Here is a 144,179-nt window from a genome sequence, read left to right as displayed (position 1 = left end):
GATCCTCTGCTCAGTGAGCCTGGAACCTTCTCATGGGCATCTGCAGGGGTCCCGGGCACTGGGGAAATAGGCAAACCAACTGCGTAGGCCCTTCCCAAGTCTCCTGTTGAGTCCTGTTGCTTTGGTTCTGTTTGACAAAGCAAGACACGCACCCAGGGCCAGAGTCATTGTGGGGAGCACTACCCATGTGCTAGGTACAGGAAGAAAGGACAGGTGTTCCACCCATGATGAAGATAACTATGCGCAGCGTGTGAGCCTGTGTTTGCAAGAGTGCATGTGGGCTGGATGTTGGGCCTCATGTTTCTATACTTACAGCTGTTCTATGATGTGAACTTTTATGAGAAGAGCTTGAAGGAGGTAAAAGACCCTCCCAAGGACCACCAGTTTCTGGAATCACTGTGTGTATCTTCTGTGTCCACTTCAGTGAAGGGGCTGCCTGGTGTTTTAATAAAATCTTGTCTAAGGTCTTCTTTCAGAGTTGACTGGGTTTAGAAAGTCAAATTCACTATCAAGAGATTATGTCAAAATCATATGGTGTTATTGAAGGAGCTTCTTGAATCCCAGGTACAGCCATTTAATACTGAGCTAGAGACGCTGGGAGAACACACCTTGAGCCCAGACATAAAACTCCCCTGCAGGGCGAGAGATGGGCTGCAGGAGGCACTCAGGACCCGCCCAGCACAGACTCCAGACCCAGGAGCAGGTGCAGAGGTGGTTGTGGAGGGGTTTCTTTGCAAAACTTGACTTTTTCTTTTGACGATATATAGAAATACAAACATGATACACACACACACACACACACACACACACACACACACACACACACACACGTGCATTTTTAAAAGACTCCTGATGTTTGTAAGATTATCCCGTTTTAATGGGAGCTATTGTGTAACTCAAAAGGCCATGAGAAATACACTCAAAGAGAGGATGTCTGAAGCTTTAGCAAGCTTAATTGTAAGAATGTGGAGGAATGAGATGGCTTTGTTAACTCAAATGTTGCAGAATTTTCAGTTTCACACTAATCTTAGCATTAAGACATTGAGGTTTCAGGAATAGCTTATGCTGGCTGAGCTAGGTGTGTGAAGGGGCAACTACGGATCTGAGTTTGTAGCAGGCGCATGGATCCAAGTTGGTAAAAAATAAAGAAGTAACATGTGAATCAATCAATATTCATTGAAAGTCTGTAAATACTGTCCAAAATTCGATTCCGTAGAGTCGGGAAAAAGACACAAACCTGTTCAAAGCTCATATTCCTGGACAAGGTTTGGAAACCCATGTGTTTGTCAAGAGCCCCATATGATTCCTATTGTCAGTGTAACCAGACGCACGTCCCTGCACCTCTGATCACAGGGCTAGTCTGAGAACTGGGCATCTCTGTATTGAACACTTGTGGAGCTCAGGACCCTCAGGCAGGTGCTAGAGAAATAAACTCAGGGTGCCCAGGAGATGCCACGTCTCTCTGTGGGTCCTGCCGGCCACTCATGTAGAGCAGCCTGCAGTCACTCTCTGAGATGTCACAGGGCTCTTCTGTCCTGATGAAACCAGAAGGAGTCAAAGTACCTGCTCGGCATCGTGAATACTGACAGAGCCATAAAGAAATCAGGTGATCTCTGTACTATTCACCAAGGTAGGTTCCGAGTGAGAAAGTGTTTTGTGGGCTTTGTCCTCACAGGGAGAAGCTCTGTCTGCACAGCGTTCAGGGCATTGTAGGGGATGCACGTGCTCAATCACAATCTACTGGGACCCTCAGCATTGCCCTGCAGGTATATGGTGACAAGGTGAAGAAGGGGGCTAGAGATGGGTTTTCAAATGAGTCTATTATTTTCTATGCATGCATAAAATAATAAAAATGACTTTTCTAACAGGCATGTGATTCTTGTATTTGTATGGGCATGTTTTACTCTAGGTTTGTGTGTTATATGTGTTAGGATGTTAGTATGTAGGTTGATGTGTGCATTAGTGTGTGTGTCCATGTGTGCATTGTACTGAGCGTGCAAGTTTTGAGTTTTAATGTGCAGTTGTTAATGTGTGAGTGCATGTTTATGTTTCACTTAGTGGATGTTATTTTACGCATGTCAATATGTGTTATTTTGTGTGTGTCTACATTCTGTACTTCAGTGTATTTGTTAGTACGACTGTTTCTTGGTGGGTTTATTTTATAGCTTTTACATTGGCATGAAAACAATAAAAAAAACTGGGCTTTTCTGTTTCTTCATAGTCGTTCTTGATTTTTCTACAAAAGGTTCAAGTGCTGCAAAAATCTTCCTAATCACAACAAATTATGTTTATGTCATTCATATCTAGTCTGTCAAACTTTTCACTAATAAATAACTCATCTGAATGGCATGAGTTTATTACAGATTGATTTTAGCAACATTTACACCTTTGTTTGCCTCTCAGAGATGTATCCAGATCTTCTCATCAGTGTTTGATTGTTCCATGTGTCCTATCTTTCTATAAATTCTGGAAGATCAGCTGGGTCCTTCATCGGCTGAATGTATTGGTTACCTTCAGGACCAATGGACCTCTATCCACCATCTCCAAAGTTCACTTTGATTCCAAGAAAAACTGACATCACAGTCCACCAAATAGAGTGAACCCCACAACCCCCTTCAGGAAGAACCCAGCTGCCCTGCAGGAAGTGGTTTTTGCAACACCATGGGACATGTGACATTGAGTGCTGGGGTGTGCATTACTGAAAGCTCCCGAATTAGTGGTTCTGTATATTCTCGGTGGGTCAGATTATATAAAATAAGTGCTAGGATGTGAGGAGCTGTCTGTTTAAACCATCAGAATTTCTATTACCTGATGCTCTGGAGCACTGCAAGTGACCATGATGGTCAGAGAGGATGCATGTATTTACAAAACACTTCTAGGAGAAATGCGTGCCTACTTTAAAAACTTTAAATAGAATACCATATTGAATATTTCAATAAGCATAAAAAAAATATGCCACAGAGTGAAGAAACCTGTCATAAAACATGAGAAACTCTAAATGTTGTTCTCATAGCACACACGCAGCACACACACACAACACACACATGAACCTCAGGTTTTATTTTCACTCTGTTAATTGTTCCCTTCAATGCACAGTTTTTGTCTGAAATTGCTTTGTCTATATTTGCTTTTAGTCTATTATTTAAGAAATTATTGCCAAATCTAATGTCATGATGATTTCCTCCTAAGTTTTCTTCTAGAAGTTTTACAGTTTTAGTTCTTACATTTAGGTATTTAAATGATTTGTGTTGATTTTTAAATATTGTGTAAAGTAATGGTTCACATTTATTCTTTCACATCTGAACATTCAGTTTTCCCAATGACATTTCCTGAAAACAACATTTTCCCTCTGCATTGTAGTCAATAGATTCAGAATATATGATAAGCCCACAGCTATTATAATGCCCAATGTTGAAAGAATGAACTTTTATTCCTAGATCTGAAACAAGTAGGATGTCCACTCTCAGCACTTTTGTTCAACATATAAATTGTGACCAGAGCAATTCAACAAGAAAAATTAATACAAGCTGTCCACGTTGAAATAGAAGTACTAGTGAAATTAATTATATCCACAGATCAGAGAATAAGTTCATGAGCTTGTCTGTGGATTTCCATTTATTCTCAATCACTAAATATGTTTTTTGACTTATGGAAGAGTCTGAAGTACGTAGACTGTCATGTTTGTGTTGCTGAGGTATAAGTTTGCAACATTTCCTTGGAGGAAGTGTTATTTAAAATGCTGACCTGGAAAAGCATTCACGTGTGAGTCTTCACATGAAATTTGTAAAAATATGAGATTTTTGTGCATGCAAACGTCCTGTGATGTTCAGCTTACATGCACGATATCAACAGTACTTGACATTCACCAGCCGCTTAACTGTGGGTAACAGCAAATTGGTTTACTTTTGAAACTCAACTAGTTACACATAAATTATATTAAGAGAAATACGTGAGGTACAGAAAGAGAAACACCACGTGTTCCCACTTATTTGAGGGAGGTAATAAAAATGATTTATTAAATATACAAACAAATGTGGGGTAAGAAGACACAATAATCACAATTGCTCAAATGTGTTAAGACAAGTGGACAGACACGATGTCAATTGTGGGAGTGGTAGGGGGAGGGGTGAAAGGAGGAACTGGCAAAGGGACATGAAAATCAACTACATTGTATGTTGTTCAATTAAAATAATAAATAAATAAATATAAAAAAATCTCATTGATACATATTTCCCGATGAGAGGCAAGTAAAAGGAAAAACTCACAACACACACACATACACACACACACACACACACACACAGCACACACACACACACGCAGAAGATCTGAAATTGTTTAGAGTCTTCCCATTAGCATCATAACATGATCTGGTATCTGCTACATCTGTCATTAGTAATACCTCTAAATGTCAGGAGCTCTTTTTCCAAGGTGTCCTATTATCTTCTGGGATCTGAGGACACAGTAGCAACCGATCCACACCCACCTACGTACATGCACAACTATTCTATTTTCTTATTTGTGAATAAGAATTTGAATCCTTGTGAGCCCAGACACAGACCTCCCTGCAGGGAGACAAAAGGAAGCTGTGCTGAGGGGGCCCTCAGGGTCCACTCTAATCGTAACCACGCCAGGAGCAGGTGCAGAGAGGAGCTGAGAAGAGACGTTCTGCCGGGATCAGGGACTTTGTCTCTTCTTCTAGCTCTCAGTGACCCCAGGGACACTTTCTGATTTTTGTTTGTTTATTTCTATAATTACTCGCATTTCCACTGGAGGTGAGGCAGGAGAAAATAACATTCTTTCCAGATGTGATATTTGGACTCACAAACATCATTTTACCATTTTCTCATATGACATTTATTTTCTTTATTATAAATAAATAAATAAACCAGATCATCCAGAAGATTTTCATCCTACACGTGACTGTGAATTATTTCCCACAAAGAGAAACGCAATGGAGCCCATGTTCCCTCGGTCTGGGGTTCCAGCGTCTGTCTCAGGCAGTTGCAGGTCTGCCCCGTGTGTCATCCACCGGGACCTCTGCCCCATGGGCATCCTGTTTTACTGTGGAAGTTCCACCTCTTGCTCCTCATCCACGCAGGTGGACACGGATGTTCAGGGTGTGCCTCGCTGCCTGTCGATCCCTTGGACCTCTGGATGGAGGAGCAGCCAAACCCAAGGTGCGGCCGTCAGGTTTCCCTGTGAAGCATGAGGACGGGTGCAGAGAAGAAAACTCATCACAGCCCTGCTGGACTGTGTTCTGGGCAGGGGCTCTAAAATCAGCCCTGGGTCAGTGTCCTAAGATGTGTCTCTCAGTTTCCACACAGGAATTTCATGTAGATAAAGAGAACCATCTGGATGGAGATAGTTCTGGTCCCTGCCTGCCCTCTGCTGTCCCTTAAATATCACACAGCAACCCCAGCCCCCCCAAATCACCCTCTGTCTTCCACTGTCTAAATTCTAAATAATCTGTCCTAGTCACTGGGGTCCATGGAGTCTAAGCCAAGGTCACTCTTCCCAGCTCTGAGGCAGGAGCCGGGTGGAGTCTCAGCAAAGCCTGACCATCAGAGCACAGACCCCACCTCACCTCCTAACATCTGTCACCTGTGTCCATCTGTCTGTGGACACCCCATGGCAAGTTACACTCAGGGGACCTGAGCTGCCTCAGATGCCCTGATGAGCCCCTGGGTCACACACACACATGATTCCAGGCCACACAGGCACCACTGCAGGGCAGGCTGTGTCATGTGGGAACACAGCCATCTGCTGACCCCTGGGCTCCTCTCACAACCCACATGCCTGATGGTAGACAACCCACATGCCTGATGGTAGAGAATGTCTAGATGGTCCTGTCAGGGGTCGAGCTGTGTCATAGACACACTCCTGTGTGGCTGAGGTCACAGAGTGACCAGCAAGTGGGCTGGGTGGCCTGGGCACCAACAAGACTCCAATGACCCCAGGGAACAGAGCCCAAATATTCAGGTAAAATAAGAGTTATTAATGGAAATTCCTATATTAGGAAAAAGGGAGCAATCACAGCTGAAATCATATATGGGGAAATAACAAGTAACAATTAGCAGAAATGATGCAAGTGTTCTTATTTTAAATTTGAATACAGATAGAGAAATAATTGAAGAGTATTGAGTGCAGCACACACGTCTAGAAACAATGATTTCTGCCATCTCTTTATACTTTTGTCCTCTGAAGTTATCATTTAACTTGGCTGTCCTCTTACAGGTCTAACCACAAAAATTGCAATCATCAAATTGACAAGAGACACTCCTGTCTGTGTAACTAATAAGAACCTTGCAATGGTTCAGTGTGTTCTCAGCGCATGTCTTCCTGTTCGTCTCCTCCTCACAGAGTAAAACCCTGACCTGTGTGTGAGCTCCTCACAGCACAAAGTCTTTGGAGGATAAAAAGGATGTTGGGTGAGACACCAGGATCACACAGCCTGTGTGGCTCAGAGCGACCAAAAGGGTTTCTACCACCTTAACTGCCTCAAATCTGGACCCCTCCCGACTAGTTTTCTTAGCAGCTGGCACAGGAGACACTTCTTGAGAAATCCCACCACCACCCACGTGTCTCACGTTATGCATCACAAACTGAACATGTGGAATGTCCTGGAGGCCTCCAGGTCTTTGCAAGTTGCATCCTCCTGTTAGCTTGTTACAACCCACGGTCTACACACACAACTCTACGCACTGCTCCTAGTGTAACAATTAGCATCCAGAGATGTCAAATGCAATCGGACCTGTCCTCATGCCTCGGGCTCCACAAACTCTGAAACGTTAGTCCTCGCTGGGATCTCTGTATTTCCCAAAATAATCTCTCAGTAATTAGTGTAATTACTTGTGCTAGAATTTCCTCCATTAGTTAACAGTTTGAATTCTAAATGAAAGCCATTCCTCTGCCGGGTCAGAAGGTCAAGGAATAAGAGTTTTATTATAAATAACTTAACCGATTCTTCTCCACTATTTCTAGAACCCTGTGTGCATCTCAGGGCTTCCCTCAGCTCAGACAATGCAAGTGACCAGAGCTCCTCCCAGCAAGGCTGTCCCAGCCCCTCCCCTGAGTGCCTGTGGTCATGGTGATTGACATCCCACCCACCTGACACCTGGCCCTCTTCCTGTGAGGACACCCACCATCCAGCCACAGGGGGGTGAGCTGATCACTGCTGCCAAAATCCACTCTTGACAAGCAGCAATTTGTCCTAAGCATACCTTTTTCATCTCCTAATGTGGGTTTGCTCTGTTTCCACAGTGCTTCTGCCTAAACCTTGGGGAAATGGAGTTTTTTTGTGGCTGCCCCCACCTTAGATGAAAGGGATTCAGGACAAGTTTCCTGTCGGGACTGTGGCTCCTGAGCATTTCACACTGTAAGTCGCTCACCACACTCAGCTGCAACAGACCCCGCGCATGTTTCTAGCTTGATCTGGTGCTAGTTGATGTGTCGTCCAGCAGCCTCTGCCCCAGATCAGCTGATGTCCCGACCTTGTTCTCCCTGAAAGTTCTTGTCTCTCTCCAGATTTCAGGGGCCTTGCTTGTATTATAAACTCAGTTATTGGAAAAACTGAATAAGGTTTCCTAAATCTCACCTTCTCCAGATTGTGTTTGAAGTTGTTGTTATTATAAGAAACACACACAGGTACTCGGCTGCCCACCTCTCCATGCGGAGCAGCAGCTGTATTTGTAGGACCAAGAAACCAGAAAATATCCAAATATTAATCTGCAGCTTAATAGACAAACTGTTTTAAATTCATTAATTTGAACACTGCCCATCATTACAACCAATAAATAGTTGAGACACACAAGATGGTTAAATTCACAGGTATGTACCTCAAGTAGAAAAAGCCAAGAAGATAAAGTACATAGTATGTCATTCAATTTTTATGATTTCAAGAAAATTAAAACTAATATAAAGTACAAAAAGAAATTTCAGTAGTTGCCTGGTGGTAAAGTAGAGTAAGGGAAGAATAAAAAAGACAAATTACAGAAGAACAAATATTGAGAGTAATTGATTTGTTCACTGTATTGATAACATGCTGGCTAAGTCAACACTTATTAATTGCACACTTTTTGTGAAGTTTGATAAATGTCAATTATTCTTCGATAAAGTTATTGCAATTAAACAGATACTTGGGTAGGGAAGGACTGATAGAAAGAGAGATGAAAATGTGTGAAGTGACAGAGACTCTTAAAACTCATCTGAATGATTCTAGCTCTGTCCATGTTTTTAGGTAAATTATAGATTGCAGCAAATCACACATGCTCATGTTAGAGAAAAAGGGTCCTGCAAACCTCTCTAGGAAGGTCCAGGGATGTTGTTCAGGGAGCAGTATGGTCCAGTGTGAGGAGCACAGCCTGACACTGTGGATGGCACTGATAAGACACGTGGACACTGTACATGTCCCCTACACTTCTTGGTTTGTTCTTAATCTGTAAAATGGAAGGAACATTGATACACACACATGATTACTGTGCTTGTGTAAACATAAATCAGGGTGTTGAGTGTTAAGAGTATATCACAGCACAATCACACCATTAAAAAAACACACTTTCTCAATCACCACAAAACTATTTGTGGACACTGTCCCCTGCTCTGGGAAGTGTCCCCTCCACGATTGTCCCACCCCAGGTCTAGCTATATAGCAGGAGAACGTGCAAATAGGGCCTCCCTCTGCTGATGAAAACCAGCCCAGCCCTGACCCTGCAGCTCTGGGAGACGATCCCCAGCCTCAGATTCCCAGGTGCTCCAACTAGGTGATCGGGACTGAACACAGACAACCCACCATGGACATTGGGATGAGATGGGTTTTCCTTATTGCACTTGTAAAAGGTGATTTATGGAGAGCAAGAAACATTGAAAATGTGAGTGGATGTGTGTGAGAAAACCAGTGGATTTGAGTGTCAGTTTTCTGACCAGGATGTCTCTGTGTTTTCAGGTGTCCAGTGTGAGGTGCAGCTGACGGAGTCTGGAGGAGGCTTGGTCCAGCCTGGAGGGTCTCTGAGACTCTCCTGTGTGGGAACTGGATTCACCTTCACTGGCTACTACATGCACTGGATCCGCCAGGCTCCAGGGAATGGGGCTGGAGTGGGTCAGTCTCATTAGAAACAAAGCTAATAGTTATAGCACAGCATATGCTGCATCGGTGACAGGCAGATTCACCATCTCAAGAGAAGATTCCAAAAGCACTGTTTATCTGCAAATGGACAGCCTGAAGTCCGAGGACACAGCCGTGTATTACTGTGCAAGAGACACAGTGAGGGCAAGTCAGTCTGTGCCCAGACACAAACCTCCATGCCCAGGTGTGCAGGACCACCAGGGGGCGCGCAGGACACACTGAGCAAGCACCAGCCCTGGAGCAGGTGCAGGTGGAGGTTAAGTGCTGGTTTATGTTTGTGCTCTTGGGCTTCTTCTTCATCAAAGAGTTTCCCAGAAATCCCCTCTAGATTCATGCCTCTGGGTTTACCACTGACATCTCTGAATTAGAGCTCTCATTGTAGCAGGAGGACATATTCTCACATGCACACTAGTCAGAGTGTCACTTATGAAATCAGAGTGACTCTGGTGTGGTCACCAAAATTAGAGTCCTGCAGAACCTCAGAGGACCTTGTGAGTATTTACCAGACAGACTCAGGGCAGAGCCCTCAGTGGGGTATTCCTTTAAAGATGCTCTTTGAAACTCAGATTAGAAGCAAGAAAAGGCTGAACCAGGTTCAGAGACCAGTTTAATCCAGTGGATTTTACATCTGACCACCCTCCCTTGCAGGTGCACATCAGATTCTGCACTGATCAGGATTTCTTGTGATTTTAGTTCCTCTCCATTTATAAGACACAGGATTCTTCACTTAAAAATCTCTTCTCAGTCTCTATGGTAAAATCCACTGTTGGTCTGTGGAAGCTAACAGCGTTCTCCTCAGACAGAACTGAAGTCTCTGTTGAAAAAAAAGATTGAGGTCTAAAAGAAGATGACAAAGGGTACAAAAGCAATTTCTGGTAATGAGTATGTACCTAATATTAATCTAGCACCTACATCATGGGCAGGAGGGGGGCAATCAGCTTTCTATCTCATGAATATTCAAAATAAGTAAATAAAGTAGATGAGATTATTGGGTCTTCTTCATTGCCTGGTGACAGCTCCCCAAAGAATGTCTCAGTTGTCAGACATGGGTCCCTTGGGATGGCTGTGAGTGTACATGACTGAAAGAGACTGATTCTCTCTATTCCCAAGTGTCTTCCTTCAGGTGCAGGTTCAGGAGTTGGGCTCAACAGTGGTGAAGCACTTGGAGAAACTCTCCCTTACCTGTGCTATCTCCAGATTCTTTATCACAACCAGTGGTTTCTGCTTTGAACTGATCCTATCAGCCCTTGGGTAGGAGCTGTAGTGGATGTGGTACATTTGTCCTTATGAGCAATGACACTGCAGCCTGTCCATCAAGAATTGAGTCTTCAACTCCAGAGATGTGTCTAAAAACCAGTTTTTCCTGCAGTCAGCTCCATGACTGCCGAGGACATGGCTGTGTGGTACTGTGCAAGAGAAGCAGAGGCAGTGTGCGTCCACACACAAATCCCCCTGCAGGAGTGCAGGGGACCTCCACGGAGCACTGTGGACTCACCCAGCAGGTGGACCGCAGGGCAGCTGCAGTGGAAGGCATGGCGGGGTTTCCCTCAGAAGCTGTGGTTTCCCACCAGGACCTGCCCCCCAAAAGCCTCCCAACAGAGTAAACCCAGGTCAATTTCATCACTTTCCACATCACTTTTTTTTTCCCCTTTGGGATCCAGGACTTCCTGACTTTACCTGTCTCTCTCAGGACAGGATGTAGAATGATATTTCTTAGTAAGGTCTTTGATTGTAATACAGGTGACCACATAGTGTAAGTTGTCAAGTTTATAGACATTTAGTGCATTGATCATTCTCCTGTTGACTCTCAAATCTTCCCTCCGTCCTCAGATGGATCTCCTCCAACTCTCATTCTAATGAATCCTCCCCTATCTTGGTTCATCAATGCCTTTCCTTTTGATTGATCTGACTAATATGCTGACATTGGGTGGGGTCAAGTATTTACACAGCTATATTTTCACAAGGCATTTGGTGATGCCTGAAGACAACTCACTGTCACAATTGGGGGGGTGGGTGTCCCAGTGATATCTATGGTAAAAAGACCATTGAAGATGCCAATCATCCTGCAATGCTCAGGACAGCACCCACTGCAGGAATTTACTTAGTCCCAAACATCAACAGGGCTGATGTTGAAGAACACTGATACAATGTCCTAAAAGTGCTAAGTTGTTAGGATGTGAGGTTGCTGTGTCATGATTCCTAAGAAATCACAGACATGGAAACATGTCATCTGTGTATTTATAATTGATCCAGTGAAATAACTCTTTTATATATATATATATAATTACGATGCTAATTGTCATCCCATGTGCCCACAATGTGAGGGCCAGATTCATGCTGGGGACATAACCATTGCCAGAAATTAATTTTGAACCCCTTGTCCTCCACACACTTGTACCCAACCACACTCCCCGTCCACCTTTCCCAGCCTCTCTTCTTTGTAACCCTAGGAATGTTCTCTCCATTTGTAAGACCGAGGCACTACCATGGTCTGTCTTTCCTTCCTTCCTTTCTCTCTCAGCTCACACATATGAGTGAGCACATGAGGCATTTATCCCTCTGTGCTTTGCTTATTTCACTCAACATAAGTTTCACCAGGCTCATTAATTTTCTTGCAAATGGGAGTATTTCATTCTTTTTATGGTAGTGTAATATATCATGGCATATATATATATATAACTGTTTCTTATCCAATCGTCCATCGATAGACATGTAGGTGGGTTCCATGTCTTGGCTATTGTAAACAGAGCTGCAGTGACCATGGGAGTGCAGGTAACCCCTCGACATGATGATTTCCATTACTCTGGGTATATACCGAGATGGGGGATTGCTGGATCATATGGTAGTTCTATGTGTGGTTGTTTAAGAAACCTCTATACTACTTTCCATAGTATTTGTATTAATTTACAGTCCAACCAAAAGTTAAGTAGTGTTCCCTTCTGATCCCATCTTTGCCAGCATTTGTTATTCACCATCTTTTTGATTACAGCCAGTCTAACTGGGGTAAGGTGGTATCTCAATGTAGTTTTAATTTGCATTTCCCAGATGACTAGAGATGTTGGGCATTTTTTTCATATATCTGCTGGCCATGTGTATGTCTTCCTTTGCAAACCCTCTGTTCACTTCCTTTGCCCATTTTTTTACATGGATTATTTGCTTTTTTCTGTATAATTGCTTGAGTTCTATGTATATTCTGGATATTAACCCCTTATTGGAGGCATATTTAGCAAAAATTTTCTCCCAATCTGTAGGTAGCCTTTTCATGCTGTTGATTGTTTCCTTTGCTGTTCAGAAACTTTTTAGTTTCATATTGTCCCATTTGTTTATTTTTTTTTCTTCTGCTGCTTGTGCTTACAGGCTCACGTTCATAAAGCCTGTGCCCTGACCTAACAGCTGAAGTTTGTCACTTATATTTACCCTTAGTAATTTTACAGTTTCAGGTCTTATACTTTAGTCTTTAATCCATTTTGAGTTGGTGTTAGTGTATGGTGAGAGACGCATATCTAGTTTCATTCTTCCGCACATGGATATCCAGTTTCCACAGCAATACTTGTCGAAGAGGCAGTCCTTTCCCAAATGTAGTTCTTTGTTGCCTTTGTCTAATATCAGATGGCTATAAGCCTGAGGGGTGATTTCTGGTTCTCAATTCTAACACACTGGTCTGAATGTCTATTTTTATACCAGTACCATGCTGTTTTCATTATAATAGCTTTGAAGTATAATTTGAAGTCAGGTAGTGTTATGCCTCTGCCTTTATATTTTGCTCAGAGTGACTTTGGTTTTTTGGGGTCTTTTGTTTTTCCATATGAAAAGTAAGATCGTTTTTTCCCATTTCTGTGAAGAATATCATTTGTATTTTGATGGGGATTGCATTGAATCTGTAGAACACTTTGGTTAGTATAAACACTTTCACAATGTTAATTCTTTCAATCCAAGAGCATGGAATATCTCTCGATCTTTTTGTGCCTTCTCAAATTTCTTTCTGAAGTGTTTGGTAGTTCTCATTGGAGTAGTCTTTCACTTCCTTGGTTAAATTGTTCCCTAGGTATCTTATTTTTTTGTGAAAATTGTAAATGGGCTTACTTTATTTCTCTTTCTGTTAATTCATTATTTAATATGTGAATGCTACTGATTTGGGGCATTTATTTTGTATCCTGCCTCTATACAACACACTTTCTTCTCACCAGCTCATGGTACATTCTCCAGGAGAGACCACATATTAGGTCACAGAACTAGTCTCAGCAAATTTTAAAAAGTTGAAATCATTCCAACTATCTTTTCAGTCCATAATGGACTAAAACTGGAAATAAAGAACAAGCAAAACTCTGGAAGCTATACAAATACATGGAAAGTAAATATAGGCTCCTGAATGACCTCTGGGTCCAAGAAGAAAATGAACAGGGAGTCAAAAAATTTCCAGAGGCTAAAGAAAATAAAGGTACATCATAGCCAAACCTGTAGGATACTGCAAGAGCAGTACTAAGAGGCAAATATCTTGCAATTAATGCTTATATAAAAAGAATGTAAGGACTTCAAATAAATGACCTTACACTATGAATCAAAGAACTTGAATCACAACAACAATCTAAGCCTAAAGGAAGAAGATGGAAAGAAAAAATTAAGATCAGAGCAGAACTAAATGAATCAGAGACCCAATAAACAATAGAAAAGATCAACAAAAGAAAAAGTTGGTTTTTTGAGAAGATAAATAAAATAGACAAATCATTACCTAGTTTAACAAACACAGGAGGAGAGAAGACCCATATAACAGAAACCAGAAATGAAAAGGGAGACATTACAACCGATACCACAGAAATGCAAAGAATCATTAGAGGCTGTTATAAACAGTGCCCACTTTTCTATGTGTTGTCACTGCAGATGGGCCTGCGATGTGCACCAGGTATATTTATTTATTTATTGTCACAATTGTCCTAAGATGCTTTTGACTCTTTGCAATGCAAAATAAATTTAAATCAGTTTGAACATTTTAAAAGATAGATGTTGAAAAACTGGTTGCTAATATATTGATCTTCTAGACCAAATGTGGAAGACGTGAAACTCTGAAATATTGAGCTCTGAAATAATGTTTGCCTTATTTTGTTTTCTCTTTTAAAAACAATCATTTTCCAACAGTACATAATTAAAAATTGCTGTTTACACTTCTTCCTATGTAATTGAAAAATGTCAATCTTATCCAAGTAGTATTATTGCCTTTGAGTTTATAGCCTTACTAGAGGCACGATTATTTTAGTGAATACCTGTAATTTATCTATTGAGATCTTTGTAAATGTATGTTGAAAATTTAAGTCTGTATAATGTTAAGTTAAAGATATGTTAACTCTCTTATATCAGAAACTATGTGTGTACCAAAGTGCAAATCATGTAATTTAATGTTTAAACACAGTTTTATAATTTTTTATCAGTGGTTTTATCTTGACTGTGATTGGATTTATTCTCATGAGTTTGTGTAACATATCTGAGAGATCTTTGCATATATATATTAAAAATTTGAATCTTCGAATGTTGCTTAAAAGAAGCAAATTTTTTTAGGGTGACCTGTTTGCTCAGTTGGTTAGAGCACAACCTTAAAACAGCAAAGTCACGTGATCAGATCTCCATATAGGCCAGTCACAAAAATAAAAATAAATAAATCAAAGCTGAAAGTAAAAATATGATATTACCTGTGCTAACTCTGTGACATCAGGTTTTGTTAAATTTATTTTAATTTTACTTTTTTATTGTAATAGAGTCTATAGTATGTATCTGTGGGTACAGAGTTGAATATCAACACCTTCGGATAATATGTGATGCTCAATTCAGGATAATTAGTATATTCAGCCCTATGCAATGTTATCATTTTCTGTGGTCTTTTACTAATTCTTCCCTTACTTCTCTCCCACTTCCCCTTTCTCACCTCTGGTACCTCAGCTCTGTTCTCTCCTTCTGAGCATCCAGTGTATGATTGTGATTGTTTTATCTTCTTTCTTTTTATTTGTTTATTTTTTAGCCCACACTTATGAGTGAGGACATCTGGGGTTTCTCTCTGTGCCTGCTGTAGGTCACTTAATGTAATATTCTCCAGTCTCATCCATGTTGCTGTGAACAGCAATATTTCATTCTTCTTTACGGCAGAAAATTTTTCCATTGTGTATATATAAACATTTTTCTTATCCAGTCATCTGTCAATGAACAATTAGGTTGGACACAGCTCTAAACTGATGTGAGTACAAATGTGATAAACATGGGAGTGCAAGTGTCCCTTCAACATGATAATTTCCATTCCTTTCATCATATGCCCTACAGTGAAGTTGCTGGATTTCATGGTACATCTGTCTGTAGTTGCTTGAGGAATCTCCATAACATGTTCCATAGTGCTTGCATGTGGTATCAGTCTTCACCAAACTGTAATGATGTAATATTATGCTTAAATACACTTCTTTAAAGAAGGTTGTACCATTTGTTTTATCACTTTCAGTGATCCACGTTTTTAATGCTTCAGGTATGCAGGATGAATATTTCTAGAGATCTGCTGCACAACAAAGCACCTGTAGTTCACAATACTGTGCTATAGTATCCCACAGAGTATTTACTGCTCTGAAAACCTCTGTCAACCACAGACCCTTCCACTTTCTCCACAGTTTTGGAATTTTTAGATTATCATATAGTTGGAATCATGCAGTTTATAATCTTTCATGCAGGCTTTTTTCACTTAGTAAAATGCATCTATGTTTCCCAATGTATTTTCATGGCTTAATAACTTAGTGCTTTTTAGTGCTGAATTATAGTACATTGTCTGAATGGACAACATTATATTTAATCATCCACCTACTGAAGGGTGTCTTGGTTGCTTCCAAGTTTTAGCAACTTGGTAGCTTTATAAATAAAATTGCTATGAACATGCAAGTGCAGGGTTTTGTGTGGAAATGTTTTTAGGTTCTTTGGGAATGCAACAAGTTGTGTGATAACTGGATTATTCCTAGTGTACCTTTAGTTTTGTAGGAAACTGCCAAAGTAGCTGTAACATTTTTTACTCCCACCAACAATGAACAAGAGTTTCTGTTTGTCCTCATCCTCCCCCGAATTTGGCAATTTTAAGTGTTTTGACTTCTGGCCGTTCTAGTTGGTGCAAAATGGTATCAAATTATTGCTTTAATTTCCATTTTTCCAACTACATGTGGTGCGAAGCATTTTTAAAATCCCTATTTACCATCTGTTTATATTTATTGGTCAGGTACCTAGAAAGGTTTATGACCCAGTTTTCAATCAGATACATTGGAATTTTTTAAAAAATACATTTTGAGTTTCTAAGTATTATTTTTATATTTTGGATAACAGCAAATCATCAGTTATATCTTTTTCAATATTTTCTACCATTATAATATTGTTAAAAATTGTTTTGACATTATCTATTTAAAAATAGTTTTGACAGTAACTTTTGTGACAGGACATTTTAAATTTAAATGAAAAATATTTTATTAATTATATCTCGTTGATGAACTGTGCCTTTAGTGTTATATCTAAAAAGTCATTCAACATAAGGTCATCTAGATTTTCTTCTGTGCTTCCTTTATATAGTTTCATGGTTTTGAATTTTACATTTAGGGCTGAGAACCACTATAATTTTATTTTATGAAGTATGTAATCTCTGTGTCTACATGCCTTATTATTATATTTTGCAAATGGATGCCACCGTGTTTCAGTACCAGTTGTTTAAAAAACAATATTTTCTCTATCGTATTTTTTTCTCATCTTTTATCGAAGATCTATTGTTTATTTTTATGTGGGTCTGTTTCTTGCTCCATGTCCTCTTTAATTGATCTATTTGTCTGTTCCGTCACTGATACCACACTGTCTTGATAACTGTTACTTCACAGAAGGTCTTAAAGTCAGACGACGTTGTCCTCCAACAATGTTCTTCTTCGATGTTGTCCTGGCACGGGCAGGCTGTCAGCAAGAATCTGGCCTAAACATATTGGGCACGAGGGGTGACAATCAGCTCTGTGTCTCATGAACATTCATAATCAATAAACAAATTGTCTTGGCTACTCTGGGTCTTTCATCTCTCCATAAAGACTTTAGAATCCATTGGTCGAAATCCGTGAAGTTAGTTTCTGGGATTTTGATTGTGTCTGGTTTCAACCTATAGATCAGGTTGACAAGAACTGACGTTTGCGCAACATCAAGCCTCTCATTCATGTCATGAAGTATCTCCCCATTTAGTTTATTCATTCATCAGACATTCTTTTTTTTTCTTTTTCGATAGATTTTTTCTGTATTTACTTAGATTTATAACTAAATATTTTATTTTTGTGGTTGCTAATGTGAATAATATTATGTTTTTAATTTTAAATTTTGCTTATTTGTTTCAGGCATATAGAAAAATGATTACTCTTGCTAAGGATTTAATTTGTTCCTTAAAAGCTCATATTGAACTCATAAAAGTCACTAATGTGATGTTATTTGAAAATGGGGATTGGGAAGTTAATACATTATTTTATTAAATAAAAATTATTTTTTTTTAAATTTACCTTTCAAAAATTAATTGAAAGCTTGAGAATGTAAAATTGCAATTATATAATATAAATATAATTGTATTGTAATTTCGTGTGTGTGTGTGTAGTACCGTCTTTAATACAACTAAAAAGACACGAGTAAATCTAAAACAAAAACAAAGAAAACAAAGAAACAAAAATTACAGGTTACATATGTGTGAAAACCAGAAAAGTATTTCATAAAGTTAACCAAAACAAACCTAAATCAAAGAAAATGGGAGCCACGTTCATGAGTTGGGACACTCAGTATTATAAGATGACTCATCCCAAGTTTGGTCTGTAGATTTATGGAAGGATCTGCGGTAAAATACTCAGTAAGCATTTTGTAGACATCAGCAAGCTCATTATAAAATTGTTAGAGATGTGTAAAAAATGTAGAAATAACAAAATATATTTCAAAGAAGATTAAAAGTAGAGAACATATATAATCTCATTTCGGGAATGATGGTAAAGCTACAGGAATCAAGATTTATGGAACAGGTGAAAGGAAGACTTGTGTAATAAATAAAGAAAATTGAGATCACAGCAATAGATTAAAACAAAGAAAATCAATTTATTTTGGACAACTTCTTTGGAAAAGAAAATTACATGAAAGTGGTATGATCTTTAATACAAGTGGCATCCTAACAACTGGTCATTCATATGCAAATCTACAATTTACCTTAGAACATCAGACTCTGCAAAAAAGGGTCGTTTTCTCGCATCTGTCATCTCTTTAATATTTGGAAAATGCTGGATTATTCAGCAGTATAGCTGCTGTATTCATTTTCGATATTCTCGCCATATGAATGGATTTTTATTTCTCTTGTAATTAGTTAGAGCTCCTTGTAACATGCCTCGGGCTTCCAAAAGGAAAATATTTTCACAGAACCTTAGACACCCACATAAAACATTCAACCTACTTAGTCTGAGATTGCCCAGCTGGCCTTAGCAGATACTCAGATCAAAGTGACATCATCAGTGCTCAAAGTTAAAACAATCAAACAAACAAAGAAATAAATAAAAACTTTGGAAATAATGTTCTTAATTTTGTTGGTATTTTTACACCAAGAATAAAATCAAAACAGTATATATATAAAATTGTTATTATACTATCTGTAATTTGCCACTGTACAGTTTTTTTAATTTGAAAAAGAGTTTAGACACAATGTTAATGCATTTTGATATTTATTTGAAACATACATGAGAAACAAAACAAAACACCGTGATCTACTCCCCTAGTCAAGAATTTAGTCTTATGCTCAGAAAGGTGTGGCAGCTTTTTGACCTGTTTCTAATGTGCCTCATGAATCAAATATGTACAATCCGAGAGAGTTCAAGAGAAGAAATATTTTGAGAAGCCCCAAATATTAGGGATATCCTGAACTTAGTCCCTTTCACCTCATAAAAAAAGGGCCCTTCAACATGCAAATTTTCTTCCAAACTCTAGGGTAAAATAAACTCTTGGGCTGTGGAAGCTCAAACTCTGTCTTCAGAGAGAGCTGAGGTCTCTTCAGAAGGCAAAGTGATGGATTAGGGAAAGATAAGTTTGCTTAGTCTTCTCCTTTGTCAAGTGACAGCTCCCCAAGGTGATTGACTCAGATGACAGGCAAAAGTCTGTAGGATGGTTGTGACTGCACAAGAACTGAGAAAATTGATGTCCTTGTCTCCAGGTGTCCTGTCCCAGATGCAGCTGCAAAAGTCAAGCCTAGGACTGGTGAAGCCCTCGCAGACCCTCTCCCTCACCAGCACTGTCTCTGGATTCTCCATCACAACCAGTGGTTGTTACTGAAGCAGGATCTTCCGGACCCCTGGAAGGGGCTTGAGTGGATGGAACAAATGAGTTATGGTGGCAGCACAACGTATAACACATTCCTCAAGAGCTGTATCTCCATCACATGAGACACATCCATGAAACAGTTCTCCAAGCATCTGGGTTCCATGGCCACAGAGGACAGGAGAGAGTGGGTCTGCAGGGGGTGCTCAGGGCTCACGCAGCACCTTGGCTCAGGGCAGCAGCAGGTGCAGAGAGAGAATGTGGAGGGGTTACCTGGTGAGATGAGGGATTTCCTCTTTTGTCCTAATGTTTACATACCTCACAGGGACACAGCTGGCTTTGTTCCATGTGACTCTAATTTCTCGCATTTCACTGGAAACAAAGAAAAAGGAAGTAACTCTCTGTAGGTGAGATGTGACTAATCTCCAGGTTCCTTTTCCTTGACAGGTTCCTTCATGGCTGCTCTTTCTTGGCAAAAATAACTTCCTGAGGATTCCTGTCATCCTGGACTGGGAGTTATTTCTCTTAAGCTTTTCTTCCCTTGTGGCACTCTGTCCACATCTCAAGCTCATGACCTCAGACCTCTGACAGGCACACACGTCTCCATTTGAGTGTGACCAGGCCCTGGGATTTTTGCCCCTTAGGAGTCCGCAAGGACTTCCTCCTTAACCAACCTCTAGTTAGTCTCCATGGAGGCCTCTTCATGACTAGTCCTCACCCGTGTTCTACTAAGTCAACTTTTAGAAGAGAATCCTGCTACGCCCGTGTTCCAATTACCTCCTTCTCCTCAACACATGATTCCTAGTCACTCTTAGCAATTTTCCATTCACTCCTTCAGTCTTTCCATTGAATACAAATATCCATTTGTTTCTGCAGCGTTCAGAGTTGAGTTCAATCTCTCTCTTGTATTGCAATATTATTGAATAAAGTCTTTCCTGCCATTTTCAGCAAGTGTCATAACAGTTCATTTAACAGTTCTGTTGCCATAAATTGGATTGGGCTCATACCAGGGATTCCGACAGCTTCACTCACGCAGGCTGAGCAGGGAATCCTCCCAACAAGGGTGACGTAGCTCCTGGCAAAAGGCTCCTTTTGGCTAAACATTATCCAGTCTCTCATGATTCCTTTTCTCAAATAGTTCTCAAACGTTGGACTTCCCTGTCAGTCTCGGCATTGCCCAATTTTTGTAAGTATCCTGAAGAGTCAGTTTAGCCAGAATTTCCCACCTCTGATATTAGATCACTCCTGATATCCATGCAGGATCCGCCAGCCCCAGCATCCCCAGGGGGTGTCTGACCACTTTTGCCTGCCTCCAACAAAAACCCTGACACACCTTTATACACAGAATTCCACTTACCTCGATGCTTCCTCTTAGTAATTTTCTACCATCGATCCCCACAGTGCTTTTTGTCTATAAATACCCACTTGTTCATGTTATGTTTTAAGTTGAGCTCAATCTCTCTCCTCTACTGCAAAACCATTGTAGTCACCCTGCATAACGTCTGCCTTGCTGTTACGGAACATGTGTTAGAATAAATGGGTTTTTGTCTTCAGTTCTACTCCCACTGAGTTTCTGAGGCCATAATGATAAATATCACCATTATTTGTGCATCTGACATCATCCCATGAAAATGCTCATTGTAATTATCTGAATGAGTGTCTTTTCCCCTAAATATCCATATGTTGAAACCTAACCCTCAATGAGATGCTATTAGGAGTTGGATGCATTTGGAGGTGGTTTGCTCATTAGGGTGAGCTCTCATGAAAGGAATTGGTGTCCTTGCAAATGATGTTGAAGGGACATACCTTGGATCTTTGCCATGTGAGACACATTGTGGATGCACCATTTGTAAAGCAGTGTAAGCCCTCAGCAAACACTGAATCTTCCAGCAGCTTGATCTTGGACTTCTCAGCCACCAAAACTCTGAGAAATAAATTTCTGTTGACTACAAGTTACCAGTTTCTGGTATTTTGTTATAGCAGGCAGAATGGAACAAGACACCCTTTATTAACATGGTGGCCAGTTGTTTACTTCAGACCATAAGCACAGTTGAGAGGCAGCAATGCATCCAATCCACAGTTTACCCACGTCCTAATGTCTGTTCCCTTTACTACAGCAGGCAACCTTTCAAAACTACTGTCTAAGGTCCTGAACACATGGGTCCCTGAAATGAGAACCTTCCTGATGTTGTCGGTGACTTAGAAATCAGGCTGTTGTTGAGGGAAGGAAGGTGTGACCAGGAGGACAGGAGCACAGGGTCCAGTGATCCTGCATCCTTCAGATTTTCCCAGAAGCCAAAACCCTGATAGAATAGATGGGATGATTTAAATGTTTAAAGACGGATGTCTGTGGGTTTTACACCAAATGTTTTATTACTACATATTTAACAGAAGGCAATCTAAGTCCTAAACAAAATTCCACTTTAGGAGGACTGTAACTTTGAGATTTCTGCATGTGACTGACTCAAAGTGATGGACTTTATAGGTCTCTGCATCCCAGGATTTAGGACTCACTTATCTAGAAATAAGTGCTGAGAGGTACAATTACTTTATCTCATCACATCTTTGGTGATGATGCACATTTATTTTTCATAATTTTATTCCTATCTCCACAACCTTCGGCTGTGATCAGTTAGGAGAACTGGCCCTCAGGAAGCAACGTTCAAATAAGTTGGGGACAAAAAGGATTTCAGTGAGTCTGAGGACATGATGACAGCCTAAGTCATAAAAATTCCTATAAATGTGCAGCAGCAACAAAAAAAGAAAGCTTTAATATATAGATGAAAGTATTTGACTTGTCTCCTTTGGGGAAAAGTTGCTGCTACCAGCAGAGACAGAGAGGAGTCACCTTGACCTATGCAGAGTGTGGGAATTTCTTCTATTACATTCAACATGGTCTAGGGCAACTGCATCAAATATCTGACAGTGCCCAAGTCTTCAAGGACAACGGACACTTAGCGATCAAGGCCTAGATCATCCCACCAGCCAAGCAACACGTAGTCATCCCCAACACCAAAGTGCTGGCCATGACTTAGAAGAATCTAGACTGGACATGAGAGGGGATAGTGACAAGTGTCAAGTGGTGACCATGGGTCCAGCTACAGAGTGGACAGTGAAGCCTGATTCACAAACTCTCACACCGTGACTTCCATGCACATTGGGGCTGGCTGCTGTTTCAAAGCCTTCATTGAAAGTGGACTGAACATTGCACTGTGGGCATCAAATCATCCAAAGTGGATGTCGAGGGCTCACTCTAGAGGGTTCCTGTTGATCCCATTCATGTCCACTGAGCCAACACAGCTTACAGCAGCCACTGCATTAGATAGTTCTGTGCATACGTGATTCACCTGCAGCTGGGACAGAGCTCAGGTGACATGCGACTTTCTCCACTGCAGTGGGGATTCTGAGGACGAACGTCTGATGAATCACTGAAGTGTAGAGACTTAGTCCTCCCAGGGATGACCATCAACATCAGAGGGAGAAGCAGGGAGGCAAATGCTCCACTCCTAGGGCCCGAGGACGTTATGTGGGGTCTCCAGAGACCTTGAAGGGTGGGGCTCTACCTCCTACTGGCAGTGACCTTCGTAAAATGAAGCTCCTTCATACACTATTGACATGATGTTGAAAAAGATAAAAAATTCTTTCCGTACATTTTCACACTTAATTTCTCTGGAGTAGCCTTCTTATAGGATCTAAGCACAAACACCAATTCATTAAAATAAATATATACAATAAATAAAATAAATAAATTTAGAGCCCAGATCACCACTTATGAAAATAAACATTTTTCTGTCCTGCATGCATTTTTTTTATATTTATGTTTGGTCTATCTTAGGCTGTTTAAATTTCTTCTTACAAAAGTTTGAAAAAGTGAAACCTGGTAAACTCTGAGACGTGCATCACCCCAGGCACATTATGGTCCCACCGTGCTTGCTTTCAATTTTGAACATTGTCTCCTTCCCAGAATTCATGCACCCAACACATCCCACGATGTATCATCCTTCGTAAGGGGTGAAGGATTCAACTCCGCATGAGCTACAAGTTGACACATGGAGACTGTATTAGCTGTCAAGGGCTGCCATAACGAAGTACCATAGACTTGGGGAATTAAACTAAACATACATAGATATAGTAATTTCACAATTCTGGAGAAAAGAATTTGAGATCTAGATGTCAGAAATTTTGATTTCTTCTGAGGTCTCTCTCTTTGCATTGGGAATTGTATTTTTCCTGTCTTCACATGGTCTTTTATCTCTACATGTCTCTGTATTTATCTCCCTTTCTTATAAGCACATCAGTCATTTTAGATTAGAGGCTGCCTTAATTATGGTATTTTATGTTAATTAATTTTTGAGAACCTATCTCTAAATACAGCCACATTCTGAGATGACGGTTTTAGGAATTTAACATATAAGTATAAGAGAAACATTTTCCATTCGGTAATATAAACATAATACTGTTGTATTTATGCAGACCTTTAATGGGCTGGGGATGTTGAGAGACAATCTGTTTCTAAGCGTAGGGTACTTTACAACCTTTGGTGCAACAAGACTCTCCTTCAGGACACATAACATTGCAGGTGCCTGGTCCTACCTGAGAGGCTCTGATTCAGGGCTCCTGGGAATGGTAACCTGAATAACAGACAGAGGCTCTCCAATGAATCATAACTTAAGTGGCAACAGAACATTACGAAAGGCATATATGAGTCATAGGAGCTATGTGCATGTTCAGGGATGGAAATAAAGGCAAAGTGTTCAAAGGAAAAAAAATGGAGAGTTCGGCAATTGTTTTGTATAATTATGCTTGTCTACATGATCAATGACAAGAGTGTCACTAGTCTGAGGTTGGACAGCCAGTTGCTGGGCAGATGTCCTTGCAGTTGTGTCTGTAAGGCTGTGATGGCCTCTGTACAGGCTGCGGTTGTGCAGTTCTTTGTGGTAATTCGTGTTACCAGGTGTGTGTGCATGAACACCCTCCCTTCACAGCCTTCCCAGCTCTGTCAGTTTTGTTTGTTTAACACAAGTGACTCCATTATGATTCGGACACTCTCACAGGTAGAACTGATACTCTGCATCTCAAATACACTCACAGGTGATGCTGGTGCGAGGACCACCTGGTGAGAGTCCCCCATGGTGAGATCATCGTGGACACCAGCAATTGCATTTCTCAGTCCAGCGCTTCTGTGCATTCCAGGGCCCAGGAGTGAGGTACAAACTTTTGTGTTTTACTGTGACATCATCCTCTCTGTCACATGAGGCTCAGATGAGACTCCTTCCAGGTTCCCGGGGGTTCTGGGTAATAAACCCTTGGGCTGATCCCCTGGAGAGCAGAGCGGTAAATATGCGAACTCAAGAGGGGGGACTTTCCATTTAATCCCAGGGCTCCCCTCCACAGTGGAGTCCCCCTCACCGCCCAGCTGGGTCCTCAGTGTGTCCTCTTCTGTCCTCCTCCAGGAAGGGGTCTGCCACCGTCCTTGCCCTCCTCCTGGCTGTTCTCCCAGGTCTGTCCAGGCACAGAGTTTGGGTCACAGAGGGGACTGGGCAGGAGGGGACCCCTGATAGGAGTCCTGCATCTCCCACACAGGTGTGTGTGCCCAGGTGCAGCTGGTGCAGTCTGGGGCACAGGTGAAAAGGCCCAGGGAGTCTCTGCGGATCTCCTGTGAGACGTCTGGTTACAGATTTACCAGTGGCTGCTGGATCAGCTGGGAGCGCCAGGCTCCAGGGCAAGGTCTCGACTGGGTGGGGAGGATTGATCCTGGTGATTCAGATTCACGGTATGGCCCGTCCTTCCAAGGCCATGTCACCCTCTCTGCTGACAACTCTGCCAGCACTGCCCACCTGCAGTGGAGCAGCCCGCAGGCCTCAGACACAGCCGTGTATTACTGTGCCAGAGACACAGTGAGAGGACGTCGGTGGGAGCCCAGACACGAACCTCCCTACTGCGAAACACGGGGTCACAATGGGGCGCGCAGGACCCATGAAGTTCAGGGCTGATTCCATGAGCAGGTGCAGAGGGGCCTGTGCTTCCTGTTGGGTTTAACGGAATCATCCACTCTCCACGTTCTCAGCTGTCCCTTGAGACGTTTTATGGCTCGTTATTTGTGTCTTTAATTCCTCACGCCCTCAGGGGTAATGAAGGTGCATCTGATGTGGTCATTTTGCAGATGAGATGTGGCAATGCACATACTGCCAGCACGAATCTGCACTTCACGTCTTGGGCACTAGGGGTGAAAATCAGCTCTGTATCTCATGAATATTCATAAACAATTATATATATATATATATCTCCATTAACTATGAAAAAAAGATTCACTAGGGTCATTTCCTTCCTGAGTTCCTGTAACTCATGTTTCATTCTCTAGAAACAGACCATCCTGAAGATTCTCCTCATTTCTTTTGTGGAGCTAATTTCACTCATAGAAAAACAGCTGCATAGTCCAGTCGCTCTGTGTCCCAAGCTCACACTCTTTGACCTCAGAGAAGAAGCTTTTGTGCCTTCATGGACACCTTCACTCACACAGACTACCTCTTCCCCTCAGGGTCTCGAATAGATTTGATCTTCAAACATCCAACCCCACATTGTCTCCTAATGTGCATCGTTTGTGTCATTCCATTCATGGACACCCTGGATAGGTCACCTGAAGTGGGTCACCTGCAGCTTCCTCACTGTGCTGCTGAGCCCATGTGTCTTTCACATGCAGAACCATGTAATTCAGGCACTACTGCAGGTCAATCCTGCAGCAAGTTGGAGGCACAGGTGGCTAATGACCCCACAACACCTGGAACAACTCACGTACCTTATGCCATATAATGTACAGATGGCTCCACCACCTGCAGGACACACTGGTAGGCAAATCTATGAGACGCTGTGGTTGCACAGTGATGCTTTGGGTGTCCAGGTCACCCTCAATATAACTGTTGTCTCCAGTGACCAGAGCCCATGTATGAAATCAAATATCTGTGAGTTCCGATGTTATGGAATAGAGCTGAAGAAGGGCTGAAAGAATTATCTAAAAGTGGAAAAGCTTTTAGAAAGGCAAATAAAATATAGTAGATGCAAAGGATCTAAGTATTCTATTTGAGAAGTTGGACAAAGGACAGAGAATGTGTATTTAAACCAAGCACACAATTTTTCTTTTTGCTTTTATTTACTTTTCTTCACCCCTGGCAGGACAAGTAGAACACAAAGAAGCAGTGACTCCAAGACTTTTTTGAATAGATTCCTTTCATGGAACACAAGTTGTTGGGCCCATTTTTAGGAGCAAACATGATCTGTGAGCCACATGGTGCCTACGGGTGGAGGATGAAGTTGGCACCCATGGGAAGTAGGGGAGGCGTAACCCAAGATAGCTCCAAAAGGCTTTTATTGGTCCTCCATTATTTCCGCATTCGTGAACCCTGCGTGATCGCTGTGCTCAACATGTTAGTACAAAATGCATGCCCACGTGATCCTTTAATTGATTGGTTAGTTCATGGAAAGCCCCTACTTACTCGCTTATATAAATTGCAGCATAATGGCAATAAAGTGGAACTGCCCTGCCAGAACCCCTGCCGCGTCTGAGTGTCTCTTTCACGGGGCTGGGTGGGTGGGCAGCAGGCTCACTTTTCCCCAAGATCCCTCAGTCCCAACACCCCAGGGGTAATCCTGTCAGCTCCTTCTCCTTCTGGGTCTGCCAAAGGACCCCAGGTGCGCCCCCGCAACAAGTTGTGATAATTTTATGTAAAGTGTAACAACATAAATAAAGACCATCAGACATGAAGCAATAAATCATTATTACATCTGTACCGCAGTGTGTTCCTCCATAATAATAATAATATGAGTTTGAGAGTCTGCTATATGCCAGGCATGCCACACCCAACCATTATGTAGAATAGCCAAGATTCCCACTTTCTACATGAGCCAGTTCAAGTTTTATATTCATTTAATGCAAACAAACCCATCTGGAAAATGTCAGATATTCATTGAATCAAAAACTGTTTTTGCAGAAAAGTACATACATTATTGTCTTGTTTTATAGAATAGATGGTATTGTAGCACATATATTAAAAATGTGAATTTTTAAGGTGAGTATAATTTTTAATATATATGTTTTAAAATAATGCCATCTGACACCCACACACACAGACACACACACATATTCACTGACACTTTCTAAAAGTACCAATTAACTTTATTGCACAGGCAAATTGCTAAAGGCAAAAAAGTGCAAATATTAAATCTAGACTGTATACTGAAAAATTTGTGATGAACAAGGACATTGTGAATTTTGGAAGGTTTTTTCAATGTATGTGTCCTCTTGTTCCTCTTTTCTTCATAGAGTAAGACAGTGACCTTAAACTTGAGCTTCCCTATCCCAATCTATGGTTGACGGAAAGGATTCTGAGTAACGCAGCATGATCACATGGCCTGAGTGGTCCAGAGTGACACCCGGGTGCCACTGTCACTTATGCAGTCCTATATGTGGGCATATCCTGAGTGATTTTATTAACAATACGTGCTTGGAATTATTCTTACGAAATAAAAACCCTCCATTTAGGAGAACTGTACCTCTGGGTCCTCATACAGAAATTGAAAGTGTGAGTTTCCTGCATGTCTTCAGGTATAACATGTTTCACTCTCTCTTGGGCTTGTTCTAATTTTTGTCCACACCAGCAATTCCACTCTGTACTTTCACTGGTATAATTAACATTCTGAGATGACAAATCTGATGGTTCTTCTTTGGTCTCAGTATTCACCACCCTTTGGAAGCCTTTGTAGCTTTGGTCCTCCCTGGACACTCATCTTCTTGAAATAACCTCTTTGGTTAGTTATTTTCTGGCATTTATACTTGTCCAGATATTTTTCCATCACATCTAGATATTTTTCCACAACTTCCTGAAAATTAATGTTGTAACTTCTCAGGGAATTTTCTAATAATCTATGACACAACTTTTCAGGGCTATTTTTATTTTAAAGTCCAAGAGAATGCATTGACATGTGAGAGTATCAGCACATTCGTGATAGGAAAACATGTTCTGCTAAGTCAGTGGGTCCAGGAAATGAGATCATTGATTTTATATGACTATCAATATTTCTGTACCAACCTTTGTGCCTTCTCTGTCCTTGATGCTGAATGTCTGTTTCTGATATGAGACCCTGCAGGATGTTGCCTAAGTCCAAGGACACTAGTTGTCATTGAGGAATAGGACGTGAGGCCATGGGAACACATGCATGGGCTAAAGTTGTCATCCATCATTGAGATTTTTCCAGAAGCAGAAAGACTAATAGAACACTGGAAGGGCCAATTCAAGTCTCTGAAAATAGAACCAAATTGATGTGTCTGAGGATGTTTTATGACATCGTCTTCCAGAAGAAACTCTGAGCTCTAAATTAATTCCATCACAGGCATTTCACTGTAATCTAGTGTCCAGCATATGGTCCAAATCAGTGGGTAGTCCAGGAGGCTTGGGCCCAATAGTTACAACACAGGGGTCAGGGAATAAGGGTGTAGAAGTAGGATTAATTGTTTTTGCTACATTTGTGGTGACTGAATGCAAACTTTCATTTCTGCCTTCACAATCCTTCTACAGAAGTGGTTCCACTTAATCCAAGTCTATGTTTGTTGTCTTCTTAATGTGGATACTTATGACTGTGGAGCAGCTGATAAAGAGAGTCTCTCTACCAGTGACTGTAACTGACTCATGTCTTTTCAGGCTAAGATGGCACCTATGCGCTGAGACAAAGAGGAGTCAGTCTGGCATTTGTGGCAGAGTGGACTGAGTGGACGTGTGTGGAACCAACTAAGAAAAGAGAAATATAAGGACACACTGGACTGGATTTTTGTTGTTCCCTTTCATGTCCCCCAGGCCAAAACAATTGCATTGGATATTTCTGTACGGACAAGATCCACCTTTACCTGAAACAGCTCTCAGGTGATGAGTAACTTTCTTCACTATAGTGGGATCTTTGAGTCCCACAGGTCGATACCGCCCTGATGTGTAGATAAGTCAAACCTCTCAGGGGTATCCACGAGCAGTGGAGGTTGAAACAGGAAGATAATGCCCCACTCTTAGTGCCCAGGTCCACATGTGGCTTCTCAAGAAGTTCCAAGGGAAGGATCTCTATTTCCTACTGGTGGTGACCTGCATAACATCAAGCCCATCCGTACAACTTGAGTTGCTATTTTAAAGCATAGAAATTTGTTTTAGTGCATTTTAAACTTTAGTTCCCAGACTATCTTTGTTCAGTGATCTAAGGATCTAATGCTGAACATGATTTTATTGAGAGCTTTTGAGCACTGATCAGCATAAGTGGAAAATAATATTTTCTCCCCTGTTTTTCTAGTTTAATATTTATAATTTTATTATACTAGGCCTTAAATTTTTTTCTTTGACATTTTTTCTTAAAAATAAATGTATTATATTATTTTTTATTATTTGTATAGAAACTTTAAAAATATATATCTAAGGGTTATGGCACTGAATATCCATATCTGTGTATAATAAATGATGCTCAGATCAGAATAAATAATGTATTCAACATTACGCAGTGCAATATATTTTGGGGCCCTTTACCACTTCTTTGTTAACCCCTCCCCCTCCCCATTTCACACTTTGGTGGCCTAAGTATGACGTCTCCTTTTGAAAGTTCAACAAATTATTGTGATCATTGTGTCTTTCTTTCTTTTTCTACTTTTTTTTAGCTCCCACTTATGAGTCAAGACATGTGGCATTTTACTTTCTGTGCTCAGCTTATCTCACTTAACATAATTTTCCCCAAGTTCATCCATGTTGCTGCAAATGGCAGAGGTTTGTTCTTTATTTATTGGGAAAGTAGTACTATGTTGTGTACAGATACCAAATTTTTCTTATCCAGACACCCACCTATGGGAAGGTAAGCTGGATCCTAATCTTGCCTAGTGTCAATAGAGCTGCGTTAAACATGGGAGTGCAAGTTTCCCTTCAACATGACGATTTCCATTCCTGTAGGTGTGTACCCAGCAGTGGGATTCCTGGGTCATATGGTAGATCCATCTGTAGCTGTTTGAGGAACTTCCATACTGTTTTCCATAACAGCTGCACTGGTTGACGGTCCCACCGATAGTGTAGGAGGGTTTCACTTTCTCAGAATCCTGCGCAACTTCTCTTACTCTGTCTTCTGGATAATGGCCAGCCTATCTGAATCAGATGATATATAAATGTGGTTGGATTTGTATTTCCATAATGTTTAGAGATGTTGAGAATTATACAATGTGTCTGTTGGCCAGTTGTGTATCTTCTTTTGAGAAAGGTCTATTAGACTCCTTTGCCGATTTTTAAAACTGATTCATTTTATTTTTTCCTATGGTGATGTTTTCTGAGTTCCTTGTATATTTGGGATAATAATCCCATACTGGATGCACAGTTTACCAATATTTACTCCCACTCCGTAGGTTGTATTTTTGTTTGGTTAATTTTATCATTGGCTGCGTAAAAGGTGTTCAGTTGGATATAATCTCATTGGTTTATTTTTTTTCTTTTGTTGCCTGTGCTTTTGGGTTCATTTTCATGAAGTTTTTCATCAGTCCTACTTACTGAAGTGTTTCGCCTGTGTTTTATTTTAGGAGTTGTAAGGTATCAAGATTTACATTTAAGTCTTTAATCCATTCTGAGTTGATTTTCAAATATGGTGGAAGATACAGGTCTAGTTTTATTTTTTTATAGATAATTTTCCAGGTTCTTCAGCACCATACATGGAAGAGGCAGTCTTTTCATCGATGTGTGCTCTTGGTGCCTTTGTCAAAGACCAGCTGGCTGTAAGTATGTGGTTTGTTTTCTGGGTTCTCTGTTCTGTTCCATTGGTTTTAGTGTCTGTTTTTATGCCAATTCCATGCTGTTTCTCTTACTATAGATTTGCAGTGGAATTTAAAGTCAGGTAGTGTATCGCCTCCAGTTTGAGTATTATTTTTTTCTTTGTCTGCATTGCTTTGGCTGTGTGGTGTCTGTTGTTACCTGATGTGACTGTTAGGATAGATTTTACTATTTCTGTGAAGAATGCATCAACCCTTTGTTTGCAAAGTATCTATTTGTCATGTTCTATTCCAAAAGCATATTTACTGTGTGTATCTATGTGTTTTCTTGTGTTTAGAATTTTGACAAGCTCACTTGATGTAAATGCTCTCATTGTCCAGGTTGGAAACACGAAATAAAGCATCATTTTATCAATGGAAACAGCTGTGACATTTTTGCAATGCATTATTCAAGACATTGAAAAAACAGGAAGACAAAAAATAAAACATATTAAAATCCTCTGATGAATGGAAGCTGAGTAAAATCCACCAGGAAATGTCCAAAGTGTCTTTGAGGCTTGTTTCATGACCACGTTCCACCTTTAGAGAATCCCCAGGATTGTCTTGTTGACTGGTTACACGTGGTGAAAAAGAACCTAGCGGTGTTTGTAAAGTGTCAAGGCAAGCGCTGATTTAAGTTAGGAACCAATTCATCTATATCATGTAGAGCTGATTAATATAAATATCTAATTAATATTAATTTGAAATCATCTGTAGCCATCTAGCAGTTATATTTATTTATTTTTAGTTTTTATTATTAGCAGAAACATTATTGAAAATCTCAATTTTTCTGTATCCCCTTTACCTACCTTTTCGTTCCCATCCACCCTCCCTCCCTTCTCCCATCTCTAGAGTCCTTAGGTTTGTTCGTCCTTCTGAACGTTCAACATACTATTGTGGTCTTTCTGTCTTTTCTTTTTTCTCTTTTCTTTCTCTTTCTTTTTTCTTTCTTTCTTTCTTTCTTTCTTTCTTTCTTTCTTTCTTTCCTTCTTTCTTTCCTTCTTCCTTCTTTCCTTCTTTCTTTCCTTCTTTCTTTCCTTCCTTCTTTCTTTCTTTCTTTCTTTCTTTCTTTCTTTCTTTCTTTCTTTCTTTCTTTCTTTCTTTCTTTCTTTCTTTCTTTCTTTCCTTCCTTCCTTCCTTCCTTCCTTCCTTCCTTCCTTCCTTCCTTCCTTCCTTCCTTCCTTCCTTCCTTCCTTCCTTCCTTCCTTCCTTCCTTCCTTCCTTCCTTCCTTCCTTCCTTCCTTGCTTCCTTCCTTCCTTCTGTCTGAGCATGCAGTTATGAGTGAGAATATGCAGCATTTCTCTTTCCTTTTCTGCCTTTTTTCAGTTTATGTAATTTTCTCCAGACTTATCCATGGTGTACAAATGGGAGAATTTCATTCTTTTTTATGGCTGAGTTTTGTTCCATTGTGTATATAAACCACATTTTCCTTATCCAGTATTGTGTTGATGGACATTTAGTTTGGCTCCATATTTTGACTATTGTAAATAGAGTTGTGATTAACATGGGAGTGCAGGTGTCCCTTTGACATGAAGATTTCCATCCCTTTGGGTATAAATCCAGTGGTAGCATTGCTGGATCATATGACACTTCTGTCTGTAGTTGGTTGAGAAACCTCCATACTGGCTTTACTAATTTAGAGTCCAACCAACATAGTAGAAGTTTTCTGATTTCTCCACATCCTCACCAGCATTTGTTATTCATGGTCCTTTTGATAATGGCTAGTTTATCTGGGTTGAGATGATATGTCAAGGTGGTTTTGATTTGCATTTTCCTGATGATTACTGATGCTTCACTTTTTTTCATTTATCTGTTAGCCATTTGCATATCTTCCTTTGAAAAATGTCTACTCATCTCCATTGCACATATTTTAATTGGATTATTTGGGTTCTTTTACTGTATAGGTGTTTGAGAAACTTATATATTCTGTATATTAATGCATTTTCAGCTGTCTAGTAAAAGACTTTGTGAATAAGACCCAAAACGCACAAGCAAAAAAAAGAAAAAATATACAAAGGGGATTATATCAAAATAAAAATTTTCTGCAAATCAAAGGAGACAATCAACACAGCAGAAATACAAACTACAGAATGCAAGCAGTTTTCTTGAAAGCAGAGATTATCTGTGAGGACAGAGAAGCGGCTGACCCCAGGACACCTGTCACAACTCGCCTTATGTCAGAGGACATGCAAACAGCGCCACCAGCTGCAGAGCACCGAGGTGAACAAGCCCAAGGGAGGCTGATGTCAGACAACAGTCAGGGAACGGGCTGAGATCTGTGGTCCAAACCATCAATCCTGATGACTGCAATAACCAGAGGACACAAATACAGCCAAACATCAGAGGCCCAAATTTTGGGAACAGACCTGATGCAGGATGGAGATAGACATGTCCATCTGAAAACACTTTTAGGGGGAAATTACTAAATCCTATTAGCAAATGCGCTGAGTTTTCTAATTTGGAACCTGGACAGAGAACAGCAGAGTGTGTTTCTATCTTTCCACTAAGTGTTATTATTAGTGGAAACATTTTAAAACAATTACTTGTGGCTTTCCTTTACATACAGTCACAGTCTCAAAAATTATCATGCAGATCAGATGTGAACTTCAAAGGGCTGGCAACATAACATGTAAATAACAAGTCAACCAGTGTCACACTCACTTTTCTATTTAAAGGGGAAATTTAAAGTGTAGCAGAGCATTTTAGTTAACATTTAATGATTTCCTCAAGACCCTGTTACATATGAAGTTGAACTGCATTATCCTGTGTTAGAAAGTCTGATAGGAAGACCTTGACCAAAGTATGACATGGTGACTGGTTTGTTACCACGTATCAAGAATGTGCAGTTTGTAGTGTTATCTTCACGCAGAATTGAACTTCAATGAAGCCTTTGTCTAACATCCAATTTTTAAAATCAGCATTGCTCTGGCAGGTATTTTTACTATTGATTTCTGGTCCTGACCTCCCAACCATCTTGTATTCATGTACTTACACCTAAGCACAGCAAATATTCGCAAGGCATGCATTTTTTTGTAATGAAAGCTCCCATTGTGCCTTTTCTTTCACTTTTCAGTCTATTGAAACTTCATCCAATTACAGGCACATTTTGAGGTGCTGTGGTGTTTCACGGTTTGACCTCTAAGGTTATTCTGGATTCATACTCCCCCTTTCTTCTCTGCCTGATAGGTCTGTTCTTAAATCTCTCCTCTTTATTCATCCTGATAGTTTTCTTTATCTCTCTATTTCTTCTGTGTTGATGATTCCACATATATATGCATTATCTCCTAAGTTCATCTCTCTGCTGCTTTCTAATGACAGAAGTGTTTGGTGAATTATTATTATTATTATTATTTTTAATTTTTTTGCTTATGGATTCACTAAACACACCAATAATATTAATTAGTATTAATGACATAATAATTGTTTTTTTTATATTTTTAAATTTATTTAAAGGACATTTAAAATTTTCTCAGCTAGTACTTTTCCCACTTTTCTAACATTCCATTTAAGACCATTATTTTCATGAATATATTTTCTCTTTTCACTTGTGTGTGGCTCTTACTAAATGAATTTTCAATACTGTAATTATCTTAAAATATTTCTTTACATCATGCCTTATCCATAAAACACGACACTCATTCCAAGTTAGAAACCAGCATGTGTACGAGGCTCTCAGGACAATTATGATACAAAGAAACAGGGTGTGATGTACTAACTCTACAAACACCCAGAGCCATCCATCCTTTCACTTTGTATCATGGGAGATTCTTCCTACACACTGTGACTTATTACAGAACAGGACTGTGAAGCTTCACATTTTTTTCTACTACAAGGTGTTGTTCACCATCAATCAAATGGAGAGCATAAGGTAGATTTTCAAAAAAGACCAATGCTGTGTGTGTGTGTGTGTGTGTGTGTGTGTGTGTGTGTGTGTGTGTGTGTAGAGCGAGACAGAGACAGAGACAGAGACAGAGACAGAGGTGACACAGGCTCACTGGGTCAGACTCCAGTCCACACACACCTGTTCTTTATCCTGAAATAGCAGATAACACACACTTTTAATCTTTTGCTCTAAGTCAGGGCCATATGTCTAATTGTGACAAAAGAAATGTACACAGTGATAACATACAGCCTCACAGCCTGGCTAATTAACGTAACGTTCTACAGGAGGAAAGTTGCAGTTATGCAGGATGAACAAGGTCCAGAGATCTGCTCTACAACACTGCATTCGCGGTTAACATCCTGTGTCAAGCACTTGAATTGTGTTACTAGGGAGACCTCATGTTTAGTGTCTTTCAAACAGTTAAAAAACTTTCCACCTGAAATTCACCATTCCCTCACCTTCTGTTTTCTGTTAAATGTCTGTCCACAAGTTGTAGATTCTGGTTCTGAAAACAGTGGGAGTCTGGGTTCCTGAGTGACTTTATGAATCGGGCACCATTTCTCACCACAACTTCCCTCCTGAGCACGTTAGAACAGAAACGAGCAAGATGCAGGTCTTTGTCCTTGTCCCTTACTCCACTGAGATACTGGGGCTGCTTCTCCATGAGGCGGAGATTCCTGACAAGTTCTCCTGGACACACAGAGCTGGGCCACTAGGACTCTGGAGAGTCAGCTGAGGGTTTGAGAAAAACTGAAACATAGATGCACATGCACAGAGTTATTTGAACTCTCCACTCTAATAACTCCAGAATCTGTGTCATGTCTTATTCTGGTTCTAATACTTGCTTTATCACTTCAGAATGTTTGTTTTTCATCACGTTTCACCAGGTCTTTTAACATTTTGATAAAACTCCAACACAATATATGAGTAAATATGACCTGAAGTCTCATCCCCAAATGGCCCATCAGCAGCTCCCGTCTTGTCATTCATTCAGGACTATTGAAGGTCTGTCCCTCCTTGACATGCAGCTGTCTTTGGGGCTGACATGGAGCTGACAGGGGCAGACAAATCACAGCATCCAGCCCGGCCCCTGGCCGCTCTCTCTGTGGTGGGCAGTCATCCAGAGAGTGATGCCACAGACATGGACTGGCTCTCATGCCCACAGACAGGTGCACATCAAGGGAAAATGTGCTTCTGAAAGTTTAGTAATAGGGATGTTATTACTGCTTTCATGGTAACCATTGTAATCGATTTTATTTTTTGATATCTGATGAGAATGGGTGGATTAAATGAAGGATTCACATCCATAAAATGTGCGTGAGAAATGAATATAAGTTGAAAGTTTGTCCACTTTAGATGGACAGGAACGACCATGGAATGGAGGCATTTAAGATTTTGCTCTTTCCCAGACATTGAGGATCAGGGTCCTCAGTAATCTCCTAGGCACCATTTTCTGCAGAGTCTCTGTGGTTCTGATGTGCTGTGTCTTGTATGGAGGATGGAAAACACAAGGCAGGTCTGGAACTCATGGAACAACAACAATACAACAAGTAACAAGCTCTCAGGTGTGATGAGAACCACAGCCCAGGAGAGGGTCCAGGGAAAGAAACAAAGGGTTGTGCTGGGATCAGAACTGCAGAAGCAAGACCCAGAGCCTGAGTTTATGTGGGAGAGTTGGGCTGGGTCCCAGTCAGCACAGAAAACAGGGGTTGAAAGAAGGTAGATCTGGGCTCAGAAAGCTGGGGCCACATTTTGGCATGTTTGATGCTCACCAAGTTCCCTCCCATACCATAAATACATGTCACATAATTTCAAGAAAAAAAAAAACATATGAGCATTTCAAAAAATACAATGGTTCTCACCTCACTTCCTCACCACTTATAAGGACAGAGCTCCCCCACATGCAAATTTTCATTCAAGCTCCAGGGTAAATGTGGACACGGGTGGTGGAAGCTCACAGGTCTCTCCTCAAACAGGGCTCAGGTCTCTGGGGAAGGCAGAGTTGAGATCAAATTGAAGATGAAACTGTGGGGTCTTCTCCTTTGCCTTGTGACAGCTCCCAGTGGTGAGTGTCTCAGATGTCACACATGGGTTATGGTATATTTGTGAGTGAATGTGGCTGACAGGATCTGATTCTCCTTGTCTCCAGGTGTCCTGTCCGAGGTGCAGCTGCAGGAGTCGGGCCCAGGACTGGTGAAGCCCTCGCAGACCCTCTCCCTCACCTGCACCGTCTCTGGTTACTCCATCACAACCAGTGGTTACTACTGGAGCTGGATCCGCCAGCTCTCAGGGAAGGGGCTTGAGTGGATGGGATACATTAGTTATGAAGGAAGCACCGGTTATAACCCGTCCATCAAGAGCCGCACCTCCATCACCAGAGACACGTCCAAGAACCAGTTCTTCCTGCAGCTGAGCTCTGTGACCACCGAGGACACAGGCGTGTATTACTGTGCGAGAGACACAGTGACAGGAAGTCAGCGTGAGCCCAGACACAAACCTCCCTGCAGGATACAGGAGGGGTCTGGGCTGCAGGGGGCACTCAAGGCCCACCCAGCTCCTGTGCCCCATGGAGCAGGTGCAGAGAGGGGATGGGGGTTCCTCTTGGGATCTGAGGTTTCCTCTGCTCTGCTGACTCCCAGATGCCCCTGAGGATCATGTCCTTTATTCTTTGTGACTCTAATTTCTCACATTCTCACTGCAGGCAACACAGACTGAAGGAACTTTCCTCATGTGCAGATGAGAAGGTTCTTTTCACTGAGGGCTTTTCCTCCTTGAGTTTTTCTTGACCTGTCTTTTTCCTGACACACAAATCATTATGATCTATTATTATTTTCCCCAAACATTACATCTGTCCAGGAGCACCCTGTCCCTAAATCAGCATTTTTCCCTAAATAAAGTGCAGCTACACCCACGTGGTTACTATCATCCTACAGGACCCCTGCCCACGGCGTCTCTATCCTCAATGGGGCAGTTTAGCCTCTGGATCCTCATCCACACCGTGGACATTGATGTTGAGGATTTGTCCCACTCTCTGTCCATTCCTCAGTGTCCTGGATGGAGAAGCAGATGCCTGAGGGCCACACACAGCTCTTCTATGTCCATGTGGAGGATTCATGGTGACAAGCACAAAGCTAAAAACCAACAGAGTCCCGCTGGGCTGAATTTTGGACTGAGTCTCTCAAAGACAAGACAGGATAAGATGACAAGATGAGCAACTGACCCAATAAAATGTCCCCTGATGTCTTTGTTTTTGTCTCCTCTGTGGACTACATTTTCATGGACACTTCTTAAATCGTGTCTAAGGTGCATTTTATGTTTTAGTTTTTCTCTGTAATGATACAGGAGCCCTGTGGATGTGGGTAAGGTGTGGGGTAGGGAAGCAGTGCACAGTCCTAGGATGAGTTCTGTCCTGTAGTGAGCTGTGTCCTGGGTGTGACCTTCCCAAGTGCTTCTCCCTTTAACCTCCTTTAGGGGACACTGCAAGTCTCTTGCGGGAGGGGGAGGGGACTCATTTTTTCTCTTCTCTCAGGTCAATGATGCTCTGATGAATCTGCAATCCATTAGGATCAGCTAAACTCGCTTCTCCTAAGGTCAAGACGTCTTATAGAGAAGGTCATGCTCTGGGGTATTTCAGAACGGCTCCTTCCTCCCTTTCTCTGCTCTGAACATGTGGATTCTTTTCCAATATTTCCTTGGAGAATAGAGTGGGCCCCTGAGGTAGAGTTTAAAGTTTGGGGATCCCTGAGACCATTGCACTGGGCTGCACCCAACTCTCAGACTTCCCAGCTCTGAGTCTTCAGCAATTCTTCAGCTGCAGCTCTGGTTTTTCTCCCCCAGTCCTGGGTCCCATGGAGGTTTCTGCTCATGAGTTTCTAATCAGACAGGTTATGACCCTCTGTGTCTTCCTGGCTGCATCTTCAGTTTTAGGGACAGCAGTTCACGCTGTGACTTCATTACAGATTCAAGAATTGTCACCAATTTTAATTTTGTTCAGAGTTTTTACTTTTGTCTGGATGGGAGTGATGACGTTCAAGCTTCTTATGTGTGAGACCTGAACCCAGAACTCCTCGTGTCACACCTGGAGAAAAGGGCTGTGTTGGTGTTTCCTTCTGGTTGCTGCTTGTTTACTTCCACTTGTCACATTGAAGGTGTCGAATAGGAGCTGTGCTGGCCGCTGTCCTCAGCTCATTCGTGATTTCTGAGGGACGTCTTGATCCTTTACCACTTTGTGGTCTGAGAGAGGCTATATCTCCTTCTCTATTTATTAATATCACCTTATGTGATAAATCATAATTGTATTCATTTATGAGGAACATAATGATGTTTTGATAAATGTATATAATGTGGAATAATTAGATCTGTTGGGAAAATACAGGAAAATGGTCAGGACCCCTCAGATGTTCAAAATATTGCTGAGCATTTGATGTAAATATGCACGTGCGCCCAGGTGTTCCTTGGTTACTGTCTAATGTAATTGCGCACGTGCACCCAGGTGACCTGGGTTATGGACTGAAGTATAAAGGATGAGTGGCTCTGACCCACGGTGCTCCCCCCACCCCTGGGAGGTGCACCGTGTCCGTGGGGAAGCCTCCACTGCTGCTGGAGGGTGTTGACCAAGCTGTTGCTACCAGTGCCACCGGGACCCTCCGCAAGGCCACTGCCACCACCACCTCCTCGACCTGAAATCTGCCGAACATGTAAGATGCTGCTGCTGTCGCTGAAGATGGAGCTCATGTCATCTGCCAATGGTACCAGGATCTTTTCCAATTATGTAGCGTGGACCTGTGTGTGAAGTGTCTGGTGACCCAGCCTGGCATGTGAGGGGTTTGTCACCCAGTTTGTACAATGGGTTTGAAGGGTCTGAGCACTAGCCCTGACAATACAAATGGAAACATAGTAGAACTAATCTAATGAGACATTTTGGCTTTAGTGATGTTTTGTCTTCTCGACAACTGGAACAAGGTCAATATATCCATCACATCACATTATAATTTTTGAGGGAAGACAGTTGAAACTTACTCTCCTTGCTATTTTGAAATGTATTGTTACTGACTGTAGACACTATTAGTACTGACTATAGACAGACCAGTTGAGCAGAATTGAGAATACAGAAATCACCCCTCAGGCTCACAGCCATCTGATATTGGACAAAGGCAACAAAAATCTACATTGCGGACAAGACTTCCTCTCAACAAGTGATGCAGGGAAAACTGGATGTCCATAAGCAGAACAATGAAACCAGGTATTTACCTCACACCATATACTAAAATCAACTCAAAGTGAATTAAAGACAATTATATGACCTGAGACTTAAATAACACTAAGACAAAATGTAGGTGAAACAATTCAGGAACTAAGTGTGTGCACAGACTATGAACATGAGCCAGAAAACGCAAACAGCAAAAGAGAAAATAAACGAACTGGACTATATCAAAATACCACACAGTTTCTCATGCTCTCATATCCTTTAAATTACTGACATCACAATATGTTTGCTGTTTATTTCAGAAAAGTACATTTCATGGGGGTTATAAACTGTATAAAATTGTATAACTGTATTAATATTTGAAAATGATGGATAGATTTTTAAACTTATTGAAATATATTTTACTTGTGATAAAAGCTACCTATGAAAGTGTGCAGTTTAGAAGACTTCAGTATACGGTACTCACAAAATAATTAACAAAATTTCTGCAACCACCAACAGAATTTAAGTTTAGATTATTTGAATAACCAAAAAGGAACACGTCTCTTCAGTGTCACTTTCCAGTCCTCCCTTCCTCCTCCTTATCCAGGTCCAGGACCACTAACCTAATTTCTGTCTCCATGCAGGCCTATTCTGGATAATTTTCATAAGTGGAATTAGTAACATGCAGTGTTCAGTATTTAGGTTCTTTTATGTTTTAAGTTTCTGTTTTGTGCCACGTTGTATGAACATGATAAAAGTGAAGAGTAATAAGAGATATTGATGAGGATGTGGACAAATTGGTTTGTTCATCAAATGCTGGTGAGAACGTACAATTTTATATCCATTTCAAAAAATGGTTCAGCAGTTTCTCAAAATATAAAGCATAAATATTGGCTTTGCTGCCTCCCGTGCACATTGATAACTTGTCGTGTGGAGGATCTGGGGGAGCTGCTGGAGCACTAGGCAGGGGGGCTGCTCCTCTCTCCCTTGAGCACCAGCCCAGGAGGCCGGAGCTGAGTGATTCTCCCCAACCCTGGAGAAGCCAGAAAGAAGTTAGGACCCTGCAGGTATGTGCATCCTGCCAGATTCACACTCTGATGCTTTAGCACACTGGACATTTGGAAATTCATGAAATATTTCTAATTTCATCTTTATTCTAGTGTGTCTGCCATCTAGTGATCTCTGACCCAGGTGAGCTAAGTTTTGGTCCTGTTTTGCCTGAAAACTACTTTCTCCAGATTTCAGGTTTGCTGTTTGTCTTGTTAACTTTACTATTTGATTTGTTTAAGAAAACGTGCTAATTTGCCACTTATATCATGGACTTCCTATTTTTGTTGTGTTTGTTGAAAGAATAAGAAAAAGTACTTTATCTCTACATTTGCATTTGTAGCGGCTTAAGTAATGATATCCAGAAATGACACAATCCAAATTCCCATCAACTGGTAAACTGAAAAAAGGGGGGACTTTCACACATTGTGATCCCACTCAGTGTTAAAACTCATGAGTGCCTGATTCACACAAGAACAAGATTGCATTTCCCATAATGATCTCAGAGAAATATGATAAACAATGAAAGTCCTTACTCCAAGTTCCATTTACTTAAATTCTAGGAGAGAGAAACTACTAAGAAGTAACATAAAGAAGGTCATGAGTTGCCTGGGCGTGGGCAGTGAGGAAGGAAGGAATGGGAAGAGGAAATCACAGAAGAACCACAGGAAACACTTTAAATATGTGCTGTGCATTATATCTATTATAATTCCATAGGGTTGTTGCAGATAAAAGTATGTTACAGTAGAGGAGAGATAGAACGATCCTAAAACATATAATGGTAGAGACTCTTTAAGGTGCATTTGCATGAACTCTGGTTCTCTATATATGATGGAAATAAAAGACAGAACACAGCAAATTCACAAAGTGTGATTACAGGAAGGAGAATCTAACCAGGCAAATGTCAGTAGGCAGGCCCAGCTCTGTCCTGGTGTTGGATCCGTGGTGTGGAGCACAGACCCAGACACTGAGGCTCCCTCTGACCATACATGAGCACTTGGATACACTGCATAATCCTTTGATGATTCGGTTTATAACTGTACACCTGTATAAAGAATTAGCGTTCTGAATTGCATCAAATATTTTGTGTTTATGAGCAAATATAACATAAGATGAATTAAAAATTTTTACCAAGTTACAAGCATATAATAAAAATCATATTTTCACAAATGTAATTTTTGTCCCCATCTCCACCAAGACGCTCACATCTGCTCTGGACTCTGCCCTCTTCCTAGGCTCCCACCACAGAGCTTGCTGTATAGCAGGAGGACATGCAGATAGGGCCTCCCTCTGCTGAAGAAAAGCAGCTCAGCCCCGACCCTGCAGCTCTGGGAGAGCAGCCCCAGCCCCAGATTCCCTGGTGCTCCAGTACAGTAAGCAGGACTGAACATAGATGACTCATCATGGAGTTTGGACTGAGCTGGCTTTCCCTTATTTCTGTATTAAAAGGTCATATAATGGAGAAAGACAGACATTGAAAATGTGAGTGTATGTAAGTGAAACAGTAGATGTGCGTGAGACTTTTCTTGAAGAGAATGTCTCGGTGTTTGCAGATTTCCAGTGTGAGGTTCAGCTGGTGGAGTCTGGGGAAGGCTGGGTAGAGCCTGGGTGCATCCCTGAGACCCTCCAGTGCAGCCTCTGGATTGACCTTTGTTGACTACGACATGCACTGTGCCTGCCAGGCTCCAGGGAAGGGGCTGGAGTGGATCTCACCCACTGATTGGTATGGTTGAAGCACAAACTATGCGGACTCCGTGAAGGGCCGATTCACCATCTCCAGAGAAAATGCCAAGAGCACGCTGCATCTGCAAATGAAAAATGTGAGAGCTGAGGACACGGCTGTGTATTACTGTGTGAAAAATCCTGTGACGGGACGTCAGTGGGAACCCAGACACGAACCTACTGCAGGGGCGCTGACCACCAGGGGGCGCGCAGGACACACTGAACTCAGGGGCCTCGTGCCAGTGGCAGGTGCAGAGGACAGTGAAGTGTCTCCTGTAGAAATTAGGGATTTCCTGTCCTCTCCAACTTCTTAGATGTCCTCTGCGACACTTCATGCCTTTTTCTTTATGTTTTGAATTTCTCTCATCCTCACTCTGTTAGTGAGGGAGAAACTGACATGTCTTTTTTTTCAGATGAGATGTGAACTGTCGATAGGGTCATTTTTTCACTGAGACTCACGTTTCATTCACGATAAACCGATCTTCCAGAAGATTCTGAACATCATTGACTGGAAATAATTTAACTGAAAAAGAAACAAAGCCTATTTTCTGTGTGTCGTAACCTTGTACTCTACGTCCTGTGTCAAACACGTTTTGTTTGTATAGGAACCACTTTTCTCACATAGACACACCCCTGTCCATTGTGATTTTGAATAAAGATTTGTCCGTCAATGCAATCGACCTCGCTCAATCTGTTAATGCCCATCTCATGTATTCATCCATCTGTGGAACCACCAACAGGTGATAGGTTGGTTCCCTGAAGCTTCCTTACCTATGCCCATGTGTCTTTCGCATGTATAACCAGGTAACTCAGGCACTAGTGCAGGACAGTCCTGCATCTCTTGAGGGGCACAAGTTGCTGCTGATGCCAGTTCACCTATAATAAGTCACACACCTATGTCAGAGCGAGTCCAGATGGCTCCGCCAGCCTCAGAACACCTTAGTGAACAAGACCAGGGGACGCTAGGGTCACACAGTGGTCAGAGAATGGGCTGTGCTGGCTGTTAACCCTTAATGGAACCAAGATCCCATATATGCAGTCAGATACAGAGAGCCAAATGGTGGTTTTCAGAGAACTGGAGTTGTGTGAATCGAGGGACACTGTTAAAAGCTTACAAAGCTTCTATGAAACAGGGTGAGTAATTTCTGGAGATCTGATGTATACCCTTGTGACACTGCCTAGTAATGATGCATTTTGTACTTCATAAATTCTGAGGGTACATCTTAAGTGTTCTCAACACACACATACATATGATAGCTATGTGAAGTGATACATATAATCATCACATTGATTAATCATTTCACAATGTATACATATAAGAAAATGTATCATTGCACACCCAAAATGTATATGGCCAATGTCATCAATGGCCACACAGCATATATGCACTCAAATGACTGCGACTGCCAATGGTGTGGAGCAGATGTGAAGAAGGGCTGAGAGAGTGATACACAACTGGCTCACACACACAAGGCTGCAACTCTTAGTACACACACTTAAAAAGAATGCTTTCCTGGCCATTCTTTATGTTCTTTCACCACGCCTAAAAGTACCAAGTAGGTTTATATATATAAATATATGTGTGTGTGTGTGTATATATATATATATATATATACACACACACACACACACACATGATTATGTCTTCTGAAAAGATGGACAGTTTGACTGCTCTTTTTCAATCTGTAGGTTCTTTTTCAATCTCTTGCCTGTTGCTCTGGCTGGTAATTCTAAATATTAAATAGTAGCGGTGGGGGTCAGCATTCTTGTCTTGTTCCTGTTCTTAAGGGAAATGCTTTCAACTTTTCCTCATTCAGGATGATATTGGTGGTGGGCTTGAAGTATGTGGCTTTTATTGTGCTGAGATACTTTCCTTCTGTACCTAATTTCCTGAGTGTCTTTGTCAGGAAAGGATGTTGAATTTTGTCAACACTTTTCCTGAATCTATTGACATAATCACTTGATTTTTGGTCCTGATTTTTTTGATGTGATGTCTCAAATTTATTGATTGGTTTATGTTGAACCATCCTTTCCTAATTAGGAAGAATCCCACTTGATCGAGTTGTCTAATTTTCTGATGTGTTGCTGTATTCTGATTGCTAGTATTTTGTTGAGTATTTTTGCATCTGTGTTCAACAGAGATATAGGCTTGTAGTTTGGATTTTTTGTTGTATCCTTGTCTGGTTTTGATGTCAGGGTGATGCTGGCCTCACAGAATTAGTTTGAGAGTGACATCAGTTTCATTTTCTTTTTTGTAACATATTGAAGAGAATTGACATTAATTTCTCTTTAAATGTCTGATACAATTCGGCAGTAAAGCCATTTGGTCCTGGGCTTTTATTTGTTGGAAGATCACTATTATGGATTCAGTCTCATTGCTTGTTATCAGTCTGTTCAACTTTTGCATTTTTCTTGGTTTGGTCTTGGCAGTTTGTATATGTCTAGAAACTAATCCACTTCCTCCAGGTTTTCAAATTTGTTGGTATATATTTGTTTATAATTCTCTCTAATGATTCTTTGTATTTCTATGGTATTGGTTTTAATGTCTCCTTTTTCATTTCTGATTTTTGTTATTGGTACTTTCTATCTGTTGTTTGTTTATTTGTTTATTAACCTAGATAATGCTTTGTCTATTTTGTTTATCTTCTCAAAAACCACTTTCTGTTCATTGATCCTTTGTATCATTTCTACTTCATTTAGTTCTGCTCAGATCTTAATTATTTTTTTCCATCTGCAACTTTTGGTATTAAACTATTCTTCTTCTGCTATTTCTTTGAGATGTAACATTAGGTTGCTTATGTGAAATAATCCTATACTTTTGATGTAAGTGGTTAGTGAAATGAACTTTCACCTCAGTACTGCTTTTGTAGTATCCCAAATGTTCTTTATGATGTGCCTGTATTTTCATTAGTTTCAAGAAATTTCTTGATTTCCTGCTGAGCTTCTTCTTGGAACCATAGGTTGATCTGGAGAATGTTGTTTAATTTCCATGTATTTGTATAATTGTCGTGCTTGTTATTGACTTATGGCTTTAATCCATCTGTCCGAAAATATAGTTGAAATGATTTATATTTCTAAAAAAAAAATGTTGATACTTGATTTGTGACCTAATGTGTGGTCTATCCTGGAGACTGTTCCATGTGCTGATGAGAATAATGCATATTGTGTAGTTGTTGGATAAAATGTTCTCTAGATATATGCCAGGTCCAAGTTTTCTAAAGTTTGGTTTAAATCCTGAGTATCTGTATTGATTTTTTGCCTAGATGTTCTGTTCAGTGCTGGGTGTGTTCTGGTTTCCCAGTATTATTGTATTGGGTCCATCTCTTCCTGTAGGTCTAATTGTATTTGCTTCATAGATCTGGGTTCTTCAGTATTGGTTGCATGTATATTTGTAATGTTTTGTCTTCTTGATGGATAGATACCTTCATATTATTCTGTATTGGCCTTCTTTGCCTCTTTTCATGGCTTTTGGTTTAAAGTCTATATCCAATATATGAATAACTATTCCTGCTCACTTTTGGTTTCCATTGGTGTAGTATATCTTTTCCCATCCCTTCACTATTGGTCTGTGTGTGTCATTACAGGTGAGGTGAGTCTCTTAGAGACAGCATGTAGTTTGGTTTAACTTTTCAATCCAATCAGGTGGTGGGTGTCTTTTGAGTGGAAAGTTAATTCATTTACATTTATGGTTGTTTTTGAAAGGTGTTCTTTTATTCCTGTAATTTCATTGATTTTTGTTTAGATGTTTGAACTGGGTTTTGTCTCTTTCTTCCCCTTTTATTATTCAACTTAAAAGTTTGTTGTTTTTGTGAGGTGGTGGGATTCATTTCAGTTTTATATTATTTTGTTCACAATTTTATTTCAAAACTGGATTTTGTTGTTCTTTCTTGTGTATTCATGGTCATGATTATCATTTTTCAGATTCCAGATTCAGGAGTCCCTTGAGATGTTCTTGCATGGCTGGTCTTGTGGTGGTGATCTCCCAGGTTTTGTTTTACTAAGAAATGCACTTTGATTCCTCATTTCTGAAGGATAGCCTTGTCGGGTATAGTATACTTGGCTGGCCATATAAACATACATATGCACACACACACGTGTATATGTGTGTGTTTGTGTGTGTGTGTATACAGAGAGAGAGAGAGAGAGAGAGAGAGAATAAGTCATCAATTTTTATTGGCCTGTCGATTTTCAGTTGAGAATTTGCTGTCAGTCTGATGTGCGCTCCTTTATAGATGACTAGACACTTTTCTTTTGCTGCCTTTAGGATTCTCTCTTCTTTGAGCTTTGCCGGCTTGACCATAATATGTCTTAGAGAGCATCTTTTTGGACTGAATCTGTCTGGGGATCTGTTAGCTTCCTGAATCTGAAGGTCCATGTCTCTCCCTATACATGGTACTTTTTTTGTTATTATTTCGTTGATTTTGTATTCAATACATTTTTCTTTTCCTTACCTTCAGGAACACACACAATTTGGATGTTTGTGTGTATAAATTTGTCTGATAGATCACTTAGATTTTCATTATGTTTAAAAAATCTTTTTTTTCACACCTGGGTTGTTTAAAAAAGCCATCTTTGAGATCAGAAATTCTTTCTTCTGCTTGCTCTAACCTGCTACTTAAACACCTGGTTGTGCTTTTTGTTATTCTTTATTTGATTGTTTATTTTGTTGAATGAATCCTTCAGTTCTAGGAATTCTGCTACATTCCTATTTAAAGTTAAATGTAACATGTAAAACTATAAAACTTCCAGAAGAAAACACATAGAAAATACTTCAGCACATAGTTCTTGGCAAGTATTTTATGAATGATACTTCAGAGGGACAGGGGACAAAAGCAAAATGTAAAATATGGTGTCATACCAAAATAAAAAGCTTCTGAACAGCAAAGGAAATGATCTGCAGAATGAAGAGACATCCTGAAGAATTGGAGAGGATATTTCCAAACTAAGCATCTGACAAGAGATTGATATGAAGATTATACAATGAATTTCAAAGATCTGAACAGTAAAAACAAAAACTCATTAAATAATAATCAAAGAAACTGAATAGATTTTTTTTGAAAGAAGACATGCAGACGACTATCAGGCATATAAAAATGTTCAACATCACTAATCATCAGAGAAATGCAAATCAAAATCGCAATGAGATGTTATCTCACCCTAGGCAGAATTGTTATTATCAAAAGACTGAGAATAACAAATGCTGGTTAGGATGCAGAGGAAGGAAATTCTAATACATTGTCGGTGTCAGTGTAAATTGGTTCAGCCACTATAGAAAATAGTATGGAGATTTCTCAAACAACTACAGATAGAATTACCACAGAATATGCCAATCTCACTACTTGGTATATGTCCAAAGGAATGAAAATTGACAAGTCGAAAAAGCCTTTGCAGTCCCATGTTTACCACAGCTTTATTCTAAATAGCCAAGAATTGGAATCAACCTAAATGTTCTCACATGGATTATTGGATAAAGATAATGTGGTATATACATACATTATGAAATAATACTCACCCATATGAAAGAATGAAATTCTGTCATTTGCAGCAACGTGGATGAGCTTGAAAAAAATTATGTTGAGTGACATAAGCCAGACATGCAGAGAGAAATATCACATGTTCTCACTCACGTGTGGAAGCTAAAAAAGTTGATCGCATAGAAGTAGAGAGTAGAATAGTGGATAGTACAGACTGGTGGGGGGACGAGATTGGGGAAGATGAGGAAAGGGTTGTCAGTGGATACAAATATTAGAGAGAAGGGAAGATGGGGATCGAGAGTTCGTGGTGATGTAGGGAGATCACAGTCAGCAGCAAAGTACTGTGATCTTGAGCAGCTGCTCAAGATGTTGAATTTTCCCAAAACAAAGTGGCAAGTGTTTGAGGCGGTGGATATACTCAGTGCCCTGATATGACTGTTACACACGGTGTATTCCGTTATAGTATTGTACTCCATAATTATACACAATTACCATGGATCAATTTATAAAATAAAAATAGGGAAACGAGAAAGAAACGGACAATAGCACAGTGAGAGTAGAACAGAAAAGGCAGTTTGGAAAGGGAGGTAAGAGGTAGTAACATGGAAAGGTTGATAGATTTGCACCATGTTACAAAGTTACATATAGATAGGAAGAAGCAGTTTTGGTGCCCTAGGGTGACATTAGCTAGTAATGCTGTGTCGTATATTTCAAGATAGCCAGAAAGAAGGGTCTTGAATTTTATAACCACAGAGAAATTATAAATGTTTAGGAGACAGATATACTAAGCCTTCTGATTAAACCATTATACGATGTATGCCTATGTTGAAACAGCAAACTGTACTCCATAAGCATGTATAATGAAAAATAAGTAAAGAAATAAATAAATAAAAGCAGAGTAAATATTAGCTTGTAAATAAACATCACTATAAGCTGTAGAATAATTTTGTAAACAAACTAGACCAAACAGACATTTACAGAGCACTAAATCCACAAATAGCAGAATGTACAGTCTTCTCCAGAGAACACAGAATATTCTCCAGGACATACCATGTGATAGGTTGCAAAAAAAAGTGGTGATCAATTGAAAATGACAGAAATCATGCACAATATCTTCTCCAACAGATAGGGAAAGGAAGACAGGAAGGGATAGCAAATGAAAATTCATCCATATCTTCAAAGTAACCAATTCAAAAAAGGAAAATCAAATGTGAAAAAGACAACACTTTGAGATTAATGAAAATTAAAACAATGCTTTCCGATATGTATGGTTAAATTGAAGATGGTTCTCAGAACTTAAACAGTTGCAAACACCTGTATTAAAAATAAGGTCACAAACAAATGACACGTCTACCTCAAGATTCTAGAAGAAGAAGCTGTTCAGAGGAAGCCCTGATGCCTCTTTGTTCTCCCACACAGACAGGAATGCTCCACGCTCAGCAGACTCAAATTACTTTGGGTTCTCAGGAATACCCAACTCCTGTTTACAGATGTTGGCTGTGTTTAATATCTGTGCTGTTTTAATTTCAATTGCTCTCTAGTTGTTCTAAGCTGCTGACGCTGATGTCATTTTCAGTTATCCATATATGGATTTTACTAGAGACTATTTTGATATATTTAAGTTTGTTCATATATCTTCTCAGTATGTGTCCCACATTCATGTACTAAACTCCATGTATGTATTCACTTTTGTTTAGAAATTTGGCATCTTCAACAGCATTCTCATCAGAAGTGCAAACAAAAATACTTCGTAGGTTATTAACAATATACGTTTTATTCAACCTTAGAATATTCAACAGGAGGAGGTGTGCTGGGACTGAGTAGAGCCTCCAAGCTTTGTGGGATCCTGGAGAAACAGTGCAGTTCCCACAGCTGTGCAGGGGGCAGTGCAATGGGGGGGCTGCAGGAGCTGCACGGGTGGGCAGGATGGGGTGTCCTCAGTTCAGCACAGCTAAAATACACGCAAGGCAGGAGGGATGGGACAAGATGGAATGTCCTCAGTGCACATATGACCTTCATCTCTGAGCATTGCCCTACATCTGTCTGCTTTATTTATTGTGATTGATGTAGAACAAGGCTGAGGAGTTTAACAGGATTCTCCAGCACTGACACAACATGAAATACAAAGACTCGATTCATGATGACAACATGACCTTGCAGGGGCAGGGCCCAGAAAGGGAGGAACAGAGCACCCCTGAACCATCAGGGTCATTTGTCCACACACAGCACTGACACTAGACATTTCAAGATGACAATGCCAGCTCAAGCCAGGCTGAGAAAGGGGCAACTAGTGGACACAGAGATTCTTCCCCAAACGCAGACACTGTGAGAGATCCTTTGGGAAAAAGGTGCACATCGGGTCTAAGAGGGATGCAAAGAGAATTACAGTAAAAGTTCAAAAATATGATCACGTAGAACGGCACAAAATGTTGGTGCAGCATCAGAAAAACTTTAGACCAACAGTTAAAAATATACCCTGTATTACCAAAAAGAAACACACTTCTGTGAACTGCCCAACCCTTTTCTTAATTCTCCACATGTATTTACACAATAAGCAAATGCCCTGGGAATATCTAGATCCTGGTCTCCTTCCTCTGGATGAATGTGGGAGAACTTAATATGAAACTTTCCCTCATGTTCTGTGACCCCACATTCTGCACACTCAGCATCCCACCTTCTATTTTATCTGAAAATAGGAAGAGCAGGCAGAGATGCAGGACAGTCTGACGGTTTGTCTACTTTTCCTCTAAGCAGCCCATGGCCAAGCACTCTATCCTAGGGTCGGGTCTACCCTAGAGACCCTCCCCTCTGCTCCTCCACTAATATCTCCTGGGGCCTCCCTTATGCAAAGCAGACCCCAGTCTCAGGCTGAAATCCCACTCCTGGGGTGGGCAGCCCCCGTCTCCTCCTTCCCAGGAGCCCTTCATCAGAGCATGGATTTTCTGAGGCTGCTCCTCTGCCTGGTGTTCACTCGCTGCTTTGAGTGTTTCAGCGATTTCAGGAAAGAAACGTGGGTATGAGGTTTCCTGTGTGTTTGATGTTGATGGTCCTTGTCCACAGGTGTCCTGTACCAGGTGCAGCTGCAGGAGTCAGGAGCGGTCCTGATGAAGCCCTCACAGACCCTGTCCCTCACCTTCTCTGTCTCTGGTTCTCTTTAACCAGCAATGCTGTGACCTGGATCCACCAGCCTCCAGGAAAGGTGCTGGTGTGGGTCGATGCAATATGGACTAATGGAAGCATATACCCAGCTCTTAAATCCCAAGTCAGCATAAGCAGGGACACCCGAAAGAGCCAAGTGTATTTAACATTGAATTGCCTGAGAGCTGAGGACACGGCCATGGACTACTATGCTAGAAACACAGTGAGGGGGAGTCAGTGTGAGCCCAGACATGAGCCTCCCTGAAGAAAGACAGTGTGGACTGGGCAGCAGGGGGCACTCAAGACCCACTATGTCCAGTGCTCAGCTCCATGAGCAGGTGCACGGAGATCTGGGGAGGACTTGTTAAAATCTGTGGTTTTCTTTCTCTTTCGAGACAGTCTTCTAGAGACCCTTTGATGTATATACTTTTATTAATGTTTTTGTCTTATTTTCAAGTAAAGTTGTGTAATTATCCTGTTTTAACATATTATATTATTTTACTACTCAAGGTCTAAGATTTTTTTTTCTTATTCAAGGAGGTTACTTATAAGAATAAGTCTCACCTTATTTTTCAGAGTGAGCCTGAAATTCTGAAACTTGGTGAATATCCTGGAAGTCTCAGAAGATACCAAACCATGTGCAGATCCTTCAATTTATTTATTGAATACATGAAAAGAGAAGTCAAATTATTTATGTTCTACAACAGCATTGTATAAATAAGGTAAAAACTGAAATATGCACTGTTTCAGACTTCTAGTGCAACACTGTCCTGACACTGTGTGTACAGATGACCTCAGTGTTCACAGATTACATGTTCATGCTTCCACCTACCCACTAACATTGATCTGAATCCCCAAATCTAAACTGGCTGCCTTTCATGGTGATCTGTGGGCTTGAACTGGTTGGAAAATACTGGAGCCACAGCATGCACACCCGCAGCTGAGGTCAACAGGGAAGACTCTTCCATCTTGTCTCACTTCCCATCGTGAAACAAGTGTCTTTTGCATGGGCAATTTAGTGCCAGATTTTCACATACTTGTTGCTTTCATGTCTAATTTTGCTGTTTGTAGGGCTGTCAAGTGTTCCCAAGTGCCAAGAAGGCTTTGATGTGCCTCATGGAGAATGTATGTGCTTGGTGAACTCCATTCAGGCACGGGCTGTGATGCTGCTGTCTACAGGCTCATCAGTCATCAAAGAACAGTATGTGTAATGAGGACATTCACTGATTTGTACATGAGAACAGCTCGGAAAGTGCTGAAGAACCATCCACAAGGTTTATGAAGCTGTGGGAGAGATGGGAGAACAGCTAAAGTGCAGATTCATGAGATGATGACCATTAAAAAGTAGAGTCAACGGCATCGATAAAGTGCACATTGGAAAAGAGGTGTATGGGTGTGGGTGTGTGCACGTGTGTGTGCACGTGTCTGTCTGGCTGTGCATGTGCACGCTCGTGTCACTGGAAGCTCCAAAGAGAAAACTTACAAATTTGTGCCCTGTCCGAGTCTTGTGATACTTAGAACAGTGATTCCTTCATAATTTCTAAATCAAGGAGATAAATTATGTCCTTACTTCAGCACTCTGCTGCTTTCCAATGCCATTGTTTGTTTGTTTGTTTTTAGTTTTCCTTAGTGGTTCATTAAACATATGGGTACTACTAAATATTACTATCATTATTCGTATAATCATTGTTGCTGATATTATTTCTTTTATTTACTGTACATTTACAATTTTCTCTGCTAGTATGTCTTCCCACTTTTCTGACATTGAGAGCATTTATTTTCTTGAATATCTTTTCTCTTTGTGAGATGCTTGTTTAATGAAGTTTTAGTATATTTTTTCCTAAAATATATTTTTATAATAAATCCAACCAGAAACACTCCTATTGCAACTTAGTTGCCAGCATGTACATCAAACTAGCAGGAAAATTATGAAACAGAGGAACATGTGAGACACACTAAATCTCCACGACGCACCGTGTCATCCTGCTCATTGTGCACATTGTGTGACTCTTCTCACAAACTGTGGCTTATTTCATGAAAGCACTGTGACGGTTCACATTTTTGTCTGTTACAGGGACTTGCTCAGCATCAACTAAAGGCAGAGTTCTACATATATTTTCAAAATACTGATGGGGGATGTGTGTGTGTGTTTGTGTAGAGAGAGACAGAGAGACAGAGAGAGATGTGACACCTGCGTCACCTGTCAGACTCCAGCCCACATAAACTCAGCTATTGTCCCCCTTCATCCTGAAATAATAGACAATGTACATTTTTGATCTTTTGATGTAAGTCAGGGCCAAATGACTAATTAAGCCAAAACAAACATGCACAGATATGACACACACACTTACAGCCTGGTTAGTAAATTAAAGTTCAACAGGTATTACATTTCAGTTGTGCAGGATGAACACGTTCTAGAATCTGCTGTACGACACTGCGCCCACAGGTAGCAATACTGCATTGTCCACTCAAAACGTGTTAATAAAGAAATCTCATTTTGAGTTTATTTACAACAGTAAAGAAATAGTCCACCTGAAATTCATTATCCCTCTTCTTCCGTTTCCTGTTATATGTCAGCCCACAAGTTGTAGATTCTGGCTCTCTGGTCCCACCGGTTCAGTGGGAGTCTGGGTTCCTGAGTGACGTTATGAATCAGACCCCTCTTCTCACCATGGCTCCCTCCTGAGCACGTTAGAATAGAAACGAGGAAGCTGTAGGTCTTTGTTATTATACCTTATCCCACTGAGATGCTGGGCTGTTTGCTCCTCTAGGCAGGGCATCCTGCTCAGTTCTCCTGTGCAAACTGAGCCGGGAAATTAGAACTCTGTCGAGTTAGCTGAAGTCTGGGAAAAAACTGAACCGTAGTTGCACATATACCTAGTTATTTTAGATTTCTTCTCTGACAATTCCACAATCAGCATTCTATCTTAGTCTGATTCACACGATTGCTTTGTCATTTCAGAGTATTTGTTTTCTTTTGCCTTTTACCAGGTCTTTTTAACATTTTGGGAAAACTCCAGCACAATACATGAGTTAACAAAAACTGAAGAATCAGGCTCAGATTTTCCATCAGCATCTCCTGACTTAAAATTCATTCAAAACACTTCAAGGGCTGATACTCCAAGATATGTGACTGCCCTTGGGACCAAGAGGAAGCTCACAGGGGGAGATAAAACACAGCATCTATCCCAGGCCCTTGACTCTTTCTACATAGTGGGCAGCGGTACAGATGGCAGTGCCCACAGTCATGGAACAGTTGTCGTGGGCTGCAACACACAGCCATCAAAGGGAAACGCGTTTCTAAAAGTTGTATATTAGGGATGTGATTACTGCTTGTATGTTAGCCATTAGGATTGATGTTTTTAAAGTTGGGATCTCTGATGAGATTAAAATATTAAATAAAAGATCAACATTCATAATATGTGGATGGAAATTTGTACACTTTAGACGAGCAGGAGTCACCTTGGGAGGGGGGCATTTAAAAGAGTCTTTTTCACTTTCCCAAACAGTGAGAATCAGTTTCTTGAGCACTGTACAGGGTGCCATTTTTTGCAGAGTCTCTGTGTGTTCTAAGTGCTGTCTTCTATCACAGGGTGTATGGAGCACAAGGCAGGCCCGGAAGTCATGGAACAGCAACAATGTAACAATATAAGAACCTCTCAGGGGTGATGAGAACCACATCACCTGATAGGGTACAGGGAAAGAAAGCAGGGTTTGGGCTGTGATCATAACTGTGGAAGCAAGACCCAGAGCCTGAGATTATGAGGCAGACTTGGGCTGGGTCCAAGATAGCACAGGAGAAGGCAGGGATTGAATGAAGGCGGATCTGGTCTCTGAATGCTGGGACCATGTTTTGGAGTGTTTCAAACTCACTAGTTTCTCTTCAATCCCATAATTATATGTCAAATATTTTAAAGGAGAAAAGAGCATAAAGCCACTTCAAAAAATACGAAGGTTCTCACCTCAGTTCCTCAGCACTTATAAGGACAGAGCTCTCCCACATGCAAATTTTCCTTCAGGCTCCAGGGTAAATGTAGACACCTGGGCGGTGAAAGCTCACAGGTCTGTCCTCAGGCAGGGCTCAGGACTCTGGTGAAGGAAGAGTTGAGGCCTAATAGAAGATGAGATTGTGGAATCTTCTCCTTTGCCTGCTGACAGCTCCCCAAGGTGAGTGTCTCAGATGTTAGACATGTGTCTATGGTATAGTTGTGACTGCATGTGACTGACAGGAACTGATTCCCCTTGTCTCCAGGTGTCCTGTCTGAGGCGCAGCTGCAGGAGTCAGGCCCAGGACTGGTGAAGCCCTCGCAGACCCTCTCCCTCACCTGCACAGTCTCTGGTGACTCAATCACCAGTGATTATGGTTGGAGCTGGATCCGCCAGCCCCTAGGGCAAAGCCTTGGGTGGATGGGATACATGTATTCTGCTGGAAGCACAGCTTATAACCCATCCCTCAAGAGCCGCATCTCCATCACCATAGACACATCCAAGAACCAGTTCTTCCTGCAGCTGAGCTCTGTGACCGACAAGGACACAGGCGTGTATTACTGTGCGAGACTCACAGTGAGGGGAAGTCAGCGTGAGCCCAGACACAAACCTCCCTGCAGGATACAGGAGGGGTCTGGGCTGCAGGGGGCGCTCAAGGCCCACCCAGCTCCTGTGCCCCATGGAGCAGGTGCAGAGAGGGGATGGGGGTTCATCTTGGGATCTGAGGTTTCCTCTGCTCTGCTGACTCCCAGATGCCCCTCAGGGTCATTTCCTGCTCTGTTGTTTGTGATTCGAATTTCTCACATTCTCCCTGCTGGCAACACTGAATTAAAGAAATTTCCTCATTTGTAGATAAGATGTTTCCATCCACTGGCACCATTCTCTTCTCAGATTTTTTTTTTTTTTTTTTTTTTTTTTTGTCGATATACATTGTAGCTGATTAATGCTCCCCATCACCAAAACCTCCCTCCCTTCTCCCTCCCCCCTCCCCCCCAACAATGTCCTTTCTGTTTGCTTGTTGTATCAACTTCAAATAATTGTGGTTGTTATATCTTCTTCCCCCCCCCCCGGTTTGTGTGTGTGTGGGTGTGTGTGAATTTATATATTAATTTTTAGCTCCCTCCAATAAGTGAGAACATGTGGTATTTCTCTTTCTGTGCCTGACTTGTTTCACTTAATATAATTCTCTCAAGGTCCATCCATGTTGTTGCAAATGGCAGTATTTCATTCGTTTTTATAGCTGAGTAGTATTCCATTGTGTAGATGTACCACATTTTCCGTATCCACTCATCTGATGATGGGCATTTGGGCTAGTTCCAACTCTTGGCTATTGTAAAGAGTGCTGCGATGAACATTGGGGAACAGGTATACCTTCGACTTGATGATTTCCATTCCTCTGGGTATATTCCCAACAGTGGGATGGCTGGGTCGTATGGTAGATCTATTTGCAATTGTTTAAGGAACCTCCATACCATTTTCCATAGAGGCTGCACCATTTTGCAGTCCCACCAACAATGTATGAGAGTTCCTTTTTCTCCGCAGCCTCGCCAGCATTTATCGTTCATAGTCTTTTGGATTTTGGCCATCCTAACTGGGGTTAGATGGTATCTCAATGTGGTTTTGATTTGCATTTCCCAGATGCTGAGTGATGTTGAGCATTTTTTCATATGTCTGTTGGCCATTTGGATATCTTCCTTAGAGAAATGCCTACTTAGCTCTTTTGCCCATTTTTTAATTGGGTTGCTTATTTTCTTCTTGTAAAGTTGTTTGAGTTCCTTATATATTCTGGATATTAATCCTTTGTGAGATGTATATTTTGCAAATATTTTCTCCCACTCTGTTGGTTGTCTTTTAACTCTTTTAATTGTTTCTTTTGCTGTGCAGAAGCTTTTTAGTTTGATATAATCCCATTTGTTTATTTTTCCTTTGGTTGCCCGTGCTTTTGGGGTCGTATTCATGAAGTCTGTGCCCAGTCCTATTTCCTGAAGTGTTTCTCCTATGTTTTCTTTAAGAAGTTTTATTGTCTCAGGGTGTATATTTAAATCCTTAATCCATTTTGAGTTGATTTTAGTATACGGTGAGAGGTATGGATCTAGTTCAATTCTCCTGCATATCGATATCCAGTTATCCCAGCACCATTTGCTGAAGAGGCAGTCCCTTCCCCAGTGAATAGGCTTGGTGCCTTTGTCAAAGATCAGATGGCAGTAAGTGTGTGGGTTGATTTCTGGATTCTCTATTCTATTCCATTGGTCAGTGTGTCTGTTTTTATGCCAGTACCATACTGTTTTGGTTATTATAGCTTTGTAGTATAGCTTAAAGTCAGGTAGTGTTATGCCTCCAGCTTTATTTTTTTTGCTGAGCATTGCTTTGGCTATTCGTGGTCTTTTATTGTTCCATATAAATGTCTGAATAGCTTTTTCCATTTCTGAGAAAAATGTCTTTGGAATTTTGATGGGGATTGCATTGAATTTGTATATCACTTTGGGTAGTATGGACGTTTTCACTATGTTGATTCTTCCAATCCAAGAGCATGGAATATCTTTCCATCTTCTTGTATCCTCTTTAATTTCTCTCAGCAGTGGTTTGTATTTCTCATTATAAAGATTTTTCACCTCCTTGGTTAACTCAATTCCTAAGTATTTTATTTTTTTGGTGGCTATTGTAAATGGGCAGGTTTTCTTGATATCTCCTTCTGCATGTTCACTATTGGAGAAAAGAAATGCTACTGATTTTTGTGTGTTGATTTTGTATCCTGCTACTGTGCTGAAATCATTTATCAATTCCAACAGTTTTTTTGTAGAGGTTTTAGGCTGTTCGATATATAGGATCATGTCATCTGCAAACAGGGACAGTTTGACTTCATCTTTTCCAATCTGGATTCCCTTTATTTCCTTCTCTTCTCTGATTGCTCTGTCTAGTACTTCCAACACTATGTTGAATAGGAGTGGTGAGAGTGGGCATCCTTGTCTAGTGCCTGTTCTTAAAGGAAAAGCTTTCAGCTTTTCCCCATTCAGGATGATATTGGCAGTGGGTTTGTCATATATGGCTTTAATTATGTTGAGATACTTTCCCTCTATACCTAACTTATAGAGGGTCTTTGTCATGAATGAGTGCTGAACTTTATCAAATGCTTTTTCAGCATCTATAGAGATGATCATATGGTCCTTGTGTTTGAGTTTATTAATATGGTGTATCACATTTATTGATTTGCATATGTTGAACCAACCTTGCATCCCTGGGATGAATCCCACTTGATCGTGATGAATAATTTTTCGTATGTGTTGCTGTATTCTGTTTGCTAGTATTTTAGTGAGGATTTTTGCATCTATATTCATCAAGGATATCGGCCTGTAGTTTTCTTTTTTGGTTATATCTTTACCTGGTTTTGGTATCAGGATGATGTTTGCTTCAGAGAATGAGTTTGGGAGATTTGCGTCCGTTTCAATCTTTTGGAATAGTTTGTAAAGAATCGGTGTCAATTCCTCTTTGAATGTTTGGTAAAATTCTGCTGTGAATCCATCTGGTCCTGGGCTTTTCTTTGTTGGGAGCCTTCTGATAACAGCTTCAATCTCCTTTATTGTTATTGGTCTGTTCAAATTTTCTACGTCTTCACGGTTCAGTTTTGGGAGCTTGTGTGTGTCCAGAAATTTATCCATTTCCTCCAGATTTTCAAATTTGTTGGCATATAGTTGTTTATAGTAGTCTCGAATGATTCCTTGTATTTCAGATGAATCAGTTGTAATATCAACTTTTTCATTTCTAATTTTTGTTATTTGAGTCTTCTCTCTTCTTTTTTTTGTTAGCCATGCTAATGGTTTGTCAATTTTATTTATCTTTTCAAAAAACCAACTTTTTGATTCGTTGATCTTTTGAATTGTTTTTTGGTTTTCAATTTCATTCAGTTCTGCTCTGATCTTAATGGTTTCTTTCCGTCTGCTAACTTTAGGATTGGATTGTTCTTGTTTTTCTAGTTCTTTAAGGTGAAGTGTTAGGTTGTTCACTTGCCATCTTTCCATTCTTCTGAAGTGAGCATTTAATGCAATTAATTTTCCCCTCAATACTGCTTTTGCAGTATCCCACAGGTTTTGGTATGATGTATCATTGTTTTCATTAGTTTCAATAAACTTTTTGATTTCCTGCTTGATTTCTTCTTGGACCCATATGTCATTAAGTAGAATGCTGTTTAATTTCCATGTGTTTGTACAGTTTCCAGAGTTTTGTTTGTTATTAATTTCTAGTTTTAATCCATTGTGGTCTGAGAAGATACATGGGATAATTCCAATTTTTTTGAATTTATTGAGACTTGATTTGTGACCTAATATGCGATCTATCCTGGAGAATGATCCATGTACTGATGAGAAGAATGAATATTCTGAGGTTGTTGGGTGGAATGTTCTGTAGATATCTGCCAATTCCAATTGGTCTAGAGTCTTGTTTAGATCTTGTGTTTCTCTACTGATTCTTTGCCTAGATGATCTGTCTAATATTGACAGTGGGGTGTTCAGGTCCCCTGCTATTATGGTATTAGTGTCTATTTCCTTCTTTAGGTCTAATAGAGTTTGTTTTATAAATCTGGCTGCTCCAACATTGGGTGCGTACATATTTATGATTGTTATGTCTTCTTGATGGATCAGTCCTTTTATCATTAAGTAGTGTCCCTCATTGTCTCTTTTTATGGTTTTTAGTTTAAAGTCTATTTTGTCAGATATAAGAATAGCCACTCCAGCTCGTTTTTCTTTTCTGTTTCCATGGTAAATCTTTTTCCATCCTTTCACTCTTAGTCTGTGTGAATCTTTATGGGTGAGGTGGGTCTCTTGTAGGCAGCATATAGTTGGGTCCTGCTTTTTGATCCAGTCAGCCAGTCTGTGTCTTTTAATTGGGGAATTTAAGCCTTTAACATTAAGAGTTGTTATTGAAAGGTGTTGATTTATTCCTAGCATTTTATTGGTTGTTTGGTTGTCTTAGGTGTCTTTTGTTCCTTGCTTTCTGATTTACTGTTTGGTTTCTTTGTTTGTTGGTTCCTTAGGTTGTAGATAGTGTTTTTGTTAGCTTGTTTTCTCTTCATGAATGCCATTTTTATTGTACTAGCGGGTTTAGATTTTTCTTAGGTTTTTATGGCAGTGGTAGTTATTTTTCAGGAACCAAACCCAGTACTCCCTTGAGGATTTCTTGTAAGGGTGGTCTTGTGGTAGTGAACTCCCGCAGTTTTTGTTTGTCTGAGAAATATACTATTTGCCCCTCATTTCGGAAGGATAGCCTTGCAGGGTAGAGTATTCTTGGCTGGCAATCTTTGTCTGTTAGTATTTTGAAAATATCATCCCATTCCTTTCTAGCTTTTAGGATTTGTGATGAAAAGTCTGATGTTAGCCTGATTGGGGCTCCCTTATAGGTAATTTGACGCTTCTCTCTTGCAGCTTTTAAGATTCTCTCTTTGTCTCTGAGTTTTGCCAATTTGACTATGACATGTCTTGGAGAAGGCCTTTTTGGGTTGAATACGTTTGGAGATCATTGAGCTTCCTGGATCTGAAGATCTGTGATTTTTCCTATACCTGGGAAGTTTTCTGCCACTATTTTGTTGAATATGTTTTCAATGGAATCTCCATTTTCCTCCCCTTCTGGAATACCCATGACTCGGATATTTGAGCGCTTGAGGTTGTCTGATATCTCTCTCAGATTTTCTTCCATGTCCTTGATTCTTTTTTCTTTCTTTTTGTCTGCTTGTGTTATTTCAAACAGCCCATCTTCAAGTTCAGAGGTTCTCTCTTCAACTTCGACAAGCCTGCTGGTTAAACTCTCCGTTGTGTTTTTTATTTCACTGAATAACTTCTTCAGTTCAGCAAGTTCTGCTACATTTTTTTTCAGGACATTGATTTCCTTGTATATTTCCTCTTTCAGATCCTGTATACTTTTCCTCATTTCATCATGATGTCTAGCTGAGTTTTCTTGTATCTCATTCAGTTTCCTTAGAATTATCACTCGAAATTCCTTGTCAGTTATTTCAAGGGCTTCTTGTTCTATAGGATCTAGAGTATGAGATTTATTAACTTTTGGTGATGTACTTTCTTGATTTTTTGTATTTCTGGTGTCTTTTTTTTGGTGTTTATTCATTGTGGCAGGGGGTTTTACAGTCCACCGGTTTGAGACTAATGACTAACTAGGATGTTGCTGTGGTTGCCAATTTCGTATGGCTCCCGCCGTGACTGCTCAGTTGGCCTCTAGTGTCTTGTGTGTGTGGTTGCCTCGGGTCTTGGGCTTCTCCGGGGAGCCACCTTTCTGGTCAGCTTGTACTCTGCTGGGCTGGTGGATCACGTACCACAGGGTGTGTGATCTCTGTTGAGCTTTCAGTTCCTGTACAGGACTTCTCCCCGTTCCGTGTGCTCTGGCCCAGGCTGTTAGATCGTGCAGTGGCGACCCCACCGGGTGTGTGGTTTCTGTCGAGTCTCCGCCTCCCTGGCCGCACGTCTCCCACCTCTGTGCACACTGTGCTGGGCTGGGGTGTGTCTTCTGCACCCCTCGTCTATCAGCTGGGCCTTCAAGACCCTGCTCAGCACCGCCTCGCCCAGGAAGTCTACCAGGTTTCTGCTAGGCACAGACGACCGGTCTCTCTGGGTGTCTTTGTAGCACTGTGTAGATCTTTCTCGGGTCTTGTTCACCTTTGTATCCCCCCGGTATAAACCGAGTCTAGTGTCCGCCTGCAGCCTGCTCTCCGGCAGGTTCAAGCGGACCTGGGAACTCTCCTACCACACTATTCCCAACCAGAAATTCGTTAGGCTTTTTTCCAAACTGGTGGTCGCAGAGATGGTATCTGCCTCCCAGTAACAGGAAGTTTACCGGGCCGGAGTCCAGGGTGTGGTGGAGTGACAGTCAGCTCGCCCGTACTTCCTTGCCCTCCCAACACTGGTCGGGACGCCCCACACCCCCAGCCCCGCCAGAGAACCGCGGAGGGAGTGGGAGAGGAGGCCGACCAGCAGGGTCCGGAAAGCCCTGCGCCAGGCCAAGCAAATGGGCTCAGTGATGGCCGAGCAGGGCGGAGCTGCCCGCACCTGGGAAAATGGAGGCAGCACCAGGGCAGTGAGTGGCCTGGTGGTGCAGGCGGGAGCCGCGTGGGCATCCACCCCCCGAACAGAGCTGTGCCAGGGATCACTCACAGTGCTGTGCCAGGTTGGGTGCTCGCTCTCTGTCTCTGGTTTGTTGCCTTTCCCAGTTCTCGGCTGCTGCCGCCTCGGGCTGTTCAGTCGCGGCGCCGCTCGGGCGCTCCCAGGAATCTTCTTTAATGCCGGCCTGAAACCTCGAATCCTGAATAGGGCAGCTGGCCGCCTTCAGAGCGGCCCCAGCCTCCGGGATCCTGGCTGCATCCACAGCAGCCCTGGCGCCGTGTTCCCTGTTTCAAGACTCGCTTTTGCAGCTAAGAATCAGTTCTTTTCCTGCTCCACACTTCAAAGCTGTTGCCTGTAAATGAGGCAGCCTCTCCTGCCGGGGGCAAAGTGGCGTTGAGCCCCCACGACCGGCCAGCAGCAGCAGTCCTCCCTTAAGAGATGGCCAGAGGAAGGTCCACAAGTTTCCCGGTTGCGTGAGGCCCAGTGGCCACCTTTTCTACCTCAGCTACTCGGCGCCAGCCACCGCAGCCGCCGCCATCTTGAAATGTCTCTTCTCAGGTTTTAACATGACCTCTTGTCTTTCCTGACACAGAAATCATTGTAAGCATTTTTATCTTCAAATGATCAAGAATATTTTTTCCTAAAGATTAGCTCTGTGCAGAAGTGCACTGTCCCTACGTGGATCTTTCCCTCAGTCAAGTACATGGGTCCCCAGCTGGTATTGATCATTCTCCAAGCCTTCCAGACATGGGTCCCTGCTCTTCCCAGAGTAGTTTAGCTTCTGGATCCTCATCCACACTGTGGACACTGATGTTCAGGATTTGTCCCACTCTCTGTCCGTCCTCCAGTGTCCTGGATGGACAGTCAGCTGCTAGAGGGCCAGACCAGACATGGCTCTTATACTTTCATTTGGAGGACTCAGGGTGACAAGCACAGAGATAAAATCTCATCAGAGCACTGTTGGACTGAATTTTGTCCATGTCTCTCAAAGTAGACCTTGGAACTGAGCCATAAGATGTGTCTCAGCTTCCATGGGCAGATTCCATGTGGATAATGAGAACCAGGTAGACAGAGTCCTGATTCCTGCCCATCATCTCCTGTCCCCAATATCCCAAAGACACTCCCCCTAATATCACCGTTTGTCTTCCATTGTGTAAATTCTCACTAGATCTGTCCCTGTACACTCAGCTCCATGGGTCTAGAGCCCTGCTCATTTCCTGCCAACTCTCCTCCGTGCAGGTGCAGATCAGAGGCTCAGTAATAAGTTTGTACAGTGATGACACAGACCTCATGTGGTGATGAGCAGGGAACCTATGGCCTATGTACTTTTCAGGAAAAGAGGAAAAATCACATGCACAGAGGACAAGACAACAGCATTATCCAGGAAGAAACATTGACAGGCTGGAATCATTAATCAAATCTTGGTCAATGCAACAGACCCTGTAAAGAGGAAAACATGACAAGCCACAGACTGTATAAAATGTCCCCTGATTTTTTTGATTATGTTTCCTCTGTGTTCTAGTTTTTTGTTTGTTTGTTTTTGATTTTGATTTTGTTTTTTAATGCTTAACACTTCAATTTATTAAGTAGTTAGGTCCAAAAAACTTAATAGGATTTCTGTTCTAACAATGCATGATTAAGAAAAAAAACTGAATTGAAATAATATTTTTATTTTACTCTTAAATAATTAATTACTAATTGGTTGTCCCTGCCTACAGGGCAGTCTTCAATTTACTGAACTGGGAATGAGATGGGTCATTACAAACTTTATTTCCTGTTCCATAATGATTTTTGGACTAGGATTTAGTGGAGACTTCTTAAACAGTGTCTAAGTTGAATGTGCTGTTTTAGTTTTTCCCTGTTATTACACAGAAGCTCTGTTGACGTGGGTAAGGTGTGGGGTAGGGGAAGCATTGCACAGTCCTGTGATGAGTTCTGTCCTTTAGTGAGCCGTGTCCTGGGTGTGACCTTCACAGGTGCTTCTCCCTGTATCCTCCCTTACTGGAGACTGAAAGGCTCTCAGCCGAGGGAGATGGAGTTGGCTGTTCTCTCCTCTCAGACCTATGCTCAGTTTTGCTCTGATGAAGCCCCGACCTATTAGAATCAGGTAAATTAGCTTCTCCTGTGGTCAGGCTGCTTTAAAGAATATCCTGCTCTGGTGTATTTCACAATGTCTTCTTTCCCCCTTTCTGTTTGGAGCATGAGGATTCTTTTCTCATCTTTCCTTTGAAAACCATGGAGGCCCTTGAGGTAGAGTTTAAAAGTTTTGTGAACCCTAAGACTGTACCCCCCTAACTCTCGGATTTTCCCACTGTGAGTCTTCAGCAATTCTTCAACCACAGCTCTGGATTTTCTATTCCTGTCCTGGATCTCACAGAGTTTCCTGGTCATGAGTTTCTGATCAGAGCTGTGACCCTCTGTGTCTTCCTGACTCCAACTTCAACTTTGGAGACAGCAGTTCACCCTCTGACTTCACTTATTTTATAAATATAAGAAAAGAAAACCTACTGATTTTACACCTGTTCAGTGATTTTCTTGTTGCGTGGATGGGAGTGATGACGTCCATGCTTCTTACGTGCAAGACGTGAAACCAGAACTCCTCGTGTCACACCTGAAGGTCAAGGACTGTGTGTGTGTGTCCTCCTGCTTGCTGCTTGTTTCCTTCCACTTGTCACATTGAAGATGCCGAATAGGAGCTGTGCTGGCAGCCGTGCTCACCTCGTTCATGATTTCCGAGGGATGCCTTGATCCTTTTCCACTGTATGGTCTGAGAGAGGCTATTTCTCATTCATGTTGTTATTAACGTTCCCTTGATTGATAAGTCAAAATTGCACTCACTTATTGGGAACATGATGGTTTGATGAACGTACTTAACGTGGAATAGTAGGGTCAAACTGATCAAAGGATCCATCACGTCACCTTACCGTTTTTGTGGTGAGACGTTTGAAATTCACTCTGTTTGCTATTTTGAAATATGCAGTCAATTATTATTGGCTATAGTTGCCATGCTGTTCAATATCTGTCACATATTTACTCCTTCTTGGGTGGAAGGAGGATATTAGGAGATGTTGGTCTCTTTCCATTTTAAATGATAATTTAGCTGAATATAGAATCCTGCCTGGTGGTGTTTGCAGCTTCCAACACTAAGAATTTCAATCCACTCAATTTTTGTTTGCGTGGATCCTGACGAGAAGGCTTCTGTAATCTTATCTTTGTTATTTTATGTAAGCGTTTTAAACCTAACCGCTTTAAGTATGTGCTGCAGTTTTAATGTGATAACATTTAATATCTTGGTCGTGTACGTGGATGTGTGTGTGTATGAGTATGTTTATGCGTGTTCATGTGTGTATATGTTTGTGTGTGTCTGTGTATTTGTTAGTGTGTATACATGTGTGTATGTAAGTGTGTGTGTACATGTGCATGTGTTTGTGTGTTTTGTTCATGTGTGTGTGTGTGTGTGTGTGTGTCCGTGCACTTCATCGTGGATATTATTCATTGTGTTTGGTGCTCTGTGGACTTCTTTGTTCTACATGTTTTTGTTGCCAACAATTTCAAAAACTTATCATCCATTCATACTTCCACTTTTTTACCAATGCTTTAGAGTTTTCAGTGTACAAATCTTTACCTAATTTGGTTAAATTTATTCTGAAGACTTTAATTATTTTTTTCTGATGCTATTGTAAATGGGATTGTTTTACTGATTTAATTTTAGATAGTTTGTTGTTAGTGTATAGAAACACTACTGATTTCTGTGTGCTAATTTTATATCAAAATATTACTAAATGTGTTTATTAGTTTTCACATGTAGCAGGTGGACTTTAAAGGGTTTTTATATAAGATATCATGTTATCAGCAAACGGAAAGGATTTTTTTTCTGTTTTCCAAAGTGGATGTGATTTATTTGTTTTTATTACATCATTGCACTTTCTAGAACATCCAGTTCTATTCTGAAGAGAATTGGTGGGAAAGGGTGTTATTGTCTTGTTCTGATCAGTCATAACAAACTTTTAACTTTCACTGCTAAGCATGTTGATAGTTGTGGGATTGTTGTATATGATCTTGAATGTACTGAGTTATATTTTTCTATTAGTAATTTGTTGCAATTTTTGTTATTAAAATGGTGTTGAATTATGTTTAATTTTTTTTCTGCTTCTGCTGGGATGATCATACATTTTCCCCCCTTCATTGTGGAACATAGTTTGTCACCTTTATTACCTTGGTTCTGTTAGACTGTCCTTGCATCCCAGAGATAATTCCTAGTTAATTATGGTTCAAAATATATTATAAAGCTAATGTAATCAAAACAGCATGGTAATGTCATGGAAACAGACTTATAGACAAATAGAACAGAGAGCCTAGAAATAAAAACAAATGATGGAGTTTGGCTGTGTTGCCCACTCCAAAACTCATGTGGAAATTTGATCCCCAGTGTGGCAGTGTTGGAAACTGATTGAGTCATAGGGCGGATCCCTCACGAATGGATTAATGCTCTCCCTGGAGGATGGGGAAATAATGAGTGAGTTCTTGCTCTATTAGTTCCTGCGAGAACTTGTTACTTAAAAAGACCCTGGCACCTTCTGTCTCTCTCATGCTTCCTCTTGTCATGTGATCTGCTTGTACGCACCAGCTGCCTGCTGTTTTTCTGCCATGAGTAGATGCGGTCTGAGGCCCAGGCCAGATGCAGCTGTCCCCAAATCATAATCTAAATAAACCTCTTTCCTTTACAAATTACCCAGTCTCAGGTATTTCTGTCATAACTGTTAGGTTTGAATCTTGAAGGTTTTAGTCTCGAACCTGAGCAAAGAAAACCAAGAGCCAGGCAGTAAATTTAGGGTAGGCTTTAATGGGGGTGCTCCTGGGTGAGGTTCCATGGCTCTGCAAGGGAGTGAGGCTGGGGAAGTCACATACAGGTTGAATACAAGTGAGTATTTATAGGAGTGGGCTGTTCGTGAGTTATTTGCTCATATAATGTAAGGAACTGAGCAGGGATCAGTTTCCTGTTCCTGTCTTCCGGGGAGGGAGGGGAAAGGAGGGAAGTGGTGTGAAGTTTAACAAGATGGAGGGGCAGGGTGGAGTTAACAAGATGGAGGCTCTGTCGCTAATTTGTTGCCACTTTCAGGTCCTCCCGATCCTGCTGGCCCAAATTTCTGACCTTTTTTTGTTGTTATAGGGTGATGACTCAGATCTGGCTACTTCCTGCTGAATAAGCGGCATTGTAGGGATTGTCAGAAGTGGGCATGCGGGAGTAGGATGGAGCAGAAGCTGGTTGACGGATACCCTAGACAACTCTCGAATTCGTTCCTGAATGAAGCGAAGGAGACAAGGGGCTCCATTTAACAATATCCTGAAAATAAGGAGTGGGCTTAGTAGGGGGAGGAGCCATGTGGTTAATGGGTTTTGCCCCCACTGATGTGAGGTAGGGTCTCCCTGTAGAGATTGGTTTTGGCTACGCCTGTTTCACTGATGTAGTGACAGCATTCTTTGTTCAGGAACATGCAGGGGCTGCCTCTATCTGCAGTGTGGGTGCCAAAGGTGAAGAGTGGGGATAGAGAAATTAACTGAGGCCAGGCAGTTGCAAAATTTTTTACACATTCACCCTACACAAATCACTATTACAACTTACTCAGACCTTCTGTGATGTGCTTAAACTTTCTTTCTTTGTCCCCATGCTTCTTTCCATTCTGGATAAATCCAGCCATTCTATTCTAGGACAAAATTCACTGCACAAGATGCTTTCCCACACAAAAGCATTATTTCTTTTTAACCTTCCTAATCACAACTATGTCTTCATAGCTTTCCCATATCTCCTCTTTTCCTACAATCTTCTTTCCTTTTTAGCAACAATACCAAATTAACCTTATTTGTCTGAGAATTGCATACAGAATGATCTGTTTTTGGCTGCATACACAACTTTGGCCTTAAAACCTTCTAGCAGAGATAAATGCAACCCGGTTTAATCAGTAAACCAAGGCGGGAAATGTATGCTGATAGTTCTGATAACATTTCTCGTAGCACTTTGATTTTCAAAAAGCCTTTTTACGCTTTTTTTCCATAAGCTTCTGCTTTAACACTTGCAGAACTCTGCACAGACAGACACACTTTGTCCAGGTTTCTGTTAACTAAAATCCCCATCTGTATCCTGAATCGGTAGTGATGGGACTAAGAGACAGTTAGGAGAATGGTGACATGATAGCCGAAGCTGGGTAGGCCGCATGGGTTGTGCCATCCATACATCTTGGGAGAGGGCCTCAGGGGGGGCATTCTTAAGTTTGGAAAGGTGTACCCAGGGAGGGTGTCCCAGGAGTTTTGCGGCTGTGGGGGTTGTTAGAACCACAGTATGGGGACCAGTCCATCTGGGCTGTAGGGTTTTTAATGTGGTTCTTCAGTAAGATGCTATCCCCTAGGGTTAAAGCCTGGGGAGTATCTGTGGTGGGGTCCCCAGGGGTGGAAGTAACTGAGTCAGCATGGGCTCACAAAAGGGCACTTAAAAGGGTTAGGTAGGGTAAGTAGGATAAAAAGGGGTGGGGGTGAGGCTGGAAAGTTGTGGGTCAGCAGGAAAGGCCATCCATAGAGGAGTTCAAAAGGGCTGAGGGCTGATGGTCCCATAGGGGAGGCCCTAAGCCTTGTAAGTGCCAACAGGAGGAGGGTTGGCCCAGATAAGTGGTTCTCAAGGGAAAGTTTAGTAAGATGTTCCTTGAGGAGGCCACTGGCTTGCTCAACCTTATCCAAGGATTGGGGATGGAAAGGGATGTGGAGTTTCCAGGTGATGTTCAGACTTTCGGAGACCTGCTGGGTGACACTAGAGGTGAAGGCTGTGCTGTTGTCAGATTGTAGGTTCCATGGGAGGCCAAAACTTGGGCTGATATGTTCAATGAGTACAGTGGCTATCATGTCCACTGTTTAGTGAGCTGTGGGATATGCCTCAATCCATCCTGTAAAGGTGTCCACCAAAGTTAGTAAGTAACAATAGGTTTGGGGATGTGGCATGTGGGGGAAATCAAGCTGCCATTCCTCCCCCGGTTGATGGCCCCAGAGTTGATGGTTAGGCCCCACTCTGTGAATTCCCCCTTGAGAGTTAACAGTAGAACAGGTATTGCAAGACTGATGAACTTCCTCAATGAACTTTCGGAGGTATGGGTTATGGAAAAGGGGTTCTAGGAACTGTTATAAAGATCATGGGCCAATGTTGAGAGATTGGTGGACGTCTGTAATGATGCTGTGGGCTAGGTGGCCTGGGAGGGTGACTTTATCTTTGATAAAATCCAACCCTTGTCTCCAATAATTCCCCCTCACTGCTTGAGGGTCTGAGTTTCTTCTTAGGTATATGAGGGGTAATGGGGTGTGTTGAGGAAAAGGAGAGGAGTTGGGGCGGAGCCTAGAGCCATAGCCCAGGCTGTGGAATCAGCTTTGTTGTTGGCCTTAGATATAGGGTCTTTAGAGGACTGGTGGCCATGGCAGTGAACGATAGCCACCTCAGTTGGGAAACTAAGGGCCTCAAGTAGCTTTGAGATGAGGGGCATATTGATTATTGGGGTCCCTTTAGTAGTGAGGACTCCTTATTCTTGCCAGAGAACAGAATGAGTATGGGTGATGAGGAAAGAATATCTGGAATCTGTGTATATAGTGACCCGTTGTCCCTTGGACAGGTGGAGGGCCCGAGTGAGGGCTATTAGCTCTGCCTTTTGAGAGGTTGTTCTGAGGGGAAGGGGTACAGCCTCTAAGGTGGCATCTAGAGTAACAACAGCATGGGCTGTATGCCTTTGGCCATCCAGGGCAGTGAAAGAACTACGATTTACAAAAAGCACATGGTCAGGATTAGATAGGGGAAGTCAGAGAGCCCTGGGTGTGAGGGAATAAAGTCCCATGAAAGTTGAGGACAGGAATGTAAAGGGTAGGAAGTAGTGGGGGGAGTAGGCAGAAGGGTCATGGGGTTAACATGGGGGGAGGTGCATAAGGAAATCTAGGGGTTTTTGACAAAAAAGAGGTGGTATATTTGGATTCTGGAAGGGGTCATATGGTCGAGGGATTTGTGGCTGAGCAGGTCCCCCAAGCAATGAGAGGAAAAGACTGTGAGGGGTTGGCCCAAAGTAAGCTTGAGAGCTTCCTTGGTCGGGGAGGCAGCAGCTGCTAATGCCCTGAGACATGGCTGCTGCACTTGGACTGTGACATCTAGTTGTTTTGATAGGTATGCCACTGCCTGATAGGCTGGTCCTGTAGGCTGGGCCAGGAAGCCAGTAGCCAAGCCAGGACACTGATCCATAAATAGATGAAAGGGCTTTGAAGGATCCGGGAGAGCCAGAGTGGGTCCTGCCATGAGACAATCCCGTAGCCTAGAAAAAGGTGTTTAACAGCACTGGGGTCAGTTAATGGTCCCTGCAGGGTGCCCTTAGCTGTCTTGCAAAAGGGTCATGCTAGGAGGGTGAAGATCGGGATCCACTGTTGGAAGAAACCCACAAGGCTCAGAAAGGAGAGGATGTCATTGGAACTCTGGGGAGTTTGGAGATCCCAGAGGAGGTGGATATGGTCCCGTGTAAGGGACTTGGAAGTGGGGGTTAGGGATATGCCTAGGTAAGGAACTGTGGGGGCTCCGGTGGACTTTTTTACGGGGAGTATGGGGGTGTTGCAGGGGGAGCTCATGTGTATAAGGAGTCCCTGCTGGCGGAGCCAATCTACAATTGGTTTGCGTCCTCTTCGGTTGGTTTCTGAAATGGGGAATTGAGGACGGCAGGAAAGGTGGTCTGATCTTCTAATTGTACATTTGCTAGGGAATGGCGAGATGCTGCTATTGGCTTAGAGGTATCCCAAACCTGGGGGTCCACCGACAATGGGAAGGGGGGTGGTTGGGAAAGGTTGGGTGAAACTAGGGCCAAGATAATGTGCGTGGGAAAAGTGGGTGTGGGGGAAAGATGAAAGGTGGCCTGGAGCTTGTGAAGGACATCCCGGCTGAGCCCCATGTCCAACAGGAAGGAAATGGACTCACCCGCCACCTGGAGCATGACCCTGGGCTTGGCGTGGGTTAGAGGGGTTTCCAAGTCTAGGCCCCTTCAGTCGTTATCCAGGCCAAGTAGCTGGAAGGCAGGACTTACCAGCTAGGAGTTTCCTCTGCATGGAGCTGCCGGGGCCCCGCCAATGCTGGGGCAGTCAGATCTCCAGTGACCCATCCTCCAGCACTGAGGACAACATGTGTTGGTACCCTGGGATCTGGACATTGGCGGGCCCAGTGTCCATCAGTGCCCCTCTTGCAGCAGGCCCCCAGAGGGGATGGTGCACTGGGTTACCCCTTTCCATTGGGTCCCAGAGCCAGCCGGCCACAGTGCTGCTACCAAGCCTTGGGTTTGGAGTTGGACCTTCTGCTGGACCTGGGCTTGTCTTTTAAGTTCAGCCATTTCCTCCTGGGCATTAAAACTTTAAATGCCATTCTCACCAGGTCAGGAATGGGAGTTTGAGGGCCTTATTGGCAGAGGACAGCAGAGGACACCCCACCCAGTGAATTGAGTTAGCCAATTAAAAATGTTATCTACCAAAAAAGGAGGGGAGAAGTGCAGGTGATCAGGAAAGGGGAATAGGGGTGAAGACTTGAGTGGCCTCAGGTGACCGAGGTGGGACTGATTAGGAGGATTCCAGGAATCCAGGGGATAAAAGGTGGCAGGGAGTTCTGGGGGTCAAAGATGGGAACTCCGGGTGTTCAGCCAGGAGAATGTTAAAGGCTCAGAACAAAAGCAATCTACAAAGCAGGCGACGGGAGCTCCAGGAGCTCAAGAGGTAAAAACAAAGTAACAGCTATAATTGACCAAAATGGCAGGTCCCACTGGACATTGAAAGGAAAGGGACCTCCAGGAATGCAGAGAGGGCGGGAAGAGGGAGGTAAAACAGAGGAGGACAGCTCCAGGAGCTCAAGGGTAGTGGCCAGGACCCAGGAAGCCTCTGGTGACCGGGGCAGAGTCAAAGACCAGGGCAGGACCAGGTAAGAAGAGAAAAGTATAAACTTTGTGGAAGGAGAAAGTGAAAGAGTGAGCAGGGGGAGCTCCAGGAACTCCAGAGAAAAGGACAAAATGAGCACCATTGAGTGAAGGTAAAAAAGGCAATGGAAAAACAATGTAAGATAAAACTGGGAACATAAGGAGGAATGAGAGCGCTAATCCCAAAAAGCCAGTACATAAGGGACTTCGGACCATTTGCCTTGGTGCCCGCAAAAGTTGTCCACATCTGTGAGGACCTGATAGTTAAATGTGCTCTCGAGAGGCCATCGAGACTGATTGTCCATTGGTATTGGGGCCAGGCCACCGAACAGTAATGAATAAGGCGGCTCCTTCTCAAGTCTTGTGAGAGGCCCAGAGTTTTCAGAAAGGCCAGCAGGCAACCCAAAGGGGTTTTGGGGTCAAATTTGGACTGGGCAGTTCCCATGGTTCCTGCCAGGCAGGCCACTGCTTAAAACAGGTGTCCCCGTTTAGTATCCCAGGCTGTGGATGGAGGGAAGGTGGCTGTCCTGAGGATGAGGATGTCTCCCGGTCCTCAGGCACTGAGCAGGAGTCACCTGGTGACTCTGTCGAGTAGTCCTGACGTGGCCACACATTCTCAGGCAGGACCAAACAGATTGGGGCACAGAATCGGGGGAACTTACCCGGTGTCTCGAGGTGTGGGACTCAGATGAGGTCCTGGTAATGAGAGGACAGAGGCCTCCCACCAGAACAGGGCCTCAACCTCCCCAGGTTTTGGCAGCAGATGTTAGGTTTGAATCTTGAAGGTTTTAGTCTTGAACCTGAGCAAAGAAAACCAGGAGCCAGACAGTAAATTTAGGGTAGGCTTTAACAGGGGCACTCCCAGGTGAGGTTCCATGGCCCCGCAAGGGAGTGAGGACAGGGAAGTCTCGCCCAGGGTGGATATAAGCGGGTATTTATAGGGGAGGGCTGTGGGTGAGTTTTTTGCCCATATATGGTAAGGAACTGAGCAGGATGCAGTTTCCAGTTCCTGCCTTCCGGGGAGGGAGGGCAGAGAGGGAAGTGGTGTGGAGTTTAACAAGATGGAGAGGAGGGGTGGAGTTAACAAGACTGAGGCTCCGTCGCTAATTTGCAGCCTGGCCATGAGGTAAAGAAGCAGAAAGTTGGTGAACAATGCAAGGGTGAAGCAGATAAACTGGTTGCTAAAGACATTATCTTGGTGGTGAGGCAGCCAGATGCTAATTGTGGAGAAAATGAGAGGAAAGCCTTGCAGGCATTTCAGAAGTCTGGAAGGGTGCCGCACCCATCACAGGCCATGAGGCTTAGAAGGGCTGAGTTGTCCCAGAGGAAAGACCTGGGGCACAGCTGCCCTTGGTATCCTGGTCCCTGCATACCAGTTGCTCTGGCTGGAGAGGCCACAAGTGTGGTTCCTGTAGCAGCCCTGGAGTGGAGAGGCCAAAATCATTGGTGGCATCCACATTGTGTTAAGTCTGCAGGCTGGCAGGATGGAAGAGAAGTGGAAGCAAGGCAACCTCCACCCAGATTCCAGAATATGTATGGAAGGGCCCAGGCAGAGACCTGCCACCAGGGCAGAGCCAACACAGAGGACATCTACTAGAACAATGCTGAGCAGGAAACTGAGGTCAGAGCCCCCACAGGGAGCTCGCACCAGGGAAATGCCTAGTAGAGTCAAGGCAGTGGGGCTGCTGCCAGGACCCCAGAACTGCAGAGCCACTGGTAACGTAAAACAGAGGCCTGGAAAAGCCACAGGCACCAGCGCGGCCCACTGGGCTGTGCCTGGCAGAGCTGTGGGAACAAGGCTACGGGATGCTTTGGGGGCCCAGATGCCCAATTGTGCCCAGGATGCAGGACTTGGAGTCAAAAACTTTATTTTGGAGCTTTAAGACATAATGTCTGCACTGCTGGGTTTTGGACTTGTTTGGAGCCTGTTTTTCCTTTCTTCTGGCCTATTTCTCCCTTTTGCAATGGAAATGTATACCCAATGCCTGTTCCACCATCGTATCTTGGCAGAAGATAAATTTGGTTGTGTTTTTCAGGTTCACAGCTGGAAGGACTTTTGCTTTTGGTCTCAGATGAGACTTTGGACTTTTAAGTTGGTGCTGGAGCAAGCTAAGACTTTTGGGACTGTTGGGATAGGAAGTTTATAATTTGTGTGTGAGCGTGACATGAGGTTTGGGGGTCCTGGGGTGGAATGACGGAGTTTGGATGTGTTGTCCCCTCCAAAACTCATGTGGAAATTTGATCTCCAATATGGCAGTGTGGGAAACTAATTAATTCATAGAAGTTAGGGTTAGGGTTAGGGTGGATTAATGCTCTCCCTGGGGGAGGGGGGATTACTGAGTGAGTTCTCACTCTATTAGTTCCCACGACAGCTCATTGCTTAAAAAGACCCTGGCAACTTCTCTCTCTCCCTCTTGCTTCCTCTCACCATGTGATCTGCTTGTACCAAGTGGCTGCCTGCCGTTTTTACACCAAAAGTAGAAGCAGCCTGAGGCCCACGCCAGATGCAGCTGTCCTAGAACTGTAAGCCAAAAAACCCTTTTTCCTTTATAAATTGCCCAGTCTCAGGTATTTCTGTCATAGCAACACAAAATGGACTAAAACAAGAAATATTTAGGGTCTCATGACTTTTAACAAAGTTGCCAGAACACACAATGGGAACAGGACAGTTTCTTCAAAAAATTGTATTGGGAAAATTTGATACCCACATGCAAAAGAATTACATTGCATCCTCATACAAAAATCAATTCAAAATGGAATAAAACTTAGAGTCGTTTTCTTTTTTCTTTTTTTTTTTCTCCCCACCACTTTTGGTTATATACCAAATTTCGTGGCTGGATGGTACAAGGGTATTGATGGATCTTGGATGTGACTGGTGCCATCTTACCCACTAAAGCACAAAATAGCCACCAGCCTATTACTTATGAGAAACCTCATGTTTTCTTGAGAAATAGAAACTCATCTACTTCCACATGGGTGCAACCTTCCTCCTGTTTGCATCCACCAGCCTTATCTCCCACTCAAGCTCCAAAGCCCTCCCTGATTACATCCGCCTTCCCTGCAGTCTATGCAAGCTCTCCCACCCACAGGCCTGGTGCTGCCCTCCATTTTGAGTGCAGCCTGGCAGATTTCCTTCCTTTAATAAAGCTTCATTGGTACCCAGAGTTTTGGCTCACTTTCCTTCCTTTTGGTGCCAAAACCCAAGAAGGGTCCTGGCTGGGACCTTCGGACAATCCCCTCTCTTGGGTTGATTGGCCCTCCTGGCCACCTTTCGTGGACCTGCTGAACCAGGTGCCTCTCGGACTCTCTCCTTTTGGTCTTTCAGGCCGACACATCCAACATTGGTCTCAATTCAGGGTGAGTCATTGGGTCTGTCCTACTTCTATGGGTTTCCCTGACTACTTTCTATGACCACTGTCTCCTTCCTGAAGACCAGGCATCTGGCTGAGGGAACCCCTCTTGTGCCCTCCAGCTATTGGATGATGCTTCATTAGCCAGTCGGTAGCTTCTCTCTCAAAAGGAAGGTGTACACCGAAGAGGATGCTCCTTGGTGTCACCCTTATTCCACTGGGACTGATCACACCCTTTCTCACCCTCTAAATGGGATCCTCATGATTCAGTCCTCCACATTCTACACTTCTGGGCTGTCTTCTGGATGATTTACAGTCTCTTGGCTTCCAGGGAGATTTTGTCATGACCCTCCTTCTAATAGGATTACTCATTTCCTTTCTCACCCTCTACATGGGATCCTCACGATGCAAACCTCCACGCTCTATACCCTTAGGCTGTCTCTTGGCCAATTTACAACCTCTTGGCTTCCAGGGAGACATTAATTGCAAACACCTTGTTTTCTACTGCAATCAGGGTTGGCCTACATACAAACTAGACAAAGGATCCCAGTGGCCAGAAGATGGCACTCTCAATTTAGATCTGCTTAGATATTTAGACACCTTTGTCACCGAAACTGCAAAGTTGTTGAGATTCCTTATGTTCAAGGCTTCTTCTATCTTCGATTGTGTCGTTCTCTCTGTCAAAGCTGTCCGATGTCTTAAATTCTCCTAGCTCATTCCTGACCTCACTTTCTGCACTAGGATCAATCTTTTGATCTTTCATACCACATTGTTCCCTGACCACCTCCTTATGCTCCAGATCCTCCACCAGCCCCCCCCCCCCACTTTTCCCTCTATTCCCCACACCTGGTATTGAGATGCTCGGCCTCAGCAACCCAACCCTTCCCCTTCTCCCCCATCATCAGGTGACAACCCCACCTCAGCACCGGCTCCTTTATACCCCCTCTGTGAAGGGGCTGGGGTGAAGTGAATTGTCCAGGTCCATATCCCCTTTTCTCTTTCTGATCTCTCCCAAATTGAAAAATGACTGGGATCTCTCCAGTCCAACCTTGACACATATCTTAAAGAATTCAGATATCTCACCCAGTCTTATGATCTCACCTGGCAGGATATTTTTATGCTTCTTATTACTACTTTGTCCCTGAAGACAGGGAGCAGGTCTGGATAATGGCCCAACAACAGGCAGATGAGGTACATGCTCAAAGTAACAGATGCCCCATGGGAGCCATCGCTGTCTGTCGTATCTACCCGAATTGGGACTACCAGGCCAGCCATGGGGATCAGGATCTCTGGGATAACGTGACTACACACTTGATTTACGGTCTCCAAAATGCTACTCACAAGTCATTCAATTATGACAGGCTTAGAAAATTCACATTGAGATCCACTGAAAATCCCAGCAAGTTCCTAACCCACCTCTCTGAGGCTTTACATAAATAAACATGTATAGACCCAAACTCCCCTGCAGGCACGGCCCTCTTACACTCTCATTTTATTACCCAATGAGCCTCTAATGTTCATGAAAACTAAGAAAACTTGAGGATGGTCCAAATATGACCCAATGACACCTCCTTGATGCTGCTTTCAAAGCTTTTAACAATAGGGATGAGGAGAAGAAAGATTATTACAAAAGAGATCAGGCTAAATACCAGCTCCAGGCTAATGCCATCTGGAGCTCACACACTCCAAAGGCAGCTGCCTCTAGGGACAAGCCACCTGGGACCTGCTTCAAATGCCATCAACCAGGCCACTGGGCACAGGTGTGTTCTAACCCCAGGGCCCTTCTTGGGCCCTATTCTCACTGCAAACTGCCAGGTCACTGTGGGGTTAACTGTTCCACTCACCAGAGATGGAGTGGCCCAGTCCCTAACCCACAACGTTTAGCTCCATGGCCATTCCTACCAGAGCTTCTCAACTTTGCCCAAGTGGAGGACTGATGATGCCCAGGACCCGAGGCCTGCACAGAGATCACCTCACATGAGCCCAGCGTAACTGTCCTCATAGCAGTTGAGCTAATCTGTTTTGTCACCAATACAGGGGCCAATTGTTCTACCCTTCTCAATTATGCAGAACCAACAACCCCATCCCCTATCACAATAGCAGGGGTCATGGGATCAGAATACTGCCCATGGATACCTAAACCCTTTTCCTTCACCCTACATCACACGCAATTCACACACAAATTTTTAATAATGCCTCAATGCTCAGCTCCCTTACTGGGATGGAACATCCTTTCCAAATTCAAAGCTACCCTTACCCTAAACACTCTAATTGCAGCTACAATACTCCTGTTACAGGCTGCCCCAGACCTGACCCCTGAGGCTTCCACCATCACCTTCCCCTCAGAAAAGGTTAATCCCTAGTATGGGAAACGTCTTCTCCCTCCATTGCTATGCACCATTCCCCTATCCATGTTAATTTGTGGAACCCCTCTTTGCTCCCTAATGTCCCACGATACCACATCACTAACAAACACCTAATAGACTTAAAACCCATAAAACATGAACTCCTTTCTTCTCATCTCTTGTGGCTACCCACTCACCTTACCCATCATTCCACTTATAAAGCCCAATGGCTCATACCACTTAGTTCAAGTCCTAAGGGCCATTAATGCTGCCATTTCCCCCATAACCTCAATTGTTTCTAACCCCTATACACTTCTATCCATAATCCCAACAGCAACCCATTTCTTCTCTGTACTTGAGCCCAATGATGCTTTTCTTCCTATCCCCTTACACCCTTCCTGTCAAAACCTGTTTGCCTGCACTTGGACTGATCCTGGTATGTGTTGTTCCCCACAACTCACCAGGTCAGTACTACTTCAGGGGTTTGGGGATAGCTCCCTCTTATTCGACCAGACCTTAGCTCAAGACTTATCTGAACTTCCTCCAACTTCTAGCACTTTAATACAATATGTGAATGACCTCCTCCTTTGTAGCCCCTCCTATGAGGATTCACAGGTCCACACTGTCGCTCTCCTTAATTTCTTGGCCTCCAGGGGATATTGAGTGTCCCCCAGAAGGCCCAAATTTCTGCTCCTGCAGTTACCTCTTTGACAGTCCACCTAACCCCCGACACCAGAGAAACAATCGTGGATCACAAGAGTCTAGTTTCTGAAATCCTCAGTCCTACCACAAAGGGTGAAGTCTTTTCTTTCTTGGGGCTTGCAGGGCATCTTCACCTATGGATTCCTAACTTTGGCATGCTAGCAAAACCACTAATGGTGCAGCCAAAGGGGATCCTGCCATCCCCTTAGATCCCACAAAGCACATTCATTCTCCCTTCCAGTGATTAAAAGCCACTCTCCTCACAGCTTCAGCTCTATCCCTCCCAAACCTATCTCATCCTTTTATCCTATCAATCACCAAAACCCAAGGATTGGTGGTCAGGGTTTTTGGGACAAGAGGCAGGAGATATCTTCTCCATGTTGCATACCTTTCCAAATAATTGGACACCACAGCTCAAGGATGGGTCCCTGTTTATGGGCCTTGGCAGCAGCTGCCCTTTTGACACAAGAAAGCTCTAAACTAACTTTTGGACAACAGACAGTCATTTGTTCCTCCAATCATCTTCACGCCCTTTTCAACCATAAGCGCTTGCCATTTCTCTCCCCTTCCCACATAAAATTTATCCACCTTACCTCCGTTGAAAATTCCCAGGTCTCCTTTAAAACTTGCCTTCCCTTAAATCAAGCAACTCTCATCCAAAAACACTCACAACCCTTAGAGCATAATTGCAGGGAGACTTTAGACCTCTTTCTCAATCCCTTTCCACACATCTCCCTGCATCCCATTATGTGGCCCCAACATATATGGGTCATAGATGGGACCACCAGCTCCATGCCTGCTCCCCAGGTGGGTTATGCCATAGTAAATCTAACACAAGCTATTGAGGCTGCCCCCCTATCCCCAACACCACTTCCCAACAGGCAGAACACGTTGTCCTCACCAGCACGCTCACTCTAGCAAGTAACTAATGAGTCAATATATACACTGATTCTAAATATGCTTACCACATCCTACACTCGTGCACAGCCATATGGTAAGAGAGAGGATAGAGGACCACTCAAAGAGGGCCCATAAAAAAATGGACACCTTATCAAGATACTTCTTGAGGTTGCAAAACTCCCAAAGGTTGTTGGGGTTATACACTGCAGAGGACACAAAACATCTGATGACCCCATAGCCCAAGGAAACAAACTGGCAGCTCAAAGCACAAAAAAGACTGCTCAGTCACCAGGCCCCCACTCTTCCTCTCCCACTCAGGTCCTTCTCATGGCCCCTATGTCCATAACTCCATACACACTCCAAGAAATACAACACCTCCAACATTTTGGAGCATAGAGGAAGGACAACTGGTATACTCCATCCGGTGACTATGTCCTCCCTACCACACAAGCTGAGAAAATCCTTTTAGATTTCCACAATTCACTTCATACAGGCTACCATCACTACTACAACTTCTTCAGCCCTTATATTACTCTCCCCACATGGCCAAGTTACTAAAACAAATAACTCAAAACTGTCCTTTCTGTACTCATTGCTCCAATCAAGGTGGCCTCCATGTTTGGTCCATTTCCATGACCCAGGCCAGAGGGTACATTCCTGGCCAGGATTGGAAAATTGACTTTTACTCACATGCCTCCCCACAAAAGGACACGCTATCTTCGAACCTTAGTAGATACCTCTTCAGGTTGGGTTGAGGCTTTTCCCCTCACTTCAGAAGATGCTACAGCAGTAATGCATGTTCTCACCTCTGAAATCATCCATCATTTTGGCCTACCCACCAGTTGCCAGTCTGACAATGGCAAGACATTCATTTCCCAGATTATATGACTCACAGCACAGGCATCACATATCAAATGGGACTTACATATACTGTATTGGCCTCAGTCATCAGGAAAAGTGAAAAAAGCCAATCACCTCATAAAAACACACCTCACCAAGCTGTCCACGGAACTTCAACTCCCTTGGACCCAACTTCTCCCTCTAGCACTCACTTACTTGTGAGCTGCACCCCATAAACCCACTGGCCTCAGCCCCTTCAAACTCATGCATGGCAGACCCTTCACCCTCACACCTCTCACTTCCAGATCATCACCTTTAGGCCATTATCTCCCTACTCTTTTACTCATTAGGGATCTTCTTTGGGAACAGGCCAACCTTCTATTACCTCATCCTTTCCCCACCACCCCCTCAGACTTTAAACTGAGCCCAGGACGGCAAGTGTATATTAAAACCCGAATCCCAAAGCCCCTCTCACCATGTTGGGAAGGGCCTTATACAGCACTTCTCACCACCCCCATGGCAATAAAGGTACTAGGAAAGGCTCCTTGTTATCACTTATCCTTGGTAAAACTAGCACCTGAGACATTACCCAAAGAATCTGTTAACATCAAGCCAGAGGGATCACTCTGCTCAACCCCCAACCTGACATCTTACACCTCATCCATTTTAGGACCCACATAATTGAAAATCTCCATGACCTCCGATCTTCCCCCAATCCCATGAGAGGGATGATCTTTCCCTGGTGATTATCCTCTCACTCCTGCAGGCCCATTCCTTGTCCTTCACACAGGAGCTGCTCCAAGACTGGTCCCAATGTGCCACCTCCAGTGTTGAAGGCATCCTTGAGTGGGTAACTGAATTAGCCTGGCAGGGCGCCCTCTGCAATTACACCCCGACAAGGTTACTCTCTACTCCTTTTTCCTACTATGCACCCTCTCAACCTCTCAGCCCCTGAATACTTGCCTTTTCTTTTCCTCTAGCTTCTTTTCCTAACAGAGACATAATGCCACACCCTGGTCACAATGTATAACCAAGGTCTTGGTGGGTGGAAAGACACTTTCCAACCTCCTGGGTCTGCTACCCAGAATCCTCAGGGGAATCCTATAGGACACATTCACATCCCTGACATACGTTCCCACAACATGCTATGACCAGACATCGGGCACATCAGGCTCTTGTGTGGGTAAAACACTACCAGATAGCTCTTTCCAAAGGGGATTCTGCTGGAGTCCAGTGCCCACCCCCACTAAAAACACTTCTGTTTCACCCAAACCACTCACCTAGGCTATGGTGATGGGGGAGGAGTTCAGGACAAAACACGTCGGACCCCAACCACGATGGGAATTGTCCTCCTTGGTCCCTGCCTCTTTTGGTGTTTCTCTAGTGTCTTACAGGCCTTCACCAACCAGAAGGTCACTGGAATCTTCATGGGAGAAGGATATCAGCCCCTCATAATCAGTGACCCTCCCCTGGAGGAATGCAGCCTCTCCACACAAAACCAATATCCTGCCACCTAATTGTTTTTCAGGCTGACATAAGTATTTTATTTTTTTTCATATCTTTGCCCATCTCCAGCAGGAAATAGCTTCAGAAGAATGAGACCTTCACCCCTTTTCCCTTCTCCGTATACTTAAAAGGTGGGAATGATGGAACTTAAACTTGACTGGTACCATTTTACACATAAACTTGACTGGTACCATTTTACACACAATAAGCACAAAATAGCTGCCAGCCTTTCCTTACAGGAAAACTCTTGGTTTCTGAGAAATAGAAACTCCTCTACTTCCACATGGGTGCAACCTTCCACCTGATGGCATCCACCAGCCTTATTTTCCACTCCAGCACCAACCCCCTCCCTGAATACGTCAGCCTTCCCCACAGTCTAGACATGCTCTCCCACCCACAGGCCTGGTGCTGCCCTCCATTTTGAGTGTAGCCTGGCAGATTTTCTTCCCTTAATAAATCTTGGTTGGTACCTGGTGTTTTGGCTCACTTTCTATCAGATATGAAGATAACACCATAACCTTGATGTTACAAAACCATGCTCTGCCCAGCTAAGCTAACCAGCCAGCACCCTAAATTTGAATCCTGAAACTATGAAACTATTAGAATAAATCTGAGAGGAAAATATCTACAAAATTGGTCTGGGAAATGCAGCAAGAGCCCTGGAGGGTGACAGTGAACTGGTCAAGATGGCACTGAGGACCGTGTGCCCATAGGGCCCAGCTGCAGAGACAGGTGCAGAACAAGGCTTGGGGTGAGCATTTTTTTTTTTGGTAGAGGTCTGAACTTTCCTTTTCTATAATCAAATCTACACTTTTAGGCCTGCTCCACATTCTCACTTTAAAGTGAAAATTTACCATAAACCCCAGACTCTCAGAGAACAGGTCATTTACTCTAGTGACTTCACCATTTCCTCATTTGGAATCTGCTGTTTTACATAGATGCATAGTCTCCGTTTTTTTTTTTTGTTTGTTTGTTTTGTTTTTCTTTTGGTGTTTGCTTGTTTGTTTTTGCTGTGATTAGCTAGGATTATCTGCTGTACACCCTTGACTGCCATAAGGTAACAGTTTGTACGTACATTTTAATACAATTACACAACCTGTAACTGCTCTCAGCTTATTTTAAATAAAAAAGCCTAAAAGAAGTAATCAACTGAAAATGACAATTTCAAATTGAGAAAGGAAATGTTCCTAACAGGTTGGGACTAGAATCCCAAATAGTGAATCTGTGAGTCATGCAGTGTCATTCCCAGAAACAAGAAATGGACCAGAACTCAGACAGGGGTACCACGTGCCCAACTCACTTTCAGAGTTGCTGTTATCCAGTGACTCCCAGGTGCCTGGTATTAGCCTTTGAACAAGATGGTCTACAGTGGTCATCCTGGACGTGACTCTCCACAGTACATTGGGTTAAGGGGAGGCAGGGCACAGAGTGTCCAGCTCACAGGTCTGCAGATGCAGGAGGAGCTGCGCTTGAGAGAACACCACCGAGGAGTCACTTGTGACCTGAAGCAAGTGACGAGATCATGAACCTCAAGACTGAGTCTGATGTGACAGTCAAGGCTGAAGTTGGAAGTGTTGGGGCAGGAGTGTGAACAGAGGATTTCTAAATGAGACTGAAGAAGATGAATTTTCTAGAAACCTCCACAGTAATATCTCTTATCCCGTGTGTTTGTATCAAAACGGAGGGGGGATCTTATGTCTGTTTTTGCCCTAGTGACTGTCTTTGCGAATCAGGATGGAGTAGAGGACTCTCTGTCTCTCTGTCTCTCTCTGTTTCTCTCTATCTCTCTCTGTCTCTCTGTCTTTCTTTGTCTCTCTGTCTCTCTGTGTCTGTCTCTCTCTGTCTCCCAAAAACTTCACGCACACACACACACACACACACACACACACACACACACACACACACACACACAGATGCATATGCATATCTGTCTCTCTGAGGAAAGTCTGCCTGTTCTGAAGTGAACAATCTACTAGAATCTATAGAAGCCCAACTTTCTCAATTGAAGTCACACATAAGGGGTTTCTGTGCAGAGAGACTGAGGTCACGGCTGACAGCCAGATTCAAACACCAGACATGGTGAAGGGAGCACCTGAGGATCAAAAGATCATGGATTTCTCCTTGAACCAGAAATCACTTTAAGTTAAACACTTCCACATGTTCTGTGCTGTCAAGCCCTGCATCCTCCATCTCCACTTCTCTTCATATTTCTCTGGAAACAGGAAGACCAGGCAGTGATGCAGAGAAGAGTCCCTGAGGTTCTGTCTCCCCAGTTCCTCTGAGCAGGACGACGTAAACACTCTGCACAATGAAGGGTGGGTGGACACCCTGCCCTCTGCTCTCCCACTTATATCATCAGGGACTCCCCTCATGCAGAGCAGACCCCAGTGTCAGGATGAAAGCACAGCCCTGGGCTGAGCATCCCCAGTCTCCTTCTCACCAGGAGCCCTTCATCGGAATATGGATGTCCTGAGGTGACTCTTGTGCTTGGTGGCTGCTCCCTGCTGTGAGTGCCTCTGGGACTTCAGGAATGGGACCTGGGCATGGGGCTTCTGGTGTGTTTGACTGATGGTGATGCTCCTTGTCCCCAGCTGTCCCATCCAAGGTGCAGCTTCAGGAGTCAGAACCTGGCCTGGTGAAACTCTCATAGACCCTGTCCCTCACCTGTGATGTCTCTGGATCCACTTTAACTAGCTATGGTTTGCACTGGATCCACCGGCATTCACGAAAGGGGCTACAGTGGGTAAATGTGATATGGAGTCACAATGTGGAAGCACAATGTACAATACAGCTCTTAAATCCTGAGTCAGCATCATGAGGGACACCTCCAAGAGTCAAGATTATTTAACCGTGAGCAGCTGATAGTCCAGGATACGGCTGTGTATTACTGTGCAAGAAACACAGTGAGAGGAACTCAGCATGAGCCCAGACAAAAACCTCTTTGCTTATAGACAAGAGGGGCCTTGGAATTAGGAGGAGCTCAGTGTGCACTTAGTACAGAATTTCCACTGAGGAGCAGGTGCAGAGGGTACCCAGGCTGTCCTTTCTGTCCTCAGTGTCTCCTTTCTGTCTTCAGTGTCTCCTGTCCAAGTTCAACAGAAGTCACAGTAGGGAACTCTTACTTTTTCTTCATTTGCTTTGTGGGTTCCTTTAAAATGTGGTTTCTGTTACCCTAAAAAGATTAACATAACAAATAAATTGAATGTAATGTGTTTTTACGGTGTCTGATGGCAGAATTTACATAAAATTACATTCTCTATATTAACCATTTTAAACTGTACAGTTTAGTGACACAGTATTTTCACATGGTTTGTTAAATGTCATCACTGTCTAGTTAGAGGACATTTCATTGCCTTAAAAGGAAACCCCACTCCCTTCAAGCAGCTGCTTCACATTCCTGTCCCTCAAAGCCCCTAAAAACCACTAATATTATTTCTGTCTCGATGGACTCACCTATTCTGGATTTTTCATATAAATGCACTGATATAATATGTGGTCTTTGGTGTCTGCTTCTTTAATGTAGAGTAATGTTTTCAAAGTGCATTCTGTTGTGGCATTTGTCGGTGTCACATTCATTTTTATAGGTGAATAGTTTACATTTTTATCAATTTACCACATTTGTTTATCAGTTCATCAGTTAGTGAATGTTTGGCATTGTTCATTTTTGGCTACTGTGAATAGTGCTGCTGTGAATGTTCATGGAAATTTCTGCTGGTCACCTCTTTTCTGTTATCTTGGAATATATATAGGGGTGGAATCACTGTGTCATGTGGTTTTTCTGCATTTAAACTTTTCTATAACTGCCCAAATCATTGCCACAGCAGTTTTACAATTTTGCCTGACCACCAGCTCTCTGTAATTTTTCCAGTGTCTAGATATTCATGAGGAAAACAGTATTTCTTAAAAATTACAGCCTTGGTATTGGCTCTGAAGTGCTATATTGTGTTTTTATTTGCACTTTCCTGATGACTAATGAGTTTAGTGATCTTTTCATTTGCTCCTCAGATATTTATCTTAATCACATTGATTGTATATTCCATTCCTTGTGCATTTTTAATAGAGCTTCTCACAACTTTGGTTGGTGGGTTATACAAATTCATCATGTATCATATTCTGGACACTAGAAGGTGATGACTGTGGTTCCTTTGGATCAGAAATGTTCAGCCAGGTTCACACAACATCATAAGTGACAACCACCAGGCAGCAGCCCTTTCCATCCCAGCCATGTCCTAGTGGTGTGAGCATCTGGAATTCTCCATCCCTGCTGAACTCGTACACCAGCAACAGTGAAAACTCTGCCTTGGTGGAAATAAAGACAGAAAGGAGCCCCCTAGGAAGCAGCCAGTGGAGAGAACAGCAGGGAGAGGAGCAGGTGGAGAGGAAGCTGCTGCATCTGCATGGAGACCTGGCTCACCTCCTGACCTGCAGGTACATAGCTGAAGGGGACCCACAAAGCACAGGCTCAGAGAATGAATGTGGGTGGAGATCACAGTCAAGGCTCCAGGCTGCCTCCTGAGAGGTGTGCAAGGGATCATGCCTGAGCTGTGCTTCAAGGACTAAGAAGCCCACATTGACATTGGGATGACAGTTACCAGTAGGAAGGTCAGGACTTGCAGTCTGCAGCCAATTGAGATTACAGTTGTCTAAAGAAGCCAAAAATCTAAAACCCGTATTTTCCAGGAAATTTGAACATGACTTAAACTGTAGTAATCTCAGAAAGTTTAAGTAGAAAACATATTTTTTTTTTTTTTGTAAAAATCATAGATGGCCTGCAACTCTGTTAAGTTCAGAATTGCTTTGGCTATTTGTAGTTTTCTGTGTTTTTAAACACATTTTAGAGTTACTTTTCATTTATGTGTGAAAAGTTACAATGGGATGCTGATAATGATTGTGTTTTATCCTTGAGTAATATAAACCGTATAATTACATTAATTCTTAAAACCAATGAACACAAGTTATTCTTTCCTTCATGATGTCATTTGATTAGTTTTTCATTAATGTTTTAGAATTTTAAGTATATACATCTTTCACCTATTTGCTTAACTTTTTTCCTAGAATTTAATTCTTTTTTCTGATGCTATAGAAAATGAATTTGTTTTATTGATTTGTTTTATAGATAGTTTTTGGTTTATAGAAATGCCACTGATTTCTGTGTGTTGATTTTGTATCGTGCAGCAATACTAAATTGTTAGTTCTCACAGTTATTAGGTGGGGTGTGGACTTTAGTTTTTTCATATATGAGATGATGATATCAGCAAACAGAAACAGTTTTCATTGTTTTTTCCAATGTGGACCTCATTTATTTCTCATTATTAACTTACTGATCTGGCTGGTGCTTCCAGTTCCATGTTGAAGAGTAGTGGAGAGGGGGGGTTATGTCTTGTTCCTGGTCATGTGTATAAAGCTTTTCACTGTCGCTGTGAAGCATGTGGTTAACTATGGGATTGCTCTGTGTTACCTTTAAAGTAATGAGGTATATTTTTTCTATAAATAATGTGCTGAAATTTTTTATTATAAAAAATATCTTGAATTGTAGCAAGTGCCCTTTTTGCGTTTGCTGAGATGATTGTGCTGTTTTTATTTCATTCTGTGATGTGGTTTATCTCACGCAGCAACTTGCTTATATTAACCATCCGTGTATCCCAGCGATGTCTCTACTTAGTCATGGTTCGAAATATGTTCTAGAAATAGAGTAATCAGAACAAACAAGGGCTGGCTGTTTGAGGTCCCATAACTGTCCAACGAAGCTGTTCCTCACTGTTCTTTTTCACTGGGAAGGTTTGGCCACATCTCATAACCTGTGTTAAACTGTGCTTTAATTTTTATTTCTGGAGATATTTTAAAATCATCTTTTCATTTCCTGTTGATAAAATGGTTGTTCACATGAGTGCTCTTTAGTTTCCTCACATTGGTGAATTACACCTTCTTGTGACTATTGATTTGCTGCGGTCAGAATAGATGTTGGAACAATTTTAATCTTCATATGTGTTTTGTTGCATAAAATAGAATCTATTCTGTAGAACGTTCCATGTGTGCTTGAGAAAAATGTACATATTTTTTGGTTTGGTTGAAAGTTCTATGTACTGTTTGGGTCCATCTGCTCTATTAAGTTGTTCTAGTCTTGGTTTGTCTTTTCTTTGTTCTTTCTTTATTTTATTATATTATTTACTTATTTCAAATATTCCTGAGATACAAATCTGATTATCCCCCCTCCTGCCCATGATGTGGGTGCCAGATACATATTGGGGGCACACCCATTACCAGAAAATACTTTTGTCCCCTTTGTCCCCTTCCAATGATCCCTCAACCTCCTTTCCCTTCCCCCCTCAACTCCAATCTGTAGCCCTAGGAAAGTTCGCTCCCTCTGTAAGACCCAGGCTCGGCAGGAGATGGGGTATCCCTGTGGGGTCCTTGGTGCCTGGATATTTCATCAACTCAACTTTATATCCTGGAGTTTTGATCCTAACAGCCAACATGTTCCTTTCTTGTTTACAACTGAGGGAAATTATCAGAACTGGAGATGCTTGCGGGACACAAAACTCTCGCACAATAACAGTGGTGATGGGGACTGAGACCTTCATTTCAGGAAGGCAGTTTTCATGCTGCAGGAGAGAAGTCAATAAAACAGGGATGCCCGCCACAGCCTCAGATGAAGGCTTTCTACCAGGTTTATATGTTAGAGTTTGTGTAAGAACCTACTGGGAAAAATAAGAGTTTCCAACTCAAAATAAAAATGCTGTTCCATTTTAAATTCTTATTCCCAAGACTTGGGAAGTTCACACATCACACAGGAAATGAAGGAAAGTAGGAAGATGGCCCCAACCACGGCACATCTGGGGCAGACCTCACAGGCTCCTCATCCTCATCCATAGAACCCTGAGGCCAGAGGAATTTCAGTTCCTGAGGATCATATCAGAAGGGATGGGTCGGATCACCTGGGTCTTGTAAAGACAGAGTGGGAGGAATGCTCAGGACAGGGGCCACCTTGTTGCAGGCATTCTTGGTTCTGGCTGCACCTGGGGTCATTCATCGGATGAAAATTTCATGCACACAGCACGATGTCTGGGCTGCACAGTTGTGTCTGCAGCACATGCAAATGGATTCTCCTCTGCTGTTACAAACGGGGGGCTTGCCAGGCTTTCTCAAAGTGGAGCTCCACCCAGGTTTTGGGACAGGACAGAACCCAGCAGCTCCACCAGGAACTCCAAGCCAAGCTGGGTTTTATTCCTCATCATCGACCAAAGTCGTTTTTCAGTTGTGGGGTGCATTGAGAGTCTTGGGTGTGCCTCTGTTGCATCCATTAGAGACAACATAAATATTATGTCTCTGTGTTTGCAGGTGTCTGGCATGAGGTGCAGCTGGTGGAGTCCAGGGGAGACTTGGTGCAGCCTCTGGGGTCTCTGAGACTCTCCTGTGCAGCCTCAGGGTTCACCTTCAGCAACAACTGGATGATCTGAGTCCAGCAGGCTCCAGGGAAGGGCTGGAGTGGGTTGGTTTGAAAAGACATCCTGCCAATGGCCTCACGAGAGAGTCCGCTGGGCCTGTGAAAGGCAGATTTATTGTTTCTAGAGATGATTCCAAGAACACGCTGTATCTGTCAATACAGTGTGACCCCTGAGGACACAGCCGTGCATTACTGTGTGAGACATAGAGAGGGGATGTCAGTGCAAGCTCAGACACAGACTTCCTTGCAAGGGCATGCAGGGGCGCCAGGTGGAACAGGGAACCCACAGCAGGCAGTGGTCCAGTCCCAGAGGCAAGTGCAAGGGAGGCCTGGGGGGATTTCCTTTCTGAACTGCTCCTCACCCACAAGTCCCTTGGTCCCTTGCCCTGCGTGGGCACAGGGAGGGAGAAGGGAGCTGTGGTCCAGGTTCCAATGGTCCCCCCTAACCAAGTGTCCAGAGCCAAGGTCAAGCCTGAGGTAAGGAGGACGTGTCCACACCTGGCTGGGCTGAAGTTGTGAGGAGCGAGGGCCACTCCTGCTAAGGACCGGTTGGTGGAGCGGGACATAGACACCTCATCTTGGCCACTGTTCTCCATATCCCCATGGGTCTCAAGGTTACCTGCAGACTGTAGAGAGGCTCTTGCTCTCGGGTCTCCACAACAGACCTGGCCAAGTGGCAGAGGGACTGCAGCAGCCGTGAGCTCAGGTGGAAATGGGTGGATGCGGCGCACCCAAATGTGAATGTGTAGCTGGAGACACAGGCTCACTGCACACAGTCACCAACGTGTCTGGATCCAGCAAGACAGAGCATGCTCACATGCAACAGGTTACACGAAGTAGGCTTATCACTCACAGGTAGACAAGGGACAGAAGCCTCGGATCTCTGTGAGCTGTCCCCAACACTCAGGAAAGCTGCCCAGGGCAGATGGAGTCTCAACTGTGTGTGTCCCACCTGTACCGCAGCAACAGGACCCCGAAAGGCAGCCTACTCCAGGTGGTGAACCCCAGAGGTCACATGCCCCACTTGGCTAAAGCTCTGAAGGACATCCTGTATCCAGCGGAGGAAGGAAAAATGCTGGAGTGTCCCAGCCAGTTCCTCCCTAACTCAAGATGTTACATTCCTTGGGAGGGATGGGAACACGGCCCAGGACATTCTGTCCAGTCCCTTCCTGTCTCAGGACATTGTCTTTCCAGCACATTCAACAGTTATTCCTGAGAACTACAAGCAGGGAAAGGGGGAGAACTGGAGTCCCAAGGCCACCAGGGAACTCTCCTGCACTGCCCAGTCATAAGCTACTGAGTTCTGCTGAGCTGTCCCAGGTGGGTTCCATGTCATAGCTCTAGTGATAGGATTTGTTCATCCAGGAAAACAGACACGTTCCTAGCAGAATGAACAACAGTGAATCAATTGTCCCATCGCCAATGATACACTTGGATAAGCTTTAAAAGGTAAAAGTAGACAATGATTTGTCCTCCACCAGGGCATGTTCAAGTCCTGCTACCTCTCCATGAACTGAGACCATTCACCAAAGTGGTGAGGATAAGCGTGGGTCAGAACGGAGTGTGGGAGGACAGATGGGTGTGCGTTCTTCTGTGAAAAGTATCCAGAGCCAGAAGCAGACATCTCCAGGCCCCCATCTCAGGAGCTTTGATAGAGCCCCTAATGTGGGACAGAAGGTCCTTCCAGCCATCGCTTTGCATGACCTTTGCTCCTAGAAGCCAGGAGGAGAAAGTGTCAGAACACAACTCTATGGGGAGTAGCACTCTGGTAGGTATGCTGCCAAAGATGTTCAGGCGAGGTACCATGTCATGTCTGTGAGGGCGCTCATTAGTGTAAACCCACCAGCCACTGCCCAGGTGACACTCCAGGACAAGAAGGCTGTGCTGCAGAAAACAGTGCCAGCCTTACATGCCACATATGTCACCACTGCACACCACTCGCTACAGTGCACCTATGTCAAAACTCACAATGTGTCCAGGGTCTCTTCTGTGGTCTCAATGTGTTTCCCCTCCAAAGCTTATGTTGGAACTTAATCCCCAATAAGGTACTTGAAAGTTGGGGACTTTAACAGGTGATTGGATTGTGAGTATTGGGACCTCATGGATGGATTCTTGGGTTAAGGGTTTAATGAGTTACCAGGGAGGAGATTGGGGGCTTTACAAAGAGAGGAAGAAGCACATAGACATAAGCTCTTGCTCAGCCACCATGTGACAACTGTGACACCCTGAGACCCTGTAGAGAGCCCCCACCTAGAAGAAGGCTCTCACCAGATGCACCCCTGAGTCCTGGACTTCCAGCCTCCAAAACTGTAAAATAACCACTGCAACTTTACAATTGTAGCACAGCCCCTGAAGCCCCTTTATCCAAGCCCTGCTGCACATGAGTCACACCCAATGTCTAAACCATGGGTTCGTGCTGCCCCTCTCTGACTGCATGTGAATGAATCCAAACATGGAGTGTTGTGTGCACTGAAAACCTGCTGTGAGAGGACAGGCAGCTGGTGCCCAGTTCAAGACATAGACATGTTGCTGCTAGGGGCAAAACTGCATGTCCTTTTGTGGAGATATGTAGGTAAATCTGTCATGTAAACACATGTTAGAAATAGAGTCATGTGTGGATGACTCTTCTCCTCAGCGTTAGTAGACACTGTCACACAGATGGTCCCATTGCCCACATCGACCTACTGTCACATCAGAGGCACTGAAAAATGTGATTGGCTGTCATCCCCATGGGCACTGGAGCTGCTCCTGTCCCTCTACCTGTCCTCCGCTGCTCGTCTGTGTTTTCAGCCACTCTGGCAGGTGCATGCATGGGAATCTTCGGGGGGTAAATGTACGTCGAGTCACTTTTTCCCACATTGCTGCTCTTGATTTCATTCTCATAATGGTGTCACATGATGAAGAAAATTTCAAATTTTAAACCCCAATATATCAAATGTTTCCTTTATATTTATTGTATTTTAGGCCCTGTGTTTTGTTTGTTTGTTTGTTTTCTTTTGTTTCCATTTTATGCATACTATAGAAATTAAAATTGTTTAAATCTCTAACATTTTAATTTTCATATTTTAATCTACAATTTAACTTGAATTTTTTTTTTTTTACAGTATAACTGGTGTTAAGGATCCAGTTTATCTTTTCCTCATGTGGATATCCAGCCCCTGTCTCCGGCTGCCAACCCAGCATGAAGGTGCACTGCCCTTCTCTGTGCCATTGCAAACTGCCTGAATTACACATGTTCATGACAAGGCCTGGCGTCAAGTAGTCAAATCCTACTAACCCATTTACCTTCTTCAGATCACCCTGCCTGTTTGGGGGCCCTTCTAATTCTCACAAACATTTGGTATCTGGTTGTAAACTTCAACAACAACCAAAATAAAATATACATTTTGAGGTTTTTATTGGTGCTTCTCTGCAAGCACAGCTCAGTTTGTGCAAATGTGGAAATTTACCTCTTTATATAATATTTAGCCTTGTAACCCATGAATATCTGAGAAACAAATACCATCTTGCACACATTCTTTCACAGAATAAAGAAATAGGGCACATGTACTAACTAGTTCTATGTAACTTGTGTAATTCTAAGATAAAAAACTGTAATATTACATGAAAAAAAATTACAGGTTAATATCTCTCATGAAAATAGAAGCAAAAGTCCTAAACAGCTCTGGGAATGGAATATAACAATGTGTGAGATGCGTGCAATATCATGACCAGAATACCTATTGGGAGCGGTTCCAGGATTGAAGGTCATGACATGGAGGTGGCAGCTGCATGACAGTGAATGCACAAAATGCTGCAGAATTGTGTGCTTGATGGCGGTTACTTCAATACTGTGTGAGTTCACTTCTGTAAAACATCAGCTACTGTAAATCAACACGTTAGTAGACTAAAGAAGAAAAAAACATGTTACCTGCTTGGTAAATAAAAGAAGAAAAAATAAGTTGATAAACTTGAGCACATTCTCATGACACCTCTCTGCTAAATAAATTTGGAAATTAAGTTCCTGTGTCTGGTAAAAGCATGTAAGAATGTGGCAGCTGTCAGCACATTAATGTTAAGTTGTTGAAATCTGTCCCCTGTGCTCATCATTGTCCTGGAGAAACTAGTGAGCCCAACAAGATGAGAAATAAAGAAGAATAAATTTTGGAAAGGAAAAACTAAAACTCTTTATTCACCAATAACATGATTATGCTGGTAAAAAAATTGGAAGGAATCTACAAAAAAAAATAATAAAGCTACAAAAAAAAAGTCAACTAGGGAAAGCTATTTGATTGAAGGCAAATTCACAAATATCGGTTGTAAATAATGTGCCACACTGGTGGGGGAGGCTGTGCATGTGGGGAAGGGGACATATGGGAACTCTCTGAATCTTTTGCTTAATTTAGCACTTAACATAAAACTGCTCTAAAGATATAAATTCTGTTTTTAACAATGCTATATATTTCTATTTACCAAGCAACAAAACTTATCCACGAAAATTTTTAAAAAGCAATGCCATTACCCTACACTAAAATAAGAAGAGTAAATCTAACAAAGATTGGCAAAGACTTTTATACTGAAAGCTATAAAGCGCTATTTAGAGAGATTTGTAAAGACCTGAACAAACAGAGAATTTATTCATGTGTTGGGAGACTTCATATTTTTAATGTAACAATTTTCTTCAAATCATTCTACAGATTCAGTGCATTCAAAATCAAAATCTGAACGGAATTTTTACTTTATAGAAATTTAAGAACGTGTTAGAAACCTTACAGGAAAACTCAAATAATTTAGGAGTCAAGAGAACCTTGGTTTTGTTTTGGCAAAAGGATAGATGTGTAGATTATGGAACAGAAGCAGACTGGCCAGAAATGGAAACACATCAATGAAAAGGTGGGTAGTTACATCTCCTAATACAACTGTGATGAGATATACATAAATTATGATGTGTAAAATATTTACAAAGATGGCAGACCATGAAAATAGCAATATCTGGTGCTGACGGAGAGTTGAAAATGCTGTGAGAAGTCTCCAGAAGGAAATTCAGCCAATGGGCAGATGTTCTCTGCACCAGCCACCTGCAATACCTACATGTAGTGTCTCCCCAGGTTAAAAACAGCATCATACATGGATTTTCAGTGAAGTCTTGGGCACTGCGATTTCAACAAAGTCACATCAATTGAAATGGTTTGCAGTTTCTCTGCTACTACAAACCCTTCTTAAATCAGCCGACCGTCTTTATAACTGGAGAGAACTTTCCAAAAATCTCATATTTAGAAACCTAAGAGCGTATAAACAAAGGCTTAGTAATATGTTTGCTATTAACAAATAAAGAAATAAATAATCACAGCACCACACTGAACTTTCCACAAAAAAAAAAATAATAATAATAAAAGAGAGAGAACAAAAGTCTCGTTATTAGAGCCTGGAATGGGAGTGGGAGGGGGGACAGTGAGGAAATAGTTAAGGACCACGGGGACTGGTGACTTTATGCAAACGTGATTCTACTAATGATCCTGATTTGATCACCACATTGTCTCCGCATTTGTAATATTCCATTCTTTATTATTTACCACCCCCCCAAAATACATATATATATATAATCAGTTATCTTTCAATTAAAAAAATAAAAATAAAGAATATGTTTTCTGATCATTTCTCCCCAAATTAATACTTTCCAAGATGGGAATTTTCTTCGGACTTTTAACAATGTGTCTTTCACTGACAAAATGGATGATTAGTAATCACAAAGGAGTTCTTCCAATGTTTTACAACCTCTGTCACCTCAACGCCACTGCGTGTCTCTTCACTGACAACTGGCACCTGGGGTCATGCTGCTCTTTGGTGAGAGGGAACAAGTTCTGTTCAGCCCAGCAGTGTGTGTGAGGGTTTCAGAGGTTCAGAAAGTCGACTCTGGCTGTGACTTCACAGAGGCGGAAACAAGAAAGAGCCTTCAGAGAGGGCAAATGTCCATGGGTAAGTCATTCATGGAGAAGACTCCACGACCTCAGGTGAAATAGTTGCTTTGATTTGCATATTGGGACTTGATAAAAGGTGAATGTGGATGAGTGAGGCTTTGCTACTTTATTTCTCCTTTTAGGTACATTTGCCTCCAAATTCAGATGTTAAAAATTGTCAACATTTTGCAATGAAACTGAATTCAACAACACTTTGAAACTTGCTCAGGTGATATGTTAAAATTGGCAGTTTAATTTGGGCATAAAGACTTTCACACGTTTAAAGAACTTTTTTTCAAAGGTTTAAAGCCTTTACTTTGAACTTTGAGGTTCCACACACCTCATGCTGTCAGTAATGATGGACCAGTTTGGGGGTGTTGGGTGGAGGTCAGGAGGGGGAAAGTGATCTGATTAGGGTCTCAGTGGATTGCAGCTCAAGGATTTGGAACTGATCAATGACCTGGGCTGATTTGAGGAGACAGCTGCAGATGTGTCTGTCACAGTCAGGCCCCGCCTGGACTCCCAGCCTGATGAGGACCCAGTAGGGCTGTGGTGGTCCGTTCATTCTGCTCTGTGTAGTCAGTGGCAGGTGCTGTTGGATCACATATCATTGAAAACATATCACTTTTACTGTGGTAATCTACAAACTAACTCTAATAAGTTTATAGATTTTATAAATAGAATCCAGTGCATTTGTATTTGTCCCAAATGCTTCTATGTCCCTCCCTGTATCGTTCTGAGCTCCTCTCCACCACACCACTGTGATCAGCATTCAGTCGTGCTCTTGCAAGTCCTTTACTAAACAGGCACACAACAGACTCATTCTAACTGGTCCCCCTTCACTCCCCACCCTGCTCATCTGCTCAACATCATCATGAGTTGTCACATACATGTCCACCCTTGTCACTCTGTTGAATGCCATCAGTACCCTGCCCCTGTGACAGCACTGAGCTGCCAGAGAGAAATGAGGCATTATCTACAGTGGACACCAGCTTAAACATCAGTATATTTCTCACCCGATACCATGGAATCCAAAGGGAAGTGGCACAGTATTTTTTGATATTCAATATTCAGGCATTATCAGTTGTGAGTTAATCAAACATGTAAAAGATATAACCATCTCAACACATGCAGAAAAAGCATTACACAAAATTTGATATCCCTTCACGGTAATGACTTTCAACACATGCTGTTTAGAAGGAAAGTATCTGAATACGATAAAACTATTTATGACAAACCTGCCATCTACATCATCCTGAGTGAGGAAATCTGAAAGCCTTTCCTTTGAGAACAGGAAGAATACAAAAATAATCACCCTCACTAATCTTATTTAACATGGTCTTGGAAGTACTAACCACAGCACTCAGGAAAGAGAAAAAATAAAGGGCATCCAGACTGGAAATCATGAAAGTAAACTGTCCCTGTTTGCATATACCACCTTCTTATATACAGAAAAACCTAAGGACACCACCAAAAAAATCCTAGAGATGGTAAATGAATTTAGTAAAGCAGCAGGATACAAAATTAAGACAGAAAAGTCAGTAGTGTTCTTATACACTAAGAAACCTAGCAGAGAAAGAAATCAAAAAAGCAAGGCCATCTCAAATAGCTCCTTGAAAAAATTAAAATACCTAAAAATCAATTTAACCAAGGAGGTGAAAGATCTTTACAATGAGATATACCAAACATTGCTGGAAAATGTTATAAAGACATCAAAGTATGGAAAGACATTCCATGTTATGGCTTAGAAGATTTAATGCTGTGAAAATGTCCATCCTTCTCCAAGTGATCGAAAGATTCATTGCAATCCCCATGAAAATACCAATGACATTTTTGGCAGATATAGAAACAAAAATCCTAACATTCATATGGAACCACAAAAGACCCCCAATAGCCAATGCAACTCTGTGCAAAAAAATAAATAAGCAAAATAAAGCTACAAGCACACCACTACATGACTTCAAATAATACTATACAGCTATAGCAACCAAACAGCATGATAGTGTCATAAAACAGACCCTTGCACTGATGGAACAGAATAGAGAACTCCCAAATCAACCACGTGCTTACAGCCAACTGGTATTTGACAAGGGCAAGAGGAGCATACATTGGGGAAATGACAGCCTCTTCAAAAAATGGTGCTTGGAAAACTGGACATCCATATATACCAAAATCATTCTAGACCTGTCCCTCTCACCATATAACAAAATCAATTCAAAATGGATTAAAGACTTTCATGTAAGATGTGAAACTATAAAAGTTCTAAAAGAAAACATATGGTAAACACTCCAGGAAGTAGGACTGAGTAAGGACTTTATGAATAAGACCCCAGAGCACAAGCGACAAAAGAATATTATAAACAAATGGGATTATAGCAAACTAAAAAGCTTCTGCACAGCAAGAGAGATAGTTAACAGACTGAAAAGACAACCAACAGAATGGTACAAAATATCCACAATCTATGCATCTGACAGAGGATTAATATCCAGAATATACGAAGAACTGAAAAAAACTTACCAGTAAAAAAATAAGAAACGTGATTAAAAAATGGGCAAAATATCAAAATAGGAATTTCTCAAAGAAAGATATAAAAATGGCCCCAGACACCTGAAAAAATGCTCAACATCACTCTGCAACAGGGAATCGCAAATCAGAACAAAACTGAGAAATCATCTCACTCCAGTTAGACTGGCCAGTGTCAAAAGGACAGAGAATAACAAATGCTGGGGAGCATGTACAGAAAGGGGAATTGTCACACACTGTTTGTGGGACTGTCAATTGGTACATCCACGATGGAAATTAGTGTGGAGGATTTTCAAGCCACTGTAGATAGAGCTGTCATGTGATCCAGCAATCCCACTGCTGGGTATAAACCCAAAGGAATGGAAACCATCAGGTCAAAGAAATACCTGCACCCCCGTGTTTATCACAGCTCTATTTACAACAGCCAAGAGTTGGAACCAACGTAAATGTCCACCGGCCAATGACAGGATAAGGAAAATGTGGCATATTTACACAATGGAATACTACTCTGCCATGAAAGGAATGAAATTCTGCCATTCACACCAACATGGATAAACTTAGAGAAAATTATGTTAAGTGAAATAAGGCAGATGCAGAGAGAGAAATTCCACGTGTCCTCACTCATAAGTAGGAGCAGAAATAATAAAAAAAAACAAAAAGAAAAAAGAAAATAAGATAAAACAGTCAGAATAATTTCTCGAACTTTCAAAAGGAGAGAGTGGAACTGAGACCACCAGAGGCAGGAAAGTGGGAGGGAGGGGGTCGGGGAGAAACTGGTGAAGAGCCACAAAAAAGGTCACATTGTGTAATGGCAAAATAAAGAAGTGAAAGACAGAAAGAGAGAAAGATCGAACAATATCAATAATACATTGAACTCTCAAAGGGACAGAACAGAGCTTTGGTCAACAGACATGGGAGGGGGAAGGGAGGGTGTTAGGGAGAAATTGGTTAATGGACACAGACAGTAATGACCTTTTGTAAAGATGAATATTCCAGCTCTCCTGATTTGATGATGAGGTATTGCACACTGGCATTGATATTCGAGTCTCTACCTCCAAATATGCACAATCAGTTATGTTTCAATAAACAAATAAATAAATGAAATTCTCACACATGTTACAGCATGGATGAGGTTTGAAAGCATTGTGATAAGTGGGGTGAGCGGCACACACAAGGACAAGTGGGTGTGATTCCACTCAAGTGAGACACCTGGAAGACCCAGATCTGTGCACACAGAAGTGCGTGATGTTCCCAAGGGCTGGGGAAGGGGGGACTGGGGAGTTGTTTATCATGGATAGAGAGTGTCGGTTTCACACCATGAAGATGCTCTGGAGATGGACGGTGGACACGGTTGTGCAGCAGTGGTAATGTGTGAATGCCACAGAGCAGGACACTAAACGTGGTGAATACGCACATGCTGTGCTATGTGCACTTAGCCTGGAAATCTGAACAAATTCCTTACCAGGGAAGATACGTGGGCAGCAAAGCAGCAGAAAGGAAAACCTGTGAAACATCATTTCCCAACACGAAATTGCCAGTTATGCCAACAAAGATATTCCACAGTTTTAAAAATGCAAAAATATCTTTTTTAAAACTGGCTTATCTATTTGTGATGAGGGGACACAGCATGAGAAACGCTCATTCACTGCTGTTGAGGATCCAGATGAAACACCAGATTCCTAGTGCTGGAAATCCATGGATAACCACGGTGGAGACAGTGCAGTCAGCGGCAGAGCAGATCCCAGCTTTCAACACGCCCACCACGTGCACCCTCGGGTATTTACCAAACAGACTTGAAAACAACGTGCACGGAAAAGCCTACACTCAGATGTGTGCAGATGCCTCATTCACAATTGCCAAAAGCCACAAACGACCTCGATGTCCTTCAATGCTTGAATGGATAAACAAGCTGCGGTGCAGTCAAGCAATGGTTCAATTTGTGATCACTTCATATACAAAAGAAATAATCTTTTCTTTGTATCCTTTGGCTCTATATTCTGTAAATTTATTACTGATTAATCTTCTAAAGCTTTTATTCAAATCTGCTCTTTATTCAGAATCCCAAGGTTAGTTTCTCTTCTTTTCATACCTTCTGGTTAGTAGAATTCTGTTACCATTAATGGAAGAGATACCTCCTGTTTATCTACTATTTTCCCATCTCAGGATATTAATTCCAGAGATGGTTTACCTGAAATCTTCTCTGCCTTCTGCACATTTGAATTCACATTTTTGTAGTTTCCTCATTCTTATGTTTGTCTCTGTTGTGGGTTTGGGAGATTTCCTGACATATTCATGACATTAACGATGTGTCCATAGTGAGGAAAATGTAAAAAGGAAGAAAGTGACATAATCTTTATCTGAAATACCTTCATTTGAGGGAAGATTTTAAGGAAGATGTCTTTTTTTAATGAAAAACCTACGTTTCCGGCATTGGCATATTATTTAAATCTGATATGGGTCAGTTTGAATAGAAATCTGCTTTACTTTATTATTTCACAACAGGGGATGTCCTGCCTTCAGCAATCTGGGCCATCCGTAGATGAACACAGTGGAAGACCCACTGTCCAGCACACACATTTCTGCTGTCCTTTACTCCCACTGGTGCCTCTTCTCCACCCAACACAAATTCCATCACCCTTTCTGGTGCCCCGTGTGAGGAATTCCCCGCAGATCAGAGACTGACCTGCCAAGCACTGGAGAGGAATAGGACATCTGATTCATCCCAGCAAGGGGGTCCCATTGAAGGGAAACTCATCTCAGTAAGAGAATCGCAGGTGGCTTTCGATTAGCGACTGCTCGCCTGTGGCCATGTCTAACTAGGGCTTCACCTGGAGGGTTTGCTTTCTCTCTCTTTCAACTCTCTATCTATTCTTCCAGCTATGGGTAACTCGTTGTGTACAAAGGAAGTTCAATATAGGTCCAAACTTCGATGTCTCCTTAAGGCAGCAGGGTATAAGGTAACTAAGCATCAACTAACTGAATTATTATTTGTTATTAGATGGCATTGCCCTCAGTACCTTAAGAAGTGAATCTTGATATTGAGGGTTGAGAACAAATTGGCTGATGATTAAAAAATGCAATAAGTCCAGTTAAGGTTTCTCATCTAATGGTTTGGAGTCTATGTCGAGTTGCTTTAAGATCTATTCAGGACCCTAACAAAAAGCAATAACATGTTTCTGTCACTTAGGAGGATAAGAAACAATCCTCGCCCCCTCCTCCTCCCCCCCCACCTTCAGAGGTGAACAATTCAGCCAGTCCCTGGATGGAGCATTGTATTAAAGAAGGACACAACATGGAAACTGATACTTGACACGTCTTTCCTGTGGTGAGAACTGGGACTCAGCCCAGACACAAAAACCTCTCATTTTCCTTTCTTCAAAAATTTAGAAAGAGCGTAATACAAAATGGCTTACATAGTACTTTTACTAAGGGGTACTTAGAATCAATTGCTGCTGGGTACAATATGACCCTTTGGGATTGGAAGACACTTGGAAAAACTGTTTTAACTACTGCTCAATACACTGTATGGCTGCAAGAATATCACGAAGCCTTACATAACATTTTACTGGAAAATTTATGAAATAATGTTCAAATTGATAGTAATATGTTATTTGGGGAAGGAGATTTTATAACACCTCAGGCAGAAGCTTTACTTCTTCAACTAGTACTTGACCAGACAACTCGTACAGCCGTGAAAGCTTGGAACAGAATTCCTGAAACAAAGACTCTCACTAAATCTTTCACTACTATTAGACAGAGCCCCTCTGAGCCTTATATAGATTTTATTAATCATCTTCAGGATGCCATAACTAGACAAATTGACAACGCTGAGGCAGCCCAAGTACTTTCACTGCAATTGGCTTTTGACAATGCTAATGAGGACTGCCCAAATGTCCTCCTTTCAATGAAAAATAAAAATTCCACTCTTGCTGATATAATCAAAGTCTGCCAGAATGTGGGCATTGGAACCCATAAAGCCCAAATTCTTGTGGAAGCTCTCCAATATAAACATGTTTTAAATGCGGAAGGGAAGGTCATTTTCAGAAAGATTGCAGACTAAGAGAGGTGGAACAGACTAAAGCAAAACAAAAATGTCCTAAATGTAAAAGAGGATTTCATTGGTCAAATCAGTGCAGATCTAAATTTGATATAGGAGGCAATCCTATGTGGGGAAATGAGGAAGGGGCGCCAGATCCCGCACCCCAATAAACAAAGGGGGTCAAATTCTCAATGCTCAGGCTCAGACCTGGACTCAACCTCAGGACAATCTTCCTCTCCCAGACTTCAAATAAATGATCAAACCATTGTCAATTTGACTGTAACAAAAGATGTTATTTTAGATGAGGCAGGACAAGTGAAGTCAGGGACAACAAATTTCTCTGGTCCATTCCCTTCTACCACCCATGGTATTATACTGGGCAATCCAAAATACACTATAAATTATTATAGTGTCCAAATTATTCCAGAGTTAATTCCACCTGATAAGCTGGGACCAATTCATGTTATGATAACTAGTTTAGGATATCATGTAATTCCGAAAGGGACTCAAATAGCTCAACTTGTTCTCTTGTCCTCTTTGTTTTCTGAAACAAAATCTGAACCTCAGTCTCCTGCTTCTCCTGATGCTTTCTGGTTACAAAAGTTAAATAATGCTCAGCCACTGTTAACATCACCTGCTGAACAAAAGTTAATTACCGGGCTGGTAGAATTGGGGGCTGACATTACTATAATTGCAAAAAAGGATTGGAATCCATTATGGAAAATAACTTCTTCCCCAGTTACACTTACTGGACCAGGCGGGTCCAAGTCCCCTTGTCAGAGTAAAAATCCTTTACTGTGTACCAGCCCCGAGGGACAAACTGCCTCCATTATGCCTCATGTTCTATAATTCCCTCAAACTTTATGGGGCTGAGACCTCCTTCCTCAGTGGGATGTTTATATTGGGACATCTTCAAATTTATCATGACGGCCACTGCCACACTCCTCCCATTCAAACTTCAATGGACCCCCAGTCCTGAGGTTTGGGTGGAGCAGTGGCCTCTTAAAGGGGAGAAATTAAATCAAGCCACTTTAATTGTCAAACACAGTTACACCTGGGACATTTGTAGCCATCATATAGTCCCTGGAATACTCCTATATTTTGCATTTCTAAAAAATCAGGCAAATGGAGATTATTACATGATTTTAGAAAAATTAATGCCTGCATTCTTCCCATGGGGGCCCTACAGCCTGGGCTCCCTAACCAAGCCCTCATTCCTAACAATTATCATTTAATCATCATAGACCTAAAAGATTGCTTTTTTACCATACCTTTGCACTCGGAGGACAAAGAAAAGTTTGCTTTCTCCCTTCCTAGCTTTAATGCAGGAGCGCCTGCTCAAACATATCAATGGAAAGTTCTCCTGCAAGGAATGATTAATAGCTCTGCTATTTGTCAGGACTTCGTGGATCGAGCTATTCGACCGACTCGTGAAAAATTTTCAGCTGCTCTTATTTATCTTTATATGGATGATATTCTTATTGCTCATGATGATCCAGACCTATTATCACAAGTTTATTTACATTTAATCAAACAAATTAATAATTCCAGTTTACAAATAGCTCCAGATAAAATTCAAAAAACGGAGCCTTGGAAATACCTTGGTTTTCTGACCACTCAGAGAAACATATGGCCACAAAATATATCTTTCCATGTTCAGGAGCCCCTTACTCTCAATGATTTACAAAAACTACTTGGCCAAATTAATTGGCTCCACCCTTCCATGGGTGTTCCTACTTATCAATTACAACATTTGTTTAATACCTTAAAGGGAGACCCTGATCTGTCCTCCCCATGTTGTTTGTCTGAACAAGCAAAATTAGAACTAAAACAAATTGAATCCTTTTTGCATTCCAGACAATTCTCAAGCCATTCATTTCATTGTCTTAAATACCCCACATAGTCCTACACATTTACTTTGTCAATTTATTCCTCAAATAGGAGTCATTGAATGGATTTTCTTACCCCATCAACAGCAAAAAAAGAAATTATATACTAAATTAGAAGAGCACATTCATTCACTCACTAGGGGAAGGCACCGTTGTCAAATGCTTACTGGATATGTCCTGATTCTATCAACCCTGGTCTTTCTAAAACTGACTTCTACACTGCCCGTGAGCAATCAGAGTCCTTACAGATATGTCCTGATTCTATCAACCCTGGTCTTTCTAAAACTGACTTCTACACTGCCCGTGAGCAATCAGAGTCCTTACAGACAGCTATGGCTGGTTTTGTTGGTAAGCTACAATTCTCATCACCACATGATAAAATCTTACAAGGACTCCAATTGTTACCTATGCAATTAAAATCCTGCTTATCCCCTGTTCCTGTTCCTCAAGCACTAACTGTGTTCATTGACAGTTCTGGTAAATCAGGAAAGGGGTCTATAACATGGCAGGAACAAGGAATCTGGAAACATTTTGTTACTATTCATCATAAACCCACTCAAAGGGCCAAACTGGCTGCTGCTATTGCAGCTTGACATTTTTCCACTCAGCCCCTTAACTTAGTGGCTGACTCTGCATATGTAGCAGGAGCCTTACAAGTTACTCAAAGTGCCTCCATCCATGAGGGAAATGATTTTCTTTTATCTGAGATGTTTTGACACTTACAAAAACTTATTCAAAAGAGACATCACCCTTTCTATATAACTCACATATGCTCTCATTCTGGTCTCCCTGGTCCTTTAACAACTGGAAATAATATGGCTGATCACTTTGTCATGTATAATAATGCTTTACAAAAGGCTATTGATTCTCATCAATTTTTTCCTCAAGGGGTGTGAGCCTTAGCTAAGGTGCATCAAATTTCTTACAAACAAGCTCAAGACATTGTTCATGCTTGCCCTGATTGTCAAAGATTTTCTAAATCTAGTTTTCCTGGAAGGGTTAATCCCCAAGGAATAAAAAGTAATGAAATTTGGTAGATGGATGTTACTCTCTGTTTGGACATCTTAAATATTTACATGTTACTGTTAATACTTATTCTGGTTTTATTCATGCTACTGCCCAAACAGGAGAAGCTGTTAAACGTGTCAAAAGACATTGTCTCTCTGCCTTTGCTGCCATGGGAATTCCAGCTCAAATGGAAACAGACAATGGGCCGGCATGCACCTCCGAAGTCTTTCAATTATTCTGTAATGATTGGAACATTAAACATGTCACAGGAATCCCATAGAACCCCACTGGCCAGGCAATTGTTGAAAGGGCTAATGACCTTCTTAAATCTCGATTAAATAAACAAAAGGACAAATAGTTTTGGAATGGCCCCTCATGAACAGGTCTTCAAATCTTTGTTTACACTAAATTTTTTAAACTGCAACTCACAAAATTTAAGCACCACAGAACGGCACTTTATCCCTCCTGAAAGAAGCCTAAACCCTTGGTTTTATACCAACACCTGCTGACAGGACCGCAATGGTTGGGAGCTGCGGAATTGTTAACATGGGGAAGAGGGTGTGCTTCCATTTTGTCTCCCACAGGACTGGTGTGGATTCCCTCTAAAGCTGTCAATCCTTCTCATGTGGAACCCCAGATCCAACGAAGGACCCGATCCCAGAGTTTCAACACGTCACCATCTCACCTCAGTGCATCCCTCCGGAAATGGCCTGCATCAGACCGCCAGTGTGATGATGCTGGCAACCAACTCCACTCCAACCTACATGAACCCGCCGGTAAGGACAACCACAACTAGCTCCAGACCAACGTGGGGTGGACTAGAAGGTCTCGTTAGTCAAGCAGAAGCTACAATTCAAAGAACAGGCACTCGTCTAACGCAGGAAAAGTTTTCTGGCCATCCTTTCTCACGTAACCATGAACTCAAAAGGATATGAGGTAATGTTAGTCTTGCTGAGTTTCTCTGTGCTTTTCTCCTCCACTGTAAGAGCTCATGTTTACTGCACACATGTACTGCAGCCTCCTGTGTTTGATCCGCTTACCTGGGGGGGTCACGAGCCTCGTCTCTCGTCTAACGATAGTGCTCACCCTGGAGGCACCTGGCTCCCTCCCTCAGGCCCTCTTGACGATCGTGGACAGTCCTGCTCTAATTCAGGATACAATGCGGGATGGCACAGGCTTGCCCACGATGGTACTTCCTCACCGACCATTTACCCATCTGCATCACACCCAGTTGGACAAATAGTAACTTATGTGTTCCTTTCTCTCCTCGATGGTATATAAATTATATAATAAAAAATCCAAACCGACTTTTAGCATTAAAACATCAACTGTTTGTTTCAACTGCTGGAGTTCCAGGAGTTTTTCGTATTGGAAAACATCACTCTAAGTCTGATATTCCCATCTGTTCCCATCCCTGGACTTCCATAGAAGATGGCAGACACTTAAACTGGGTCTCTTGCCATTCTGTAAGTTTTATGGAAAAAAACATTGCTTAATAATATTACACTAGAAAATTGAGGACCACAAAATTTATTAATATTTCATTGCAACACCACTTGGAATTATGCTCTTCCTTTTAATTATTCTTGATCCCCTTATAACTGGAATCCCGGTTAGGCTGGTCCCATTTGAGATTAAAATATAATTCTTATTACTCTCCCCTTAAAAGAACAATTTGGTGTCTTGCCATCTCATTTTTCCCCCTCATAATTATACAAATGACAAACTTTAAATTAAAATGGATGACACAGGATAATATTGAATCGGTTATGATTTGTACCTCTCATCCTCACATATTTGCTGTGTTATCTACAAACTTCTCTTTCTCTTTTAATTCTGAATTTAATATCACTCTCCCAGCTAATTCTGCTTGGTTTACTCCCTGCGTTACTCAACTTACTGTTACTACTTTTAATATGTCTTATATTTCCATACAAAACAAAGAGCAGAAGCTTGGCTACCTGTAAACCTTATATGACAGTGGATGGGAAATTCTGCCCTGGAGAAAGTCACCTCTGCTCCAGAGAAAGTACGTGTTAAAGAGTCTTGGGCATTCTAAAGCTTCCATACTAGCAGTAATGGCTGTGGATGCTACCGCAGCTACTGCAGTCGTGGCCTTAACTCATTCTATGAAAACAGCACAAACAATAAATGATTATTTTCAAAATGTAACTTCTGAATTTCTGTCTCAAACTAAAATTGACCAAGAAATCTTACAATGATTAGATGCCTTGGAGGCAGGTGTCACCTGGATTGGCGAACACCAACAGGCTCTCTGGACATGAAGCCAGCTTAGTTGTGATGCAGGATATCACTCTATGTGTGTAACTTCTATTCCTTTTAATTCCGCCACTGCACGGAAAGATGTACAAAAACTTTTACATGGAGCTTTTCATTCTGATTTACATGGAGATATTCAAAACTTAACAATCAAACTTCAGCAACAAATGACACAGCTTCAAGAAGAAGCTCAAAAGATTACTACTAATCATTTAAATGATTCGGGCCATTGGCTTAATCCTACCGAGTGGTATTCTGGTTTAAATACAAGAATTTGGATTATTGCTGGAATCGGTGTCTTATGTATCTTATGTTTTCTTATAGTGATTACACTGTTATGTTCCATGTTCCAGTGGACCTGTCCAGCTGAAGTAATGCTGACTGTTCTTCATCCGGACACCTTTGACTCTGACTCCCTCATCGCTTCCAATTTTTATAATGATAATAAGGGGGGAGATGTAGTGGGTTAGAATCGTGATTCTCATTTGATTTCAGAATAAGGTTTTTAGGTAAATGCATGCATGGGGGCAAAAGCCCTCAGACAGGGGGCCACAGCCCATAGGTATTGCGGCCAAAGCCCATCTCATCAGCTCTTAATCACTGGTTAGGCATGGGATTGTATACTTTAATTATTTTAGAGATTACAGGTGGTTGTCATACTGCTCCTCTTAAAAGATTTTAAGAATTGCTGAAGGGAAAGTTGTGGAAATAATGTTTGCTAGGGGCAAGCTGTCTGTTGGGGGAAACTTTAGAGATAATTGTATTTAGATTTTATCATGAGTGTAACTTTTGTTTATGAAGAGGTCATAGTTTAGATAATGAGCCAGTTTGACCAATTTAGCTCTTTACTAATTGTACTTTGAAATGTCACTTTAATTTACTGATATTACTAGTTTCCGTTGTTAAGCTATCCTTAGCCATGGATAACTATTGTAACATTGCCTATGTCCTCATGTTCTTCTTTGATGATCGTATCCACTGATTTTTCTTGTGAAACTTCCTTGTCTTGTCAATAAAAAGAACGGCTGATTTTGGATGGGGGCTGCTCCCCTGATGGGCGGCAGTCCCTCCAGGCCTCATTGATTGTATTTTGAGCAAATTCTTTCTTTCTCTTTTCTCTGTCTCAGTTACACAGAGGAAAGTGTAACAGGGGTCCTTTAGCAGTTCTTTGCTAAACCAAAACACCTCCTCATTTGACACCTCTGGTGGCCTAAATATGATCTCTTCTTTTGAAACTTCAACGAATTATTGCACCTTTTTTCTTCTTCTTCTTCTTCTTTTTTAATCTCCTATGAGTGAGGACATGTGGTATTTCTGTGCCCAGCTCATCTCACTTAACATAATTTTCCCTAAGTTCATCCATGTTGCTGCAAATTGCAGAATTTTGTTATTTATTTATTTGGCCAGTAGTATTACATTGGTATACATACCAAACTTTACTTATCCAGACGTCCACCACGGGGCATGTAAGTTGGGTGAAAATCTTGGCTACTGTAAATAGAGCTGCGTTAAACATGGGAGTGCAAGTACCATTCAACATGATGATTTCCATTCCTATAGGTATATACCCAGCAGTAGGATTCCTGGATCATATGGTTGATATATCTGTAATTGTTTGAGGAACTTCCATACTGTTTTCCATAATAATTGCATTGATTTACAATCCCACCAACAGTGTAGGAGGGTTTCACTTTCTCAGAATCCTGCCCAACTTCTCTTACTCTGTCTTCTGGATAATGGCCCGTCTATCTGAATGAGATGATATATGAGCGTGGTTTTGATTTGTATTTACCTGATGTTTAGTGATGTTGAGAATTATTTAATGTGTCTGTTGGTCATTTGTATATCTTCTTTTGAGAAATGTCTATTAGGCTCCTTTGTCCATTTTTTAATCCGGTTCACTTTATTTTTTCTTATAGTGATGTTTTCTGAGTTCCTTGTATATTTGGGACAATAATCCCTTACTGGACCCACAATTTACCAATATTTATTCCCACTCCATAAGTTGAATTTTTGTTTGGTTAATGTTTTCCTTGGCTATGTAGAAGGTGTTCAGTTTGATATAATCCCTTTGGTTCATTTTTTTTTCTTTTGTTGCCTTTGCTTTGGGTTCATTTTCATGAAGTTTTTCATCAGTCCTACTTACTGAAGTGTTTCACTTGTGTTTTATTTTAGGAGCTGTAAGGTATCAAGATTTATATTTAAGTCTTTAATGCATTTTGAGTTGATTTTCAAATATGATGGAAGATACAGGTCTAGTTTTACTTTTCTACACATGGTTTTCAAGGTTCTCCAGCACCATGTATTGAAGAGACAGCCTTTTCACTGATGTGTGCTCTTGGTACCTTTCTCAAAGACCAGTTGGCTGTAAGTATGTGGTTTGTTATCTGGGTTCTCTGTTCTGTTGCATTGGTTTTGGTGTCTGTTTTTATGCCAGTACCATGCTGTTTCTCTTACTATAGATTTGTAGTGGAACTTAAAGTCAGGTAGTGTAACGTCTCCAGCTTTATTATTATTTTTCTTTCTCTGGATTGCTTTGGCTGTGTGGTGTCTTGTTACTTGATGTGACTGTTAGGATAGATTTTACAATTTCTGTGAAGAACATCACGGACCTTTTTTTGCAAAGTATCTATTTGTCATGTACAGTTCCAAAAGCATAATTTCTGTGTGTATCTGTGTGTGTGTGCTCTTGTGTATAGAATTTTGACAAGCTCACTTGATGTAAATGTTGTCATAGTACAGGTTGGAAACACGAAATAAAGCATCATTTTATCAACGGAAACAGCTTTGTCGTTTTCCCAATAAACTAATCCAAGAAATTGAAAAAATTGGAAGACAATAAACAAAACATATTAAAATCCTCTGATGAATGGAAGCTGAAGAAAATCCACCAGGGAATGTCCAAACAGACTTTGAGGCTTGTTTCATGCCCATGTTCCACCTTTAGAGAATCCCCAGAATTTTATTGTTTACTGGTTACATATGATGAAAAAAACCTAGTACTGTTTGTGAAGTCTGACGAATGCTGATTTAAGACAGGAACCAATTCATCTATATCATGTAGAGCTGATTAATATAAATATCTAACTAATATTAATTAGAAATCATCTGCAGCCATCAAGCAGTTATATTTATTTATTTTTAGTTTTTATTATTAGCAAACTCATTATTACAAATCACAATTTTTCTTTATGCCCTTGACCTGCCTTGTCGCTCCCATCCACCCTCCCTCCCTTCCCCTGCCTCTAGTGGCCTTAGGGTTGTTCCCGCCTTTTGAAAGTTGAATGTGTTATTGTAGTCTCTCTCTCTCTCTCTCTCTTTCTTTCTTTCTTTTCTTCTTTCATAGCATGCAGTTATGAGTGAGAATATGCAGTATTTCTCTTTCCTTTTTGGCTTATTCATATAATATAATTTTCTCCAGACTCATCCATATTGCTTCAAATGGCAGAATTTCATTCTTTTTTATGACTTAGTAGTATTCCATTGTGTATATAAACCACATTTTCCTTATCCAATAGTTTGTCCAGGGACATTTACGTTAGCTTCATATATTGACTATTGGAAATAGAGTTGTTATTAACATGGGAGTGCAGGTGACCCTTTGACATGAAGATTTCCATTCCTTTGGATATAAATCCAGCAGTAGCACTGCTGGATCTTATGATACTTCTGTCTGTAGTCGATTGAGAAACCTCCATACTGGCTTTACTAATTTACAATCCTACCAACATAGCAGGAGTTTTCCAATTTCTCCACATCCTCACCAGCATTTGTTATTCACGGTCTTTTTAATGATGGCCAGTCTATGTGGGTTGAGATGATATCTCAATGTGTTTTTGATTTGCATTTTCCTGATGATTACTGATGCTGAACACTTTTTCATTTATATGTTAGCCACTTGCATATCTCCCTTTGAAAATGTCTACTCATCTCCATTGCACATATTTTAATTGGATTATTTGTTTTATTTTACTGTATAGGTGTTTGGGAACCTTACATATTCTGTATATTAATCCCTTGCCAGATGTCTAGGCAAAGACTTTGTGAATAAGACCTGAAATCACAAGCAAAAAAATAAAAAATATACAAATGGGACTATATCAAAATAAAAATCTTCTGCCCATCAAAAGAGACAATCAACGCAGCACAAATACAAACTACAGAAGGCAAGCAGTTTTCTTCAAAGCACAGATTACCTGTGAGGACAGAGCAGCTGCTGACCCCAGGACACCTCTCACAGCTCACACACCTTATGTCAGAGGACATGCAAACAGCGCCACCAGCTGCAGAGCACTGAGGGGGACAAGCCCAAGGGAGGCTGGGTTCAGACAACAGTCAGGGAATGGGCTGAATAGTGTGGTCAACTCCATCAACCGTGGTGACTGCAATCACCAGACGCCACAAATACAGCCAAATATCAGAGCCCCAAAGTCTGAAAACAGACCTGAAGCAGGATGGAGACAGACATGTTCCTCAGAAAACACTTTTAGTGGAAAATTACTAAATCACATTAGCAAATGAGCTCAGTTTTCTAATTTGGAACCTGGACACAGGGCAGCAGAGGGTGTTTCTATATTTCAACTGAGCGTGATTTTTAGTAGAAACATTATAAAACAATTACTTGTGGCTTTCCTTTACATACAGTCACAGTCTCAAATATTACCATAAAGATCAAATGTGAACTTCAAAGGGCTGACAACTTAACATGTAAATAGCAAATCAACCAGTGTCACGCTCACTTTTGTATTTAAAGGGGAAATTGAAAGTGATTCAGAGTATTTTAGTTAACATTGACTAATTTCCTCAAGACCCTGTTACATTTGAAGTTGAACTGCTTTAGTCTGTGTTAGAAAGTCTGATAGGAAGACTGTGAACAAAGTGTGACGTGGTGATTGGTTTGTTACCACGTATCAAGAATGTGCAGTTTATAGCGTTATCTTCAGACATAATTGAACTTCAATAAAGCCAATGCCATAACATCCAATTTTTAAAATCAGCATTGCTCTGGTAGGTATTTTTATTGTTGAGTTCCGGTCCTGCACTCCCAACCATCTTGTCTTCATGTACTTACACAATTGCACAGCAAATATTGCAAAAAGCATGCACTTTTTTTGTAATGAAATCTCCTATTTTGCCTTTTCTTTCACATTTCAGTCTATTGAAACTTCATCCAATTACAGGCACATTTTGAGGTGCTGTGGTGGGTCACAGTTTGACCTCTAAGGTTATTCTGGATTCATACTCCCCCTTTCTTCTCTGCCTGATAGGTCTGTTCTTAAATCTCTCCTCTTTTTTCATGTATATAGTTTTCTTTATCTCTCTATTTCTTCTACATTGATGATTCCATATATATATAGATTACCTCCTCAGTTCATCTCTCTGCTGGGTTCTAATGACGTAGGTTTTGGTGATTTTTTATTTTTTTAATTATTTTTTCTTAGGGATTCACTAAAAATACCAATAATATTAATTAGAATTAATGACATAATAATTGTTTTAATATTTTTTAATTTATTTAAAGGACATTTGAATTTTTCTTAGCTAGTACTTTTCCCACTTTTCTGACATTCCATCTAAGACCATTTTTTATGAACATATTTTTTCTTTTCAGTGGTGTGTGACTCTTAATGAATTTTCAATACTATAATTATCTTAAAATACTTTTTTACAGTAGATCTATCCTTAAAACACAACACTCATTCCAACTTAGAAATCATCATGTGCATGAGGCCTGCAGGACAATTATGATACGAAGAAACAGGGTGTGATGCACTGACTCTCAATCTCACAGGGCCATCCTGTCACTTTGTACTGTGGGAAGTTCTTCCTACACATGGTGAATTGTTACAGAATAGGACTGTGAAGTTTCACATTTTTTTTTTCTATTACAAGGAATTGTTCAGCATCAATCAAATGGACAGTTCTGGGTAGATTTAAAAAAAAACAGTGGGGTATGTGTGTGTGAGTTTGTGTGTGTGTGTGTCTGTCTGTCTGTGTGTGTAGAGAGAGAGACAGAGATAGAGAGTCAGAGACAGAGACAGACAGATAAAGAGACAGAGACAGTGAGAGACAGAGAAACAGAGACAGAGAGAGACAGAGAAACAGAGACAGAAACAGAGACAAAGTGACGGAGACAGAGACAGAGGTGACACAGGCTCAGTGTGTCAGGCTCCAGTCCACACACACACATCTGTTGTTCTCATTTACCCTGAAATAGCAGATAACACAAGCTTTTTATCTTTTGATCTAAGTCAGTACCATACAACTAATTATACCAAAGGAAATGTACACAGGTATCACATACACCCTCATAGCCTGGCTAACTAACTTAATGTTCTACAGGAGGAAAGTTCCAGTTATGCAGGATGAACGAGGTCCAGAGATCTGCTCTACAACACTGCATTTGTGGTTAACAATCCTGTGTCAAGCACTTGAATTGTGTTACTAAGGAGATCTCATATTGAGTGTCTTTACAGCAGCTAAAAAACATTCCCCCGGAAATTCACCATTCCCTCACCTTCTGATTTCTGTTAAATGTCTGTCCACAAGTTGCAGATTCTGGTTCTGAAATCAGTGGAGTCTGGGTTCCTGAGTGACTTTATGAATCAGACAATCTTCACACTGCAACTTCTCTCCTGATCATGTTTGAATAGAAACGTGCAAGATGCAGATCTTTGTTCTTGTACCTTATTCTACTGAGATGCTGGGCTGATTCTCCATGAGTCGGAGCATCCTGTTAAGTTCTCCTGGACAAACACAGGTGGGCAACTAGGATTCTGTACATTCAACTGAAGGTTTGAAAAAAAAAAACTGAAACATAGATGCACATACACAGAGTTATTTCAAATCTCCTCTCTGGTAATTCTAGAATCTGTGTCATATCTGATTCTGGTTGTAATACTTGTGTTATCATTTCAGAGTGTTAGTTTTGCATCACGTTTTCCCAGGTCTTTCAACATTTTGATAAAACTCCAACATAATGTCGGAGTCAACAGGACCTGAAGAATCATCCCCAAATCGCCCATCAGCAGCTCCTGTCTTGTCATTCATTCAGGACTCTTGAAGGGCTGTCCCTCCTTGACATGCAGCTGTCCTTGGGACTGAAATGGAGGTGACAGGGGCAGACAAATCACAGCATCCAGCCCGGCCCCTGGCCTCTCTCTCTGTGGTGGGCAGTCATCCAGAGAGTGATGCCACAGACATGGACTGGCTCTCATGCCCACAGACAGGTGCACATCAAGGGAAAATGTGCTTCTGAAAGTTTAGTAATAGGGATGTTATTAAGTGCTTTCACAGCAACCATTGTAATTGATGTTATTTCTTGGTGTCTGATGAGATGGGTGGATTAAATGAAGGATTCAAATCCATACACTGTGGGTGAGAAGTGAATTGAAGTTGAACATGTGTACATATGAGGTGGACAGGAACGAGCATGGAATGGAGGCATTTGAGATTTTCCTCTTTCCCAGACATTGAGGATCAGGGTCCTCAGTAATGCTCAGGGCACCATTTTCTGCAGAGTCTCTGTGGTTCTGATGTGCTGTGTCTTGTATCACAGGATAGAAAACACAAGATAGGCGTGAAACTAATGTAACAACAACAATATTACAAGTAACAAGCTCTCAGGTGTGATGAGAACCACATCACAGGAGAGGGTCCAGGGAAAGAAATGAGGTTTGTGCTGGGATCAGAACTGCAGAAGCAAGACCCAGAGCCTGAGTTTATGTGGGATTGTTTGCCTGGGTACACGTCAGCACAGAAGACAGGGGTTGAAAGAAGGTACATCTGGGCTCAGAAAGACGGGTCCACATTATGCCATGTAGCTCACCAAGTTCCCTCCCATACCATAAATACATGTCAAATAATTACAAAAAAAAAATATATATATAAGCATTTCAAAAAATACAATAGTTCCCACCTCAGTTCCTCAGCACTTATAAGGACAGAGCTCCCCCACATGCAAATTTTCCTTCAGGCTCTAGGGTAAATGTGGATGCTTGGGTGGTGGAAGCTCACAGGTCTGTCCGCAGACAGGGCTCAGGTCTCCAGGGAAGGCAGAGTTGAGATCTAACAGAAGATGAGACTGTGGGGTCTTCTCCTTTGTCTGGTGACAGCTTCCCAAGGTGAGGGTCTCAGATGTCACACATGGATTCTGGGATGTTTGTGATTGAATATGACTGACACGTTCTGATTCTCCTTGTCTCCAGGTGTCCTGTCCGAGGTGCAGCTGCAGGAGTCGGGCCCAGGACTGGTGAAGCCCTCGCAGACCCTCTCCCTCACCTGCACAGTCTCTGGATTCTCCATCACAACCAGTGGTTATGTTTGGAGCTGGATCCGCCAGCCCACGGGGAAGAGCCTTGAGTGGATGGGAATAATTGCTTATGATGGAGGCACAGCTTATAACCCGTCCGTCAAGAGCCGCACCTCCATCACCAGAGACACTTCCAAGAACCTGTTCTTCCTGCAGCTGAGCTCTGTGACCGACGAGGACACAGGCGTGTATTACTGTGTGAGAGACACAGTGACAGGAATTCAGCGTGAGCCCAGACACAAACCTCCCTGCAGGATACAGGAGGGGTCTGGGCTGCAGGGAGCGCTCAAGGCCCACCCGGCTCCTGTGCCCCATGGAGCAGGTGCAGAGAGGGGATGGGGGTTCCTCTTGGGATCTGAGGTTTCCTCTGCCCTGCTGACTCCCAGATGCCCCTCAGGGTCATGTCCTGCTTTATTCTTTGTGACTCTAATTCCCATGTTCTCACTGCAGGCAACACAGAGTGAAGGAACTTTCCTCATGTGCAGATGAGAAGGTTCTTTTCACTGGGGACTTTCCTTCCTTGAGTTTTTTTTTTTTTTTTACCTTATTTTTCCTGACACACAAATCTTTATGATCTATTATTATTTTCCCCAAACATTACATCTGTCCAGGAGCACCCTGTCTCTAAATCAGCATTTTTCCCTAAATAAAGTGCAGCTGCACCCACGTGGTTATTATCATCCTACTGGACCCCTGCCCATGGCGTCTCTATCCTCAATGGGGCAGTTTAGCCTCTGGATCCTCATCCACACTGTGGACATTGATGTTTAGGATTTGTCACCCTCTCCACCCATTCCTCAGTGTCCTGGATGGAGAAGCAGATGCCTCATGGCCAGACACAGCTCTTCTATTTCCATGTGGAGGATTCAGGGTGACAAGCACAGAGATATAAATCCAGCAGCGCCCTGCTGGGTTGAATTTTGGGCTGGATCTCTCAGAGACAAGAGCCTGACAGGATGACAAGAAAAGCAACAGATTGCAGAAAATGTCCCCTGATGTCCTTGCTTTTGTCTCCTCTGTGGACCACATTTTCATAGAGTCTTCTTAAATAGTGTCTAAGGTGCATGTGGTGCTTTAGTTTCTCTCTGTCATGATACAGGAGCCCTGTGGATGTGGGTAAGGTGTGGGGTAGGGAAGCAGTGCACAGTCCTAGGATGAGTTCTGTCCTGTAGTGAGCCGTGTCCTGGGTGTGACATTCACAAGTGCTTCTCCCTTTACCCTCCTTTAGGGGACACTGCAAGTCTCTTGCAGGAGGGGGAGGGGACTCATTTTTTCTCTTCTCTCATGTCAATGATGCTCTGATGAATCTGCAGTCCATTAGGATCAGCTAAACTCGCTTCTCCTAAGGTCAAGGCGTCTTATAGAGAAGGTCATGCTCTGGGGTATTTCAGAATGGCTCCTTCCTCCCTTTCTCTGCTCTGAACAGCAGGATTCTTCTCTGATATTTTCTTGGAGAACACGGTTGGGCCCCTGAGGTAGAGTTTAAAGTGTTGGGGATCCCTGAGACCATTGCACTGGGCTGCACCCAACTCTCAGACTTCCCAGCTCTGAGTCTTCAGCAATTCTTCAGCTGCAGCTCTGGTTTATCTCCCCCAGTCCTGGGTCCCATGGAGGTTTCTGCTCATGAGTTTCTAATCTGACAGGTTATGACCCTGTGTGTCTTCCTGGTTGCATCTTCAGTTTTGGGGACAGCCGTTCACCCGGTGACATAAATTCTTCTACAGATATAAGAATTGTCACCAATTTTCATTTCGTTCAGAGTTTTTACTTTTTTCTGGATGGGAGTGATGACACCAAAGGTTCTTATTGTGAGACCTGAACCCAGAACTCCTCGTGTCACCTGGAGAAAAGGGCTGTGTTGATGTTTCCTTCTGGTTGCTGCTTGTTTACTTCCACTTGTCACATTGAAGGTGTCGAATAGGAGCTGTGCTGGCCGCTGTCCTCAGCTCATTCGGGATTTCTGAGGGACGCCTTGATCCTTTACCACTTTGTTGTCTGAGAGAGGCTATATCTCCTTCTCTATTTATTAATATCATCTTATGTGATAAATCATAATTGTATTCATTTATGAGGAACAGAGTGACGTTTTGAAAAACGTATATAATGTGGAATAATTAGATCTGTTGGGAAAATATAGGAAAATGTTCAGGGCCCCTCAGATGTTCAAAATATGTCTGAGCATTTGATCTAAATATGCACGTGCGCCCAGGTGTTCCTTGGTTATTGTCTAATGTAATTGCGCATGTGCACCCAGGTTTCCTGGGTTATGGACTGAAGTATAAAGGATGAGTGGGTCTGACCCACGGTGCTCTCCCCACCCCTGGGAGGTCCACAGGGGCTATGGGAAGCCTCTACTGCTTCTGGAGGGTGTTGACCAAGCTGTTGCTGCCAGTGCCACTGGGACCCTCTGCAAGGCCGCTGCCACCACCACCTCTGCCACCACCAGACTTGTCAGCTGCTGGACCTGAAAGCTGCTGCTGCTGTTGCTGAACATGGAGCTCATGTCATCTGCCAATGATACCGGCATCTTTCCAATTACCTAGCGTGGACCTGTGTGTGAAGTGTCTGTTGACCGAGCCTGGCATGTGAGGGGTTTGTGATGCAGCTTGTACAATGGGTTTGAAGGGTCTGAGCACTAGCCCTGACAATACAAATGGAAACATAGTATAACTAATCTAATGAGACTTTTTGTCTAGTGATGTTTTGCCTTCTCGACAACTGGAATAGTTGTGTAGATTTTCCAGGTCAAGCTGGTCAATATATCCATCGCATCAACTTAGAATTTTGGGGGGAAGACATTTGAAACTTACTCTCCTTGCTATTTTGAAATATATTATTACTGACTATAGAAACTATTAGTACTGACTATAGACACTCAGACCAGTGGAGCAGAATTGAGAATACAGAAATCACCCCTCAGGCTCACAGCCATCTGATATGGGACAAAGGCAACAAAAATCTACATTGGGGACAAGACTTCCTCTCAGCAAGTGATGGAGGGAAAACTGGATGTCCATAAGCAGAAGGATGACACTAGGTATTTACCTCACACCGTATACAAATTCAACTCAAAGTGGATTAAAGACTTAAGTATAAGACCTGAAACCGGAAAATTACTAAGGCAAAATATAGGTGAAACAATTCAGGAACTAGGTGTGTGCGCAGACTCTATGGACATGAGCCAGAAAGCACAGAGAACAAAAGAGAAAATAGACAATGCTCTCATATCCTTTAAATTACTGACATCACAATGTTTGTTGTTTGTTTCACAAAAGTATGTTTCATATGGGTTATAAACTGTAAAAAATTGTACAACTGTATTAATTGATGAAAGTTAATGATAGATTTTTTCATAAATTATTGAAATATATTTTACTTATGATAAAATCTACCTATAAAAGTGTACAGTTTAGAAGACTTCAGTAAATGTTACTCACAAAATAATTAGCAAAATTTGTGGAAACACCACCAGAATTTAATTTTAGATTATTTGAATATCCCAAAATGAACACATATCTTCAGTGTCACGTTCCAGTCCTCCCTTTCTCCTGTTTATCCTGGTCCAGTGACAACTAACCTAATTTCTGTCTCCACGCATGCCTATTCTGGATAATTTTCATCGGTGGAATTAATAATATGCAGTGTTCAGTATTCAGGTTCTTTTATGTTTTAGGTTTCTGTTTTGTGCCACGTTGTATGAATATGATAAAAATGAGGAATAATAAGAGCTATTGATGAGGATGTGGAGAAATCAGTCTGTTCATAAAATGCTGGTGAGAACATAAAATTTATATGCACTTTGAAAAACTGTTCAGCAGTTTCTCAAAATGTAAAGCATAAATATTGGCTTTGCTGCCTCCCGTGCACATTGATAACTTGTTGTGTGGAGGAGCTGGAGGAGCTGCTGGAGCACGAGGCAGGGGGCTGCTCCTCTCCCCCTTGAGCACCACCCCAGGAGGCGGGAGCTGAGTGATTCTCCCCAACCCTGGAGAAGCCAGAAAGAAGTTAGGATCCGTGCAGATGTGTGCATCCCGGCAGATTCACACTCTGATGCTTTAGCACACTGGACATTTGGAAATTCATGAAATATTTCTAGTTTCAACTTTACTCTAGTGTGTTTGCCATCTAGTGATGTCCGACCCAGGTGAGCTAAGGTTTGGTCCTGTTTTTCCTGAAAACTACTCTGTCCAGATTTCAGGTTTGCTGTTTGTCTTGTTCACTTCACTCTTTGATTTCTTTAAGAAAATGCACTAATTTGCCACTTATCCAATGGGCTTGCTAGTGTTATTGTGTTTCTTGAAACAATAAGAAAAAACTCTTTTACTCCATCTCTACATTTGTATTCTAACAGCAGCTTACTTTATAATATCCAGAATCTGAGCATGATCCAAATTCCCATTAGCAGGTAAACTGAATAAAAGAAGCATTTTCATACATCGGGATACTACACCGTATTAAAAGTCATGAGTGCTTAAGTCACACATTTTGAAAAAAAGATCAGAATGAAGTATAGCAAGGAATCCCAAGCACTGACTGTATATTACATTTACTTCAATTGAAGATGAGAAAAAAATACTGTGAAGTAACATAAAGAAGTTCATGAGCTGCCTGGACATACGGAGAGAGGAAGGAAGCAGTGGGAAGAGAAATCAGAAGAACAGCAGGAAATGCTTTGGGATGAAATATTTGTGCACTATTTCCACTGTGGTGGTGACTGTGCAGGTGCACATGTATGTCAGCACTCATCAAGTGCACACTTTGAATAGGTGCAGTTTGTTCTGTCTATTATAGCTTCTTATGATGGTTACAAATAAAAGCAGATGTCAATAGAGAGAGATAGGGAAATACTGGAACATATAATTTCAGAAATCCTTTAAGTTGCATCTGCATGAACTCTGGTTCTCTAAGTATAATGTGAATAAAAGGCAGAACACACCAAAATCACAAAGTGTGATTACAGGAAGGAGAACCTAACTAGGCAAATGTCACTAGGCAGGCCCAGCTCTGTCCTGGGGTTGGATCCATGGTGTGGAGCACAGACCCAGAAACTGACGCTCCCTCTGCCCAAAGATGAGCATTTGGTTAACTGTATAATCCTTTGATGATTTTGTTTATAACTGTACATCTATATAAAGAATTAGTATTCATAAGTGCCTCAAATACTTTGTGTTTCTGTGCAAAAACAATGTAGATGAATTATAAGTATCTATCAAGTTATAATAGTATAATAAAAAACATATTGTCACAAATATAGTTATTGCCACCAAACTCCCCTGGAGCCGTCACATCTGCTCTGGACTCTGCCCTCTTCATAGTCTCCCACCACAGAGCCTGCTATGTAGCAGGAGGACATGCAAATAGGGCCTCCCTCTGCTGATGTAAAGCAGCCCAGCCCTGACCCTGCAGCTCTGGGAGACAAGAACCAGCCCCAGATCCCCAGGTGCTCCAACTCGGTGATCAGGACTGAACACAGACGAGTCACCATGGAGTTTGGACTGAGCTGCGTTTTCCTTCTTGCTGTATTAAAATGTCATATTGAGGCGAAATACAGACATTGGGAATGTGTGTGGTTATGGGTGGGAGAAATAGTGGATTCGTGTGAGAGTTTTTTGACCAGGGTGTCTCTGTGTTTGCAGGTGTCCAGTGTGAGGTGCAGCTGGTGGAGTCCGGAGGAGGCTTGGTGAAGCCTGGAGGGTCTCTGAGTCTCACCTGTGTCGCCTCTGGATTCACCTTTGATGACTATGCCATGCACTGGGTCCGCCAGGCTCCAGGGAAGGGGCTGGAGTGGGTCTCAGCCATTAGCTGGAACGGTGGTAGCACATACTACGCTGATTCCGTGAAGGGCCGATTCACCATCTCCAGGGAAAACGCCAAGAACACACTGTATCTGCAAACTGAAAATGCGAGAGCTGAGGACACGGCCACGTATTACTGTGCGAGAGACACAGTGAGGGGACGTCAGTGGGAGCCCAGACAAGGACCTACTGCAGGGACACACGGGACCACCAGGGGGCGCTGAGAAGACACTGAGCTCAGGGCCCTCCTGGCAGTGGCAGGTGCAGAGGACACTGAGGTGTTTCCTGAAGACATCAACGGTTTCGTGTCCTCTCCAAGGTCGGAGGTGTCTCCTGAGACACTTCATGCCTTTTTCTTTGTGTTTTGAACTCCTCACATCCTCTCTTGGTTAACGACGGAGAAACTGACGATGTTTTTTGAAAATGAGATTTGAGCAGTCACTAAGGTCTTTTCCTTCACCGAATTTCTATGACTCATGTTTCATTCATGACAAGCAGATCTTCCGGAAGATTCTCATCATTCTTGACTGGAAATAATTGAACTAAAAAATAAAAATTAAAAAAAAAGGCCCATTGGCTGTGTGTTCTAAGCTCACATTCTTTGACCTCTGACAAACACCGTTTGTTCATACATGATCTCCTTACCTCAGATACGCACAACTCTGCCCCTTGCGGATTTGAATAAAGGTTTGTCCATCGATGAACTCAACCCCACTCAGTCCCCTAATGCCCATATGGTGTGTTCATCTATCTACGGAGGCCTGACCAGGTGACAGGCGGGTCAGCTGAACCTTCCTTACCTATGAAAGTGAGCCCTGTGACTTTCAGACACGTAACCAGGCAATTCAGGCGCTAGTGCAGGACAGGCCTGCATCTTGTGAGGGGAACATGTGGCTGGTGGTGCCAGGCCACCTATAACAAGTCACACAATTTATGGCAGAGCATGTCCAGATGGATCCACCAGCTTCACAGCACCTGGTGGACAAGACCAAGAGACGCTAGTGTCACGCAGTGATTAGGTAATGGACCAGACAGGCTTGTGACCCTTAATGTAAGCAATGTCCCCAATGAGCAGACCCCATATATGCAGTGAAATTCACAGGGCAGAACGGTGGTTTTCAGAGAACTGGAGTTGTAGGAATAGAGAGATACTGGAAAAGGTCGTAAAGCTTTTATTTAACAGGATGAATGACTTCTGGAGATCTGATGTACACCCTTGTGACATTAGTTACTAATGGTGTATTTTATACTTGATAACTTCTAAGAGGGTATATGTGAACTGTTCTCGAGATACACATACAAGTGATAAGTGTATGAAGTGATAGATACTTTGGTACTCACATTGGTGTATCATTTTACAATGTATGTGTATATCAAAATGTATCAATTGCACACCCAAAATGTATATAACCAATGTCCCCAATGACCAGGTGACATACATGCAGTCAAATACCTATGATTGCCAATGATGTGGATTAGATATGAAGAAGGGCTGAGAGAGCAATCCATAACAGTGAATGCTCTTGGAGGAAATTAATGTATCCTGAATTCAAATGAAACGTGCATTCTTTGTACGAATGTAGGGAAAGGTGGGGAATGTGTATTATAACTGAATCCAGGGGCTGCCACTGAGCTGATTTGGTTAGAGTGTAGCCTTATAAGACAAATGTCACATGGTTGGGTCCCTGTAATAGCCAGTCTCTCTCTCTCTCTCTCACACACACACACACACACACACACACACACACACACACACACACACACACACGCACGCACACACGCACACACACACGTGCGCACAAGGCTATAACTCTTAGTACACAAGATATATGAAAAATTCATAAAATTCAACACAAAAAAACAGCCCTTTTCAATTCTTCTTCAGTGCATGGTGGCTCTTACCTGCATGTTAGTTTCATGATAAGGGCATCGGTGACCTTGAATGTCTGATGCAATGTTAACTAAATTAACTAACACATTTAAAATTTTAACAATGTCATATATAACAATGAAAAAGTACAGTGGCAAGTGTGAACTTCTTATTTCAGAGATGTTAAAGCAATGTGAATTTAAATTAGATTTAAATAAATAGTAATTTTTCTGTATATTTCTCACAGAAAATGTGCAGTCTAGCAGCATGTGGAAAGATGCACAGTCTCTGACTTATGATGATTCAACTTAAGATTTCTCAACTTTTCCATCGTGCAAAAGAGCACACATTCTGAAAAAAAAAAACTGTATTTTATGGAGATATAATGTGCTAAGGAATGCACGAGGTAAAATATCTATTGGGACATCAAAAACATAAAATGTGGCCGAGGGGAGTTAATTGCTGAGTTCTTCTGAATCAAAAGTAAGTTGTTATTGCAACCAAAAGAACTTTGATAACTACTGCATGTTGTGTATGAACCTCATGCTAACCACAAAGCAAGAAGCTATAGGGGACACACGAACGTGAAGCAGAAAGGAATCAAAGCATACTGATGCTGCATATCATCAAATCAGAAAGGAAGACCGCAGGAGAGAAAGACAGAATTACAGGATCATCAGAGAAATCCGAAAAATAAATAAATGAAAAGGGCTATAGTAAGTCCTCACCTATCAATATATACATTGAATGTAAATGGATTATGGCTTCAGTCAAAGACATAGATTAGCAGAATAGCACGCAAAATGTTCACAGTGAAAGGAATAAAGGAGATGTAAGGAAGGAGAATCTGAAAGATAGGAGGGGCAGCTACACTTACTTAAGACCAAATAGAGTTTAAGTCTGAAATTGTAAAAAGAGATTAAAAAGCTATTCATAATAATAAAGCAGTTCATTCATCAAGAACATTTAACAACTCAAATACGTATGTGTACATAAGTACATACATAGAGAGTATATAAATTAATATATTAAATATGCAGACATAAATATGTAAATAAATATTAACAGACCTGGAGGGAAATATACAGCAATCATCACAGTGGGTTTGGAATGCCCTACTTTCAAAAACAGATCATTCAATCAGAAGTTCAATAAAGAAACATCAGACTTGAACTACATCTAAGGCCAAATGGACCCAAAAACAGTGAACAGAACATTCCATCCATCAGGGGCAGAGCGCACATTCTTCTGAAGCCCACATGAAAAATTATTCAGGACAGATAATATGTTAGGCCACTAAAATAGTCTTAACATATTTACAAAGATTAAATTTATTGCAAATATTATTCAGCAAGATCAAGTTCACTTTAATGCTGGATGCAAAGATCGTTCAACACACGTAATGAATAAATGTAATTCAGTACATTAAAAGAACGAAGCCACAAAAGAAAATTAAACAAATGGGACTATGTGAAAATAAAAATCCTTCTGCTCAGCAACGGAAACAATCAACAGAGCAGAAAGACAACCTACAGAATGGGAGAAAGTACTTACAAAATATACACCTGGCAAGGGATTTATATCCAGAATGTGTAAGGATCTCAAACAACCCCACTGTAACTTCTCAGTGTTTGAGAAATGGCCGTTCTGTTTTCCTAACAGCTGAACTAACTAACAGTTCCATGGGAAGTCTAGAAGTGTTCCCATTTGTCTGCATCCTCACCAGCGTTTGTTATTCTGTGTCTTTTTGATTTTAGCCAGTGGAACTGGAGTGAGGTGATGTCACAATGTGGTTTTCAATTGCATTTCCCTGATGCTTAGTGATGTTGAGCATTTTTTCATGACTGTTGGCCATTTGTATGTCTTTTTTGACAAATGCATTTTCAGCACCTTTGTCAATTTTTAAAATATGTATGCACATATGTACTTTACATATATATGTACATATGTATTTTACTGTGAAGTTGTTTGAATTCCTTGAATATTCTGGGTATTAGTCCTTGTTGGATGAATATTTTGTAATTTTTTTCCCTATCTGTAAGTCATCTTTTCATTCTGTTGATTTTTCCCATTGCAATGCAGAAGATTTTAGTATGATATAATCCCATTTGTTTGTTTTTCCTTTTGATTCTATTTGATATCTTTTGTTGTTCCATATGAATGTTAGGATTGTTTTTTCTATTTCTCTGAAGAATGCAATTGCATTGAAACTGTATATACCTTTGGGTGGTATGGACATTTTCACTTTAACACTTCCAAACCATGTACATGACATGGTGTTCTGTCTTTTGGTGTCCTGTTTAATTTCTTTCAGCAGGGTTTTGTAGTTCTCATTGTAGGGATCTTTTCCTTCTTTGGTTAAATATATTTCTAGGCATATGATTTTTGGGTGAGTACTGTAAACGAGATTGCTTTTTCAATCTCTTTTCTGATAGTTTGTTCTTTGTATATTAAAACACTACTGTATTTTACATATATTGATTTTGTTTCAGACTAATTTATGGAATTTGCTTGTAACTTCTAAGAGTTCTTTGCTAGATTCTTTAGGTTTTTCTTTATGTAAGATCATGTCATTTGCAAAAGAGAACAATTCAACTTTGTTTTGGCCAATTTGGTTTCCCTTTATTTCTTTGTCCTCTCTGATTGCTCTGGCTAGCTCTTCCGATACTATGTTAAATAGGAGAGGTGAGAGTGGCCATCCTTGCCTTCTCCCTGCTCTTAAAGTAAAAAAAAAAAAAAAAAAAAAAAAAAAAAAAAACTTTTGGTATTTCTCTATTCAGGTTGATGTTTTTGGTGGGTTTGTCATATTCAGCTTTTACTATGTTTTTATTTATTTTTATTTTTTACTGCTATACCTAATTTGTGAAGAGTCTTTATCATGAAGGGATTGCGTATTTATCAAATGCTTATTCTATGTCCCTTGAGATGACCATATGATTCTTGTTCTTGATATTTTTTAAATTTTTGATGTAATGTATCACGTTTATTAATTGAGTATATTGAACCATCCTTGCATCTTTGGAAGAATCCCACTTGATCATGTCAGGGTGCTCAGTGTGGTTGCACTGACTAGGCATGGCTTTGTATGTCTGGCCCTCTTCAGGGAGACCTTAGTCCCATCTCACAGGCATTTAAAGGGTTCCCGTGTGATGGGGCAGCAGGAAATCCCACAATGTGTGCACTTCCCAAGTCTACACTAGCATTGTGTTTACTTTTGTTCTGCTTGACAAAGCAAGTCATAATCCTAGCCCCAGGGTCAGTGTAGAGGCACTACCTACATGTAAGATACACGCAAGAAGTACATATTTCCTGCCCATTACAATTAACACTAGCCTGTGTGTGTGTGTGTGTGTGTGTGTGTGTGTGTGTGTGTGTGTGTGTGAGTGCGCGCGCGCACGCACGTTTACCTGCATTATTAGCTGTGGAGTGGGCTCTGAGCCCCATAACTCTGTAGACTCAGGTGTTCTCTGCTATGACCTTCTGCAAGATAAGCCTGAAAGAGATAAGAGACTCTCCCACCTCCCGAGTGAGTGTCAACTATGTCACTGTATCTGCCAGCTCCAGGGAACATGCTCCCAGGTAGTTTTATAAAACATTCACTTGTTTTTTCTCTACAGAGCATTTGGGTTGAGTGAGACCAATTCACTATCTTAAGAAATGCTGACAAAAGCATATGGTGTCCCTGAAAGAACACTCTGAAGCTGTGGCACAGACCCTTAATACTGCAGTAGAGACGCTGCGAGGATAACACACCCTGAGCCCAGGCAGGAGCCTCCCCTGCAGGGCCAGCACTTGGCTGTAGGGGGTGCTCAGGACATGCCCAGCACAGGCTCCAGCAGGTGCAGAGGCGGCTGGGGAGAGGCTTCCTGTCAAGGCCTGGAACTTCATCTTTCAAAAATACTGACATAAATGCAAATATTTAAAGCAGGGCAGATGTTCCTATAATATTTTATTTTACTGGGAGCATTCAGCTGAAACGATAATGCAAGGAGAGCAATATTTAGAAGGAATTTTTAGTTCTCGTAGGTGTCTCACTAGTAAAATTCTGGAATACAGGGATGCCTTCATTAATTCAAATGGTGCAGAATTTTGGGTTACACACTGATCGCAGTAATAGGGCATTCAGATTTCAGGTCTAGTGATGTTACCTGGCCTGAGTGTTTGACAGAAAAGTGGTGATTCAGAGATGGTGGCAGATGAATGAACTTGAGTTGATCATAAATAGATTAGTGATATGAGGAACAATGTGCATGAATGGTAACTATGTAAATACTTTGTACATTTTATTATGAGGAGTTGGGGATAAGAGTCAGATTTATTCAAAACAGAATTTTCAAGTAATATTTTGGAAAATATTTGTTTATGAAGTGCCCCATTCAACTTCTTGTCAATATAATCAGAGACCCAGGCCTGGATCACACATTCCATGGTTATTCTGAGAATCAGGGGCCTTTCTACTGAGCAGCCTGGGATCATAGGTCACCCAGACAGGTGAAGAAACAAACTCAGAAGTGCCCAATAGATCTCACAGCCACCCATGAGTCCTGCTGGACACTCATGGTCACTCTCTCTGAGTTACAGAGGCTGCTCTGGTGCCTGGTGAGGCCAGCATGGGGTCAGTGCAACAGCTCAGCAATAGCGACACTGACAGGCTCATAAATGATCGAGGTGGTCTCCATAATACTCAGATGTGGGTTCACAGGGAGGAGAGTGTCCTGGGGGGTCTTGTTCCTCAGAGAGGGGAGCTCTGCCTGCTCTGAGCTCAGGGGTGAGGCAGGAGATGCATGTCCTCAAGGTGGATTAGGACCTGGACCTGCAGCATCTCACTGTTGCGTGGCCCATGTGCCATCGGTCTTCTCCTCTGAGGCCGAGCTAGTTATTGAACTATAAAATGCTCCACCTCATGAATGTGCAAATGACCTGAGTTCTACTGAGGTGAATACAGATGTGTCTGTGTCCTGAGAGCATCCGGACAGCCAAGTAATTGGGATATAGGAGTGGCTCTGAAAGTTCCTGAGCTTGTCTATTTTAATGTTTTTTACCGGATGATGTGAGAATCCCCTTTGTTTGCAAAGAGTTCACAGATGTGCACTTCTCCAAACTCAAGAGTGTTTATTACTGTTTTGGCTAATTTATGAGCTGTAATAAGTGAAATAATTTCTCTCATCTGGAGTTATTTTACATAAGGCAGAGGATCTTAGTCTAATGTAAAGATAACATTGGAATAGCAATTCCTGCTTAATAAAATACAGTTGTGTAATAATGGCAAAATTAATAAACCAAAAAAATTATTTCAAGGTATTCAATGTGAGTCTCCAATAAATCTAAGAAATGTGCAGAATTGCCATTAATAAGATAAAACTATGTTGAACACATAGCATTTATTCACAACTTGTACCTGTATTACTAACAACAAAGTAATTTGTACTTCACCTCGAACTCAGGTTATTTTTCAAGTCAGTTATTCATTTTCCTTTTAATCTTAACATCTCTAGATGATTATGTGCTCTCTTTCAGCAGAAAGTAAACAGAGGTGACTGGAACTGACTAAACAAAGACACAAATCACAAGGTATTGAAACAAGAAGAATATATTAGAATGGATCCAGACTTAGGTATTTCAACAATTCATGTATCCAGTTAACTAGTTTTCTCAATGATAGACACTAATACATTTCACAGTTTAGCTTCATGACACAGTTTGCTCTTATCAAGTGTGGACATGAATGACTTTCCAGTCACACACACAGATATGATGACAACTTGTTTTATACAAGATAGGAGATGATTGTTCTGAAATGCCCTCCTGAAGAATCAGGAAAGCCCCAGCAGACCATCTCTCCTGCCTCCATGAGTAGAACTGTGTCATGTGTCCACATGGACAGAAGTCCCTAATGGGAACAATAAAAGAGCACCAATGAGGCTGCCCATTGTTGTCATATAAAATCACTAGAGATTAATGCCATCGTTCACCTTGAATACATTTATGTAATTTATGTGTAATTACCCCAAAGTCATTATGTACATCCTCAATAAAAAATTCCTAGTCATGCCTGAGTTTCATGTATACCGATGGTCCTCTATTTATTATGGAGTTGCACTCAATGAACCCATTGTAAGCTGAAAATATTATAAGTCAAATATATTTAACACTTTGGTATATGTCCAGCAGTGCGGGTCTAGTTTCATTCTTCTGCACATGGATGTCCAGTTTTCTCAGCACCATTTACTGAAGAGGATGTCCTTTCCCCAGTGTATGCTCTTGGTGCCTTTATCAAAGGTCAGTTGGCTTTAAGTATGTGGATGTTTTTCTGGGTCCTTTATTCCATTCTATTGTTCCATGTGTCTATTTTCTTGCCAGTACAATGCTGTTTTGGTTACTATACTTTTGAAGTTTAATTTGAAGTCAAGTATTGCAATGACCCCAGCTTTATTTTACTTTTCTCTTGCTCTAGATTGCTTTGGCTATTTGGTGTCTTTGTTGTTCCCTATGACTAATAGGACTTTTTTTATATGTATGTATGTTACTTTGAAGTGTCTCATCGCCCCTTTGTTTGCAATGCATCCATTTGCCATGTACTACGCCAGAAGCAAACTTTCTATGTGTATATATGTGTGTGCTCTTGTGTTTAGAATTTGGACAAGCTCACATTATGTAATTTTTGTTGTATCGCAGGTTGGAAACACAAAATAAAGCAGTTTTTTATCAACTGAAAGAGCTGTAACATTTTGTCAATGGATTATATCAAGACATAGAGAAAAGAGGCAGGTGGTAAATAAAACACCTCTGAATCCTCTGAAGAATGGAAGGAAGTTGAAGAAAATCCCCCTGCAGATGTCCAGAGCCCTTGAGATTTGTCTCATGGCCATGTTCCACCTTCAGAAATTCCCAGGATTATCTTGTTGACTAGTTACATATGACCAAAGCAATATTAGCTCTCTTTGAAAAGATTCACCACCAGTGCTGATTTAACATAGTAAACAATTTGTCTATATCAAGTAGAGCCGATTCATAGAAACATTTTTTGAATTTTCTTTTATTTTATCAATATGCAATGTAGTTGATTATTATGGCCCATTGCCAAAACCCGCCTTACCCCTTCCTTGCCCCCTCCCAACAACCTCATATCTGTTCACTTGTTGTAACAACTTCACAAGGAATTGTAATTGTTGTGTCTTCTCCTCCCAACAGTTTAATTGTGTGTTCATTTATTTATTTTTACCTCGATGAAATGAGTCAGGCACAGAAAGAGAAATACCACATGTTCTCACTTATTTGTGATAAAAAGAAACATTTATCTAATATTAACTTGAAATTGTCTGTAGCCATCAAGCAGCTTTCTTGAGAACACCGATTTTCTGTAAGGACAGAGCATCTGCTGACCCCAGGACACCTCTCACAACACACACACCTGGTGTCAGATGACGTCCAGATGGCCTCAGCAGCTGCAGAGCACTGAGGTGGACAGTCCCATAGGTGGTAGAAATCAGACAACAGAGAGGGAACGGGCTGAGTATTCTGGTCAAAACCATCATCCTTGGTGTCCTCAGTGGTCAGAGGACACAAACAAATATTTCCGAGCCTGAAAATTTGGGACCAGACCTGAAGCACGATGGAGATAGGAACTTTGCACTGAAAACACTTTTAGGGAAAAATTAATAAATTGCATAAGCAAATGAGCTGGGTTTTCTACTTAAGAACCTGGACACAGGACAGCAGGGTACATTTATCCTTTCAATTGAGGGTCAGTATTAGCGGAAACATATTTAAACTATCATTTGTGCCTTTCCTTTAAACACAGTCATGCTCTAAATTTATCAGGCAGGTTGAACGTGAACTTCAAACGGCTGACGATGTAATATAGTAATAAAAAATCAACGAGTGTCAATCTCACTTTTGTAATTAAAGAGGAAATTAAAAGTGTTGCTGAGTATTTTTAACCTTTTACTAGTTTCCTCATGACCCTGTGACATTTGAAGGTGAATTGGATGATCCCATATTAGAAAGTCTGAACGGAAGACCCTGAACAGAGTGTAACATGGTGATTGATTTGTTACCAAGTACCACAGCCATGCAGTTTAGGGTATTATCTTCAGACATAATTGAACTTCAATAAAGCCTCGTCATAACATCTATGTTTTTATGTCAGCTTTGTTCTGACAGGTATTTTCATTGCTGATTGCAGGTCGTGCATTCCCAACCATCTTACATCAAATGCTTACAAACTTGCACTGCAAATATTGCTGCAATCATGCACTTTTTGCCTTAAAAACTCTCATTTTGCATTTTACTTCTTTTATTCAATTTGTTTTATTTTCTATTTTATTTTATTGCGTATGAACATTCATAGGGTACAAAGCTTACCGTCGGCACTTCTGCCCAAGATATGGTGGCCAGATCAGTACTATTAGCATGCCCATTACTACGAACTGTGATTATTCCTCATGTTCCCCACCCAATTAGTCCCTGACGTCCTTCACCCTCTGTCTTGTCCCCACCCCATTCCGCAACCCCAGGTCTGCTCTGTCCCTCTGCAAGACCAATGCACCCCTGTGGCTTTTCTTTCCTTCCTTTGTTCTCTCTTACCTCTCACTGATGATGGAGAACATGGGGTATTTTTTCCCCTTTGCTTGACTTATTTCACTCAACATTATTTTCTCCAAGATCATGCATGTTGTTCTGAATGGTGGAACATCATTCCTTTTCATGGCAGAGAAATTTAACACAGTTACGTGCACATTTTGACGTGGTGGGGTGTGTTGCTTTCTGATCTCTAAGGTTATTCTCAATCCATGACCCCCTTTCTTCCATGCCGTGTAGGTCTGATTCTTGAACATTTTTCCTTTTTTCACCGTGATAGTTTTCTCTTTCCCTCCCCTTGTCTCTCTCTTCTATATTTGTGTTTCAGAAAAGAATAACTTACAAATCTCTGTCCTATCTAAGTCTAGTGATGCTCAGAATTTTGATCACTATAATTCCTAAATCCATGAGATAAAATCTCAAGTCACCTCTCTGTTGGTGTCCAATGCCATTGCTGTTTGGTAATTTATTTATTTTTTGTTGTTGATTAGATTTGCATAGTGATTCATTAAACATATCAATACTGCTCATTATGGTTATTATTTGTATAGTCATTGTGTTTAATATTGTTTCATTTAAAGCATAATAAAATTCTCTCTCTGCTAGTATTTTTTCTCAATTCTCTGACATTCTATATCAGGCATTTTTTTCTTGAATATATTTTATCCTTTCAATGGTGTGAGTGTCCTGCTTAATGAAATTTAATATTATTTTTTCTTAAAGTAATTAAAAAATAGATCCATCCACAAAACACAAACACTCCTATTGCAAGTTAATATGCAACATGCATATGAGACTAGCGGGATAATTATGATACAAGGAACAGTGACGATTCACTGTCCACAACACACAGGGCTGACCTGCTGAATCTGTACCTTGGGAGATTGTTCCACTACACGGTGACATATGTCAGAACAGGGCTGTGAAGTTTCACATTTGTGTATGTTACAAGGAATTGCTCAGCATCAATCAGAGGCATTGCTCAAGTTAGATTTTCCAAAAACACCACTGGTGAGTGAGTGTGTGTGTGTGTGTGTGTGTGTGTGTGTGTGTGTGTGTGTGTGTAGGGGCAGGAGAGAGAGAGATTCAAGTGACACATGGTTAGTGTGTTACCCTCCAATTCCCCCCAACACCTGTTGTCCTCTTGCATGCAGAGATGACAGACAACATACGTTTTTGATCTTTTGATGTAAGTCAGGACCATATGATTAATCAAACTAAAGGAAATGTACACAGATATAACACACACACTGACAGCCTGGATAATTAAATTAAAGCTCAACAGGTACAAAGCTTCAGTTACGCAGGATGAACAAGCTCTGGGGATCTGCTCTACAACACTGCACCCACAGTTAACAATACCGCATTGTGCACTTACAATGTGTTAACAGAGAAGAGCTCGTGGTAAGTGTCTTTACAACAATTAAAAAATAGTCCACCTGAAATTCATCATTCCCTCTCCTTCTGTCTTCTATTAAGCATCAGTCCACAAGCTGTAGGTTCTGGGTCTCAAACCAGTGGGAGTCTGGGTTCCTGAGTGACTTTATGAATCAGACACCTCTTCTCACCACAACTTCCCTCCTGGACACATTAGAATAGAAATGAGCAAACAGTAGGTATTTGTTCTTGAAACTTTATTGCAGTGAGATGCTGGAGTGTTTGCTACACTAGGCAGAACGTACTGATAAATTATCCTGGGTAAATCGACATGGGCAGCTGGGACTCTGCAGAGTCAGCTGAAGGTTTAGAAACAAACCGAAACAGAGTTGCACATACACCTAGTTATTTTAAGTCTCCTCTCTGATAGTTCCAAAATCTGTGTCATATCTTATCCTGGTTCTGATGCTTGCTTTGTCATTTCAGTGTGTTTGTTTTCCTTTGCCTTTTTTCAGGTCTTTTACCATTTTGGTAAAATTCCAGCAAAATTCATGAGTTAACAAGAACTGAAGAATCAGCCCTGAATTGTCCATCAGCAGCTCCTGACTTATAATCCATTCAGGAGCCTTCAAGGGCTGTCCCTCCATGACATGGACCTGCTCTTGGGACAGAGAGGGGGCTCACAGGAGTACACACAGCACAGCATCCAGCACAGCCCCTGGCCTCTTTCTCCGTGGTGGGCAGCATCTCAGAGGGCAGTGACCACAGTCATGGAGTGGCTGTCGTGGGCCCCAATGCAGCGACATCAAAGGGAAGTGTGTTTTTAAACTTTCATATTAGGGATATTATTACTGCTTGCATGTTAACCATTATGATTGATCTTTTCACAAGTGGGGATTTCTGATGAGATTGTAGGACTAAATGAAAGACTAACATCCATAATATAAGGGTGAGAACTGAATTTCTGTTGAAAATTCGAACACATTAGAAGCACAGGATTTACCTTGGGAAGGGGGCATTTAAAAGAGTCCATTTATCTTTTCCAAACAGTGAGAATCAGTTTCCTCAGTCATGTACAGGATGCTGTAGTTCGCAGAGTCCCTGTGGGTTCCCATGTGCTGTGTCTTGTATCACATGGTGGATGGAGCACAAGGCAGGCCTGGAACACATGGAACAGCAACCATGTAACAATGTAACAAGCTCTCAGGTGTGATGAGAAGCACATGACAGGAGAGGGTGCAGGGAAAGAAAGCAGGGGTTGTGCTGTGATCAGAACTGTAATAGCACGACTCAGAGCCTGAGTTTGTGGGAAAAGTTGGGCTGGGCCCAAGACAAGGCAGAAGAGAAGGTAGAAGGAAGGTAGATCTGGGCTAAGAAATCTGGGGCCACATTACGGAGTGTTCTTTCACATCTGATAATTATATGTCAAGTAATTTTCAGAAAATAATAGAATAGAGGCCCATCAAAAATGCAGAAGTCCCACCTCAGTTCCTTACCGCTTATAAGGACAGAGCTCTCCCACATGCAAATTTTCCTTCAGGCTCTAGGGTAAATGTGGACTCATGGGTGGTGGAAGCTCACAGGTCTGTCCTCAGACAGGGCTCAGGTGTCTGGGGAAGGCAGAGTTGAGATCTAACAGAAGATGAGACTGTGGGGTCTTCTCCTTTGGCTGGTGACAGCTCCGCAAGGTGAGTGTCTCAGATGTCACGCATGGGTTCTGGGAAGTTTGTGACTGAAAGTGACTGACAGGTTCTGATTCTCCTTGTCTCCAGGTGTCCTGTCCGAGGTGCAGCTGCAGGAGTCGGGCCCAGGACTGGTGAAGCCCTCACAGACCCTCTCCCTCACCTGCACAGTCTCTGGTGACTCCATCACAACCAGTGGTTATGGTTGGAACTGGATCCGCGAGCCCTCAGGGAAGGGGCTTGAGTGGATGGGATACATTACTTCTGGTGGCAGCACAAGTTATAACCCGTCCCTCAAGAGCCGCATGTCCTTTACCAAAGACACGTCCAAGAACCAGTTCTCCCTGCAGCTGAGCTCTGTGACCGACGAGGACACAGGCGTGTATTACTGTGCGAGAGACACAGTGACAGGAAGTCAGCGTGAGCCCAGACACAAACCTCTCTTCAGGATACAGGAGGGGTCTGGGCTGCAGGGGGCGCTCAAGGCCCACCCAGCTCCTGTGCCCCATGGAGCAGGTGCAGAGAGGGGATGGGCGTTCCTCTTGGAGTCTGAGGTTTCCTCTGCTCTGCTGACTCCCAGATGTCCCTCAGGGTCATTTCCTGCTTTGTTCTTTGTGGCTCTGATTTCTCACATTCTCACTGCAGGCAACACAGAGTGAAGGAACTTTCCTCATGTGCAGATCAGATGTTTCCATTCACTGGGACCTTTCTTTCCTCAGGTTTTATCATAACCTGTTCTCTTTCCTGACACACAAATCATTGTAAAGATGCTTATCTTCCACTAATCAAGCAATTTTTTCCTAAAGTTAGCTCAGTCCAGGTGCCCACTGTCCCCATGTGGGTCTTTCCCCTCAGTCATGCACACGTGTCCCCACCTGGCTATGCTCAGTATCCGGGGCCTCTGCCCATGGGTTCCTGCTCTGCCTGGGGCAGTTTCACCTCTGGATCCTCATCCACACTGTGGACACTGATGTTCAGGGTTTGTCCCACTCTCTGTCCAACCCCCAGTGTCCGGGACAGAAAACCAGCTGCCTGAGGGCCAGTCACAGCTCTTATACTTCCATGTGGAGGACTCAGGGGGAGAAGCACAGAGATAAACACCCATCATAGCCCTGCTGAACTGAATTTTGGGTCATGTCTCTCAAGGGACCTTGAGAACTGTGTTCTAAGACTTGTGTCTCTGCTGCTACGGGGAGAATCCATTTGAGAGAGCTCCAAAACCTAACCAGTCGACCACCAGGGAACTTGGGAGAACCCATTTGGATAATAAAATCCAGCCAGTAAGGGCCCTGACCCTGCCTACCCTCTGCTTTCCCCAAGTGTCCTACAGACACTCCCCTAATGTCACCCTCTGTCTTCTGTTGTGTAAATTCTCACTAGATTTGTCCTTACATAAACAGCTGCATGGGCCTAGAGCCCTGCTCCGTTCTTGCCATCTCTGCCCTGTGCAGGTGCAGATCAGGAGCTCAGTAATGTAATGAGGTTGAAAAGTGAAGCACAGACCTCAGAACCTCACGTGGTGCAGACCAGGGAATCTAGGGAATACGCATTTATCAGGAAAACAGGAAAAACCACATGCACAGAGGAGAAGACAACAGCTCAATCTAGGGAAGGAACATTGACAGGCTGGAGTATTTAATCCAAAATGTTACCCCTCGAAAAGCCCCTGTAAAGAGGATGACATGACAAGCCACAGATGGATAAAATGTCCATTGATGTCTTTCTTTTAGTCGGCTCTGTAGACTAGGTTTTCATAGAGTCTTCTTAAATAGTGTCTAAGGTGTATGTGGTGTTTTAGCTTTTCTCTGTTATTACACAGAAGCCCTGTGGATGTGGGTAAGGTGTGGGGTAGGGGAAGCAGTGCACAGTCCTAGGATGACTTCTGTCCTGTAGTGAGTCCTGTCCTGGGCGTGGCATTCACAGGTGCTTCTCTTTTTACTTGCCTTTCGGGGAGGCTGGAAGGATGTGGGGTGAAGGGAGAAGGGGTTTTGGGTTTTTCTTTTCTCAGTCCAGTTATGCTCTGATGAACTCCCAACCTATTAGGATCCACTAACATAGTTTCTCCTGAGGTCAGGCTTCCATAAACATCATCCTGCTCTGGTGTATTTCAGGATGGCTCCTTCCTCCTTTCTCTTCTGGGAGCAGGAGGATTCTTCTCTTTGGGAACCTGGATGGAACCCTGAGGTGGAGTCAAAAAGCGTTGGGATCTCTGAGACTGGCCCCTGGGGTGCACCCAACTCTCAGATTCCCACCCTGAGTCTTCAGCAATTCTTCAGCTACAGCTCTGATTTCTCTACCCCATTCCTGGAAACCATGGAGGTTTGTGCTCTTGAGTTTCTTTCTTTCTTTTTTTTTTTTGACTGGTAAGGGGATCACAACCCTCGGCACATTGTTGTCTGCACCACGCTCAGCCACTGAGCACACCGGCCATCCCTATAGGTGTGTGTGTGTGTATATATATATGTATATGTGTATGTTTGTATATGTATGTGTGTATGTGTGTGTGTGCATGTGTTTGTGTGTGTGTATGTGTGTGTATGTATGTGTGTGTGCATGTGTTTGTGTGTGTGTATGTGTGTGTATGTATGTGTGTGTGTGCATGTGTTTGTGTGTGTGTATGTGTGTGTATGTATATGTGTGTGTGCATGTGTGTGTGTGTATGTGTGTGTATGTATATGTGTGTGTGCATGTGTTTGTGTGTGTGTATGTGTGTGTATGTGTGTGTGTGCATGTGTTTGTGTGTGCAGGTGTTTGTGTGTGTGTGTGTGTGTATGTATGTGTGTGTGTGCATGTGTTTGTGTGTGCAGGTGTTTGGGTGTGTGTGTGCTTCATTGCTGTTGCTTTTATTCACCCTGTCAGGTGCTCTGTGGACTTCCTTGACCTGCATTTTTGTGTCTGCCATCAATTTTTTAAGGTTCTCATCCATTAATACTTCCAAGTTTGGATCAGTGCTTTAGAGTTTTCGATATTTAAATCTTTAAGTAATTTGGTTAGATTTATTCCCAAGAATTTAATTATGTTTTTCTGCTGCTATTGTGAATGGGATTGTTTTACTGATTTATTTTTAGGTAGTTCATTGTTAGTGTATAGAAACACTACTGATTTCTCTATGCAGACTTTGTGTCATGAAATATTACTAAATATGTTTATTAGTTCCCACAGTTAATAGATGAAGTCTTTAGGGATCTTGTGTAAGAGATCATGTTATGAGCAAACAAACAATTTTTATCCTCCTTTCCTAAGTGGATGCCATTTATTTATTTTTACAAACTCAACACTCTGGCTAGAAATGTTAAGCAAATGTTGAAAGGAAGTGGTGAGAGTGGGTGTTATTGTCTTGTTCTGATCACATATAACAAATGTAACCTTTCACTGTTAAGTATGTTATTAGCTGTGGGATTGTCATATATGACCTTTAATGTAGTGAGGGATATTATTCCTATAACTAGTTTGTTGAAATTTTTGATATTCAAAAGATGCTGAAGTATGTCATACTTTTTCTGCCTCTGTTGAGATGATCATAAGTTTTTCCTCCTTCATTCTGTAATGACATTTATCATATTTATTTACTTAATTCTTTTGAAACATACATGCATTCCAGAGATAACTCCTAGTTAATCATGGTTCAGAATATATTATAAAGCTAAAATAATCAAAACAGAGTGGTGATGACTTACAAACAGACATACAGACAAATAGAGCAGACTGCCCAGAAATAAAACCAAACATTTTTTTCAACTTATTTTTGACAAAGGTGCCAACAACACTCAATGGGAAGAACACAATTTCTTCAAAAATTGGGTTGGGAAAATTGGATATCCACATGCAAAGAATGAAATTGCACCATTATTCAAAATTCAACTCAAAATGGAATAAATCTTACATTTGAATCTTGAAACTATTTAACTGTTAGAGTAAAACACAGAGGAAAATCTCTATAACATTCTTCTGAGGAAAGTAGCAGAAGCCCTGGAAGGTGACACAGGACTGGTCTAGAGGCACTGCTGCCACTCTGCCCACAGAGCCCAGCTCCTGGGACCAGGGCAGGGCATATTGGGGAGTTAGAATTTTTTTTTTTTTTTTTTTGGCCTAAGAGTCTACATTTTCATTTTCTATGAGCAAATCGATGCCTTTACACCTAATTCCATCTTTCTACATTTACATCTAAATTTTCCTTAAACCCCATACCTTGAGGAAACAATTCAGTTACTCCAATAACTTCACTATTTTCTTAATTGGAATCTGCTAATTTACACAGATTTATAGTTTCTGTTTTTTATTTGTACCTTTTCTCCTTTTTGATGTCATTGTTTCTGATGTGATTAGTTAGGATTATCTGCTGTATGCCTGGGACTATCATGAGGGAACAGGTTGTACATATATTTTAATACAACTTCACAACCTATAACTTCTCCCAGCTCATTTTAAATAAAAAATGCTATAAGAAGTAATCAACTGCAAACACCAACAATTTCAAATTGAGAAAGGAAGTGTTCCTAATAGGGTGGGACAAGATTCCAAAAGAGAGAAGTTGTGAGTCATGCAATGTCATTCCCAGACACTAGAAATGGACCAGAACTCAGACAGTGGCACCATGTGCCCAACTCACATTCAGATTTGCTGTGATCCAGTGACTCCCAGGTGCCGGGAATTACTCTTTGAACCAGATTGTCTACATTTTTCATCCTGGACATGACTCTCCACAGTACATTGGGTTAAGGGGAGGCAGGGCACAGAGTGTCCATCTCACAGGTCTGCAGATGCAGGAGGAGCTGCGCTTGAGAAAACACCACCGAGGAGTCACCTGTGACCTGAAGCAAGTGACGAGATCACGAACCCGAAGACTGAGTCTGATGTGACAGTCAAGGCTGACGTTGGAAGTGTTGGGGCAGGAGTGTGAACAGAGGATTTCTAAATGGGATTGAAGAAGATTGAGTTTTCTAGAAATTTCCACAGTAATATGTCTTATTCCATAAGTTTGTATCAAAAGGGAGGGGGGATCTTATGTCTATGTTTTCGCCTTAGTGACTGTGTCTGAGAAGCAGGATGTAGTGGAGGTCTTTCTGTCTCTCTCTGTCTCTCTGTCTCTCCATCTCTCTGTCTTTCTGTCTCTGTCTCTCTGTCTCTCTCTGTCTCTCTGTCTCTCTCTCTCTCTCAAAAACTTCACGCACACACACACACACACACACACACACACCACAGAGACGCGTATGCATATCTGTCTCTCTGAGGAACGTCTGCCTGTTCTGAAGTGAACCATCTACTACAATCTATAGAAGCCCAACTTTCTCAATTGAAGTCACACATAAGGGGTTTGTGTGCAGAGAGACTGAGGTCACGGCTGACAGCCAGATTCAAACACCAGACATGGTGAAGGGAGCACCTGAGGATCAAAAGGTCATGGATTTCTCCTTGAACCAGAAATCACTTTAAGTTAAACACTTCCACATGTTCTGTGCTGTCAAGCCCTACATCCTCCATCTCCACTTCTCTTCATATTTCTCTGGAAACAGGAAGACCAGGCAGTGATGCATAGAAGAGTCCCTGAGGTTCTGTCTCACCAGTTCTTCTGAACAGCACGACGTAAACACTCTGCGCAATGAAGGGTGGGTCGACACCCTGCGCTCTGCTCTCCCACTTATATCATCAGGGACTCCCCTCATGCAGAGCAGACCCCAGTGTCAGGATGAAAGCACAGCCCTGGGCTGAGCATCCCCAGTCTCCTTCTCACCAGGAGCCCTTCATCAGAATATGGATGTCCTGAGGTGACTCTTGTGCTTGGTGGCTGCTCCCTGCTGTGAGTGCCTCTGGGACTTCAGGGATGGGACCTGGGCATGGGGCTTCTGGTGTGTTTGACTGATGGTGATGCTCCTTGTCCCCAGCTGTCCCATCCAAGGTGCAGCTTCAGGAGTCAGAACCTGGCCTGGTGTAACTTCATAGACCCAGTCCCTCACCTCCACTGTCTCTGGATTCTCTATAACTAGGTATGGTTTGCACTGGAACCACCGGCATTCAGGAAAGGGGCTGCAGTGGGTAAGTGTGATATGGGGTTGTGAAAGCACAATTTATAATACAGATCTTAAATCCTGAGTCAGCATCATGAGGGACACCTCCAAGAGCCAAGATTATATAACCGTGAGCAGCTGATAGTCCAGGATACGGCTGTGTATTAGTGTACGAGAAACACAGTGAGGGAAACCCAGTGTGAGTACAGACGCAAATCTGTTTCCTTTTAGAAAGGAGGGGACTTGGAATTAGGAGGAGCTCAGTGTGCACTTAGTACAGAATTTCCACTGAGGAGCAGGTGCAGAGGGTACCCAGGCTGTCCTTTCTGTCCTCAGTGTCTCCTGTCCAAGCTCAACAGAAGTCACACTCAGGAACTCTTACTTTTTCTTCATTTGCTTTGTGGGTTCCTTTAAAATGTGGTTTCTGTTACCTTAAAATATTAATATAAAAATAAATTGAATGTAATGTGTTTTTATGGTGTGTGATGGCAGAACTTACAAAAATTACATTCACCATTTTAACCATTTTAAAGTGTGCAGTTTAGTGACACAGTATTTTCACGTGGTTTGTTAAATGTCACCACTGTCTAGTTAGAGGACATTTCATTGCCTTAAAAAGAAACCCCACTCCCTTCAAGCAGCTGCTTCACATTCCTGTCTCTCAAAGCCCCTAAAAACCACTAGTATGATTTCTGTCTCTATGGACTCACCTATTCTGGACTTTTCATATAAATGCACTGATATAATATGTGGTCTTTGGTGTCTGTTTCTCTAACGTGGAATAATGTTTTCAAAGTTCATTCTTGTGATAGCATGTGTCGGTATCTCGTTCATTTTTATAGGTGAATAGTTTTCATTTTTATCAATTTACCACATTTGTTTATCAGTTCATCAGTCAGTGAATGTTTGGGATTTTTCATTTTTGGCTACTGTGAATAGTGCTGCTGTGAACATTCATGGAAATTTCTGCTGGTCACCTCTTTTCTGTTATCTTGGAATATATATAGGGGTGGAATCACTGTGTCGTGTGGTTTTTCTGCATTTAACCTTTTCTATAACTGCCCAAATCATTGCAACAGCGGTTTTACAATTTTGCCTGACCACCAGCTTTCTGTAATTTTTCCAATGTCTAGATATCCATGAGGAAAATGGTATTTTTCTTAAAAATTACAACCATGTTATTGGCTCTGAAGTGCTATCTTGTGTTTTGGTTTGCATTTTCCTGAGGACTAATGAGTTTAGGGATCTTTTCATTTGCTCCTCAGGTATTCCATTCCTTGCCAATTTTTAATTGAGCTTCTCACAACTTTGGTTGGGGGGTTATACGCCTTCATCATGTATCATATTCTGGACACTAGAAGGTGATGACTGTGGTTCCTGTGGATCAGAAATGTTCAGCCAGGTTCACACAACATTATATGTGACAACAACCAGGCAGCAGCCCTTTCCCTCCCAGCCATGTCCTGGTGGTGTGAGAATCTGGAATTCGCCATCACTGCTGAATTCATACACCAGCAACAGTGAAAACCCTGCCTTGGTGGAAATAAAGACAGAAAGGGAACCCCCTAGGAAGCAACCAGTGGAGACAGCAGCAGGGAGAGGAGCAGGTGGAGAGGAAGCTGCTGCATCTGCATGGAGACCTGGCTCACCTCCTGACCTGCAGGTGTGTAGCTGAAGGGGACCCACAAAGCACAGGCTGTGAGAAGAAATGTGCGTGCAGATCACAGTCAAGGCTCCAGGCTGCCTCCTGAGAGGTGTGCAAGGGATCATGCCTGAGCTGTGCGTCAAGGACTAAGAAGCCCACATTGACATTGGGATGACAGTTACCAGCAGGAGCGTCAGGACTTGCAGTCTGCAGCCAATTGAGATTACAGTTGTCTAAAGAAGCCAAAAATCTAAAACCCATATTTTCCAGGAAATTTGAACATGACTTAAACTCTAATGATCTTTGAAAGGTTCAGTAGAAAACATTTTTTTTTTTTTGTAATATAAAAATCATAGATGGCCTGCAACTCTGTTATTAAGTTCAGAATTGCTTTGGGTATTTGCAGTTTTCTGTGTTTTTAAACACATTTTAGAGTTACTTTTCATTTATGTGTAAAAAATTACAATGGGATATTGATAATGATTGTGTTTAATCCTTCGAGTAATATAAACCTTATAATTACATTAATTCTTAAAATCTGTGAACGCAAGTTATTCTTTCCTTTACTAGGTCCTTTTATTATTTTTTCATTAATGCTTTAGAATTTTAAGTATACACATTTTTCACCTATTTGCTTAAATTTTCCTAGATTTTAATTCTTTTTTCTGATACTATAGAAAATGAATTTGTTTTCTTGATTTGTTTTATAGGTGGCTTGTTTTGGTGTAAAGAAATGCTATTGATTTCCGTGTGTTGATTTTGTATCGTGCACCATTTCTAGATTGTTTATTAGTTCTCACAGTTATTAGGTGGGGTGTGGACTTTCATCTTTTTTATGTATGAGATGATGTTATCAGCAACCAGAAACGGTTTTCATTGTTTTTTCCAATGTGGACCTCATTTATTTCTCATTACTAACTTACTGATCTGGCTGGAGCTTCCACTTCTATGTTGAAGAGTAGTGGAGAGGGGGGGTTATGTCTTGTTCCTGGTCATGTGTATAAAGCTTTTCACTGTCGCTGTGAAGCATGTGGTTAACTATGGGATTGTTGTGTGTTACCTTTAAAGTAATGAAGTATATTTTTTTCTATAAATAACTTGTTGAAATTTTTTATTCTAAAAAATATCTTGAATTGTAACAAATGCTCTTTCTGCATTTGCTGAGATGATCGTGCTGTTTTTATTTCATTCTGTGATGTGGTTTATCTCACGCAGCAACTTGCTTATATTAACCATCCGTGTATCCCAGCGATGTCTCTACTTAGTCATGGTTCAAAATATGTTCTAGAACTGGAGTGTTCAGAGCAAACCCGGGCTGGCTGTTTGAGGTCCCATAACTGTCCAATGAAGCTGTTCCTCACTGTTTTTATTCACTGGGAAGGTTTGGCCACATCTCATAACCTGTGTTAAACTGTGCT

General features: G+C 41.9%; 1 pseudogene and 5 gene segments (V, D, J or C); all 6 read left to right on the top strand.

Moving 5' to 3' along the window:
- The first annotated feature begins 8,792 nt into the window (after positions 1–8,792).
- LOC134372870 (immunoglobulin heavy variable 3-73-like) lies at positions 8,793–10,728 on the top strand (annotated as a pseudogene).
- A 26,413-nt stretch (positions 10,729–37,141) lies between these two features.
- Positions 37,142–39,805, top strand: LOC134372869 (Ig heavy chain V region 3-6-like). The segment is given in 4 exon segments: positions 37,142–37,187; positions 37,272–37,585; positions 38,757–38,791; positions 39,688–39,805. Coding segments are annotated over 4 exon segments (513 nt in total).
- Positions 39,806–55,812: 16,007 nt separating this feature from the next.
- Positions 55,813–106,012, top strand: LOC134372868 (immunoglobulin heavy variable 4-30-4-like). The segment is given in 3 exon segments: positions 55,813–55,858; positions 55,944–56,366; positions 105,801–106,012. Coding segments are annotated over 3 exon segments (681 nt in total).
- A 9,561-nt stretch (positions 106,013–115,573) lies between these two features.
- LOC134372867 (Ig heavy chain V region 1B43-like) lies at positions 115,574–116,271 on the top strand. The segment is given in 3 exon segments: positions 115,574–115,619; positions 115,704–116,129; positions 116,258–116,271. Coding segments are annotated over 3 exon segments (486 nt in total).
- A 4,980-nt stretch (positions 116,272–121,251) lies between these two features.
- Positions 121,252–121,826, top strand: LOC134372866 (immunoglobulin heavy variable 3-43D-like). The segment is given in 2 exon segments: positions 121,252–121,336; positions 121,444–121,826. Coding segments are annotated over 2 exon segments (429 nt in total).
- Positions 121,827–135,071: 13,245 nt separating this feature from the next.
- LOC134372865 (immunoglobulin heavy variable 4-61-like) lies at positions 135,072–135,770 on the top strand. The segment is given in 3 exon segments: positions 135,072–135,117; positions 135,202–135,627; positions 135,757–135,770. Coding segments are annotated over 3 exon segments (486 nt in total).
- The last annotated feature ends 8,409 nt before the right edge of the window (positions 135,771–144,179 follow it).

This window comes from Cynocephalus volans, chromosome 3, assembly GCF_027409185.1.
Source record: "Cynocephalus volans isolate mCynVol1 chromosome 3, mCynVol1.pri, whole genome shotgun sequence".
NCBI classification, from domain to species: domain Eukaryota; kingdom Metazoa; phylum Chordata; class Mammalia; order Dermoptera; family Cynocephalidae; genus Cynocephalus; species Cynocephalus volans.
This window is presented reverse-complemented; position numbering and strand designations above follow the sequence as displayed.